We start from the raw sequence: 142,312 nt of genomic DNA on the forward strand, positions 1-142,312 counted from the left end.
AACATTTGCAACTGTTAAAATGAATCATTGCAATTTTTATGGTTAACTATTGTATGTTTTGGTGTTCTACCATTGTAACATTTGGTGTTCAACCATTGCAACTCTATTTACTATTGCAATATTTGGTGGTTAACCATTATAATCATTGATTCTATATATATATAGTAGTTGTGACCAATTAAAAATGAAACAACAAAAAACATCGAAAAAGAAAGAAATAGATAAAAAAGAGGAGAGACATTCACTAGTCCAAAGGATCATAAAATATTTTTGGAGAAACACGTATAAACCTTAGAAACTATTTTTGTATTTCTTGTATCTTAGCCAAAAAGAAAAAGTAAATTTAGTTTTCTTATCCTACAAAAATATTGTGTGTACCCAAGGCTTAACAAAAGTCAAAATACTTTTTAAGGAAAGTTATTTAATCTTCAAATGCTGATAAATTATGAAAATAATTCTAATAACTATGAGTATATTTTTATGGTAAAATTTATGGTTCTTTAAACATGCAAGTGCTAGAGAGGATTTATTAGAAATAGATGAATAATGGCAAAATACAATGAAAACATCATTTCGGGATACACCATATCAATTGGTAATTTATCAATCATATTATTTGTTCACTGCAAAATTACAATCCATTACAATTATGTTCGTATTGAAAAGAGCTTACTAAAGACATGGGGTTCAGCAAAATAAGTTTTAAAAAAAACTTTCGGTGAACAAATTTATTTAAAAAAAACTCATGGTTCATTTTCAAACAGCGCATCAAAGAATCTATTTCATCTCACTTAATGATTAGATAATTCTTCAATTTTCTCTAATTTACTAAATTTATTTTAAATTTTAGCAAGATTTTTTTTTGTTAAAATTATTTCATTTAACTATAATTTATTTAAAAATAGATACACGATTTATTAGTTTAATTACAGAAAACAAACATTAGCAGCTGCGTGTAAATTTTAAAATTGAAAAGATAAAAGAAAACGAAACACACAACTATTATTAGATATTTTTTCACCATGTATTCTTTTGGTGTTAGGTATCTTGCAGCCTTAATAAATTTTTTTTTAATAATCTTTATATATATTTCATCTTCTAAATCAATTTTTCTGTATTATCTGTTTTCAACAATTCAACATTATATGAAAATGTTTTGAAGAATTATATCACTTTCTCAAAAACTTTCTTTGTTTGCTATATATATATATATATATTCATACTCTACTGATAATATTAAACCAAAATATATTTAAGATATTGCATCTTTTTATCATAATTTTATATCTTTTATTTACAATTAATTTTAATCATTTAAAACTGTACTAATTATAGAAATATTTTTATATATAATTGTTAACATAGATTTCCCTCGCGACATTGCGGGGGTTCTATTCCTAGTATATCTAATAGATATCTACATACAAAACATTTAGGATGAATACTCTAAAAACAGTTTTATAGATTTGATCAAATCTATTTTATTTATTTTCCTTTATCTGTTAGATTTGAAAAGTGCATTGGTTATTTTTTATTTTGTTGTTTAAAATTATTAACTAATTAAATTATTAAAAAAAATATTTTGTATAATGTAATTTAAAACAACATAAAATTTAAAAAAAATATATACTCTCTAATTTAAGGAAAATAACATCACAATTAATTGTCAACTGAAACCACTAAATTACTACATATGAAACATTATACATCATTATAAACCAACACCATGTACAACATATATTATAGTAGGCATGCAGGTTCGGTAGTTTGGGTAATTTGGTTTGGGTAGTTCAGTTTTTGAGTAGTTTGGTTTGACTAAAATCTTGCTAAATTGAATTGTAAAAGAGTTCATCAATTTGAATCGGTATCCAGTTAGTTCTTTTTTTAAAAAAAAATTTACCGAAACTAACCAAAGTTTTTAGTTTTGGTTATATTTTGGTAAAAATTTTGGATAATGTCGGTTAGTTCGGTTAATTTGGTTGATTCAGTTCAAATTTTTGGGTAATTTTGGGTAGTTCGGTTACTTCATTTCAAAATTTTAGTTAGTTCGGTTTGAAATTCGGTTAACAATTTTTTTTTTGAAAAACCAAACTGACGGATTACCAAACCTAACCAAACTGAAAACCGAAGTTTTATATAAACTTTCCAAATCGAACTAACTTATCACCGAACTAACCAAATTTTGGTTTGGTTCGGCGAGTTTGGTTAAAATTTCAATCCCTATATTATAGCCCAAATCAATTCTACACCTCTATAATATATTATATAATTGCCAATATTCATATATATATATATATATATTATATTATATCTACATATTATATAACAAAAAATATAAACCAAAATTTTGAAAATCGTATGATATCATCCAAATAATTTAATGAAGATTTAGCAAAACAATATCCGCGATGTATCTAGTTACTTTTAACTCTATGCATCACTGAGGCAATCAAATTTGTCAACGATTTTATTGAAATCTTTGTTCTGTAAGTATATACATGTCGTTCTTAGCTATGTATAACTGATATTTATTTTATTCGTAATCAAAAACATTTCTTTGCGTAGCATGAGATCAATAATAGAGTCAATATCGAAAAAGCAGATAGAAGTTAGTTGAGCGAAAGTGATTCTCTGATCCTAGCTACATGACCCAATTAATCAATAAGCCGCCTTTAAGATCGCAAACATGTTGTTACTTCCATGTCAAAAAAAAAAATGTTACTACCACTTTCCAGCGTTTGAAGCAACTATAACTTTCTGCTAGAAACTAACGATGTCGTGTCCTACTCAAAGGAATGTCTTTAAACTTTTTTGTCTCTAAAACTATCACTGAATCAAACAAACTTTTTTTTTTGCTAAAAAGAATCAAACAATTTTAATAAAAAAGAAACTGATGAACGCTTTTTTTATTTGCTAACAACTCTCTCATTACATTACAGAAATAATATTGAAAGTGTATGCACAACCAATAAATAACAAAACCATTTCTTTCACTTAACAACAAAAGGGAACAAAGAAGAGTATGATACGATCTAAAAGGGTCTTGGAAACAGACTTGATGAAGACGCAAAGAAGATGATGCACAAGTGGAAGATGAGCGACATTGAAGAAGAGGAAGTGAAGTGAATCGTTGTAAGAGATGTATTGTTTCTCGTTTCCACGCGACAATCCTTATTTGGTTCACTCCTCTTTGACATTGACCCTTCCTTTATTTCATTTTTGAAAAGAAAACCTGCGAAGAAGAAATTGAGATAATGAGACAAAGTTCTATCGATATGGATATGGAGCATATTGAAAATGTTGAAGCGTTGGGTCTTTACTTGAATAATGGGGGAATGTGGCTGAATTTGATGAGCCTAGTAATGGGTAGGAGGTGGAGGAGAGGCGTAGATGTATACTGGAGGTGGGGGAGATTTTACTGGTGGTGGAGAGTTGTAATGGTATGGCGGTGGCGGAGACTTCACCGGAGGAGGTGGTGAATGGTAGTAGTATGGTGGAGGAGGAGATTTGACTGGAGGAGGTGGTGAATGGTAATAATATGGTGGTGGTGGAGACTTTACTGGTGGAGGTGGTGAGTGATAGTAGTACGGTGGAGGAGGAGATTTCATGGGTGGAGGTGGTGAATGGTAAACATATGGTGGTGGAGGAGATTTCATTGGAGGGGGCGGTGAGTGATAGTAGTATGGTGGAGGAGGAGATTTCACAGGTGGGGGTGGTGAGTGGTAGTAGTATGGTGGTGGAGGAGATTTGACCGGTGGGGGTGGTGAGTGGTAATAGTATGGCGGTGGTGGCGATTTCACCGGTGGAGGTGGTGAATGGTAGTAATAGGGTGGTGGAGGAGATTTGACCGGTGGGGGTGGTGAATGGTAATAGTATGGCGGTGGTGGCGACTTCACCGGTGGAGGTGGTGAGTGGTAGTAATAGGGTGGTGGAGGAGATTTGACCGGTGGGGGTGGTGAGTGGTAGTAGTAAGGTGGTGGAGGAGATTTGACCGGTGGAGGTGGTGAGTGGTAGTAGTATGGTGGAGGAGGAGATTTGACCGGTGGGGGTGGTGAATGGTAATAGTAAGGTGGTGGAGGGGATTTGACCGGTGGGGGTGGTGAGTGGTAATAGTATGGTGGAGGAAATTTGACAGGAGGAGGTGGTGAATGGTAGTAGTATGGTGGTGGTGGAGATTTCACCGGTGGAGGAGGTGAATGGTAATAGTACGGTGGAGGAGGAGATTTGACTGGAGGAGGTGGTGAGTGGTAGTAGTATGGTGGTGGTGGAGATTTCATCGGTGGAGGAGGTGAATGGTAATAGTAGGGTGGAGGAGGAGATTTGACCGGAGGAGGTGGTGAATGGTAATAGTATGGTGGTGGTGGTGATTTCGTTGGAGGAGGTGGAGAGTGATAGTAATATGGGGGTGGTGGTGACTTTACGGGAGGGGGTGGTGAGTGGTAGTAGTAAGGTGGAGGAGGAGACTTCACCGGAGGGGGTGGAGAGTGGTAGTAGTAAGGAGGAGGAGGAGATTTCACCGGAGGGGGTGGTGAATGATAATAATATGGCGGTGGTGGAGATTTTACGGGTGGTGGTGGCGAATGGTAATAATATGGAGGTGGAGGAGATTTAACTGGTGGTGGTGGAGAATGGTAGTAGTATGGTGTAGGAGTGTGTGTTGGAGGTGGTGGCGACTTGTAAACATAAGTTGGGGTAGGAGGAGGCGGCGACTTGTAGACGTAGATCGGAGTAGGAGGAGGCGGTGATTTGTAAACATAGGTTGGAGTTGGTGGTGGGGGCGACTTGTAGACATACGTAGGGGTTGGTGGAGGCGGAGACTTATAGACATACGTTGGAGTAGGCGGTGGTGGTGATTTGTAGACGTAAGTCGGAGTTGGTGGTGGAGGAGATTTATAGACGTATGTTGGGGTAGGAGGAGGAGGCGATTTGTAGACATATGCTGGGGTTGGTGGAGGCGGTGATTTATAGACATAAGTTGGAGTTGGTGGTGGTGGAGACTTGTAGTAGTAAACCGGAGAAGGTCGTGGTGGAGACTTGTAGTAGTAAGGAGGATGGTAAGGAGCCGGCTTGTGGCATTCTCCGTAAGGTTTCTTAGGTGCATAAGCAAAGGACTTAGCATAGAGCACAACCTCGTACTTTGTCTTTGATTTCACATGGAGTTTAGCACCTTTGTTACCCAAATGGTAACTTGTAGGAATGTTACACGGCGATCCCTTAGGTGGCGAGTGGAGTTTGGCCGTGCAGACTTCGCCACCGTATTTACGGTAGTTGTATCCCTTAACGGTTATTGCGTATTTACCGTTGATTTTGGTCTTCCCGTATGCCTTCACTGTCTTGTCACCGGCCTTGCACGTCACTTCTACCACAGCACCTATATGACAAAACAAATTATTTAAATTTAAACTATCATTTTATGTCATTTAAATCGATTTCGCTTGTTCTATCTCTCTCGATTGTTTTAGTCAAAACAGATTTTTGTTTTTTTTCTTGACTTGATCGTTTTCTTTTCTCCACTAAATAAATAATCCAGACTTGCAACTACCACTTCACAATACATATATGCTAGTTTATTTAAATCCTATAAGCCTTTAATCATTCTATAATCATCAGGATCATATTTTCTGTAATTAAGTTAGCTAAGATTAAAACATTAAATTATTGAACACGTGGAAGACATAGTTACCTTTGAGATGCTTCTTATCGTGGGACTTTTTGGGATAAGTCCAGTCATAACATCTGTAACAATACACTTTACCAACAACTTTGAAGACAAGTGGATGTGGATGTGGCTGTGGCTGTGGGTGAGGTTGAGGGTATGACATCGGAGGTGGTGGCGATGAGTAGTAGTACGGTGGCGAGTACGACTTTGGTGGTGGTGGTGGAGATGAGTAGTAGTATGGTGGAGGGTAAGACTTTGGTGGTGGTGGGGATGAGTAATAATAAGGTGGGGGTGGTGATTTCACTGGAGGAGGTGGTGAGTGGTAGTAGTATGGAGGTGGGTGAGACTTAACCGGTGGTGGTGGAGAGTGATAATAGTATGGCGGTGGTGGAGATTTAACCGGAGGAGGAGGAGAGTGGTAGTAGTAAGGTGGTGGTGGAGATTTAACCGGAGGAGGAGGAGAGTGGTAGTAGTACGGTGGTGGTGGAGACTTTACCGGAGGAGGAGGAGAGTGGTAGTAGTACGGTGGTGGAGGAGACTTGACCGGAGGAGGAGGAGAGTGGTAGTAGTACGGTGGTGGAGGAGACTTGCCTGGAGGAGGGGGAGAGTGGTAGTAGTATGGTGGTGGTGGAGACTTGGCTGGAGGAGGAGGAGAGTGATAGTAGTATGGTGGTGGAGGAGACTTCAATGGAGGAGGTGGAGAATGATAGTAGTAAGGTGGTGGTGGAGATTTAACCGGTGGTGGTGGAGAATGGTAGTAATATGGTGGTGGGGGAGACTTCACTGGAGAAGGTGGTGAGTGATAGTAATATGGTGGTGGCGGAGATTTCACCGGAGGTGGTGGAGAATGATAATAGTAAGGAGGAGGAGGAGATTTTACTGGTGGTGGAGGAGAGTGGTAATAATACGGTGGTGGAGGAGACTTAACCGGAGGAGGAGGAGAGTTGTATACATAAGGAGGGGGAGGAGACTTCATGGGTGGTGGTGGAGAGTGGTAGTAATAAGGTGGTGGAGGAGACTTCACCGGAGGAGGAGGAGAGTTGTATACATGAGGGGGAGGAGACTTCACCGGTGGTGGCGGAGAGTGGTAGTAATAAGGTGGTGGTGGAGACTTCACCGGAGGAGGAGGAGACTGGTATACATAAGGAGGGGGAGGGGATTTCACCGGCGGCGGCGGTGAATGATAGTAATAAGGTGGTGGGGGAGACTTAACCGGAGGGGGAGGAGATTTGTATTCATAAGGAGGTGGAGGAGACTTAACCGGAGGCGGTGGAGATTTATACTCATACGGTGGTGGAGGAGAGCTATAATAGTAAGGTTCGGTAGCTATTGCCGAGCCAACGAGTAACGCCAACATGGCTATTACCCATTGACCCCTGGCATGACTCCATGCAGGAGTCGCCATTGTTTAGATCACCGGATAATTTTCACCGGCTGCTAAGGCCTTTTATGTCCAAATTATTAAAGAAAAAAGCCTTGAAAATGGTTAGTGTTTGAAGAAGATGAAGAAGTGATTGATTGTATTTCTGCATGGACAAGAGTTGTTTTTATAGTGGACAAACTAGTCGTTTGAGGTGGCCTTTGTTCACAAGGGACCGATTCAATACCTACGTTTTTTTTCTCCTAATTGTTTAGTTATTTTAAATTTCGTTATTAGCTGGCAATTACTGGTTTTGTTATTTTTATAATAAAAAATTAAAATGATTTGGAAATTTCCACGGTCAAAAAAACTAATCTTCAACCAGTCGATTGAAATAAGCCAAAATACTAATTGACAAAAGTTTAATTAGACATTCTTTAAAATAAATGCTATTAATTATATTGGTTGCTTGTTAAGCTATGTTAATCACAATGACATCTACATAAGTATAATTTATTTTCTACCGACATTCGGTAAATGTTGTCATGTAAATTTAGTCCAAGAAAGCTACTACTCCATTAAGTATCTACCGAGCATGCATATATACATCATAGAAAGCTCTAAACGTTCTTATAATTTTTTTCAAAGTCATACAAATGGAAGTTATATTAATATATGTACTTAGACGATGACCAGCGCGCAATGAGTTCTTATAATAATGTTTATTTATGAAATGATTTTAACATTTTGCAACACAACAATTTTTATTGATTATAAAATGATGAATACAAATGTTGGTCTCTTAAATATATCATCGTTGTTGAAGAGTTAACGTATTACACCTCATTTTAATTATTTTTAATACTTCATATGCACAAAAGGAAATTAAGTTTTGCGGCTGACACAAATCACCAATACTAAATAGGCAACATCGATTGTATAATGACGAAAGAGGATTAGGTTTTCTGCTCTCGATGTGGTTACTATTGACTCTCCATAAATAATTTCATTTTCTACCTCTATAGAATTATGTTTTCGTTCTCGTCTTTGTTTCATTGATATAAGTTAAGTTTTTTTTTTAACTTCTTTTATGAATTCAGCGAATTACATAAGTGTCAATTAAAAAAAATTGACATCTGTAAAAATTAGTTTCACTCAATATACATATCTAAGAATCAAAATTTGAAAAAAAAATCACCGGTAAACTATATTAACAGGTTAGTGTTCAAATCTAATATATCAAGCTGTTATAGAATATAAGTGCAGACTCAAAATATAAATGTTTGTCTAGTATATATTCACCAGCTCGGTCTAAAAATCATCTAATTAGAACAACAAAACAAATTATGTATTTCACCAGTTCGGGTAATATCTGAATCCGAACGGATAATATCCGAACCTGAATGGATATCCGAAGATAACCAAACAAAAGTATACTTACTCTACATTTCAAGTCACTACAAGAAAACATATTTTTTACTAGGGCAGTATTCGTTGTAAATTCGTCGTAAACGGTGTGTTACGACGAATTAACGTTGAAAGACGTTTCGTTGTTAAACGTCCGTCGTAACGGAGGTTTCGTCGTAAACGACTCGTTACGTTTATGACGAAATATATTCCTCGTAAAGTGCAGGGAAAGGATTCGTCGTAAACGACACGTAAGCTTTCGTCGTAAAGCCCACGTAATTATTTCGATGTAAAGCACACGTAAATACTTTCGTTGTAAATCACTCGTAAACATTTCGATGTAAAACCCTCGTAAATGTTTCGATGTTAATCACTCGTAAACATTCGATGTAAACTCCATGTAATGTTTACGAGGAGTTTACATCGTTTCTTATTATATTATTATTAATTAGTATATAATAAATTTTAATTTATATTTAATATTCAGAATTTAAAATAATTTAAATTTTAAAACGAAATATGAAATTGGAAAACATATTTTAAAAAGTCATACAATAATATTTAAATTCATAATACAAACAGAAAAAATAAAAAAAACTACATATTCTCGAAGTAGTTGGGGGGGGTTGCTCGGCTGTTGACGGGTTGGATCGGACTCTTGGGGATCTCGTGGTGGCATTCCAAGAGCGGCTCGTCTCTCACTCAACATTCTCTGCATAACCGGGTTTCCCACGGCCATCACGTCTAGCAAATCCTCAAGAGAGTCTAAACGAACCTGCTGGCTATCCATTCGAGCCTTCATCTGAGCAGTCTCTTCATCCCGTCTCGAAGTGTATGACGAAGTTGCCCTTGCAACTTCGTTAACAGAGCCTATACCGACTATCCGTCCCTTCTTTTTAGGAGCCACCTATAAAATCAAAACATATATTAATATAGTTAATTATGTTAAAATATTTAAAATAATGTAAACAAAAATTTTAAGTTGTACCTCTTCGAAGATTTTGTCGACCTCTTCGGTGGACAATGTGACTGGTAATCCATCGGGAGACTCCTGGGTTAGTTGCGTCTCCCGTTCTTCAATCCGACCAGCCACTGTTTGGAAGAGTTTCTCAGATGCAGGATCCACAAAAACTCCGTCGGATGTGGCGTGAGTCATCTTGAATAGGTCAGACAGAGAAGGTAAGACTCCCGTCTTCTCGAACTACAAAAAAAAAATTAAATTAAATATTATAAATTATATTAATTGAATATTTTAAAATATATATTTAAAACAAAACTTACAGCTTCTAGACGGACTCCTGCATGAGGTTTTTGTCCGGTTCTGTGAAGCATGGGCAAATGACCATCTTTATCCTTCGTCCTTCGAGAAGCCGAGCACGAATTGGCCTTTTTGATCGAAGAGGGGTGCTCCCAATAGGCGATGAGGCCATCGCACACATCCGTCGTGAGCTCAGTGGGCTTTCCCTCATACCCGTAGATCTCCCACTTGTCCTTCCAATCAGAGACTGTGTTGCAGAGGCGTATCTTTGCCTTTGCAACGAATTCCGCCTTCACCCTCTCGGTGATTCCCAAAGACCAATGCCACTTTTGCTAAAACATAAATTTTTTTAAAAAATTACAATTAATAATAAATATTAATATATATATATATATATTTAAAAGTGAAAATTTAATTAAATTTAAAAATCTTACCGCAAAACATTTAAACCACGTGATCTTAACGTGATTTGGTGTCTTGCTCCAGTTCGGGTATGCCCCGTCGTAGTAACCCTTAATCGTCGCCGAAACGCTCCGGCTAACACGGTTGTTAGCCCCAAACCTGAAAAAAAACAATTTAACCGTTAGAAAATAAAAATTAATTAAATTTTAATGTAATAAAAATTAATAACTTACCAATAAGTTCCTCGGGGTCTATCGGGGTCTAGAACATCCAAACCCTCCCGTCCAGGCTGGGCAAGCAAATCCTCCACCGTATATCTCGCGAAGGGAGCATATGAAGGCACACGCAAATCCGGATGAACTGCACCTTCTGGGACAGGCTCAGGTGCAGCCGCTGGAGGAGGAGGTGGAGGCATCTGCGGTGGAAGAGGAGGACTCGAAAAAACTCTCTGAGAAGTCTGAGAGTCTGGAACTGCATCGGAAGACGATGGACCGGAAGAAGAGGTACTGGAACCATCGCCAAACAACTGGGCATAAGTAGGTGCTGCTGGTTTCCTTCTAGGAGCCATCTAAAAAAAATTTAAATAAATTTAATCAATTACGACGATATAATTAAAAAATTATTCCGTTACCTAACTAATCACCTAAACTATAGTATTCCGTCATCTAACTAATCACCTAAACTAATTATCTAACTAATCACCTAAACTAATTACCTAACTAATTACCTAACTAATTAATAACCTAAACTAACTTTAAAAAAAAAAAAAAGGAGGAAAGAGAATGTACCTTAGAGGGAGAGGAGAGGAATTTGGGAGGAATGAACGAGGCTGCCTCGTCTCGGCGTCTCAATATATAGAAAAGGATTCGTCGTAAACGCGACGTAATATTACGAAGAAGTTACCAGGCCCGCATTTTCATTTACGACGAAGTTACCAGGCCCGCGTTTTTCAATTTACGACGAAATTACGTCGAAACGTCGGTTTACGACGAATTTACCAGGCCCGCGTTTTTCCATTTACGACGAAATTACGTGGAATCGATTTTACCATTTACGACGAAGTTACATGCCCGTGTTATTTTACAACGATTTTACAACGCTTAACCCTAAACACCGAGAATGAAATCCCTAAACCCCAAAGTCACATATCATCTAACATCATATCTCTTCTCTACTACTTTGTGCTCTTTCTCCAACTTAAACTCTAAAACCCTAAAACTCCAAATAATTTTTTAAAAACTAAAGAAATACATATTATATAAAATAACATTTGTTACACATACATTAGGATGGTAAGAAAACAATATTTCTTTAAACATACGTTACAATAGAGAAATACAACATTTGTTACATATATTACATCACTCTAAATCGTTTTCGTTCTCATCAATATTACATCACTCTAAATCGTTTTCGTTCTCATCACTATCATTACAATCATCATCGTCGCTTCTCTCGAACTCGTCTTCACGTGCTTCATCTGTCGCATCTTCGGGAATATCTTCATATTGAAAGTTTTGCGGGTCGATCAAAAGGATTTCATCAGTTGGTTGTTCTGGTACCTCAACTTCATTGATAGCGTCTTCTTCTTGCAAGGGCGGTTCTTCTCCAGCGACAATGCGTCCACGAGGTGTAATTTTGATAGCAGCTAACCAGTTTATCCCGGAAGTTCGAAGCCGAGGATAAGGAAGGAAGCTAACTTGCTCGGCTTGTGAAGCTAAAATGAAAGGCTCAAATTTGTTGTATCTTCTCCCAAAATTGACATCCACAACACCAAATTTGTTATACCGAATCCCTCGGTTCACAACAGGATCGAACCATTCACATTTGAAGAGGACGCATTTTAGCTTCAATAACCCCGGAAATTCCACTTCAATAATCTCCTGCAAGATCCCGTAAAAGTCCGTTTCACCTTTCACACATATTCCGTAGTTACTCGTTGCCCGATGTCTCCCATACTCGTATGTGTGAAAGGTAAATCCTCGTGTGAAATACATAGGTGATGTGGTGACCTTTGCAACTGGACCTTGAACCAATTCGTGAAACCATACGGGATAATAAGGATCGTCATAATCAACCTGCAAAAAGCAGTTATTCTTAATTAATATTGAAGTATCAAAACACTTACTTAATTAATCAATGTATGAGATATATACGTACCTGTGATTTTAACCACTTGACAAAGTGCTTATCTTTACGTGTGTCCACATCAGTTGCAGATATTCCTGGTATTGCTTCTTCAACTTGAGATACAAACATGCTGCAAATTAAACAAATAATCAAGTCATACATAATTAACTTCAATTCATATAATTAACATTCACAAAAATATTTACCTTTCAAAGTAACGGGTCACTGCATCCTCGCAGTTGAGCAGAATATAAGTGTGGGCACTATGTTTATCCTCTTCACATGACCACCATACTTCTTTCGTTTTACCACCAAACCGTGCAATTTCGCAGAAAATGTCAGGAACACCATCAATTGGATATGATGTCGGTACTCCACCATCATCATATCTTCTAGGAACTCTTTTCCTCGTACGAACAGTTGGAGCAAAGTAGTATGATGTGAAGTTAGATGTTTCGGCTGTCAAACTCCCCGCAACTATTGAACCTTCCACCTTTGCAAGATTTCTTGCTTTCCCCTTCAAATGTTTCATCTGTCGCTCATACGGATACATCCATCCGTTGTGAACAGGTCCACGAAGCAATGCTTCATACGGTAGGTGGACAACTAGATGCTCCATGACGTCAAAAAATGAAGGAGGAAATATCTTCTCCAGGTTGCACAATATGATCGGAATGTTATGATGAAGTTGTTCGATGACTTCTTCCTTGAACGTACGTGTGCTAAGATCTCTGAAAAAAGCGCTGATGGCTGTATATTGCAAAAGTAATCAAATTAATAACATTTCATAACATATGTATATATATTATAAAATTATAATTACCTGCAAGTGCTTCATGGACATTTGCTGGAAGGAGCTCGGCAAAAGCAAATGGAAGTAGTCGTTGCATAAACACATGACAATCATGACTCTTCATTCCGGAGAACTTTTGACCTCGTTCAACACATCTTGACAGATTTGAAACATAACCATCAGGAAACTTAACTTCTGATGCAACCCAGTCAAACAAGGTTGTTTTGGCTTCTGATGACAACCGGAAGATGGGAACATGAACGTTTCCATTGCTCTTGATATGTAACTCACTTCTTGAGCAAATATCAGGTAAGTCCATCCTTGACTTTTTGTTATCTTTTGTCTTCCCAGGGACGTTAAGTAATGTATTCATGATGTTCTCAAAAAAGTTCTTCTCAATATGCATGACATCCAGATTGTGGCGTAAGAGAAGATCCTTCCAATAGGGTAGCTCCCAAAATATACTCTTCTTATGCCAATTGTGAGACACACCATACCCATCAGGCATATTTCCAGGAACATGCCAATTTCCTCCAACTTTAACTGTTTCCTGAGCTCCGTAATAATCAATGTCTGCTTCGATCTGCTGGCCGGTGAGATATGGAGGAGGACCGTCTCTGACAATTTTTTTGTGCCGAAACAATGTCTTATTTCTTCTGTACGGATGGGCAAGTGGAAGAAAGCGACGATGACAATCAAACCAACAACTCTTCCTACCATTCTTCAGTTGAAAAGCATCCGTCGATCCAAGACAATATGGACAAGATAATCTTCCATGTGTTGTCCAGCCAGACAACATCCCATAAGCAGGGAAATCACTTATCGTCCACAGCAGAACTGCTCGCATCGTAAAATTGTTTTTCAAGGAACAATCGTACGTCCTCACCCCTTCTGACCACAATTGCTTTAGCTCTTCTATCAACGGTTGAAGAAAAACATCAAGAGACCGTTTTGGATGCTTCGGCCCAGGGATTAATATGGTCAAAAATAGAAATTCTTGTTCCATGCACATATCCGGCGGTAAATTGTACGGCGTAAGAATGACTGGCCACAAAGAATATTGTCTACCAGACATTCCAAATGGACTAAATCCATCGGTGCATAACCCAAGATAGACATTCCGAATATTTGTAGCAAAATCTGCGTGTACCTTGTTGAAATGTTTCCACGCTCTTGCGTCTGATGGATGTGCAACCTCACCATCTCTCTGGACATGTTCCGCATGCCACCTCATCGACGCAGCAGTCCTCTCAGATTGATATAATCTTTTCAATCTGTCTGTAATTGGTAGGTACCACATCCTTTGGTACGGTACCCTATTCCTCCCACGGCCTTGCGGTTTGAATCGTGGTTTTTTGCAGAATCGACACTCTTCTAACTTGTCATCTTCTTTCCAGTAGATCATGCAGTTGTCGATGCAAACATCAATCATCTCCGAAGGCAACCCAAGACTATAAACCAATTTCTGAATCTCATAATAAGATTCAGCAGACACGTTGTCTTCTGGCAAATACTCTTTAAACAACTCCGCCCATGCATCCATGCAATTCTCAGGTAAATTATGATCCGTTTTAATATTCATCATCCTAGCTGCTAGAGACAATTTAGAGAGACCTTCTCTACAACCAGTGTAGATTGGTTGATTTGCAGCATCTAGCATTTCATAAAACCTTTTTGCATCCAAATTAGGTTCTTCTACATTTCCAGTTCCATCAGCTATTGTTGTAGTTGTTTCTAAAAATGCATCACTAATCATATCTTGAACCCTATCATGATCTACCATCTGCTCCTGATCTTGATGATAATTATATTCATTATGCAAATGATTCGGTTCTTCACTATGATGACCATCCTCAAAATTATTATTACTACTACTAGCTTCATTTCCCCCATAACCCTCTCCATGTTGATACCAAATGTAGTACTGTGGTGTAAATCCTCTGTTTACTAAATGCTTCCATACAGTTTCACTACGTGCAAATTTTGAATTCTTGCATTTTCGACAGGGGCAGAACATCTTACCGCTTTCCTGTGTGATCGGTGTACAGCCCGCCTGGTGCATGAATGTCTCTAGCCCGCTCAAAAATGCGTTCGTCACCCTCCCCTCGGAATCTTTGTGCAAATACATCCAACTCCGTAACTCGTAAATACTACCGCCACCGGCCATTTTTTCTTAAATTTTTTTTTGAATTTTTTTTTTTTGATTTTCTTTTTCCGTTTGTGTGTTGTGAGGAAGAGAGTTGTGAGAAATGGCATATATATAGAGAATTTTTCGAGTTGGGTAGTTGAAATATAACAACGATTTTACAATGAATATTTTACATGGATTTTACATGGTTTTAACATAATATTTACAACGACTTTACGACGAAATTAGGTAAGTTAAAGCGCATTGAATACACGTTTTCACCTAAATATAACGGTAACATCTTTCGTTGTAATGTCGATGTAATGATTACGACGTATTTCTCATTCCACGTACATTCGTCGTAAACTTACATGGATTTTACGATGAAAACTGTTCGTCGTAAATTTATATGGCGTTTACGACGAAAGTTGGATTCCTCGTAACTTCGTTGTAAACACCATGTAAATTTACGACGAAATATTTTCATCGTAAATTTTCGTTGTTATGGGCACGTTTTCTTGTAATGAGTTTATTTCTCTCATTTTATTCAAAATATTTATATTAATGATTCTTATTGCTCAAAATTAGATAATATACATATAATTATGGACAAAATCATTTGTTACTCACTTAAAATACATATCAAGTTCTTTTTCTTGCATTAACAAAAATTGCATCTAAAATTTCAAAACAACAACTAAATTAGTGCCTTTCTATTTTTAAAGTTTTATCTCCAAACTTATTACTAGTTTAAAAATTAAAAAAAACAGTTAAGTTAAAATATATTTTAAATACAAAAAACTTAAACAATGAATAATTTATTTATTTTTCTTCAAAATTTAAATATCTAAACCCAACCCAAAATATCCGAACCGAACATAAAATACCCGAATCCGACTCGAAGTGTAGAAATATCCGAACGGGTTCTATACCTTTATACTGAAATATCTGATACAAACCCGAACGTGTATCCGAACGCCCACCCCTATGATATATGTTCATTTGTATCTTGCTTTAACAAAAAAAAAGTTAAACCATCGATAACAAAAATTTTAATGTGAGACTTTTACCATTTTTAGTAATTTATAGTCGTTTTTTAAAATTCAAAATATAACATATAAGAAAAAATCTAATTGTTTTTATTATATGCTTAATGTGATTATTTAATTTCTTTTAATAGTATAAAATTAAACAAAAAAAAGAGAGGATTATTATTTTTTATTCAAATATGTATTTTTTTTTTATCAAACAAATATGTATTATTCATAATCATTAATTGTCATATATATGTTAACCATATTAGGTAATTCCGTAGCATTTATTCAATGAAAGAAACAAATATTCTTTTGTACACTATTAATTAATTTGATAGTTAGTTTAATAAAAAATATAGTATATGTTTATATAGAGTTATGGACCAACTTATTTTTCTAACAATTCTAAAAATCATTTTCGTGATGACATGTGGCTATGAAAACATGTTGTAATGTTTCATGATTAATATACAGGGCATTAACAGAAATTTAATGCAACTTCAAAACACACCATTAAAAAAAATTAATGCTACTGAAAAAACACACCATTAACAAAAACTTAATGCTACTAAAAACATACCGTAACATTTATAGAAGGTATTTAAAACGTTACCAAGCAAAAAAATTGTATAGAAAATGATGATTATACGTAAAGTCAAATTATGTCCTAAAATGGCTGACATAAGAACCCTTCTCCATCAATAGGAAGACAGCTGGTTTTGAAGATGAAACCGAGTGATACCAAGTTCAATAAAACTAAATTACTATAGACCAAATTAACAGCAACGACTTTGATTTGTGACATATAAGACTGTGATTTAATATATGCTACGTTGCGTACTGTGTGACTCGGTGTATAAAACCGCGTCGACTAGCTTCACACTTCTCGACTGTAATAAACAACACTCCAATCTGATCGTAACAAATATCAATCATACTACGCCATTAAAAAAAAAACATACTATGCCATATTCATTTTATTTGATTCGACCGCACTGATCTGAAACTACTATGATGTACTTATTCTACTCCATCTATCCACAATATCCATATTTATTTTTCGTTTGAATCATTTTACAAGTTTTTATGTCGTATGGTTTTTTTTTTTAGAAAATTCTCTATGTCGTATGTTTCTTATTCATTTTTTGTTTTTAGAAAATCCCATGTTCTTATTTTATTTTGAATAGTCTAGGTATACAGTATGTACAATTTATCCATTATGTGCACATAACGATTTGTAAGTATAGGGTGCATGTGAAATCTCAATTATAAGAATTATAGCACGTGGGATCAACCTCAGTGGCATTGTAGTTTTTTTCTTGGTCATTGAGACCTAAACATGGCCAGATGTAATAAATAAATAAATAAAAATATGAACCTTTTTGACTAAAATTCAGTATATGAATCTTTTTACCCATGCCATAATATGATACATAATACTACAGCTAATTTTTTTTTAAACTACAGCTAATTTAATGGCATTATGGCACATCATGGTTTACTTCACGAATTGAACTACCAAACACAAGTAAATGTACGTATATATTTTCAAAATTGTAATGTTTTCTTTGTCAAAAAATACGTATATTTATATATTATAGAAAAAAATTTAATGCAACTGGTAACTGAATCAAATCATTATATTAGTTCAGAATTAGGAGTCATTCTAATGTAAATTAATCCATCTATGAACGCTTTAAGTAGCTAAAACTCCATTTAAAAATATATACTATTATTTTTGGAAATTATGCTGTAACACAGAAACATACATATTTCTATATAGATAAGACAAGAATGGACATAAGTAAAGATGAACAGAAAGAGGGAAGTAATTACGAAATTGTAATCATAAATGTAGGTTGAAAATATTAAATCGTGCAAAGAAACAATACTAATTTACAAAATCATGTTTTGGACCCATATCTTGTATAATATATTTCTCCCTACAAAATTATATATATAAATATATATATATATGCTAGAAATTTTTCTAAATAAAAGGCTATTGACTGGTCGATTAGTTAGAGCTCATATAGTTAGTTCGAATAATGCTTGTATAAAATACACACATACATGTAACATTATTGATTTCTTCTATTTGCAAAAGTGTGATATTTCTAGAATTTTAACAACATCAATTATTAAAGTCGAAGGGTGGTTAGAACTTTCAAAGAATTAGCAATAACGCACATGGATAATAAACACTTCTTTTCCAAAAAGATAAATTGTGATACACCAAGGACTCCCATCACCTTTAAGAAAAAAAAACAAGGACTCCCATAATCTAGTCTAGACCCAAATAAAATTCAAAACTTCTTTTACGATAAAGTGTTTAAATCAATTCTATGCACTTATAATTGCTCACATGTATCAGTCAATTAATGTCCATGTAAAATAGTACACATAACAAACTTTTCAGTAAAATCTATAATGAATATCTCGTTAAAAAAAGATTCGTTGGTAGCATTAGTCGTCGTTGGTAAGTTTAGGGTCACATCAGATAAAAATTAATGTTGGAAATTTGATACCATGACAGTATTATTAACTATTATTTAACATGTATGTTTTCTTTGTAATTTTACCCCATGGGCCAAACTATAAAATGTTCTAGGTATCATCATATATAGATATTGGTATGAGTATTAATATAGAGTATTATTACTACCCTGTAGTTTTTAATAAGACTAACTTCCCTACAACAATTAGGACCAGTAAACACTTTAAATTGTTATAGGATTCTCTAGTCGTTAGTCAATGTCGTGCCACAAAAAAAACTCTGTAGATGTATATTAAAGACACAGAGTTGCAAAACTCTTCAATATTAGTAGCCCACACTCAAAATTAATGCCTGTTGTAATTAAACAATGGTCATTATTCAAATAATATTCGGTCATCACCTTATTCACCTAAACTTTTCTTTACTTATCAATAAATTTGACATTACCAAAAAGGAACTAATGATATTGAAAATGTTGTCTACCATGAGTATTTTCCTGCACTACATTGAAAAAGTCAGTAAAAACGGAGGTCTACTTCATTATTGGAACCGTATTCAGTAATCATCTTCTTGTAAATGAATTTTTCTTTACTTAAATGAAATCTTTTGTACTTACAGAAAACCTCTTTGGTTATTTCACATCCCCAAAAGATAATGAATGTGATTGGGAAATATTGAGTGGAAGGAAACTAAAACGGTAAAAATGTGAGGACAAGTAAAAATGAGAGAGTGTTATAAAAAGAACTTGAATTTATTTGTATCGCAGGAATTTAAATAAGGGCAAAAGTTTATACCCGTAGAACTTTTAATACTGATAGAAAGATTATTATCAGAGAGAATGAAAGAGTGAAGGATGTGTAATCATGTTTTTACAAATGATCGAAAACTCCGTATTTATAGAAGAAAAATTACTGTGCAAATAGTGACAGTGGGACCCACATCTTTAATTATTTCAACATTTTCGGCGTTGGAATGTATGACTTTCATAACACTCCCCCTTGGGGACCGGTGTCACTCTCCGCTCTCGCTTAACGTCTTTGTTGCCTCGTTAAAAACCTTTCCAGGAAAACCCAATGGGAAAAACCATAGTAAGGTAAAAAGAGTACAACTACGTAAGCTCCCCCTCGAATGAACAGTCATAGATCCTTCTGATGGCGCATCCCAATGTTATGGATGTGTTTTCTGAATACCGAGGTAGGGAGTGATTTTGTGAAGAGGTCGGCTGCATTGTCGCATGATCGAACATATCTTATTTCAATCTCTTTATTCTTCTCGAGCTCTTGAGTGTATGAGAAGAACTTCGGAGGTATATGTTTGGTTCTATCGCTTTTGATATATCCTTCCTTCGTTTGAGCAACACATGCCGCGTTATCTTCATATAGAATAGTTGGCTCCGTATTTTCGTCAATCCCACTGCTTGAACAGATGTGTCGGCTTATTGATCTTAGCCATACACATTCTCTACTTGCTTCATGGAGTGCAATGATCTCAGCGTGATTTGAAGAAGTAGCAACAAGTGTCTGCTTCTGAGAACGCCAAGATATGGCGGTGCCTCCAATTGTAAAAACATATCCTGTCTGGGATCGAGCTTTGTGTGGATCTGACAAATAACCTGCATCTGCAAAACCAATCATTTGACCTTTTGAACTTTTAGGATAAAACAAGCCTAAATCAGTTGTTCCTTGAAGGTAACGAAAGACATGTTTAATTCCATTCCAATGTCTTCGTGTAGGAGACGAACTGAATCTCGCTAAAAGATTAACAGCAAAAGATATGTCAGGTCGAGTACAATTTGCAAGATACATAAGAGCTCCAATTGCACTTAAGTATGGAGTTTCAGGACCAAGTATTTCTTCATTTTCCTCAGATGGTCGAAACGGATCATTTTCAACATTAAGTGATCTAACGACCATCGGGGTGCTAAGAGGAGTTGCTTTATCCATGTTAAAGCGTTTCAATACTCGTTTGGTATATGTAGACTGGTGTACAAATATACCCTTTTGAGAATGCTCAATTTGTAATCCTAGACAATATTTTGTCTGGCCGAGATCTTTCATCTCAAATTCTCCTTTCAGATAGTTTGATGCCTTTTGGATTTCGTTTTGAGTTCCAATAATATTAAGATCATCAACGTACACCGCGATTATCACAAATCCGGATGTTGTTTTCTTTATGAAAACACAAGGGCATATAGGATCATTCGTGTATCCTTCTTTTGTTAAGTGTTCGCTGAGACGATTATACCACATTCGTCCAGATTGTTTTAACCCATATAATGATCTTTGCAATTTTATTGCACATAACTCTTTAGGTTTGGAACTTAACATTTCTGGCATTTTAAATCCATCTGGGATTCTCATATAGATATCAGTATCTAATGATCCATATAAATATGCCGTAACGACATCCATGAGACGCATTTCTAAATTTTCATTGGCCGCTAGGCTCATCAGGAATCTAAATGTGATTGCGTCCATAACAGGAGAATAAGTTTCCTCATAATCAATTCCTGGCCTTTGAGAGAAACCTTGGGCTACGAGACGAGCTTTGTATCTTGTAATCTCGTTTTTCTCATTTCTTTTTCGGACAAACACCCATTTGTACCCAACTGGTTTTACATCTTTGGGTGTGAGCACAATAGGTCCGAATACATTTCGTTTGTTAAGCGAATCTAATTCGACTTGAATTGCATCTTTCCATTTTATCCAGTCATGTCTCTTTTGACATTCATATACAGACTTTGGTTCTGGATCTTCGTTTTCTTCATTTATTTCCTTTGCTAAAAGGTATGAGAAAACGTCATCAATATCATCCATCTCATTTCGTTTCCATATCTTTCCATTATGGATGTAATTGATAGAAATCTCATGATTTCCTTCAGATTCAAGATGCTTTATATTGTCATTAGATTCACAATTTTCTTCGTCCAAAATATTTTCTGTTATTTTGGGAGTATCATGCTTTTCACATTCCTTACGTTTTCTAGGAAGTTTATCCTTTGAACCAATAGGTCTACCGCGCTTTAAACGTGTTCCTGATTCACGTGTATCAACTGCCGTTCCACCATTTTGTGGTATTTCAATACGAGCAGGAGTATTTGCAGCGGGTATATGTGATTTAGTTACCATTTTGGTATCAGCAAATGCATCAGGTAGCTGATTTGCTATATTTTGTAAATGCATGATACGTCGAACTTCTAGTTCTGACTGTTTCGTAGGAGGATCAAGGTGTAATAACGATGGTACACTCCATTTGATCTCTTTTCCTACTTGTTTATTGTCTCCCCCTAGAGTTGGGAATTCTTTCTCATTGAAATGACAATCGGCAAATCGTGCCGTAAACACATCACCAGTTTGTGGTTCTAGGTATCTTATTATTGATGGAGAATCATAGCCAATATATATTCCCAACCGTCTTTGCGGTCCCATCTTTGTACGTTGTGGTGGTGCTATTGGAATATAAACCGCACAACCAAAGATTTTTAGATGAGAGATATTTGGTTCTTTTCCAAATGCTAACTGTAATGGGGAATATCTATGGTATGCACTTGGTCTTATCCGAATTAGTGCTTCTGCATGCAAAATAGCATGTCCCCATACAGAGGTTGGGAGTTTTGATCTCATGATCAATGGCCTTGCAATTAGTTGCAGCCGTTTAATTAATGATTCTGCCAAACCATTTTGTGTATGAACATGAGCAACAGAATGCTCTACTTCAATCCCTGATACCATACAATAATCATTAAAAGCTTGGGATGTGAATTCACCAGCGTTATCTAATCTAACTCTTTTAATTGGATAATCTGAGAACTGTGCTCTTAATTTGATTATCTGAGTTAGAAATCTCGCAAATGCCATATTTCGAGATGATAACAAACAAACATGTGACCATCTACTCGATGCATCGATTAATACCATAAAGTAGTAGAATGGTCCACACGGTGGATGTATTGGTCCACAAATATCACCTTGGATTCTTTCCAAAAACTTTGGTGATTCTTTGTCAACTTTGGTTGGTGATGGTCTTATGATTAATTTCCCAAGAGCACACGCATCACATGTCATTTTATTACTTTGGTATATATCTTGGGTTTTTATTGAATGACCATGTGAGCTTTCAATGATTTTTCGCATCATTGTAGTGCCTGGATGACCAAGGCGATCATGCCATAATGTAACATCTTCTGGATTTCTTTTTATCACAAGATGTGATTCTATAGCATCAATATAAGTGTGATGCAATCCAGAAGGAAGTTCTGGAAATTTTTCCAGTACAAGGCCTTTGCCTGATTTTTCAGAAGTTATATACAAATACTTCTTTCCATTCTCAGTTGCAGACTGAGTGTTATACCCTTGACGGTATATATCTTTGAAACTCAACAAATTTCTCTTAGAATTTGGAGAATATAAGGCATTATCTATGGAAAACTTTGTTCCATTAGGCAACATAAAGTTCGCCTTGCCAATTCCTTCGATCAGGTCTGTAGGACCTGATATTGTGTTTATAGTCATTTTTACTGACTTTAAAGTAGAGAAATATCTCTTATCCTTCAGTATAGTGTGCGTTGTGCCACTATCTGGTATGCAAACTTCTCTACCAATTTGTTTAGTTGTTGTTCCATTTGCTTTCTTATCCATTTCTGTAACACACAGTTAATATCAATAAAGAAAATAAACTTTCATAAGTAAACATATTATGCATCAATAACAAGTACACAATAATTATACATTAGATATTTTGAAATACAACATTATTTTGAAAGTGAAATACATAATATTTTATGGCATCACTAGGCATTATTAAGCTTGATCAGTACAAGCACTTCAAATATTTTGATGAGTGGCCTCGTCGAAATCTCCCATAAAGTCAGAGGATTCGAGGTATGTCGATGTTGTACCCACAAGGTGTTCATTGAGATTTACTTCCTTTGCCTTGCCTTTAATAGATTCTTGGTACAATTGGCATAGATGCCGAGGAGTTCGACATACTTGAGACCAGTGTCCCTTCGATCCACATCTGTAACAGACGTTCTCATTTTTATGAGTAGGGTTTTCTTGGGTTTCTTTTCCTTTTACCCGATCAGATCGATTCCATGTGTTGGATCCCCTTCCTCTTGGGTTGTTACTCCTTTCATGGTTGCGGTTAAATCGATAACCACGACCACGACCAAAACCACGATTGTGACCACGGCCACGACCACGCCCACGATAGGAATAATTTCCTTTTTCCGGATTTTTTATATCCGTTGCATTTACCTCAGGAAATGCTTTGGTTCCCGTGGGTCGGGCATTGTGGTTTTTAATGAGGAGTTCATTATTTCTCTCCGCTATTATAAGCGCCACAGCGAGTTCAGAGAACCTCGTATACCCACAATTTCTATATTGTTCTTGTAGAACATAATGATTTTTGTGGAACGTTTGGTAAGTTTTCTCGAGCATTTCTGCTTCCGAGACAGGCTTACCGCAATAATCTAATTGCGCCGCTATTCTCAATATAGCGGAATTGTACGTTTCCACTTTTTCAAAATCTTGAAATCGTAGATTTTTCCACTCATCGAGTGCATGGGGGAGAGTAATTTTCTTTTGGTTATCAAACCTCTCCTTCAGAGCTTTCCAAAGATCTAAGGGATCTTTGGTTCTCGCATAATCATGCGTAAGATTTTCATCTAGATGCCTTCTCAGAAATATCACGGCCTTAGCCTTTTCATGAGAGGTTGATATATTGCCATCTTTTATTGTTCCGAGTATTTCCTCGGAATCTAGATGAAGCTCCATGTTTGTAACCCATGCCGTGTAGTTTGTCCCAGTTACTTCCAATGCCGGAAACTGAAGTTTCTCGATTTTTGCCATTTGTATTTCTAAAGAACATAAATAAAAATTATTAGAATATTATTCATATTAAAAGGAACCGTTTACATTAATCATGCAAGCAATTACAAGGAGAAGCGATGTAAAGAAAAGTAAACCGATATTCATCCTAAATTCTCTTGGAGTAAATTCTCCAACGGATAAACCATAAATAGAAACACAAATAAAAATGGCACATAAAAACAAAAGTGCGCGAATCATCTTTCTTGAAATGAAAAATCGGAGGAGAGCGATTTGAATATATTTGAGAGAAGATGAAATGTTTTGGATGATGAAATGGAGTGAAAATGAGTTGTATTTATAGATGGAAAACACTGTTCATAACCGTTGGAGAAAGGGGAAATTTTGAAAAAAAATTCTTTGTGACCGTTGGGGTTAAATCGAGTGCACTAAAAATCAGTCTGAAAATATCGTATTAAACGGTCAATCAAATCTATAAAATTTCATAAAAGTAAAAATTATGGCAATGAAATATTTATGTTATGACAACAAATCATGCGACGGCTCAGCCGATCAATGCAGAGGAATAAATAAATTATACGGCGGCTCGGCCGACCAATTAATAATAAACAGAATATAAGGCGGCTCGGCCGACCAATAAATAATAAACAGAATATAAGGCGGCTCGGCCGACCAATAAATAATAAACAGAATATAAGGCGGCTCGGCCGACCAATTAATAATAAACAGAATATAAGGCGGCTCGGCCGACCAATAAATAATAAACAGAATATAAGGCGGTATTCCGACCATTATAACATAATATAAATAATAGTAGAGGCGGTATACCGACCATTATAACAGGGTATAAATGATACAAATAAATTTTACCGAATCGCAGAGTGATCGTGCTGATAACGTGTTATAAAAAGAACTTGAATTTATTTGTATCGCAGGAATTTAAATAAGGGCAAAAGTTTATACCCGTAGAACTTTTAATACTGATAGAAAGATTATTATCAGAGAGAATGAAAGAGTGAAGGATGTGTAATCATGTTTTTACAAATGATCGAAAACTCCGTATTTATAGAAGAAAAATTACTGTGCAAATAGTGACAGTGGGACCCACATCTTTAATTATTTCAACATTTTCGGCGTTGGAATGTATGACTTTCATAACAGAGAGAATATAGTCGAGTAAAATATATTTCATTTTGTTTGAGTTAAAATAAATTTGTTTGTGTATTATAATATTTTTACAGTAACTATAGGAAATGGGAGAAAGGTTTTTTTACCTGATCGATAAATTTTCAGAATAAATAAGAGTAATTAATTTTTCTCCTTGAATATTTACTTTAAATGTGACATATAGTCAAAGCCGTTAATAATAAGAAAGGGAAATGTTGTGTAGATTAAAAATAATTTTTCGTAACACAAACATGAATACTGATATATACTAGAAGCATTTAGACATATTTTTTGTTTCATCTCAATATTTGTTAGGGTTATTGTAGGTGTGAATTTTTACGTTTTGGGTTGATCATTGTTTTTTAAGTTTTTTATTGTTATAGGGTTAGAGTTGTGATGATGTACTATATATGCACTGTTCTCCACTCATGAAAAACTAAACTGTGTTAGTAATGTGATTGATATAGTTCGTGTTGTTGCTTGCTGTGTCACTGAAACTTATTGTTTGTTTGTCTTTTTAATTTGTTACTTGTACTGTTGAGATTACATAAATTATATTAAGTTTGTTGAGAATACCTTTTGTTTCTGGATATTTTTTCTCCAGTTTAGTTGTGTGTATTAAGTAATAATTTTTTTTTATTCTTATTATGTTGGTTATATATTTTTTTTACTTTTAAACTTGTTGTTTTTACCGGACCTTTAAAACAAATATATGAAGACTTGTAGAAATAACTATAAAATGAGTGACAATTAGTTTTAGGTCTTAATGGGTTTTAAACGAATATATGTATTTCTCATAAGAAGACAATAGCGTTGGCATTTTGACATTGAGCATGTAAGCTATTTTTATAAGACAAGAGGAGTGAGCAGGTGGAGATGTTATTGCCACCTTTGTGTCTTTTGAGATTGTCTCTTGTATGGTTGTGTTTGTTTCTCATTTATTTGATGGGTAATATGTAAACAAGAATCATTGTTAGTTGTATTTATCAGAGTTTGTAACTTACTCTGCTTTTTTGTTTAGGTAATTTCACTGATCTTGGTTGTCGTCTTCGTCATTTTCGTAAGCATCTGTGAAAGTAAGTTTGTAAATTGTTAAATATTTGGTCGTGTAGTTTATATTTGTTTAGCTGGCTCAATGTATGTGTCGTTGAGTTTTAGTTGAGTTGATTGGTTTGGTATATTTGTTTTGAAGTTTATTTGTAAGATTAGACAAAAAGAGAGGTGATCATTAATGATTCGTCTTTTTTGGGATTCTAGTTTTTGGTGTTTTGATTGTTTGGGTTATTGTGGTTTCTTTTAAGAGTTATTCTTGGGTTCACCCCCTAGGGTGAACCTCTAGGTTCACCATCTAATAGGATTTCTTTATTTCAAATTTGATATGTTTAAAAAAATGAAACAAAATACTATCAAGTTATATTATGTTTTTAAAATAAAAAAGTAAAAAAAAATAGCAGTTACAGAAAAAAAAATAATTTTTTTTTTAAGGTCGTCAGCAAAACACTAAACCCTAGAGATGACGCTACCAGTTCCGCCGGGGACCTACCAGATCAGAAACCTTCAGCTACTTTCTTCGACGAATTGATCTAGTTGAATGTTTCTCCATTCTTTACTCGCCAACATGATCTTCATCTTCTTGGTAGAGGTGAATCCAATGAGTAGCTTCAAAGAGATAAAGACATGACCTTGCTAGAACGCTTTCAAAAAAAAAAGCTCAAGCTCATTCTGAACCTGCATCATCTCTCCACGCTTGATCAATCATCTTAAGCTCAAACCCTCAAAGGATACTTCGCCATAATACTCTGAAAGCGAAGATTGATTCCTTGTATAGAAAAGAAATTAAGCTTAACTAACAAGAAGATTGGATTCTTATAAAATCAAACGAAATATCAATTAAAAAAGGATGGAGAAAGTCGGATTTAAAACACAACAAAATCGCTTTAGAGAAAAGCGAGTTCGCCTTGCGAAAACCCAAAATTGATCCGCAGATCGAAATGCAAAGTATAGAGAAGCCCATAACTGAAACTGCAAGCTTAACATTGAGAAAGAGAAAAACTGAATATATAGCCTGAGTACAACGTGCCACAAACGTGGACTTCAACTACTTCCTAAGAATGAGGAACACGAACAAGACTGAATCAAATACACTGAATCAAATACTAAAACTGAAGCAAATATCCCTAAATAATAGGAACTAGATTTGACTGAGCTAACCGTTTAATCCTAACAAATCCTCCCTTAAACTGAAACATCATGTTTCAGTTTATACGACACTCCACGCATTCCATGCAGCTTCTCTTAGGTCTCCAACTTCAGGGGCTTAGTCATGATATCTTCAACTTTCTCCTCCGTTAGTGAACCAGATCAACCACTCCATCGTTTATGAGATCCCTGAGGAAATGAAACCTCACATATATGTGCATACTCCTCTTATGCATCATTGGATTCTTAGAGAGCTTGATAGTGGACATGTTGTCACAGTATATGATCATGTCTTCCTTCTGCAACAGCTCAATTTCTTCTAATATTCTTCTCATCCAAATCACCTGACAAGCACAACCTGCTGCAGCTACGAATTCAGCTCATGTGGTGGACAATGTAACCACCAGTTGTTTCTTAGATGACCAAGAGATGACTGCATCGCTTAAGAACAGAACATAACCCGATGTGCTTCTCCTGCTGTCTAAGTCACCCGCATAATCACTGTATAAGTAGGCTTCAAGTGTTCTGCTCCCTGTTACTTTTGTAGTGAACACCTAAGTCCATCGTCCCCTTAAGATACTGAAGTACTCTTTTCACAGCTCTCATATGAATTTGTGTAGGACTTTCCATAAACCTACTGATCAGACCAAGAACATACGTTAGATCAGGTCTTGAGACAGCCAAGTACATCATACTTCCCACCATCTGCTTGTATACACTAGCGTCTGCCTTCCCTGATCTATCTTCCTTCACCAGTTTGGTTCCCGAAACAATGGGATTCCTAACTGAGTTGCAGTCTTCCAACTTAAACCTCTCCAAGCTCTCACGAGCGTACTTCTTCTGGCACATGAATATCCATGTATCATCTTGAGTGATCTCCACTCCAAGAAAGTACCTCATTTCTCCTAGGTCAGACATGTCGAATATGTCTTCATGGAGGCTTTAAACTCCTCAACCATACTCGCCTTAGTTCCTGTCACAATCAGATCATCGACGTATAGAGACATGATGAGCAGATTACCTTTGGTCAGCTTTTACGAAAAGTGTGTGTTCGAGTGGACACTTTTCAAACCCCTCCTTTGTGAAGTAAGCCTCAATCCTGCTATACCAAGCTCTTGGAGCTTGTTTGAGCCCATATAAAGCTTTGTTGAGCTTGTATACCTCGGTTTCACGCCCCTTCTTCTCATATCCTTGTGGCTGATCAACATACACTTCTTCACTGAGCTCTCCATGGAGAAAGGCACTCTTCACATCAAGTTGATAGATCTTCAAACCTTTTTGAGCAGCCAAAGCAAGAATCACTCTAGTAGTATCCCATCTAGCTACTGGAGCGAAAACCTCAGTGTAGTCAATACCATACTTTTGTGCATACCCCTTTGCAATAGACGAGCTTTGCACTTGTCAATCTCACCATTCTCATTCAGCTTAGTCTTGAAAACCCACTTCACCCGATTGTATTTGCTCCAGCCGGTATAGTGCACAACTCCCATGTCTCATTTCTCTCAAAGGAATCAATTTCTTGATCCATAGCTTTTCTCCATCTGGTGTCTTCTACAGCTTCCTCATAGCATGATGGATCGCCAAGTTCAGTGAAGAAAACAAAGTTCTCCATTCCTTCTTCTTCATCTTCAGAAAGGTTTTCTCCACTCACATACTCTTGCATCCATGTTGGCGATTTTCTTCTTCTTCCTTCTTGTACGCTTGAACCAGTTGCATTGGATTCACCATTGTTTTCAGTTCCAGTTCCTGCATCAGCTTCTGGTTCTGTCTCTTCTGTAGAATCTTCATCATTCTATGAGAACTCTTTATATTTTTCTTCTGACTCATTCTTCCACTCCCATTCAGCATCTTCTTCAAATAATATATCTCTACTTATGATGATTTTACCTCCCACTGGATCATACAATCTGTATGCTTTGGATTCATCACTTAACCCAAATAGGACACACTTGATATTCTTATCATCTAGCTTCTTTCTCTTCTCCTTGGGTATATGTGCATGAGCAATACACCCAAACAACCTGAAGTGGTTAACAAGTGGAGTCTTTCCACTCCAAGCTTCTTCCAGTGTAATTTCATCAATAGCTGCAGCCGGACTGCGACTCAGAACATGGATACACCTCATCGTTGCTTCAGGCCAAAAGAGCTTAGGTACCTTTTTCCCGATCAACACACTCCTAACCATGTTATTTTGGTTCGGTTCTTTCGCTTAGTAATCCCGTTTTGTTGCAGTGTGAATGCTGCAGTTAGTTGCCTTCGTATCCCCTGACTTTCACACAACTCCTTGAACTCTCCTGAGTTATATTCTCCACCTCTGTCTGATCGTACCCACTTAATCAGTAGACCAGTTTCCCTTTCTACCAGCATTGAACTTCTTGAATGCATCTAGAGCTTGTGACTTTTCACTGAAAAATCAACCCAACATTTTCGTGAGAAGTCATCAATAAAGGTGATTATGTACCTTTTGTGGCTGCTTGATTCTGGTGTTATTGGCACGCACAGATCTGAGTGAATCAGTTGCAGCTGTCGTGATGCCCTCCATGTGCTCCTTTTTGGTATTATCTCCCTTTGTTACTTCCCAGTTATGCAGTTTTTGCACAGCTTGCTTGGCACCTTGATTTCGGGTATACCTCTCACCATACTTTTGGACTGCAATGTTCTTAGCGAGTTGTAGCTCAAATGCCCATATCTGCAATGCCATAAGTGTGCCATCATCTTTGCTTTGATCACAAACATTCGGTTGGACGTCATGACCGATTTCATGATCAACCCACTCTCTGGATGATACAACTTGCATGCTTCTCTCTGAATAAGAACCAACATTCCTCTCTCTACCAACTGACCATTGCTTATCAAGTTGTTCTTCAGTTCTGGAATGTAGTACACATTCGTGATGATGTGTGATGCTCCTTCAGTCTCAAGTTTAACATTGCCTCTTCCCACTACTAACATCTTTGAGTTGTCTCCCAGCTTGACTGTATGTTTGTAGCCTTCCTCCAAGTCACTGAACCATTTTTTTTCTCCACACATATGGTTGCTACATCCTGTATCCAGAAACCATATTTGCTCAACATCTTTCACGTCCACTTGTGCCATTAGAACCATGTATTCTAAGCCTTCAACCTCTGCATAGTTCGCTCCTTTCTCCCAGTCAGGACATTCGTTTTGGAAATGTCCTAGCTTATGGCACTTGTAGCACTCCACCATGGCTTTGTTGAAGGAGCCTCTGCTTGCTCCTCCTCTTGTTCCTCCAAAGGCTCCTCGATTTTTCACCTCTTCCTATCGACCATTCTCTCCTCGTCCTGACCCCATGTCTTCACTGACTTTGAGCACTTGCTCTTCACTCTCCTTCTTTTTGAACTTTTGTTCATGGACAAGTAGCGAGCTCTGAAGCTCATCAATCGAAATATTTTTGATATCTTTTGATTCCTCTATCACACACACTATGTATATGAACCTCTCAGATAGATTTCTCAACAGTACCTTTTCCACCACTTTTCTATCATGCATGTCTTCTCCCAAGTTCCTCATGTCATTGGCGACAAGCATCACCTGAACAAAGTACTATGTTACACTCTCGCAGTTCTTCATCTCTAAGATCTCGAAGTCTTTTCGCATCCTCTGCAACTGAGCACTACGAACACGTTCATTTCCTTGAAACTTGGCCTTTCATGGAATTCTAGAGATCTTTGGAGTTGTTCTTCTGCAAGATTTGCTTTATGATGGTTTTGTCGATAGAAGCAAACAAGTAGTTTTTCACCTTCAGGTCTTTGAGCTTCATCTCTGCCAATTCTGCTCGTTATTGGCCGTTGAGTACTGTCCCTCGAGCCGGTTATGGGATCCCTTCCTCAATGAGACTCCACCATTCTTTGGATCTCAACAGGTTCTCCATCAGCATGTCCCAATGTTCATAGTCTCCATCGAACTTGGGGATGCTTAACACACTCTCTTTCTCAGCCATCATTTCTCTCTTCACTCTCGATTTTGCTCTGATACCAAATGTAAAGTATAGAGAAGTCAATAACTGAAACTGCAAGCTTAAAATTGAGAAAGGGAAAGGCTCAATATATAGCCTGAGTACAATGTGCCACAAACGTGGACTTCAACTACTTCCTAAGAATGAGGAACATGAACAAGACTGAATCAATTACTAAAACTGAAGCAAATATCCCTTAATAATAGAAACTATATTTGACTAAGTGAACCGTTTAATCCTAACGCAAAAATATTTACACCCAAAAGAATCGATTCAATCATAAGATTGAATCGCAAGTGAAGCTTCTCATCTCTTTTTCTCCCGTAAAAGAGAGAGAGAATGGTGAGAAGAGAGAGAGAGATAATCGAACAGTGTTAGACCGTTAAAGATATTTACCGGATTTTGGACCTTTTTTATAACAAGCCTTTTTGATATATATATATTAACCGTAAAATAGACCCACCCATAACATTTAATGATTAACTTCTTTATAGGTGAAACAGTAAGAATATTTTATTTAATTTGTTACAACTGCTTATAAATATCTTATTGTCATATGTTTGCTCTTTTGTGATTGATACATAAAATGAAATTTCAACTAAAATAATTTTACATAGAATAGTCAACTCCATATCTATCTATCTATCTATACTATTAAAATAGAAGTCATGCATGACTTTTTTTCATGTGTGATATTTTAAAATAGACCGTCTCCTAAAGAAATTGTTTAGATTATTTTTTATATTTGCATAATAAAATCCTAACAACATAACAATTCCCTTTTTATTCCATCAAAATATTATTAGATAATAACATTATTTATTTTGAAAAAATATTATTCCATTAATATATAATCATATTTGCATATAACCATTTATTGGCTAGATGTATTGAGCCATGGATCGCTCCATGGTTTGACCAGCTTCCAGTCACCAACGGACCATCACATATTCCGCACTAGCAGGTCCCTTCCCAGCAAAATTTATCGCCAGCCATGTAACTTCGTCGCTCTGTCTGGACATAGTAAAAAGTCCTCGGCTTGACAATACTTCCTGAATAGGATTCTAGAGAGGAGGCACGACGGATTGTGCAATAGTCTCCAGCTTAATTTAGCAAGGAAGGCGTCGTTGAAACACAGAAAATCTCTAAACCTGAGTCCTCCATTTGACTTGGTTTGTGACATGTCCCAAGAAACCCATGTCATTTTTTTTTTGTTCCAGAATTGGAATCCCACCAGAACCTTGTAATCCAAGACTGAATCTGCTTGTAAAGAGACACCAGAAGCTTAAAACAAGTCATAACATGAAAAGGAATTGCATTTAAGACACTCTTTAGCATGACTAGTTTCATAGCTGTGGAGAGGAGCCTATTTGACCATCCTTTTGCTTTTTGCTTGATCATGTCCACAATCGACGCAAATATATATTTCTTCCTATTCCCGAAATGCTCGAAAAGTCCTAGGTATTTCTCTACTCCTCTCTCGTTTTGGAGCTGAAGAGAATATTTCACTAGCACTTTTAACCGAGGAGTAGTTGGTCTTGAGAAAGAGAATGATGACTTTGCAGTGTTAATTGCTTGACCGGAGGCTTCTTCATACCAAAGGAGAAGGCATCTAAGAACTTTATATGCGTTCTTCAATATTTACGAACAATATCGTGTTATCCGCAAATATAAGTGATTCACCCGTGGACATTCTCATCAGCTGGTTAATCTCCAAAACTTTTCAGTTAACTGATCTTAATGAATCTACTCTTTTTATGCAAAGATATTTATTGATCCCTATAAGAGCATCTTACTAGGAGCAAATTCCAAGATAAAGCAGCTTAGGTCATGATAAAGTAATACCACCATTCTATATCATTCATTCAATATTCTAATTAGAAAAAAACAAGCAAAACAGTTGTGAAGATTTTATTATATATGTTTCGCAAGAAAACATAGAACAAAACAAATGAAGAAAAGGACACGACATATGAGGAAAGGGCTAAGTTAGTTGTTGGAGGCTGCTGTCTAAATTACGCCACCGTGGGTCTCCCGGCCTATTGTTAAAAGCACCATTAGAAAATGAATGACTCATGGTAGTTTCTTTGTACAACATTAATGTATAATATGATCTTCTTCTTTTTTTTGAAAAATAATCTATTTTTAACTCAATATTTAAATTTCGTTACTTCATCATCTTGTTTTTGAAATCGAATAGGTACAATAATGTTTTTTTGTGTTAAAGTTATTCATATAAATACCAACATTTTAAGAATGTATTGTTAATTTGTGAAGTTTTTTAAAACCACTGGCGAGGTATACACGAAATACGTGCATGATCATCATTAGGACCATCATACTTGCCTACCATCGATGAACTGATCGGATTAACCAACCGAAGTTAGCTTCAGTCATTATATATTGAACAGAAGCAAAAGCCTCAGTAACAGTTCGAAGAAAGTCTTGAGATTCAAGCGATTGCAGACGATATAACTAGTAAATATGTTCCTCCACATGTCAACATATTTTATTGTTTTGGAGGAATTATCCTTACTTGTTTTTTAGTACAAGTAGCTACGGGATTTGTTATGACTTTTTATTATGTTGTTTATTTTATTTTATTTTTTACTTCAGTTGTATTTTCTTGTTTAAAATAAAGTAATGAATAGTATTTCTTTAAATTTTAAGATATATTGTTCACATAATCACTTTTTAAGATGGATTTTTTTTAAGATGGATTTTTCTTAAGATGTATTTTTTAAATTATAAATTGGTCCTTAATTTGTATGTATTTATTCTTTTGCCAAAATAAATTATATATGTTAATATTATGCAATTAATGTTATTTTCAATTATAAGTTTCATCTTATTAGATATTTATATCGAAAAGCATGAAAATATTCATTTCTAAAAAATTTAGTTTGATTAAGAAGAATCAAAGATAAATAAACACATTTTTTTACTTCAAAACGCTTTTGTTAATTACTTATATAAAAATTATATATATGGTGTTTCTTTATAAAATATGTTGAATTTTTTTCTACTTATATTATGTAATATTTTTATAGTTTAATTTATATTAAAAAGTAATTATGTTGAATTATTTTAAAAATAAAATAATAGAGTCAAGTTAGTTAATACGAAAAAGTGAAAAAAATATTACCATGACAAATTGGAGATAGAATCTATTCGGAATATTTTTATAAAGAGAAAATGAAGTAAACAAAAGAAGTAAATGTTTCTTTTTTATCTTTATTTTTGTAAAACTAAACTTTTGAAAATAAAAAATGAAATTAACCACTGGAAATGTTCTAAACACTAACTTTGCAATAAAAACTATTCATTAGCTTTATAAAAAGTTTTAGGGTTTGTTTTAAATATTGAAAAAGTAATCTTTTTTCCTTACAAATTTTGATTCTTGGTTTAAATTTTTACCAAAAGAAATTATACACATGATATTTGGAAACCTGGAAAAAGATATTGATAATTGCTGGCTGCTCATTGTTTGGCGATTTTGGCAACAATAGTCAAGTCAGCCAAATGAAGTAACAGGTTAAAACGGTCGCATCAAGAATGATTTTGACAGAAACGTAGCCATGTGATGTTACAATTAATCATTGTGGAAGTGAGCATCAAAATGTATCTTGTCTTCACAGATCTGGTTGAGCACAATACTTCCAGCATTGTTTTGTATTGATTGTTGAGTCATATTTGTAACCACCGAGTTCTGAAATACTTCATCTCTTTCAATAAGATATATATTTTAAAATTTTCATGCATATTAATAAAACATGTAATAAATGCATAATTTTCTGTGATTATTTTTTTTCTATAATTCTAAAGCAATAAGAATTCAAAAAATACAATTAAGTTTTTTGAAATTTGCAATTAATAATTATTAGTTGATAAAATATGCATTGAAATACAAAATATGTATCTTTTTGAAACAATTTTTTTACGGAAGAAGCACATTTTTATTTTTTAATTTTTCTTTTGTCAAAGTTTATTTATTAATTTATACTTTGGAAGGGTATTCTCATTTTTGTGGTCTTTTTTTTTTTTTTTTTTTTTTGATAACTCTGGTATCTGGGCAGCCACATTTCCAACTATCCCTCCGTAGGGGGTCCAGCGCCCCAACGGAAGGGATGTTAAATCCGATGTGGCCGGGGCTCGAAGTCGTGATGGCGGACACCTCAGCCGAGGTTCCTTTACCACCAGACCACGAGGCCCGGTTTTTTGTGGTCTTTTTTTTCTTTCTATTTTTCCTAGAAAGGATAGGATAGTATAAAACGTATTTCTGAGGTGGTTCATCATAAGCATAATATCAAGCACTATTCTAACTTTGAAATGAATTTCTCAATAAACGACGAATTCGATAACATGTGAGAGTGCGACGTAGCGTATACTAAAAATTCGTTTGGTGGAGACTTGTAGTTATCGCATTTTTCCTTACATCAAAGACAATAATATATTAACAAAGTTACAATCTGAACCTCAAAAATTATGATTGATAAATAAAATATATTTTGGAAAAACAAAAACAAAAACTAGAATCTAAATCTTGAAGTGCTAAGAAAGTGTTTTTTTCTTCAAAATTTAAAATCAAAAAATATATTTTAAATTCTACAAACGATCAACACATATATATATATATACTTTTTTGGGCAAACATTAATATCATATATATATCCAATGTACTAGAATGTGACCGGAAAACCTTTTTAGCATAACTTATTACACTAATTTAAAATTTACTCTAAATTCCATTAGACTTACCAATCAAATGGAATATATTTTTCACTTTTACTTATTGTTTAAATAGAAAATATAATCTATTAATTTAGGGTCTTGTTTTTATCTACTAGTAAATGTTGTTAATTGGAAGTTTACAAAAAAAAATGTTGTTAATTGCACCTATTCTAGATTCAACCATCTTATATATTAAAACAGAAGTCACAACCTCGATTCATGTGTGATTTTTTAAAAAATGGACCTAATGGACCTATTCCTAGAAAATCATGTTATATTTAATCTCTAATCTTATCATTTAAATTTTGGGCCTAACAGAAATTTTTATTGAGCTATTAATAATTGAATTTAAACAATAAATGATTCATTGGATTTATAGATAGTATAAATTAAATAGATATAATTTAAATAGATATAATTTAATGTTGTAATACTATACCTCCATATGTTAAATATTTAAATATTTGTCGATGTTAACTTTTAAAATTATAAAGATTTTTTTAAAATAATAAAAATCATATTATCTAACAATTATTAATCTTTACTACCTTAAACCAATGAAAACAAATTTTAAACTATATAATTTATTTTAAAAATTAAACAAAAACTAAATGTTTAATTATTTACTCGATAATATAAATCTATGAAGCGAAAAGTTTAATTTTTAAAAAACTTTTTAAATTTGTGAAATGTTACAATATCTTTGAATATGTCAATAAAATAATATTTTACTAATCTTTATATATATAGTTAAGATTTTAATAATGAAATAATAATCCAAAAATATATATAGAAGAAGATACAAATACATGTGAAAGTTTGAAACAATATATTCAATGAAAAAATATACCGTAAACTTATTATGTTTTAAAAATTGATAGACACATATATATATTATAATATATACCAATTTAGAATTGAAAACAAAATATTTATATAAAAATAAATAAAAACAAAAACTCGCTCTTGTTTATTAATTATTATACATGTGTAGCATAAAAGATATCCTTATATCAACTAAGTTACTTAATTGAAACCGACGTTACACAAATCATACTTCTGTTATGTACTTATACAATAACAATACAGATTTCAATTAGAACCAATAAACTGACATTACCAAAACAATACTTCGCTAAACGTTGGTTTTCTCTGCTTATACGATCACTTCAAATACTGACTACAAGTGTACATCAGCTTAATATACAAATCATATTTGATTATCTTCAGTTCACGAACTGCACTTTCAATACACCATAATTAGATCAATTCATATTTGACCATCTGTCATCATAGTAAACATTCCAACATCTCAAGACTGAAGTTTGGTTTGAATAGTAAACCGTTTAATCATCTACCACAAAATTAACAGATTAGATACAACTTTTATTTAAATCTAACCTGATATTATGAACAGAACATAGTTAGTTTTGAATTTTGAATGTATTGTATCGAAAATCATGCAAGTTTATATCCGTTTCATCTGTTACATTACTAACATTTTTTGTAAAAGATTACATTACAAACATTTTTTTTAATATGGTACATAACACATAAGACAAATCTTTATATATTGTATCTATTGTTTATAAGATTAGCTAAAGTAATACATTTATATGAAATACGTAAGTTTAATAAAAACGGGTACATTGATATATATATTGTATTTCAAAAATTTATGTGTATATCTAATAAAGATCTACATATATAAAATCACTTAAGCAGAATATTCTAACAACATTTTTATAGATTAGATCAAATCAACACTACGTAATCTTCTGGACCATATCTATTTAGACTATTAAACTATTAGATTTTCAAAGTGAATTAGTTATTTTCAAGATTTCTTCCCTTAAATTTAGATTTTGTTATGTACCAAGCTCCCATCTATATTCCATTGTAAAAGTCTTATCAATTAATATTTGCTGGGCCAAATGTGTATATTTTACCAAAAAGTAACTAAAATAAATCCCATAAATTTTTTGATATATTTAATAAAATATTCATTTTCATTTTTCTAAAAAAAAATAATCATAATGTATAATATGAAATTTCTAGAGCACAATTAAGCATGCACTTTTGTAATTACAATGTTACAAAAATGTAATGAAACTCAAAATTAATAAATTAGATCAAACAAATTTATTTTTGTTATAACCAATAAATAATTAAATTAATTAAAAACAATTATTTTGTATAATCTAATTTAAAATAATATAATATTTCAACAAAATAATCTCTTTAGTTTACTGAAAAATATCACAATTAATATCAAACTCAAGCCACTAAATTACTACTTATGAAACATTATACATAATAAACTAACACCATATATGTGCAACATATATTAGGGCTGGGCAAAAAATCCAAATTAGAAGAACCAAACCGAATCCGATCCGAAAAAGTAGTACTGAATCCAAACAGAAATTCGTTAAGAATCCTAACGGGTCACAATTTTGGTATCTAGAGAACCGAAACTGAACCCGATCCGAGTCAAAGTATTTTGGGTATCCGAATGTATCTGAAATAGATTTATATATTTAAATACATTAATTAATTTTAGATTTAATCTATAATAAATGTCCAAAAATACTTGAAAATATGTATACGTAGTCAAAATTAAATGTCTAAAATATCTAAACAATACTCAAAACATCAAAATACTTGAAATATCTATTGAATCGACAAACTAATTTATATGTTAGGTTTAGGTATTTTGGCATAAATTATTCAAATTTATATGTAATATCTTATTTTTTATTTTAGTTTTTGAGAAATTAAAGTATATGTGAATTTTAAATTTTTTTAAAAAAATTAAATAGGTTATCTGAATCCGAACCCGCAAAGATCTGAACCAAACCCTAACCTACATCTATAAAACCCGAATGGGGATGAAATTTTAAACCCCGGAAACCCAAAACCCGAATAGAACTGAAACAAACCCGAATGGGTACCCGAACATCCACCTCATATATTATAACAAAAATTATTTCTATATATGTAAAGAAAAAATGTTATATAGATGTCAATATATATATATCCACATATTTTATAACATAAAATAAAAATGATAAATTTGTATATCATATAATATAATCTGAATAATTTTAATGAAGGTTTTGTAAAACAATGTCCGCACATAGCGCATGTCTATATCTAGTTGTAGCTTAACATAGAAGAAATAAAATGGTTAAAAGTGGAGTAATACAAAATGGGTGGAAATAGAAAAGTAAATAAAAAATTAGAGTAAATTATTTTTCTATAAAATACAAAAGGAAAATTTTAGAGTATTTTTCACTCTTTTTTTCACTCTATCTACAGTACATAGAGTAAATATTGCATAACAATGATTTACCTAAGTGGTAAACTTTTAGCATGGAGTAAATTAAAGTTCAGAGTTAATTTTTAATGTATAGATACCATCCAATCACACTGTACATTTAACTAGAATAACTAGATCTCGATCCGCGCTTGAATGTTTATTTTCATTTATTTTTATATAAACATTTTGTTTTCAATTCTACATTGGTATATATTACTTCATTCGTTCATAAAAGATCTATGTTTTAGAATTTTCACACTTTTTAATAAAACTAAAACTAATAAAACTTAGCTATAAGTGCATAGTTTTTTGTAATTTTATATTTTCTATATTTTTAAACCAATAAAATTTTAAGAAATGCAATTAATGTTATTGAACTTCACAATTTCTCATTATTAGTTGATAAAAGTTACATTGGAAATATAAAATATGCATCTTTTTGAAACAAATTTTTTCTCTAAAATATGTATCTTTTAGGAACGGAAAGAGTATAATATATATATGAGGTGTGTCTATCACTTTTTAAAACATAATAATTTTATCGTATATTTTTTTTATTGAATTGGTTGTTTCCAGATCATGTTTTTTTCTTGGAAAAAATTGATAGTTATTTAGTTCCTATAATGTAGTAGACATATTATTTAGTTTTTATAATCTAGAAAGTGAATTATTTAGATCTATAATAATGATAAGATTATAAATTAAATGCAACATGATTTTCTAGTAATAGGTCTATTTTTAAAAAAATCAGACATGAATCATGGTTGTGACTTCTCTTTTAATATATAAGATGTTATTTGTTTCTTTTCCACTCTTTCCTACCATTTTCATTTTCACTCTTTTCTAACATTTTTTTTTTGCTCTAAACACCATTAGAGAAATGATTTGCGATGTATTATCAACACATTGATTTTGAAATAAAAAAAGATGATATGTCATACTACTAACTGTGACATGGCTTAAATTTAATTGTAACATAGACATTTACATTTAATGTTAATTTATATTTTAGATAAGTTTTTAAAATATGATAATGACTCATAAATCATCATTAATATAACAACAAATAATTTAATAATATAAATATAATAATATTTTTAAATTTTTAAAATTTTAAAATATTGTTTAATTATATTTTTTTATAATTTTTATAGAAAACAAATCTTCAAAAATCTATGCAGTTTTCTTTAAAATAATTATATTCCAATTACCACAAGTTTCTTTTTAATATCTAAAAAATTTAGAAATATTATTTAGTTTTGCATTTTGATAATTATACACCTAACCAATTTTTTTCTTATTTTATAGAATATGATTTAATATATTTTAACCAAAAGAAATAGATAAATAATATTCCCAAGATTATAATTGTAAATATATATATATATTATTAAATATAAATGTAAATAAAAATATATATTTTATCTTAAATTTTACATATTATTAAATTAAAATTTAAAATTAAATATTGTAAGCAAGTAATAAAATATAAAAATAACAAAATTTATTTTTAAATGTGTTTTAAATTTTAAGGCTTATACTTCTTTACATGATGCAAGAAAACACTAAATTTCTTTTGTATATGGTGCAAGAAAACATATAGTTTACACTAATATCACCAATTTTGCCCTAGGGTAAGCCAACACATAAGAATTATACAAATTTATATCTTGCTCTCAGTTGGTCCGTGCATATATATAAATATATGTATACTTATGTAAACATCAGTCGAATTTCAAGTTTTTTATGATGTTGATTTATTTTATTCAAGCTCAGAAAATATCGGTTAAAATTCTTGTATATTATTTGAGAATCATTTAAAAAGTTGTACACTATATTTTGTACTAATTACAAAAAAAAACATAATAATGTGTCACTTAATTAGGATGTCAATTTGGCTTACGTAGCAACATTAAAATCAATTGAATAATTTGCACATCCAAAATCCAGTTGCTAGGAAACATTATATTAACTCAAAATATAACAAGCTTGTATTATTTCCTTAAATAAAAGTTACGGTATTAACTAATATGATTAATATATATATGAAAATTAATGATTATGAATAATAAATATTTGATAACAATTTTTGCATCTTTTCTCATTTTTTTTTAATTTTATATTATTAAAATAATTTTGATAACAATTTTAAAACGACTATAAATTATGAAAAATATGAAAAATCCCACTTTGAAATGTTTTTGATCAACGGCTAAATTTTGTTTGTAATAACGAGATACAAATGATCATAAAGTCGTATTAATATGAATTTTATTTGATAAATATTCATATTAAATAATCCATATACGTATATATATTTTATTATCGTTTAATTAAACTATGTACCATTTACAAATACATAAATATGTTAATTTAAAATTTTCATTTAAAAAGTATTGAGACCTTAATATTTTAGTTTTGAAATTTGCATCAAAAAATATCACATTGAAATTTTTGGAATAATGGTTTAAACTTTTTGTTACATCAAATATACAAATGTTAATAAAATCATATGAGTAGCAAGTCTTAATAATAAATAATTATATTAAAATATGATACATATTTATTTCAATATCATTGAAATTTAATTATATACTACATAAAATAAATAAAAAATGATTACTTTGATTTATTTACCATAAAAATATTATAAATAAACAAAAGGTATTATTTTGATTATGAGATTACTCTAATCTCCTATATATTAATTGACAAACAATTGACTACTCTCGCAAGTGTAAAATTTTATTATTTAACATTGTTCGAAAATCTTACAAGAGATTGATACAATGAAGATTTATTTAGAAGCTATTGAAATCAACTGGCGAGAACATGGATTGCACAACAAATTTGCTTTCCTAACCCTAACCCCTTTTCTATTCGTCACAACACCGACATAGACTATATGGAAGTGTTGATTGACAATCTGAAATGGTAACTTTCTTAAGTTCAACCCATTGTTTTCTTTAAATGGACTTATAACAGTTTTTAATGATTAACTAAATGGATCCACGTACATAGTAAAATGCGTTTTGGTTTAAAAAAAATTGCATACCCAAAATCAATATTAACCATCATTATTTTTGTTTAAAGTTTTGTTATAATGAAAATATAGGGTTGGACGAAAAAAACAAATCCAAAAAACCGAACCAAAACCGATCCAAAAAAATAGTACTGAACTTTACCCAAAATTGTGTAGATATCCGAATGGGTTCAAAATTTTGGTATCTAGAGAACTGGAACCGAACATGATCTGAACCGAAATATTTTGGGTATCTGAATATATCTGAACCAGATTTATATACTTAAATCTATTTCTAATTTTAAAATTTAATATCTAAAACAATATGCAAAATATATAAGATATTTTTAAGTTGTCCAAAATAGTCGAAAATATATAAAAATAGTTATAAGTACATGTTTAAAATAGCTAAACGATACTAAAATACCTAAACTACTTAAAATATCTATTGATTTCATATCCAAATATTTAAGCTAAACCAATTTTTATGTTAAGTTTAAGTATTTTGGCATACATTATTCAAATTTATATGTTATATATATTATTTTTATTTTTTATATTTTCAAAATTTTAAAGTAAATATGAACTTTAATTTTTGAAAAAAAATTAAATATCTTATTCGAATTCAAACCCAAACCAAATCCGCAAAGATTCAAACCAAACCAAACCCGCAAAGATCCGAACTGAACTGAATCAAATAGTATTCGAATGCCCACCTCTAATCAAATGTAAAAAAACTCGCTTCGCATAGGACGCAAGTTATCATCTAGTTATCTAACTTACAAGACATACTTGTTGTCCTCTGTGGATAACGAATCCTCTGAGTTGCGTTTTCCAATTAGTCAAAAATGCTTATTATCGGTCAAAAATATCTTATTATAGTACTATTGTAAAGTAAGTTAAGTTTAAAATCTTCTGAATTTTGATAGTTTCCTATTCATAAACGTTTCCAAATCCGTACAACCGAAGATGCTTTTAAACTTGATTTACAGATTATGTTTAGAAAGAAGATATATAATTAAGTATATGCACGAATGTATATATTGTATCGCTTGGTTTCTAATAAGGATGTGCAAAAAATCCGAATCGGAAGAACCGAACTGAATCGATACGAAAAATTGTACGGAACCGAATCAAAATTAGTTAAATTCAAAATTTTGGTATCTAAAAAACCATAATCGAATCTAACCCAGACCAAAATATTTCGAATATCTAAATATATCCTAATAAGATTTATAAATATATTAATTATTATCATATTTAATATCCAAATATAAAAGTTATTTTGAAGTTATCCAAAATACTTTAAAATATATACAAATAGTCAAAATTAAATATCTAAAATAGCTAAACAAGACAGAAAACAAAAACTATTTGAAATATCTATTGAGTAATCTCTATCCAAATATTCAAGCTAAACTAATTTGACATACATTATTAAAATTTATATATTATTTTGTTTTTTAGATTTTGAGAAATTAAAGTATATATGTATTTTTAAATTGTGAAAATAACTTATAAGATTTTATAATATATATCATATATGAAATTTGAGAAATTTTGGTTTTAGATTTTGAGAAATTTGTAATATATAAATTTTAATTTTTTAAAAAAATTATAATAATTTAAACAGGTTATTCAAATCCGAACCGCAAAGATCCGCTCCGAATCCGAACCAAAATTTATAAATACATGAATGAGATTGAAATCTTTAACCTCGAAATCTAACACCTGAATAGATTCGACCGAAACCGAATGGATACCTAAACGCTCTCCTCACCTCTAGTTTTTAAATTCCAACACCAACAGACTAGACTATTGGTCTAATGGTAAAAAAAATTCTAATAGACATTTTGCTATTTATATTTAATTTTCGTCAAAAGTGACTATTTTACATTATTTAAGTTTCTGGCCAAAAAAGTGAAACCACTTTGAAAAATATCTAATTCGAACAAAGACAAATACGATATTTGAAATCTATTGAAGGTTTATCTTTTAAAAACCCACACACTTCAAAATGAATACACTAGCATATAGACGTCTTGAGCATATTAAGATTCAAAATGCATTCTACTTAATACCAATTTTTACTACTGAATGCAAAATTAAGGACTTATCTTGCTACATCAAATTCTTATAGTGATATCATTATTTTATAGCGACTTGTTCAGTCATTTGAAATAAGAAACTAAAGGTAATCATTGCTTTGAAAAAGAATTATTAGACACTATTTGACGTATCGATAAAGTAGTTTTATCTTAAAAAATTGAAACCGTGATTAACGACATGACAATATAACGATACACATGGTGTTTACTTAGTTTTATTTTATTTTATAACAGTTCTTTTGTCGTTAAGGGTTTTGATTGTAGTTGTCGTCCTTGAAGCGAGTATACTCTCTCCATTTTAAATTAGTTGTTGTTCTGGAAAAAAAACATTTATCACAAAATAAGTATTATTTTAAAGTTTTGAAGCAAAATTTATTAAAATCTTTTATTAATTTTTTTATTAGTTGAAATATGGTTAAATGTATAAGTAATGATGTTTTTATATTGAAAATATATAAAATTAAATGTTTTGTAAATCTGCATGTACAAATTTAAAAGAACAAGTAAAATGAAACAGAGAGAGTATAATCTATATTATAATAGATGAGTTTTTGCTCACTCCTCAGCGCGTCACGTCAGAGTTTTGTGGCCCCACTTTTAAAAAGTGTAAAAAAATGTCAAGTTCATGGCTCGAACCCGGGTTATTGAGATATAAACACCAACATTTATACCACTAAGCTAAATGATACTTTGTACATTGATAGTCGAACCTAATATATATTTATGAAGGTCAGAAGCTCTTGCCTCTTCGGCTTCCTCTGAGGGTCGGGCTTACAAGTGCGTTATGGATTTTATTTTTAAATGAGATTCATCACATTATATGAAAAAATCTCAAGTTTACAACAATTATAGTTTTCTCATATTGTAAATTGTTGTCGTTTAACATGAGTTTGAGTTCTTTTCATCACTGTCTCAAACAAGTCTGAGTTACAGAGTTGCGTCATGTGTCTGTTCGTAATCTATTTTTTCACCGGTGAACTCTTCATGTCCACATCTTAAATTGCCTGATCATAAATGTTCATGATTTGTAGCTCCTGTATAAACCCTATATATATGATTCTCATCTTTGATGAACTCAATCTCCATCTCCACAAAACTCATTGATTCCTCTTAGATTTAACCAACTTCTAGAAAATGTTTCTCTCTGCCTCTCCAATTCGTCAAACCGGCAACCGTCACTCAACCTTCGAATCTCTCCGTCTTGGTCGTAGTAGTCAGAGCATAGCCTTTGGCTTCCTCGCTTCTGGGATTTCCTGAACTTCAAGAAAGACAAGGAGTTTGTGGGAATCACGATTCTCTTCCTTGATAAAAAGGTAAGTTAATCTTCGATCTATAACACTTATTTAACATAATTGTTTTAATTTATTTCCTGATTCTTTGTTGAATAATATTATTTGCAAATTCCGTGATTCATGAGTTTACTCCCGTCGGACGTGCTAATCATTACTGATCATCCATTGCTCATTCGTTTCATCTCACTAACCATTATTGATGAAATCATCACGGATGCTCCTGAGATCAACCTTCAGTGAAGATTAGACTGTTCGACAATCTCCAAGTGATTGAGAACACGAACCTAGAACTCCCAGATATATTATCATATTTCATCTGGGTTTATATTATGTTTTGATATCATAACTGATATTTAAACTCATAGATGTGGTTGGGCAAATCCGTTCTGTCCAGGGCTCTGGCCTCACCAAAGAAACAACTCGAGTCATTATTCGTCTCCTCATTGATCTGTAAGAAACAATCAACACATAATTCCCTTTATATTACTGTCTATATTGTGCTAACACAATAATCAAAAATATTTCATACCCAAGATTTGTGGTCGTCTATTTATCTCCCTTACTTATCAATCTAATTTTACACAAATGTTTATTTTACTGTTTAAAAGAAGACTTATTCTTGGGTTCACTACCTAGAGTGAACCTCTAGGTTCACTTTGTGTCATTTCATTTTTGGTATCTTTTAAAAAATGAAACAAAATATTGTCAAATTAGATTATCTTTTTAAAATTAAAAGGTAAAAAGAAATAAATAAAAAAATAGCAGTAATTACAAAAAAAAATATTTTTAACGTCGTCTGGAAAACATTAAACCCTAAATCCTAATCCCTAAACCCTAAATCCTAAACCCTAAACCCTTAGGTAAACCCTAAATCCTAGGATAAATCTTAAACTCTATGATAAATCTTAAACTCTAAATTAAAATCACTAAACACTAAAACACTCAAGGGTTTAGGGTTTAGGATTTAGGGTTTAGAGTTTTAGGGTTTAGTGTTTTTATTTAGAGTTTATGATTTATCCAAGGGTTTAGGGTTTATCTAAGATTTAAAGTTTACCCAAGGGTTTAGGGTTTAGGATTTAGGGTTTAGGGATTAAGGTTTAGGATTTAGGGTTTAGGGATTAAGGTTTAGGGATTAGGATTTAATCTCCAGAAACGTCGAACGCCAGCTTAAGAAGCACGTGGCACTCATGCATTAGGGTTATTCGTTTAAAAGCACATATTTTTTTTCTTAATCTTTATTTTGTGTTTAGTTGGGCTTCGACTGGGCTGAATGTATAAATATGAATATGTTGAATCTACTTGTAATGTTTGGGTTTCGGCCCTTTAGTAAAAATGTTGACAAAAAAAGTCTTTAACGGTCTAACAATTTTTTTTTGTCAAAAACGGTCTAACCAATTAAAAAGAAGAAGGTGTTTGTAAATAACTAATACTAACTCATATACGGTAGAAAAACAAATCTATACTATAATTTGAAAAGTAAATTTGCGTACTTGTCGTTTTTTCCATGATTTTAGTGAATTTGCTTACGTGTCATCTTTAATAAGTAATTAGTTTAATTAATATTATTATTTAAAATTTTATTTTATTATATATATATTATTATATTTAAGATAAATAATAAACATTAAACTATTCTACTGATATATAACTATTATTTTTAAAATATATTTTAATATACAATTATCATGATATTTATGACATTTAATTAATCAATAGATATTAACAATATCTACTGATATATCATAATTACATTAATCTTATTTATTTTTTTGGAACAGGTTTTTCTTATATTTATTTTATGATTTGAATGACTAATATTATATCCAGTTTCTCTGATTCTTATTAGAAATATTGATCCAAATATAAATTATTATAATTTTTTTATATAAGTATACAATATTTTTTAATTAATCGATTTTTTTGGTTTATTCGGTTGATCGGCTAATATATACTAAACCATATCCATATAGTACGATTTTTAAAAATAACATCCATTCAGTTTATTCGGTACTACAAAATCTAAACTATCTTCTCAATTTTGGTTCGGTTCAGTTTTACCGGATTGAACACCCCTGGGCTATTATTATTTTGTTAATTTTTTTATGGGTTGTGATTGCTTATAATCATTTCATTGTCACTGGATTTCTTTTCAGTCCAAATACAATAAATCCAATTTTTTATTTGATTATTACTATAGAAAATATTTTGATCCAAAATCTACATGCATAAATAAAACTATGAAACAATATAACATAATTTAGTATATTGATTAGCAATATGAATATTGAAGTATTATTACATAATATTAATTTAAATTTGTATCTAATTCAATAATTTTTAAAATAAAATAAATATTAGAATTAAAAATTGTTATATATATATTTAAATATTAGTCCGCACAAGGTGAAGGACATCAACTAGTTAATAAGTTAGGTATGAAGTAAGAAACTTATAATCACGGGAAAACAAATCGTTTCATTAAAACAATCTACAATAGGATATAACCATAAGAACATTATTAATTTTCGGTTAGGTAAACATAAAAAAGAATCCTAGAAATATATTAGTAACTTAGTTATTAAATTTACTTTAAAATGAATAAAGCTCATGGAAACTATGAAATGGAAGAAAAGTTACCACTTCGCCATGATTGCATCTTTGTTACTTCAATAATATGAACTAAATGGAAGCAAACTTAAATCCAATTGCTAAAACGATGCCATATACTCTTTAAACGCTTCACCAAGAAAGAAATATCAGAAATTCGTAATACATGACGAACCGAATTTTCTTAATTTGAGAAAAGAAAGATATTATTGGCAACGAACTTAACTAGCGCCTTTTGGTTCAGAGTCTCAGGTATGGTTTTTGAACCCCCTTCCTCTTGTAAGCTTAAGAGACTATAATGACTTGGACATGGAGGAGAGTGGTAGAGATTCAAAAGAAAGAACTTGTGACAACTGGAGCCATACCTCTCCAAGTAAACCGACCAGGTAACTTTGACTATATTATGATTTTTAAATTTTAACATATATTGTATCATTTAATCGCCTTATTTGATGTCTTCTCAATGGCCTTTGTGAAGATCCAGTGAGCTGGCTTCCTGTGCAGAGCTCGGATCGTCAGTGTGCTGCAGAAAAATGGATGGTCTATCTTTCTTGCACCATTTGCAGCAGTTGGACAAATCACAGACTTTGCCCTGGTTCAACAAATGTGTGACACCAAACATGTGTTATCAGATTCTGATAAGTCAGCTATAACAATATCCACCTTTGACTAACAGATCCAGCTTAGCACAAGGTAACATGTTGAGCTAGCTGGTGAAGATGGTGAAGACAGTGCTACGTTTGTCGTGTTTGACACAAAGATGACGTAACTCACCAAGATAGAAGCAGCCTCACTGGTTCTTGAGGAGGGTTCGCTTCCACTAACACACTCCATTTATCTGACGTTTCTGTCGCTATTGTCGTTAACAAACAAAGTCTCGAATGACACCTCACCTTCACGGTGTCTGCAATTAGTGAAGACGTGGCTATGAAGACTCATTCAAGGGTAAGCTAAGCTTTTTTCAAATAACATCCTTAACGATTGATCTGAAATAACCCATATACTAATTAGTTTCAGTTTGAAGCATCAACACAGTCCTACAAGCGGCAAGCCAGATTGACAACGATTCACCTACTTATGGCATCCAACCATAAGTGAATCTTGGAAGTGTATCAAGCCATCGTTCTCACCAAGTTTTCTTCTCATGCATTACAAACTCTATCCAATAAGTATTTCCCTTTGTTTCAGTTTCTCATGTTTGGTTTATAAAAATTTCTGCAACCAAGTTCATACTGAGAAAAAAAGAAGTTCATACTGTGAGCGTGTTATTTTCATTTTAATTAAGGGAAGCTAGACAGCTATTTACATATTTACAAAAAAAAATTCTGGTATCTCTATACTTTATACACCTTACATAGATTTTATACAACAGGAAAAAAAAAACAAAATTCTCAAAACCTCACCAAGTCGTATTCTTAAAAAAAAGGGCGACTCTATTTTAAACAAGTTCGTGACTTGAGCAAGAAACATACACGCCAAAGTATTTACTATTTAGCACCACTTTTTAATGGGGACTCTATATAAGTCGATTTAAAAGCTACGTCTAAGTTTATTTAATAAAACCAAATGTCAACAACGGATTGGTCGCAGCAGAGCCAATTAAGCAATTTGCAGCGTCAAACCACTCTGTAGGCCGAATAACCAATGGATTTTATTGTGGCCCATTTTAGTAGTCGGGTGTACTGAGATGGCACATGCTTCAACTCAACCAAATCCTTAAACCACCATCACCTTACAATTTTTTTTAAAAAATAGCCGCATTAATTTATCTTAACTGATGTTTTAAGATTTTATTTTGTTTGAATGCAAATGATGTTTTCAAATTTATGTCCAAACTTCAATGTTGTTTACAAAGTATATTAAGAATACACCTACACCTCCCAACTTATGCCCCCACAACATTCATAACCCCGCGCTTGCGCGGAGCCTCGCCCCTAGTATATATAAAAAATATTGAGGCATAACTTGATATCCAACTAATTTATAAATCTATAATAGCTCCCGACCCAATATCATTCATTTGCATACCATATATATGATCTTTCGACTAGTTGTAGATCGCAGAAAAAGTTCATTTAAAATTTTGAGTGATATGAAATAAGACTAGTCACGCGGGAACGAATAATAAACTGTGACCACGGTTCATTGCAAATCTCAGGTCGTAGATCGCGACAAACGAACATGGTCAATACCGACTACTCAACTGAAAATCGAAATCACAATAGCTATCAAAATATCTAGCTATATATTTATTTTGTTTGGTTGACATGGTTGATCAATCTATCTATACAGATTCTCTTTCATATTCTGTCTCGAGAAACCAGTATGGATAGTATATATATACTAAAAATACATGTATACAAACGTATAAATATATACAACATACATGCATGAATAGTTAAACATGTATTTCTAGAAGATGCAAGTTGTCGCTGCCAGATGCAGAATCACGCCGGAACGTAGATGGGAGAACACTCTTCACCAAATGATAACTCTGCTTCCACCAGCTTTTACTCGTTCTCTGACTCTCCTCGGCTAGCAAGCTACTCTCTACTGGATCTGGAACGAGCGAAACAACCGACTACATGCAAACCAATTTCGATCAATAGAATCACTCTTTTCCATCATTGATCACCGGATTAGAAATAAGATTCAGAGTTTCAGAGAGGCTAACCCTAGAAGAGCATCAGAGATGCAGCAGTGAATGGAGATCATCGCCAATCAGAAGTTCTCTCTGCGACTCTCTGTTTCCTTCGCAAAACACATTCAACTCTCTCTCTTTCAATGGGCTAATTTCTTCATGGGCTTGGTCACAAATCACTTGGGTTTTGGGTTATGAAGATATGAGGTTTAATGGGCGAGAGCTCTGACACTATTGCCCGACTTTTGTAAATATTTGTTTTTCTTTTGCAATTTATATTGTGAAAACCAGTTAAAAAAAAAAAAAAAAAAAAAAAGCAAGTTGTTTCTTTTAATAATGCAATTTAATGCAAATAGCATGTATTATAAAAACTTACACTTGCCAAAAGTAAATGTTAAAAAGCGAGTCATTACAAAAGTACAGTCTACTTGGCAATATTATATCCATCCCACTTGTCCCTTTTTCTTCTGACAAAGCAGCCATGAGAGCTCACCCTGATGACATGGCTTCATCATAGTCACTCCTTTGATTTTTGGATTCGCCTACTTGTCATTATAAAAAGTATACAATTACATTATTGTTGGTTGTATAATTTATATTATTTTTGGGCAATTTCATTGCATCCGGCCGGTTTATTTTCCATTGTAATCCATGTGCGAGCCCAAGAAATTTTACCCCTCTTGCATTATTATATAAGGATATATACATTAATATTAGTAATAATTGGAATTCGAATAGTGAAATATTATTAAGATTCTTTTCATGAATCGTTATTCTCTGTCAAATTGGAGATAAATAAAATTTAAATGGAGACAAATGAAGAGGTCCTCGAGTCTCGAACAAAGACCCATTCTCTTCCGTTTTGTAATAAATACATTTTAAGATCATACTGGTTATTAAAATACTGAGATAATTACAAGTTTTAACCCTACATTACACTACATAATCTTTCTTTCTCTTTCTATTTAAATTTATTGATGGAAGAGGGAACTGGTTTTCCTCAAGGGCGGCCAAACGGAAAATACGGCGGAGGAGGTGAGCGAGTGCCGTCAAGGTTGAAGTCGGAGCTGAGATTCTCTGGCGGGGGTAGTAGTGGTCATCAAGAACATAACTCGGAGGTGGAAGCGCCTTTGGCCGCTATAAACTGTGTTGCATCGACGAGTATGAGTTTTGGAAATGATCATAACAATTGGGATAACTCGTCTTCTCAAATCAGTTTCACCATTGATGAACCCGGAAAACGGTCCAAGACCACCGACTTTTTCACCTTAGAAACTCAGGTAAATTTGTTGTTGTTCATTATATGTATTTATGCTGTATAAAAAGTTGAATATATTAACTTTCTATGCAATACAAGTTTCATAATTCTTGGAATCTCTTAGGTAAGGGGGTAATGCATATGCACAAAGTTGAGATGTTTTGTACTTTTATCTAAGTTTGGGGAGCGTTTAGGATTTGATATATGTATGATTTACAAGTTGTATCTTAAGAAATGATATTATACTGTGGTCCGTGGTTTTGGTGTAAGATATATATGCTGAGTGGTTTTGTGTACGTAATATATGAATAGCTAGGAGAAGGTTTAAGATTGATTTATGTATATTTTCCACAAGTTAGACATTTGCTAACAGTTGTTTATTGTGTAAAGTTTTAACATGTGTTTGGTTTGGACTATTAACTGGTTATATTCCTTTTCGGTATGATATGGTTTTGATTCTTTAGTTTAGCATGCCACAAACGTCAATGGAGATGAGTATGATAAACATCCCAGAGGATTCGGTGCCTTGGAAGGTTAGGGCCAAGCGTGGCTGTGCTACTCACCCGCGCAGCATCGCTGAAAGGGTTAGTTGTATTCTATTGTTTTAATATTATTACAAAATACATAACTAAGCACATAATCATACATGAGAATTATATTTGAAATCCAAAGAAAACAAGAGTATAATCAAGTTTTATGTGTAGGAGAGAAGAACGAGAATAAGTGGGAAGCTGAAGAAGCTACAAGAACTTGTGCCCAATATGGAAAAGGTGAGGAATATTACTTATATAATTGTCAAGTAATTTAAATGTAATTAAGAAGATTATATAGGGCAAAATGAAGTTGATTTCTTTTTGCAGCAAACGAGCTATGCAGACATGTTGGATTTGGCTGTTGAGCATATCAAAGGTCTTCAACACCATATAGAGGTGCGTCCTTATATATGCATACGGCATTTTCTCAAACTGAAGTAAATATGATCATATTGTCTATATTATAAGTATTGAAAAAAGGCTACTTTTAACCAATTCATAACCAAATTATGGTATTCGTAAAAGCATTTTTGGTAATATAGCAGCCATTGCACAATTGATCAAACCATGAACCAATCTTTACTCAGGGGCGTATTATCTTTTTCTATACTCCAGAACTTACATGACAACTGTAAATTTTAAAGTTAGTTTATATTTTGATATATATCCTGGTGAACATAAAAACAAAATCATTTGATCATATGATTTTTTCCATGTATGTGTGATATTGTCCTGATCTCTTAATAGTTTGTTTTGCATGGATCTCTTAATAACAAATAAATTTCTACATTTATATTGTTTTAACGTAAATTATCTGTTGTAAAAAAAACGTAAATTATCTAATACATATTTTCTTCTAAAGAGTTTTCATCACAAAATAGTTTTATAATGGACTCCTCTGAAAGAATAATTATACATAATCGATCTACGTACGTATACATACAAATAGATGTGTGTATGATACAAATATATATAGCATGTGCATGTTAGAGGCTAACCTTAGATTCTGAGATTCCATATAAACTGGAGTTAAAATTCTATCCATATAAAGCCATACAAACGGAAATGAGATTTCAAAACATAGATAGGCTTGTACGATATTTCACATGTGAAAATATTTGCTCAATGTGTTTTTCGTTGATTGTTTGTCATGGCAGTCACTGGAAAAGGGGATGGAGAGATGCACTTGCGGGGCATGCAAGAAGCAATGATGAATTATATGATATGTTGCCAAACATGATCCAAGATGGTATAGAAGAAAAAGAGACTAAGTGAATCAATTCAAAGACAGAAAGAACAAAAAAAAAGATTTTAATTATATTTGTGATTTTTGGTGGTAAAGAAAGGGATGGTGATCAATTCATGAAGTCTGGCTTTAACACATTCTCGCAGTCTTCACCACAATGATCACTTATATTAACTTAAACTAATTCGATCAATCAATAAGAAAATGTGTACACGATCTCAAATTTACCAATAAAATGTAGTTAATTTAAGTTAGAACAAAACCTACTATTTGATAATTGTCGTGTGTGTATAGTTTAGTCGATCCTACGTTTCTGCAAATGAATTTATTTTTTAAACTCAAACATACTCATTATAGATTCATAATTAAGTTGTAGTTACTACTTAAGTGTTAATCTCTCTCAACTCTCAGCAATTTATCGCCAGACAGGAATACAAATGTCTAACAAAGTTCTTATAAATGAAGAAAATGGAGGCAACTACAAAAAAAAAAAACTGGTTAGCCTGCCGAACTATAAACGGGAAGGAAGGTTGATGAAATCTTCTATGCATAGATAGGATGCTCATAAGACTAGGCCATTGATGTGGGGTTAGTAATAGCCTTGATCAACTCCTCTATGTCACTCTCAAATATCATCCGCAGCAAACTCTATGTCATCCAAACAAGACATAGCTTCTAAGAGCATCTCCAATAGACACTATATAATATGAAGTTTTTTGTTCTCCAAAAATGAACTTCAAAAATTCAAAAATTTGAAGTTTTGAGGAGTGAAACTCTATATTTGAAGTTTCATTACTCAAAACTTCAAATTTGAAGTTTCATATTTTTATTTGTATTTTGGTCCCTACAATTACACATCACCATTATAATTCATAAATATTTTTTTGTTTATTATTTTAATCCTTATAAAAATTATATCTCATAAATATTTTAAGTTTTGTTTACAAAATTTAAGTTTACACATAAAATTAAATAAAACTTTAAAAGAAGATTTAAAATATTTAAAACTAGATTTATATAACAAAAATATACAAAAAAAAACTTAACAAAAAAAAACTTTTAAAAAATTACATGAAGACATAATTATTACACAGATTTAAATATTACAGCAACACTAATAATCAGTTAAGTTTGATCTGAAACCTTCAAAATTTCCAAATATTATCCCATTTTTTTGTGTGATTGAAGATGGTTGTTGTTGTTGTTGTTGTTGATGATGTCTTTTCGTACAATTCTTTCTTGTTCATATTGAATATATTTACGAGTATTAGTATCATCGATAAAAGTTAGTCTTTTAGCAATATTTTATGTTTCTCTTTTACTTTCTTGTTCTGATCTAATATATTTACAAGTATTAATATCATCCGATTTCAATAATTTTTATCTTTAATCTACAAATTAAAAATGAGTAGAGCTATTTTTACTTCAAAATGCAGTAGTATATCATATATGCATTACGAAAATCATTTTATGGAATAATAGGGTATTTTGCTTGAAGTTTAATATTAATTAAGTTATTTTGTTTTAAATTTTATATTTTAATATAATATTTTATTAATTAATATTGTTGTAATATGTTTATATATATGTTAGTTATTTACAAAAAAAATTATGAATTCAAATTAGTTATAACAAATATAAAGACTATATTATAAAATACAAATAGCTTTGAAGTTAAGTTTGAAGTTTTGTTTTTGAAGAAAAACAATTTTAAACTTCAAATATAGAGTTTTGGATATTTCAAAATAGAATTCTTTTTTGGAGATGCTCTAAGGTCGATAATATCCGCCAATAGGGTTTAGCGTCTACCACCTAATATCTCCTCTCAATACCTGAAATCAAATTTTATTTAAATATGAAACACAGAAGAAAAACTGTCGGTGCCATAATATAATAATATACTGTACTAGTGTAGTTAGAGGTGGACGAAAATAAATCCAAACCGAATTGAATCTAATATGAATACCGAATGAGTTTTATTCCATGGCATTTTGGATTTTTGGTTTTACCGAACCAACCGGAATTCAAAAAATGAAGCTATTTCATATCTGCGAAAATTCGAAATCCCGGTTGAATCCGAATTGATCTGACTGGAGACATCCAGGCCTAAGTGTAGACATTAAAATGGCATATATAACAGATAAATCAGGTTTAGTTCATAGTTGTTCACAATTCACGATGCGTGATTTTAGCTAAAATCTACTTTCATGCGTAAAGTAACTGACATTTATTGAGCCTCATAAACAGCCTAATAAAGGCAAAACACATACACACTTTCTCTCTTTCTACTTCTTGATCAAAGTGCTCTCTCTCTCTCTCTCTACTTCTTGAACAAATCAGTACAGAGCAGAAGACATGTCGGACGACGAGGGAGGTGAAGAGTACCTCTTCAAGATCGTCATCATCGGAGACTCCGCCGTCGGCAAGTCCAATCTCCTCACCCGCTACGCTCGCAACGAGTTCAACCCCAACTCAAAAGCCACCATAGGCGTCGAGTTTCAGACTCAGAGCATGGTCATCGACGGCAAGGAGGTCAAAGCTCAGATTTGGGATACCGCCGGTCAAGAACGTTTCCGCGCCGTCACTTCCGCTTATTACCGTGGCGCTGTCGGAGCACTCGTCGTCTACGACATCACTCGCAGCTCCACGTTCGAGAACGTTGGTCGCTGGCTCGATGAACTCAACAGTATGTTCTCATCTCTCTGTCTCTTAGATATTAAACATGATGATGATGACGATGCTCTTAGATATAAGATCTTGATAATGATGGATGAATCTTGATGCAGCTCACTCTGATACAACAGTAGCGAAGATGCTTATTGGGAACAAGTGCGATCTCGAGAGCATTAGAGCAGTGAGTGTTGAGGAAGGTAAAGGCCTTGCGGAGTCTCATGGTTTTTTTTTCATGGAGACGTCAGCGCTTGACTCGACCAATGTGAAGACAGCTTTTGAGATGGTTATTCGTGAGATCTATAGTAACATTAGTAGGAAGCAGCTTAACTCTGATTCTTACAAAGAGGAACTAACTGTGAATCGGGTTAGTTTGGTCAAGAACGAGAACGAAGGGACAAAGACGTTTAGTTGCTGTTCGAGTTAACGTCTCTCTGTAACCTGTTTATGTTGTGTCCTGAGGGTTATAACTTATAGAAAGATCAAAGACATTCTTTTGGTTCTCAATTGAAGTTAAAAGCAAAAGAGAGAAAAGTGTTTTGAGTTTCTTTGTTATAGAGATACAAAAGAAGTGTAAGAAAATTCTAGTTTGGTCAGTATTTAAGTTATGTTCTCATTTCTACATGTAACTCTTGTAAACTTTGTGAGTGTTAAAATCAATTTTGACATTTTCCTATTGATTTTTAGTTTGGTAGTCTGCAAATTGTCCATGCTTCAAATGTTTATGCCTAATTGGGAGGAGGATGTTAGTAACTCGTGACAAACTCGAATTTAACACTGTAGCAAATATATAGTATGTTGTGGTCTTCACATTCAAATTTACAGAACTAAAAATCGTAGTTCTTAAACAAGTAATCGGAAAGATTATGGAGCAATCTCATATCCGCAGGGGCCAAGGGCATGATTAGGATTTGAATATAAGATGATTAAAGTAACAATCATGTTAATACGCGTTTGGTATTTCACAATTGTTTCTTCTATGTCTCTATTTCACATTCTAAGAGTGGAAGAAAATGTGTTATACTTTCTTCATATGTCAATGTTATCATAGTATGAACAGTTAATTTAAACATAGATTGTAGAAACCTTAATAATGATGACTAGGTTGAACATGTTTAACAAAGCCAGCCTCGGATCTTATGGGTTCACACCCACATATTTAGCAAAATAAACATGTTTATGTTTGTTTGTTATTATTATTATTTCAGTTCAAATCACACATAAGATAAACACAAGTACGAAAATGATAAAAACAATGATCATTATTTGTCTCTGTCTCATTGTGACTTCCAATACTTTGCCATTTCAAAGCCATTCTTACTGTAGTGATAATCTTCAATCGTCATATCAATCTCAGCTTGTGTATTCATCACAAACGGACCGTACTGAACCACCGGTTCACCTATCGGTTCTCCAGCAATTAATACAAACCGCAACTTCTTGGAAGATGACTTGTTCCACACGCTAACACCGTCATTTCCTTGTCCAAACACCACAACGTTGTGCGCTGAAACAGGAGAGGAGTTTGATGAGCCGAAAACAGCTCCGCCTTCTCCGCTTTCTAGAACGTAAGCAAACGCGTTCCAAGATTCCGGAACGTTCTGGTGGAACTGAGCTCCTGGATGGAGAATGAAGTCGAGGAACATTGTTGGTGTTCTTGTGTAAACAGGAGATTGAATACCCATTGATTCTCCTGCTATGACTTTGACTTCGACACCGTTTTGTTCTGCCTTTGGTATGTCTGAACTCGACAGTTCTTGATAATTTGGCTCTATCCTGTCGGAGTTAAAAGTTTAAAAGTCAATTATACGGTTTAGAAACTCTAAAGAACGTCAAATTTGTAAGTGTGTATGTTTGTGTTACATTTTCTCGGAGGAGGAAAGATTGATCCAAAGCTGTAAACCTTTGTTAACTTCTTCTTCAGGCATTTCAGAGTGAATGATTCCTCTTCCTGCAGTCATCCACTACAAAATAAAAGTAAAATAAACCATTTAAAAGGTTTCTAGGGGTTTTTAAATTGTTGAATTATCAAACAATAAACAGTTAATTCTGTTTTTCTTTTACCTGAACATCACCGGCATATATTGTACCCTTATGGCCTTTGAAATCTTGATGAGTAATCCCTCCCTACCACGAAAAAAGAAAAAAATATTAGAAGAAGATACTTAAAGAGAATAAAAATGTTTATTTTATAGAAAATTACAAAAAGAGGATGATGATGTTTCGTTTACCTCTAGTACGTATGTAACAGTTTCAAAACCTGATCAGTGATCAACATAAATTTTCACCCAAAAATGTTAGATATATATTAACATAAAACCATTTTCTAATATATTAATGTAAATGTGTACATATGTATAGGTGATTCTGACCTCTGTGAGGATGATCTGGGAATCCAGCTGGAGGTGAAACTGCCCCAAGAGTAATCAAAGAGTTATTAATAAATGGCTCACATTATTTAATGTATAAACTAAATAAATAAATAAAATGGCTGCTTCCAAGAACATACCGGAGAATTCATCTAGCATCAAGAAAGGATCCAACAGCATCTGCTCACTCCTGAGTTTATACAACAACAGAAACCTCAGAAGATATAAGACTTTGATAATCATTGATATTTCCTGAAGTAGAAAGATTAGAGAACCTGGAAATGCCACGTCTAACGACGGCTCCATCGCCTTCTCTCTGAAGCTTGGCGAAGACTTTCTTGATTACAGATCTTGACACGAAACTTTGGGAAGAAGAAGAAGACATGGATGTGATGTTTCTGATCAACCCGAATGTAACCAAACCTCGAAGCGTATTTGCTTTGTTTATCGCAGCTCTCATGTACTAAAGTAAAAGGACGTGTTTTTAGTAAAATGAATCTTGTTTGTGTGTTTTGGTTTTGTGATTGTGTGTAGCTATTTATAGAGAGAGGATCATGACGGCTTTGAGAGGTTTGTGGGTCCTATTGGGTTTTAAAAAGCTTGCACCGCCGCATTGTTTGGAACCAGAACGTTGATTGCATTTTGTCATGCTGACGCCATTATGACACAAGATTTGAAGCTTATGATTCTGATAAACGTTTTGTGTATTCAACTTTTTTCAGAAAACTCTTGTATCTAAATCTAGTTTCCAATTTGGCTTTTGATTTATTTTTCTTTTGTAGTTTGTGATTATAATCAAATAAAATTAATATTGGATATTACTACTTTGTTCAGTTTTACACTTTTTCCAAATTTGGGTTTCCATAAAAACGATAAATGAAAATGCATGATAATTGTTAGCAAAAAAAAAAGGGAAAATTGCCAAAAGAGAATAAAAAATATTATTGTTGCCTCTTTGGTATAAAATCAACTTTGTCCATTTTATCTTCTTTTTACTCTTACTATTTCTGAAAATTAATGAAATAAATAGTTTTGTGAATCAAAAAAATTATTAAAAATATAAACAATTAATAAAACACTCATATACACAAACTGGTAATTTTTTTTGGTTCAAAAACTTGATAAATAGAGTTTTTAAAATACGTTCTACTAAAAGTAAATTGTCTTTTCTACGAAAAATGGGTTAGTAGAAAACGAATTCTAGAATAAACATGTTCATCTACTGTTTTTAGAACGCCCATTCTACTTTTTATTAAAATTCTAAATAAGTGAAAAATGAATTCTACTAATCGTAAAGATAGTCACTTTCCTTCTTAATACGGATTCTACTTTTTTTAAATATTCTAATGTTTCGTGAAAGCGAAATCTACAATCTACTCTAACATCAACCTGACTTAGAAAGTGCATTCAGAAATTTTATCATTCTTCTAAACTTTTAGAAGGCGTCTTCTACGGATACGGAAACCTGATTTTTTGCAAAAATTAATGAAATTTCAGTTATGTAAATATTCTAAAAATCTTCTAAAAATATTCTAACTTCCTAAAAACGTGTTTGATCGATTTGGCTTGTGAAAAACTAAAAAAAACAAAACTACCATTTCTTCTTCATCAATCTATGATGTCCAAAAAAAGATTTTTTTATTAAACTTTTTATTAAACTTTTTTCTCAAAACTATTTTTTCCTTTTTATTAAACTTTTTTAATAAAAAAATTAAACTTTTTAATTTTAACATTTTTAAAACGTTTGTAAAAAAAATAAAAATAAAAATTTGTAAAACGTTTTAAATAAAAATTAAACTTTGTAAAACGTTTTTAATAGAACTTTAATAAAAATAAGCTTTGTATACTTTATAAAATAAAATAAAATTTAAAAGAAATTTTTTAGTAAAAAAAATTAAATAAACTTTATAAAAGACGTTTTACAAAGTTTGATTTTTATAAAAAGTTTAATATGTTTGTAAACTTTTAGTTTTATTAAACTTTTTAATAAAAATAAATAAAAATTTAAACTAAAACGGTTTTTCCTTTTTATTAAACTTTAAAAATTCATTTAAGCTTTTAAATTGTGTTTAATGTGTTTAATTTGATTAATCAAGAGTTAATTTTGGGATTATGAAAAAAATTATACTAAAGAGACAACTTAAGGATGGTATTATACCAAAGGGACAACAACGCTATTTTTTTGTTCCGTTTTGGCAAATTTCCAAAAAAAAAAAATGCATGAGAATTTATAAAGTAAAAAATCAGATTCTTTTATTGTCAAAAAAAAAAAGATTCTTTTCAGACTTTGGATATCTTTGTAGTTCAGTCTTGATTACAAATTTACATAATCTAGATTCCGTTCAGATGCCGGGAGCTTCTAGGACAGGTGGTCTACGTACCACGTCAATCTCCCAGGCATCTCGGGTTCAACCCGCGCCTCCTGCGGTGAGGCTGATGTGGCCCAGTAATAAAAAGTTGACAAAAAAAAAAAAAGATTCCGTTCAGACCTTTTGATATCTTTGTATTCATCAGTTCAGTCTTGATTACAATTGTACAATTGTAAAAAGTTTTAGGAGTTATAAGTTAGCTAATAGAGTGAAAAGCAATAGACTTTAAGGCTGATGAATAAGACTATGTAGATAAACTTTTTAAAAATATTCTTATAAAATATATGTTTACTTTAGACTTTAGCCAATCCGAACTGAAACTTTCAGATAATCCCCAAATTTAGGTGTTTTAAAGATATGGATTAATAACCTCCAAGACCAGTTCAAAAGTTCATGAACATAGAAGATGCTCTAGACTTTCTGCTGCTGGCAACGTGTAACTTAGGGATATGTCACGTGGTACCTTTGTATACATAGACACATACGTAACATTGACGGCATAAAAAATGGGTATAGGAACCTAGTTATGTCTATCTGTCATTTTAGGAAAAAAAATATTGTGAGGACCTATTCAAAAGATAAATCAATTTGAATGACTCATGCTTACGCCATCAGAGTACTTGCGAAGAGGTTGTCACTTTCGATGTAAATCAGCTATAAATGATTTGGCCATCATCAGAATGGCTGTATGTGTGTGTTTTAAAAATAATCAGATTTTTTTTAGAGTAATTGCGGTTAGGGTCAACATTCCCCCTCGGGCCCTAAATTTTTTGAAAACTTTTATAAGTAAATAGACCCCTAAATTTGTAAAAACACAATTTTACCCTTTCAAACTTTTAAAATCTTTACTAAATGGTTTAGGACGCTCAAACTCTTAGGACCGGCCATGATTGCAGTCCAGTACAAATTGCTTTTATGGTTTATATGTTTTTAATGTCTGTTTTGCCCCTATTATCTCTCTCAATCTCTTTGTTTTCTCCGTCAGAATCATCTCTCATATCTCTCCTCTCAATTTATTTGTTTTCTCTGTCAGAACCATCATTTATCTTTCTCAATCTTTTTGTATTCTCCGTAGGAATTATTTGTTTTCTCTGTAGGAACCCTTTATCGTCTCTGATCACGACCATGATTACGTTTACCACACCGTTTTCCGACTAGGAGATCCCAAAATCTCTGTCACAAACGTCAAGGTCCCGTCGTCTCCGTCGCCAACAGCTCTGTCAGCTTCACATACTCCCAATTCTTCTCTATCAGAAACTCTGGATGCACTGCTTTCTCTCACTACAACAGCATAATCCAGCCGTGCATAAATGATCAGATTTAATAGCTATGAGATCTGAGGGATTTTCTTAATATTTTTTTTTAATAGTTTTGATTTTTATAGATTTTTTTTTGGACTCTGATCTTGCCCTTTGTGTAAAAGTTTAATATAAATATTTATTATTGAGACTTTTTTCTCATATGATTTTATTAACATTTGTATATTTGTTGTAACAAAAATTTAAACCGTTAATCACTAAAATTTTAATGTGAGATTTTTCAATGCAAATTTCAAAATTAAAATACTAAGATCTCAATAATTCTCCACTGAAAATTTTGAATTAACATTAATTATATATTTTATATAGTATATAATTTAATTTAAATGATATTAATATATATATATATATATAATATGAATATCTAATAATGAGACTTCAAATTCATACAATTTATGATCATTTATATTTTGCTTGAACAAAGAAAAATTAACTATTGATCACAAAATTTTCAGTGTGGAACTTTTATCATTTTTAGCAATTTATAGTCGTTTTACAAAATTCAAAATATAATATATAAGAAAATATATTTTTTATTATATGCTTAATGTGATTTTTTATTTTTTTAATAGTATAAAATTAGAAAAAAAGAGGATACAAGAAGTGTTATCAAAATGTGTATTAATCATAATCATTAATTGTCATATATATGTTAATCATATTAGGTAATTTCGTAGTTTTTATTTAAAGAAAGAATTGAAAATATTTTGTTGTATAGTACGAATCAATTTGATAGTTAGTTTAATAAAAAGTATAATATATATTTATATGGAATAATTTATTTTTCTGAAGATTGTAAGAATCATCATAGCGATGATACATAGCGATGAAATATGTTGTAATGCTCCAAAATTAATATATAAGGGATTGTACTCTCTTTGTTTCTAACAAATGACGGTTTAGGAAAATATTTAATTTTACATTTTTTCAAAATAATCATTTATTATTAACATAACCACAATTTGACCAATAATAAAATAGACTATATAATATTATTAGTTATACAATATAAATTGTTAACAAATTTTATATTAAAAATTGAAAACGTCATCTAATTTGAGACAAGAAAAAATATCTATAAAATTGTCACGGGGTTACCTTTCTTAAGTAAAGGTGGAGTATTCACTTTCAGTTCATATTTATCTATTCGAGCTAATCAAAACAAATGTGACATATTATATGCCTAAGCAATACGTGTTCTTACATAAATGCACATTATTGCAAGAGAATGGACATCAAATCAATCATCGACTTACTGAAATTTGGTGAATTATATTCACTTCCTCGCTTCTCATTGCTAGTTGCCTGCCTAAAAATATGAGAAATGTCTTCTGTATGTAATTATTAACTTTATATGATATACAATGGTCCAGTTTTTGGTTAAACTGAGAGTGATCACGAGACTTAATAATATAATTATATATCTTTCGTTGGGAAAACATGTAGTTGACAAACAATAAACATTAGCAAAATAACCACTATCTCATTTGATCGACGTACTCAACATACTATATATTTATTAATAATCCCCTATATATTAATTGAAAAGCATTTGAAAAATTAGAACCTTAATTTTGTATTAATTAAAAAAACCTCAAATCCTAGGTGACACTCTAAATGCCTTATAAATTTCATTTCAAAAAATTCTAGAGCATCTAATATAAAGTATAGTTTAATCTAATGGTGTCACATTATTCCATAATTATATAACGCTAGAGAACATTATATTAACTTAAAATATAGGAAGTGTGTATTTTTTCCTTAAATAAAAGCTACAAAATTACCTAATATGATTTACATATATATGGAAATTAATGATTATGAATAATAAAGATTTGATAACAATTTTTGCATCTTTCTTCATTTTTGTTTAAATTTATATTATTAAAAAAAATTAAACAATCACATTAACCATATAATAAAAAATTAGATTTTTTCTTATATGTTATATTTTGAATTTCTTAAAATGACTTTAAATTACAAAAATGAGGAAACCTTATATGTTATATATATATTTTTTTAAACGACTTTAAAATACAAAAAAAAGGACACCTTATATGTTATATTTTTCTTATATGTTAGAATTTTCTTATATGTTATATTTTGAATTTTTTTAAAACGACTTTAAATTACAAAAATGTAAGTTTTCCTTAAATATACGACTAAAAACATTAAAATGACATGTATCAATTCGATGGTTGATTTGAAAGCTTTCAAAACCATATGGAAGATAAAAGTCAAAATAATTTAACGTGGAAACAATACTGTTCATTTTTTTCAAGAATGTGTTCGATGAAAAAAATAAGGTTTTTATGTCATAATTTGTTTAATGTCCATTAGAGAACATTATATTAACCTAAAATATAAGAAGTGTGTATTCTTTCCTTAAATAAAAGCTACAGAATTACCTAATATGATTTACATATATATGACAATTAATGATTATGAATAATAAAGATTTGATAACAATTTTTACATCCTTCTTCATTTTTGTTTAATTTTATATTATTAAAAAAAATAAACAATCACATTAACCATATAATAAAAAAATTTGATTTTTTCTTATATGTTATATTTTGAATTTTTTTAAATGACTTTAAATTACAAAAATGAGGAAACCTTATATTCCCTCTGTTTTTTAAAGATGGATGTTCTAGAGAAATATTTTGTTTCCAAAAGATGTATTTTTCATGTTTTCAAAGCATATTTTGTCAACTAATAATGAAAAATTGTGTGTTTCAAAAATATTAATTACATTTCTTTTAATCCTATTGGTTTAAAAATATAAGAAATATAAAGTTACAAAAAACTATGCATTAATAACTAAGTTTTAATATGGTTTCTTAATAAGTGTGAAAATCCTAGAACATTCATCTTAAAAAAACAGAGGGAGTATGTTATATTTTTTTTTTAAAACGACTTTAAAATACAAAAATGAGGACACTTATATGTTATATTTTTCTTATATGTTATATTTTTTCTTATATGTTATATTTTAAATTTTTTAAAACGACTTTAAATTACAAAAATGTAAGTTTTCCTTAAGTATACGATTAAAAACATTAAAATGACATGTATCAGTTTGATGGTTGATTTGAAAGCTTTTAAAACCATATGTAAGATAAAAGTCAAAATAATTCAACTGTGAAAACAATACTGTTCACTTTTTCAAGAATGTGTTCGAGGGAAAAAATAAGGTTTTTATGTCATAATTTGTTTAATGTCCACTAGAGAACATTATATTAACCTAAAATATAAGAAGTGTGTATTTTTTCTCTAAATAAAAGCTACAAAATTACCTAATATGATTTACATATATATGACAATTAATGATTATGAATAATAAAAATTTGATAACAATTTTTGCATCCTTCTTCATTTTTTTAATTTTATATTATTAAGAAAATAAACAATCACATTGACCAAATAATTAAAAAACTAGATTTTTTCTTATTTGTTATATTTTGAATTTTTTTAAATGACTTTAAATTACAAAAATGAGAAAACCTTATATGTTATATATTTTTTTAAACGACTTTAAAATACAAAAATGAGGACACCTTATATGTTATATTTTTCTTATATGTTAGATTTTTTCTTATATGTTATATTTTGAATTTTTTAAAACGACTTTAAATTACAAAAATGTAAGTTTTCCTTAAGTATACGACTAAAAACATTAAAATGATATGTATCAATTCGATGGTTGATTTGAAAGTTTTTAAAACCATATGGAAGATAAAAATCAAAATAATTCAACTGTGAAAACAATACTATTCATTTTTTAAAAGAATGTGTTCGATAGAAAAAATAAGGTTTTTATGTCATAATTTATTTAATGTCCAATCCGATCAATCCATTATGTATTAATTATAGTTTTGTTCCATTACTTTTAATAAAAATTGATCCGATCCATCGGAAAGAAATTATATAATAACAACAAAAAATATTTTATATATATAAATAAAATGATCAAATATATAAAAAAAACTATCGATAATATATACAAATAAACTCATTGCGCAGGTCTTATCCTAGTCAAATATTGTAACACAAAATTTGGGGGTCTTCAGAAACAAAAAAAAAAATTAAGACAGAACTATTTACACTTGCAGGCAAAGCCGTGAGAAATCTACATTATCTTAAAAATATATGTTATAATGGGATCATCAAGCATCAACATCTTTCAGAAACTAAAAAGACAACTATGAAATGTTTCTTGTTTAATGGAATGTTCTAAAAGTCAATAATCTAGAAGCTCTATGGGTGGTATTTCCACTATTTTCTGCATTTATGGGATCTTCTTCCCCCACCATCTATTGGAGAAACCCACAAATCCCAAACAAACATACATTTCAGAGATGTGAGACTTGTACATATACCCATTGTTTTGTTTTATTTTTTTGTCAACTCATATACAGTATTTATATAGACATAATATTTCATCAAGTTGACTTTGTGAGGATCCTCTTTTTCAGTGAATAATTGGTGCATTGCGCCAAAAGAACACACTTAACAACACTATATTCTTCGTTTATGGGATGATTGGGATCTTTCTCCCTCCCACCATCTATTGGAGAAACCCACAATCCGAGCGAACATTTAACACATAATCCTTCTATTCATTTGACTTAGAGAGGATCCTTTTTCTGAGTGAATCTAAGTGGCACTACTTTAGGCCAAAAGAACACTAATTAACACAACAGTGAATTTCTCTCACAAAGTTAGTTCAATGCTGGTTTCGTCTATGTTTCTTATTGTTCTTAACCTTTGGAGCTGGTGGTGGCTTTGGACGATACGTAGACTCTCTGGTGGAAGCAGTTCTTATACAAATCCCAAAACTCATCTCTGCAAAAGTTCAACATCATTTCTTTTTTTTTCAGAACTGTAAAATAGTAGTGAAGTTTGATGATGATGAAAGGAACTTGTTGAAGGGTGGTGAACCAAACCTGACTTGAGGGGGCAATGTGAATAATGAAAATCCCCTGACATCTGTGGAAATTTCTAGCCCAATCATAGCTAAACGTGAAAGCCCTAATGCATAGCAATGTCGATTAGCTTTTTGATTCTACTTGGTGTGCTGCTGCCAATATTAACCCGTTTTTTAAACCAGAGATAGCTACGCCAATAATGAATTCAACTTAACATAAAAATTGAGACTGGGAGATCTACAACAAGAAGAATTTGACTTGAAAGCAATACTATGATGTTAGTTTTTCAGAACTAATGCAAAAGAAGTAAAATAAAGAAACAAGAGCTGGGGTCAGACTGACGTGCAAATATTAAGTTCAGCATTGCATATGCCTATGACATATTGATATCTTATCATCATTTCCCAAACTCTTATTATGAAAAAAGAGGAATAAATAACCTGAATATATATGCATTAAGCTTTGTGCTACAAGCATATAACAAAAAAGATGGGTACATAATGGGATCAGACTGACGTGCAAATATGTTGTTCAGCATTGCATATGCATATATGCCTATGACATATTGATATATCTTATCATCACTTCCCATACTCTTATTATCATGAAATAAACGAAGGGATGAACAACATGAATGTGCATTAACTACTAATGTTATCTACAACGGGATCATCAGACTGACGTGCAAATACATTTTAATCTGCAGAGCATTAGCCTTAGAGATTACGTATTGTTGTCATCATATCCCAAAAGTTCACACAAAGCAGTAAACATTCATACACAAGAGATCTCAGTTTCAGTCAAACAACAACAAAAACCAGAACACAAACTCACAACGGTACCTCAGAAGTTCCAAAGATCTCAAAGCAGAGGAGCTAGCAACGAGAACATATGGGTTTCCAGGATCAACCTTCCCTCACAAAGAGTCTCTCTCTCTCCATGGAGACCCAAAACACATCTTTATATGCTATCCCAAGTTGCTTACATTTGGATCCAAGTTTTGAGATAAAGCAACTATACTATACATTTATCTGCAATCACCAATACAATAAGAACTTATATTAACAGTGTTCATAACGTGTATAGAGACAGAGCTATGATAAGAACAAAAAGGACAAACCTTTAATGGGATCAAGCTCTAAAGCAGAGACCTTGACACCAATGGCGGAGTCAAACTGCATTAAGAAGAAGCTGATGGAGGTTGTTGTTCATCGCCGTTACTCTCGCTATAGTGGTCGTTTCTTTCAACTTCTTACTCTTCTTCTTCGAATCTTTTCTCGGATCCCAGTGATGGGTTCCGAATCTTTTAGGGCGGAGGGTTTAACCGCTGTGGTTGACATGTTTTTTCCCAGTGTGAAGACAATGTTTGAAGAGAAGCGGCGTTACAAAGAGACACAAGTCTAGGTTTAGCGATGTCTTGTTTTTTTTCTGAACCGGTTGCTTTATGGTTAATTTTAAAACCAATTTATTAAACCGTTCAAATCAGATAACCGGCAACAAACCAAATTAGTTAAATTTACTTGACGGAACCAGTTTTATTTACAAACTTATTCTGTTACACACACAATGAATGTGAAGAGAGTTAGTTAAGCTACTGATGGAGATGGAATCATTCCTCCTATCTTCCTCGCATAAACAAAGACACCACCAGCATCAATAACCGGTTGGGCATCACCGATGGCATTCAGTTTATACTTCCAGTAAACCACCACTATCTCTCAGCTCAATCTCACCGTGTCTCCTGTCTTATATTCATCACAGACTTAACCTTTGACTGGAGTGGAAACACCTCTCCTGTAGCCATCGAGTTACTGAACTAAATCTTAAGTCTGGGAAACAGCGGCTTTAGCTGTGGTTGCTCCTAGCATACAGGACGTGTTCACGTGACAATCCGCAACCGCAACCAAAGTTTTCATCGGGTATTAGATCGAGTATTTTGATATGATCTCTCCTGGATCAACCAACCGGGGTTTTTGGGAGTTTGGTAGATATGAGAGAGGGTTACAGCCTATCTCCTCAGGTTCTTTCTGGTTGGACGGGAATATGCAGGCTTTGTCTGCTGGAATGATCTGGTTGGTGTCCATGTTGTCTTTCAGGATGTAGCAGAAACCGTTGCAGGTGGATTTAGATAGGGTTTCCAGAGGGGGATTCTTTGAAGGTGGCAGTGGCGCACAGGATGATGAAGGATAAGCCATGCGAAGAGAGGGAAATAGAAGAGGAGATGAAGTGGAAGCTTTGATTTTGGGGGAAGGGTGAAAAAGGTTTGCTTGATGAAGAAGGTGGGGCAACGTACGAAGAGAACACACTATTGTTGTATATTTTGGCTCTGTGATCGAACTTGTCTGTCTAAGTGAGTAACAGAGATATGACAAATGTTCTAACCCCTTGTATATACGGATATGCCCCTTGGGGAATTCTAAACGTAGCGTTTTGGAGACACAAGGGTAGGTCGAGGTGACTAACCGATAGTCATAATATATACTTGCTTGCTATGGGGTAGCGACAACAGTAATTTGTTAGCATCCAAATAAAGTAGAGAACATATAAAGTGAAATAGAAGACTAAACCGAAAAGCATAACATATATCCATAAAAGCATAGACTAGGTTCACAAATTCTTGAAACATACATGTTCTTATTGTTCTTTTTTTATTGGAAACAAAAGCAGAAAATTACTTACCCTTGAAGATCAACTCTCATCGACATATGCATTTACCCCTGCATAACAAAATAGAGAAAGAGCCTCAGAGAAAGAACAGAGAGTAACCAAACAATATTCCATTGGATCTTAATGGAAGTTAACAGGAAAAAGACTAACTAAAGACAGGATGATTGCATCTAGAAGAGAGGGACAAAACTTGAAACAACTAATAAGTGATGTCCAAAGTCTAGAACCAGAGTCAATATCATCCTCACACAAATTCAACTAACTTGGCTCCTAACCAGAATCTTTGTATCATCTCATGCTTCCAAAAAAAAAAAAAAAAGAACTACACTTTATTATCATCTCAACAATAAAAAGGAGGAAAGAACCATACTTTAGACCATGATTAACCCCAGTCTTAGTTTAAATAAACGTTTCTTAAATAAGATATATATATAAAAGACGAAAAGTGTAAAAAAAAAAAAAAAAAAAAAAAATGTCAAATCATAAGTTAAGAACCGCGGCTAAGATACGGAGAGACCGGGGTTAATCATGCGCTTATATCATCTCAAGCTTCCAAAACCATTCTACAACTCAAAATCCCGTACCAAAGAAAACTAACAATCCCATCTCATAAGACCATTTTCACCACACAGAACATGATCAAGAGTGTGGTCGTATCATCCATCATACCTGAGTTGGAGAAATCAAATCAAGCAGCAGCAGCAGAAGGAATCATCCCAGCTTTCCTAGCATAAGCAAAGATCCCACCAGCGTCAATCACGGGCCCAGCGTCACCAATGGGCTTCAGCTTATACTCTTTCCCGGTCGTATGATTAATCAAAACACTATCCCCTTCCCTCAGCTCCACCGTCGCCACATCCCCCGTCTTACACTCATCGCAAACCCTAACCTCCGAATCCAGCGGATAAACCTCCCCCGTCGCCACCGAGTTCCTGAAAAATATCCTCGCGTACGACTGCGCCACCACCGCCTTCGCCCCCGCCGCTCCCAGACACACCGGCGCGTGCTCCCGAGACGACCCGCACCCGAAATTCTCCCCGCCGATGATGATCGAGTACTTCGTCTTCATCTCCCCTGGCTGCACGAATCGGTCCTTGTACGAGGCCGGGAGCCCGATCAGCGCGTAGGAGCCGAGCTTCTCGTACTCGTCGGGGTTCGACGGGACGAGGGTGAGGAACTCCGCCGGGATGATCTGGTCCGTGTCGATGTTGTCGCCGACGACGTAGCAGAGGCCGTGGAAGGTCTTTCTCTCCTGCGGCTCGGCGGCGGAGCGTGCGATGAAGGAGGAGGAGCGAGTCGAGAGGGGTTTGAGATTGAAGGAGGAATTGAATCTGAGAAAGGGGGATCGGAAGGGAGGAGAGGTGTTGGGAGAAGCTAGGGTTTGGGAGAATGTAGGGTTTAGGGATTGCAGAGAAGAAGCCGCCATGGTTTGGTGTGGAGGAAAGACGAGACGAGACGAGAGCTCAAAATGTTCAATAATGAGAAACGACTACAAGTGGAGGAGTTCTCTTTATTTATCGATATGCCCCCGCTCGATCTAATACTACCCCCACATGATTTAAAAGCTGAACCGGATCAACAACTAAACCGGATTACGGTTCAATATGAATATATGGTTCACTCGAGTTTAATCTAATTCAAAAAATTTATTTGTGTATTAATTTTAATTTATAAATTTAAAATAATTAAAACAAATATGATATCTATCTACCCAAACTATTATTTGTGATGTGAAGTTATTTTTCGCATTCGAACTCTTACATTAAAAGTTAAAGTGACTAATTTTGTTTATACTTTAATGAATAATTTATAAATTAGCAAAAATAAAAATGATTTTTTTTAATATTAGATAAGTGACTAAAATTATCCAAAATCACAAATATTTACTTTAGAATTAAAGGACAATTCCTATATATATTTTGTTGTTATCTGAAAATATAATAAAAATGTTAAAAATTAAGAAAAAACAGAAAACACATAACTAAATATTAATCGAGTAAAATTTTTTATTCTTAATTTTAATATAATTGGAAATAAAATATTTAGTGACTGATAAGATTTATTTACTAATAATCAATATAGTGTACAAAGAAATTTTCAAAAATTTATAATACATAAAAAAATTTCAAATGAAAAAATCAAATAATTATTTATCATTATAGTTATTTAATTTTTTATTATTATTATTTTTAATTAGAAATAGATGTATTAATAAGTAATTACAAAGTGTTTATGTCGGTTTAATTTCAAAAGGTAGATAACCATGTCTAAGACGCTAATTCCTACTCTATGTAGTTTGTAATCATTTCGATGGTTTTTTTTTTTTTTTGAACACAATCATTTGATTTCGATGGTTAACATTTTTTTTTCACCCTTTTGTTTAGGCAGTTAGTGGGGTCACTTTTTTGAGCTATGGAATATAAATGGACACATCTCAGAAAGAGAGAGTGAAAATTTGCAAGAGAAGATCATCCGAATCTGATAAGGATAGATTTAAGCCTAGATTTAACACAAAAAGAAAGGTGGAAACTCACTTGTGCGATGCAGCCTGCTAAAAGTGGCATAAGGCATATGGTTTTCATACGAAATACTCCTTGGTCTCATCGCTTGCAATACACAATCGGTTATCAACGGAGATCCGTGTACTCAATTGGAGCACGGAAACAGTGTAAGAGGAGGTTATTGGTAGATGGAATGTTTATTTGTAAATTTTTGTTTATTGTTATCATACATATCGCCAGTGTTATTGTCGTTAATGGCTTAGACATGAATCTAGCTTTGAATATAGTTAGACGAAATCTTCTTGAGAACATGCACAAGATATGAATAAATTGTAGCTATGTTGGGCAACGAAATCCATCGGGAAGTGTTCCTCCACAGGCGTTGATGGCCAAGTTAAGGTGAATGGGAGTGTTGGTGGTGATGCCGAGAATGCTGAGCTTAAGCGCGGTACAGAAGCAAAGTGCAATATCAAGATCGATTAGACCTAAGAGAATAGAGCAACAAGGTCTCATAGCTGGTGCGCCAAGATTCAAGTTGATGAGGTTGAGAATATTTGCGCATGTTGAAAGTTTGAGTTGGTCTCTTGGACAAGTATTTTCTGCCACAACCAGGGGAATGAGGTTGAGGAAGAGAAGATTGATTACAAGGAATATAGCAAGTATGGTTGAGGTTTTTGCAGCCATATATATATAGCTGATCACGATTTTATATTTTGATCTTTCTATATGATATATGTTTGTTACTTTCAGCTATGGAGCAATATAGATGTGAAGGAAGGTTTATTTATAGCTTGTTTGATTATTGGAGATCGCTGGCCTAGTGTCTAACTAGGGCTAATGAATATATAGTTGGAGAAAGTTTAGTACTATTACAATTAGGTACGCAGGATTGTGTATTTTTAGATACTAGTTTGGCTCTGCCGATTACTTTAATACTAGGAAGCCTATGTATATGAAAGGCCCTAACCTAGAAAATGAAATATTACCTATACATAATCAATATAAGTATTAGTGTACATATGTATATATATAATAATCGTTCCAGAATACCCTTAGAATGCATGCAGGGCAATTTGAGAAATCAAATCTAATTAGGTTGGTCTGTTATTTTCGACATGGTTTCCTTGTTTGGTTCGGGACAAGAGTCTACTTCAAAATAGCAATGTTTGTTTTCTTTCTTTTTAATACCTGCATTGATAGCAAAGACTCGTACTCAATTAAATTGGTTTTCATAGTAAAGACTAGTATGCTTTTATATAATCTTATTACCACGTATAGGTTCATCTTCGGATTTTGACCTAACAATTTGGCACTCTATTGTTGACATGAAGAAATAAATGACAATGAGTATTGTCATGAAGATCCACAGGAACCCATCCACGGCTTATCATTCTCAGCAAATCATTTCCATGTCAATCCATCCACGCAACTTATCCATTCGACCATTGAAGACAATGATTTTGAAAGTTGTTATTTCTCTCTTTACTCAAGAAACATGCATGCTGTTTTATTTATTATTTTTTTTTGTCCAAATCTAGATTAGTTTAAATATTTGTTGTAACAAAAAATTATCTGTCAAGAAAATCATTTTCTTTTTCTCTTTCTTAAATATCTAAATCTCCATCATTGAGCAATGGCAAGCCGGAGATGGTAAATATTAAGAAAAAGTAGTAAAGAATAAAAATAAAAATAAACTTAAAATTATTAAAACTATGTCATTTTAATTATTTAATTTAGTTACAATTAAAAAAAATATTATGTAACTATCAAAGTTTTTTATTAAACAAAAATATTGTAGAGATAAAATTTGTATAGGTGTTGAATTGATAGGTTGAAGAAAGAAAAGACTACGAATTGTAAAAATGTGTAAATTAAGATGTTGAATTCATTCAGAACCATTGTACATAGTCCAACAAAAAAAATGTATTTAGACAAAACTGGTGTGTCTCTCTCTCTCACGCACTAGAGGTTCACGTTCTGCAACATCCCAACCACGTACGGCTCAAATTCCCTTTCGCTTTTAGACACAAACAGTGTTATAAAAATAATTAGACAAATAATCAAAAAGTCTCCTCTCTTTTTTGTCTCTCTCTCATTCGTCAAAACATATTCACATTTTGACTTTTTTTTTCCCCGGTGCTCAGATCCGATTTCTCGCCGCGAGTGCACCGTTGATTCAATCGGCTTCCCTGGAATATGAAGCGGATGATCGTAGGTACTGTATGTTTTTTCATTGCATCGAAATTGGCTTTGTACTCTGATCGAAAATGACATGATCTGAGATTCCTATTTCATCATCGGTTTAGTCTCTTGAATCAACATTGATCTTTTGATTTAACACAAGAATTTGTAAAATTTTATTTAATCAGAATTTATATTATATGTCTTGCTGATGTGAAGAACAACAGATCAAAGAGAATGTAGTTTCTAATTGTATTTAAGGTAATGATTCCTAAAGTGAAACAAAACAGAACAAAAGGTCTGAAAGATGACAAAGGTGAAGGAAGACCTTTTTTTTGTCTTTGGAGGTTCTGTTTCGGTGGGTCCTTTCATGTTTACCTTTAGATCATATGTTCTTCTCCTCTCTACAATGTTTGATTCTGAGTGAGTGCAAAGGAAACTGCGTTGACTCAACTCAGTGATAGTTTTAGATTTGTTTCGGTTTGATTCCTGTGGAATGAGTTGTTTATTGTTTCAAGTGATGCAGTTGCTAGCTACGGTGGATTGGATAGAGACATTTGATTCGGTTTTAGTCTATAAAAAGGTTGAACAATGCTCGAGAATCAATCCAAAGAGCTTAGTGAGAACAGAGAAGATGAGATTACACGTCAGCTTTGGGCAAATGGGCTCTGCATGAAAACAATTGAAGTTGAAGCAAAGCTTGATGAAGGAAACATCCAAGAAGCTGAGTCCTCTTTGAGAAAAGGCTTATCACTCAACTCCGAGGTTTGTTTTGTTTGTAATCTTCCAAACTCTTACAAGAAAAGATTTGTTCCCTCTCATTTTTTTTATGGTTACAGGAAGCAAGAGCTCTCCTTGGAAGACTAGAATACCAAAGAGGCAATCTAGAAGGCGCGCTTCGTCTCTTTGAAGGTATTGATCTTCAAGCAGCCATCCAGCGCCTACAGGCCTCCGCTCCTCCCCCTGAGAAGCCAGTCACTAAGAAAAACCGTCCTCGTGAACCACAACAGCAACCAGTTGTTCCACAGCATGCTGCTAGCTTAGTGCTTGAAGCTATCTACCTAAAAGCCAAGTCACTTCAAAAGCTTGGGAGAACAGCCGGTGAGTCCTCTTGATCTTGATAACATTTTGTAAATCTTTTTCCTTACTGTTTTTTAAAAAAAATCTGCAGAGGCTGCAAGAGAATGCAAAAGCGTTCTTGATTCCGTCGAAAAAATCTTCCAGCAAGGGATATCTGATGCTCAAGTCGACACAAGACTCCAAGAAACCGTTAGCCACGCCGTGGAGTTACTTCCATCTCTATTTAAAGACTCTGGTGATTACCAAGAAGCTATATCTGCTTATAGACGTGCGCTTTCAAGCCAGTGGAACCTCGATAACGACTCTTGTGCAAGGATACAAAAAGACTTCGCAGTCTTTCTTCTACATTCCGGAGTAGAAGCGAGTCCACCGAGCTTAGCTTCTCAGGTGGAAGGCTCTTACACACCTAGAAACAACTTGGAAGAAGCCATTCTACTTCTGATGATTCTCATCAAGAAGTTCAACTCCGGGAAAGCGAAATGGGATCCGTCTGTGATCGAACATCTTACCTTTGCGTTATCTTTATGTAGTCAGACCTCGGTGCTCGCCAAGCAGCTTGAAGAAGTGATGCCTGGCGTGTTCACCCGCGTTGAGCGTTGGAACAGTTTAGCACTTTGTTATAGCGCAGCTGGTCAAACCAGTGCGGCGGTTAACCTTCTTAGAAAGTCTCTGCATAAGCACGAGCAGCCTGATGACCTCGTGGCGCTTTTGCTAGCTGCTAAGCTTTGCAGCGAGGAGCCTTCTTTAGCCGCGGAAGGTGTGGGGTACGCGGAGAGGGGTGTAAAGAATGCTCAAGGGATGGATGAGCATTTGAAGGGGGTTGGTTTGAGGATGTTGGGACTTTGTTTAGGGAAGCAAGCCAAAGTCCCCACGTCGGATTTCGAAAGATCTAGGCTTCAGTCTGAGTCACTGAAGGCGTTAGATGGAGCTATAGCGTTTGAGCATAACAACCCTGACTTGATCTTTGAGTTAGGTGTTCAATACGCTGAGCAAAGGAATTTGAAAGCTGCGTCGCGTTATGCTAAAGAGTTCATAGATGCAACTGGAGGGTCGGTGTTGAAAGGGTGGAGGTTTCTGGCTCTTGTCTTGTCTGCTCAGCAACGGTTTTCGGAAGCTGAGGTTGTGACTGATGCTGCTTTGGATGAAACTGCAAAGTGGGATCAAGGACCTTTGTTAAGACTTAAGGCAAAGCTGAAGATCTCTCAGTCTAATCCAACAGAAGCTGTTGAGACTTACCGTTACCTTCTAGCGTTGGTTCAAGCTCAGAGGAAATCTTTTGGACCTCTCAGAACTATTTCTCAGGTGACAAAATCTCTGTTCTGTCCTATTCTGTTGATGATATCATCATAAACTTTATTCTAAATCCTTTTACACAACAGATGGAGGAAGACAAAGTGAATGAGTTTGAAGTGTGGCATGGCTTAGCTTATCTTTACTCAAGCCTTTCGCATTGGAACGATGTAGAAGTCTGTCTGAAGAAAGCCGGCGAGCTGAAGCAGTACTCTGCTTCAATGCTGCACACAGAAGGCAAGAATAAGAACTAAGTAAACACCTCTTTAAAGTCCATTTCTTACTTTTCTCATGTTTGGTTTGAATCTTTCAGGTCGAATGTGGGAAGGAAGAAAGGAGTTTAAACCAGCATTAGCAGCTTTCTTGGACGGTTTATTACTAGACGAATCATCGGTACCTTGCAAAGTAGCGGTTGGAGCGTTGTTGTGTGAAAGAGGGAAAGAATATCAACCAACACTTCCTGTGGCGAGAAGCTTGTTGTCTGATGCATTGAGGATCGATCCGACAAACCGAAAAGCTTGGTATTACTTAGGAATGGTTCATAAGCATGATGGACGTATAGCTGATGCCACTGATTGCTTCCAAGCTGCTTCCATGCTTGAAGAATCTGATCCTATTGAAAGCTTCTCAACCATTCTTTAAACCATTTTTTACAAAGATTTGTTATTGTTTAATTATTTAAATGTAAAATCTTAACCTTTTAATTCTTCAAACTAATATGGTTTTCAAACTCAAGATCCATAAACTGAACAAAGTCAAAAGAAATGAAAGAAAACATAACAGATGAGTGAGTCTTGTCACTTGTCCACTAGTTCTTGGGAATGTTAACACAAGAGTGATTCTCGTCTCTTGTCAACACAAAATGGTTTCTAAACTCAAAATCCACAAACTGAACCAAGTCAAAAGAAAATGCATACAACATAGCACAAGAGTGAGTCTTATCTCTTATCCACTAGTTCTTAGGAACGTTAACACAAGAGAGAGAGTCTGGTTTCTTGTGAACATAACACAATATGGTTATAAACTCAAAATTCACAAACTGAACAAAGTAAAGAAAATGCAACAAAGCATAACACAAGAGTTGAGTCTTGTCTCTCGTCTACTAATTGTTGTGTATCTTAACACAAGAGTGAGTCTTCTCATCTGTTGTCAGCATAACACAATATAGTTTTAAACTCAAAATCCACAAACTGAACTAAGTGAAAAGAAATGCAACACAACATAACACAAGAATGAGTCTAGTCACTTGCCAACATAACAGAATATGGAATTAAACCCAAGGTGATCCATAAATGGAACAAAATCAAAAGAAATGCAATACAACATAACACAAGAGTTGACTCTAGTTCTTGGGGATATTAACTCCGACGATCTTAGCCGGAGTTATACGAAGAATATTCCCAGGCTTACCAGGCAAAGCACCTTTAATCATCACAACATTCAACTCCTTATCAACCTTAACAATCTTAAGCTTCCGAATCTTCGTCCTCGTCCCTCCCATCCTCCCAGGCATCTTCTTCCCTTTGTAAACCCTCCCGGGCGTCGTCCCGGCACCAATAGACCCCAAAGCACGATGACTCTTGGAACCATGAGTCATCTGCCCTCTCTTGAAGTTATGCCTCTTAATCCCTCCCTGGAACCCTTTCCCAATCGTCGTCCCCGCCACGTCGACAAGATCACCTTCCTTGAAAATCTCATCGAAGACCAGCTTCTGGTTCGGCTCGAACCCTTCAACGCTCGTCAGCCTGAACTCCTGGAGATGCCGCAGCGGGATCACGCCGGCCTTCTCGAGATGGCCCGTCTCGGGCTTCGTCAGCTTCTTGTCGCGGACGCGGCGGTACCCGACCTGGACGGCGTCGTACCCGTCGGTGGCCAAGGTTTTGACCTGGGTCACGATGTTGCCTTCGCGGAACCCGACGACGGTTACGGGGACCACGGTTCCGTCTGGCTCGAAGAAAGACATCATCCCGAGCTTTGAGGCCATCACGCCGATTCCGGCTTCCATGGACATGGAGATTGTGAGGGCTCGTTTGGGTTTGGGAGAGGGTTTGGTGAGAAAGGAAGAGGCTTTCGATGGGTTGAGTAGTGAGGAGGATAAGGTTGGTTTGTTGAGTGAAGATGGGAAGGAAAGAGACGCCATTGTCATCGCCATTCGAGCTATACAGAGAAGAGAAGAGGAGAGACGAGAGAGGATAAAACACTCTTCTTATCTTCTTCTTCTTCTTTCACTCCAACCTCGAAATTTATCTTTATACCCCTATATATAGTATTAATTACAATACACAGCTCTTTTGTTTCCCCTTTGCAAATTAGACCCTTAAATTTCATGTTTTTTTGTTAATCAAGCTCTTGTTTCAAATACACGATTAGTTTACCATTAAAATGTTTTCGTAATCGTTTCACTAATAATCAAAATTTTCATTTTATTCAACCGACACCTTGAATTAATAAATTCATTTGTTCTTCTTCACCAAATCATAAAATTCGACCTGAGAGTGTGAGATGTAGAGATGACACTACAATAAAACATATTTTTTACTAGGGCAGTATTCGTTGTAAATTCGTAGGGCAGTATTCGTTGTAAATTCGTCGTACACGGGGTGTTACGACGAATTAACGTCGAAAGACGTTTCGTTGTTAAACGTCCGTCGTAACGGAGGTTTCGTCGTAAACGACTCGTTACGTTTATGACGAAATATATTCCTCGTAAAGCGCAGGGAAATGATTCGTCGTAAACGCCACGTAAGACTTCGTCGTAAATCCCACGTAATTATTTTGATGTAAAGTACACGTAAATACTTTCGTTGTAAATCACTCATAAACATTTCGATGTAAAATCCTCGTAAATATTTCGTTGTTAATCACTCGTAAATATTCGTTGTAAACTCCATGTAATGTTTACGAGGAGTTTACATCGTTTCTTATTATATTATTATTAATTAGTATATAATAGATTTTAATTTATATTTAATATTCAGAATTTAAAATAATTTAAATTTTAAAACAAAATATGAAATTGGAAAACATAATTTGAAATCTTTTTTTTTCTGATTTTTTTTTCTCCCGTTTGTGTGTTGTGAGGAAGAGAGTTGTGGGAAATGACATATATATAGAGAAATTTTCGAGTTGGGTAGTTGAAATATAACAACGATTTTACAAGAAATATTTTACATGGTTTTAACATATTATTTACAACGACTTTACGACGAAATTAGGTAAGTTAAAGCACATTTAATACACGTTTTCACCTAAATATAACGGTAACATGCTTCGTTGTAATGTCGATGTAATGATTACGACGTATTTCTCATTCCACGTACATTCGTCGTAAACTTACAAGGAGTTTACGACGAAATCAGTTCGTCGTAAATTTACATGGCGTTTACGACGAAAGTTAGATTCCTCGTAATTTCGTTGTAAAGCCCATGTAAATTTACGACGAAATATTTTCGTCGTAAATGTTCGTTGTTATGGGCACGTTTTCTTGTAGTGTGATGGATACAAAATTTAAGAATTTAATAGATAATAATAAATAAATTTAGGATATTTATGTCAAAATAAAAGTTTTACTAGAACTATACGATAGTTCAAAAATAAATATATATTAATGATGTTTAATGGTTGTCTAATTTTATATTTGAAATAATTTGGCAAATGAAATAAAAGCTTTTTTGTGTTTGATTAACAATTATGAGCATTAAAATGATGTATTTGCGAATTAATTTTTTTTTCAATTTTTAACTTGGGTAAAGTTATAAATAATTTTTATTTTGCAGTATTTTTTACTTATATTTTAAAATTAATATTATGCTATCAAAATTTCCTTCATTTATTCCAATTTAAATGAAAAAACTTGAATTCTCAAAGATGATTGTCGCATAAATATGACACAAGGGTATAATGATCAAATTATTGAATAAAACACTTGAAAAAAAGTAATGACAATGGTGGATTTAGAGTAATTATTGTTTTCCATACAATCACTTCAAGTTTTTCTAGTAATCAATAGAAATAGATAGCAATGACAATGGTGGAGTTTAGAGACGAGATATAAGAAGGGGAACAGAGGCAGGTCCTTCTTCACCCATCACAAGCTGAAACAGATCCAACACACGCATCATGCATTCCTCAGCAGCCATCAGTCCACTCGAATAAGCGCCATGAACCGAGCCAGCGAAGCTCGAGCTCGTAGCTTCACCAGCAAAGAACAAGTTATCCACTGGAACCCTAAGCCTCTCGCTGAGATCATGAGGTTTTCCCACAACATCATAGCTATAAGATCCCAATGAGTTCACATCAGATCCCCACCTCGAGACAAGATACTGTACCGGATCCATAGCATCTGGAAAGATTCTCTTGAGCTGCATGACTGCGAAACTCGCAGCAGCTTCATCTGACATCTTCTCAATGTCTCTGGCGAGCTGACCAGCCGACATGTAAACCAGAACCGGATGACCTGTGGCCTTGTGCAGGTTCAAGAAGTAGCTGCAACCGTAGGAGGTTTCTGCAGCCATTCCTAGTAACTCTACTTGTGGCCAGAAGACTTTCTCGAAATGGAGTATGATCTTGTTCATGTTACCTACTCCGAGTTGGTTGATTGCTTCTTGTTTCCAATCTGGTAGCTTCGGTTCGAATGTTATTGTTCCGGATTTTAAGACACCGAGAGGAACTGCGATCACTGCAGCATCCGCAACAAATGTTTTACCGTCTTCTGTAGTTACTTTCACTCCATTATACTGCCTTACGATCTTAGTAACCCTGAGAAGCAAACGAAACATAAGTATATGCCACAACTCTTTAAAAAATATGCAAAGAAACCAATTGGTGATAGAATAGTGGTAAAAGTTGACTTGGAAAAAGGCTTAAAGTATCGTCATCGGTTGGATTCTTGCTGGAAACAAAATTGTTACTATTTGACTAGTCGAAGATGAGTCCATGCTTTAAGCCTCATTTAAGAAAACTCGGGGTCAATCATTGTCTCCATGCCCAAACTGATTAACTATTCATACCAAACAGGTTATATCCATTGATAAGTTGTGAAGAGTTTAACCATAGATAACTTCTTATTCTCTTAATCATCCCATCAAATAAGTGGAAGATTCATTAAACTGTGAAACGTTACTCTACTATAATGTAATGTGTTTCCAATACCAATAAAAAGTAACTTAAAGTAACTTATCTAATAGTAATATAGTATATAACATCCAGTCAAATAAAATGTGTTCCAACCCGTAATATCACAAGTACCACTTTGTCCCGGACCATTGCAAGAAAACTAGACACAAAATCTTTTCTATCTGGCATTAACTTTGTAGGAATAAAAAATATATATGCAAAGGTTTGGGGTTTACCTATGGTTTAGTCGAATATCAAGCCCTCTGGCCAAGGTATTGATGACAGGACGATACCCTCTAACCATAAGACCGTGTCCACCAGGAAGAAGTTCCTCCTGCACATGTTAGGTGATGTTCAAGAAACAGTGTGTACTTAAACTCCAAGAGGAAAAGAATGCAACTAACCTGGTCCCAACACTGTACAGAGATGGTATCAGCATCGGCAGCAAACCATCCTTCCATGCGGCACAAGTACCACTGAAGTACATTGTGTGCAAGCCCCTCTAACTTCAACTCGGGTTTTCTTGAAAACACAATTGAGAAAGCCTGAGATATTGACATGTCTGCATCCTCCTCATCCCTCACTTTCTTGACCTGCATTTTCAAAATAAAAATATAGCTAAGACTAACACAAGAATCAGAATATGAGAGAAGAAAGACCACATACCTCTTCCAAAATCTGCTTAAATGTTACCCCAACCTCTCTTACTAGCTCTTGAGGAACTTGATTGCCATCCATATCAAACAGAGCATAGCTGCCCAAACGAAAAGAAACCACACATTGAGTTTTAAATAAGAATATAAGTGAATAAAGATTAAGAAAATGCAAACAGACCTCTCAAGATCATGATCATACAAGACCGAGTTGTCACCACTGGTACGATACAAGGGCAGTCCTAGTCTCCCAATTACTGGTGCGAGAGGATTCTCTTTGCACACTCCGTGCAGCCTGTGTATGCTGCAGAGTTAGTAAAAAGGTAAACAATAACTCAACGAAAAGACCAAAGACCTGTGAGAATTACCATGATGCACCAAGATCAACAGGAAAACCGAATGAGTAATCAGTGTGGACTCGTCCACCAATCCTGTCACGTGACTCCAGTACAGTAACCTAAAAAGACAAAGAAACCACACAACCATTAAGAAAACGCTGATGATCAAAATCAGTTTCTAGGGTATATCTTCCAAGTACGTGAAACTGCATTTGGTTTTGTAATAAAACAAACAAAACCTGAAAGGAAGCATCTTGAAGAGTGCGAGCAGCTGAGATTCCAGCAAAACCACTTCCGACAACTATCACAGACGGTGACCTTGTCTTCATGCTCTCACCACCTGAAAAAAAAACAAAAAAAAAGAAAACTTAAATTTTTATTTAAAAACCTCAACGGTTACAACCAACAATGAAAGAGAGTGATCGGTTAAAAGAATAGAATACCTCTACGCATTTGACGATGATCAGAGTTTTTCCTCGACTCCATGATTTTTTTCAATTTTTGATCAAAAGATTAAGCTCAAGATTATTAGAATAACGATTATTATTATTATTATTATTATTACTACGCTGGGGAGAAAAATGAAGGATGAAGATGAGAAGACAAGTCGTGAAGTGGCTCGAAACTGAAGATGAACAAATTAGCCTCCCAAACAAATTCATGCGGCTTCTCTTTTATGATCAACGATGATCGTATGCGCAATTCAAGCGAAACAATGGACACTAGAGAGACAGAGACTTTAAGTGAACGAACAAAAAAACACAGATTTCTAGAGAGAGACAAGAGTCCTAGGTTTTCTCGCCTTCCAGTCCTGAACTCGGGTAAAGTAGGTTAGGTGCTTTATATAATAAAAACTTTTGGTTTTATTTACTCCCTCCGTTTTTTAATATAAGTCGTTTTAGAATTGTACACATAGATTAAGAAATTATTAATTTTTTACATTTTCTAAACAAAAACATCATTAATTATTTACCTAACCACAAATCAACCAATAATAAAATACAAAGTATATTATCATTGGTCATATAACATTAAGTGTTAATAAATTTTACATAGAAAACCGAAAACGTCATATAATTTGGAACATAAAAATTTCTCTAAAACGACTTATATAAAAAAACGGAGGGAGTAATTGTTAGCAATAAAAATTTAATATTTACGAATATGTATATTATTAATTAACCATTTTAATGAAGTTTTTGCTACTTAATTTACTGATTACTTTGAGACAAAACCTTACTGTTATCTATAAAAAGTTAATATGTCTATATACATTAGATTTGTTGGAGCCTAAATAGTATATATATTATATTTATTGCAAATTATTAGAAAGAAATAATTTAATATTTTTAAGTTTGAACCATTTAACTGCTATTATAATTAGTCATCATAATTAAGATTACAGTAAATAATGATATATATCATTGTCTTTTTTATACTACTTAATTATGCTATTACAAATTATAAAAACATTACATCCGAAAATTTACATGTCTTCACGTCTGACTGGATCACGCTAAAACCGTCTTATAAGATTTATTCCTGACGGTATTTCTAACGCCTTGATAATAATCTCTTGTAAGGTTTTTCTCCAATATTCTCCATAATAATATATTATTGTCACTATAGAGGATATGCTATAATCCTCTATAGTTTGAGACATATATGAACGTTCAGGTGTCCAATCGTATTTTGGTTCTTTAGGGATATGAAATTGACCTCATTTGGATATTCTTAAAGTTTGGTGTGGATTTTTTTGGATTCGGTTTGGATATTTGCACATCGCAAACCTAGTTAAACATGTTTTAACTTCGGGTTTGATTCTACATTGAGTTTCAGTTACCCCTATACTTGTTTGTGTTTCAAAAGTACATACTTTAGTTCACAAACTTGACAAGTTTAAACAATAGTATTTTAGTTAATTTTGGGTATTAAATAATTCACAAAATGTACATTAAATTAACAACTGAGATAATTATTTATGTAATAGATACTTATTTTAGGTATTCAATAGCATTATAGAATATTTTAAGTATTTATTATGAATTGAGTTCTAGTTGGGTATAAGTTTTTCTGAGATTTTGAATTTTCAGATTTTTTTAATATCCATTAAGATTCGATTCGGATAAAATGCATAATTCAAAATACTTTAGAACAAGATCCATTTGATATTTATGTCAGGTTCAGTTTAGTTCAGATTTATTTTTAGGGATCAGGTTTTTGTATTTTTGAATTTAGTTTATTTGTCTATCCCTAGTTTTAGAATATTAATAATATTACTATAATATTTATTATTAATTTAAATGATTTCATAGAAATATTTTTAGTATGAACAATAATAGATACATTTTATAGCTTCTAATGAAGAGAGAACATCAATATTTGGGTTACACTTACACGTTCAACTTTCATGGTTGGACTATTTGCAATTGTTAGTTGAGCTGGGAGGAGTGCGTAAGGGTTTTAGTGTGATGTTTGTTTATGGCGTGTTGTTTAGTTTCTGTTGTCACCACAATATCTAGTGTTTACAAATTAATTTGCTCATGACTTATACCATTAAACAAATTCATTTGACATTTTTCGTGTTTAATATATACGTCTTATATTAGATATTTTTAGTTTAAATATCTCTTGTATATAATATTTTACATAGGAAAATTAGATATCTTTACATATTTTAGTCAGATATTGAAGTAATTTAGTTTTATCATTCTAGTATTATAGTATTTTTGAATTCACCATTTCAAGATTTATGTTGTTAAGGCATATATTTTAGATATCTGAATTTTATATTATATATTGAATATGATTTTTGGGTGAAAGATGTTGTATATTCTATATTTTGTTTACTTTCTCTTACACATAAAAGAGATCGTTGAAATGAATAAATATGACAAAAAAATAAACACATGCACAATAACATAGAGCATATACATCAGTGGGTACACAAATAAAGGGAGAGACGAAACATAATGATATGTGTATGTTGGTATTTTGAGCGTAATGAACATAATGAGCATGCACACATAGAGGTTGAGATGAACGAATTGATTCATGCAATCTTAATTCGAAGTGTTTGTTAATAGTTTTATGGACAGTAACCATTCATTAGAAATTTAACTAAACATCTTAAATTTACTTATATATAATATTGTAACACCCGAATCCGGCCTCTCGACCAAACCGGATCCGTTTGCTACTTATTAATTTCTTTGCTTGTTTGATTCATTTTAAGTCTTTCATTGTCTAAGTCATATTCGAATATGAGGTTCTAAAACAAATAAACAGATAGCACAGCGGAATATAAATGTGTATAAATTGTATTACTTAGAAACATGAGATCCGATACACAATTTTTTAACAGTTTCATAGACAATCACTAGTTTATCCCTAGCATCATCTAACCACACGTTACACAGCCTCTCACTGACCGAGCCTTCACGGCTCCTTGGCTTGACCAGAACCATCCTTAGTTCCTGAAACCAAAACCAGATAAGCATTAATCATAACCGAGAATAGAACTGGTCGATTCTACAATGCTTGGCTTGGTTCCTAGAACATAGATAAACCTCATACAACATAATTATAAAAAGATATGGACCTGCCTACTGTATCCTAAATCATACAACCAACCACCCCTTGATTTAGAATCAGATAGACAGTCCAGAATAGATAAACAGAACACACGAACAGTTCCAGATCGCTCCGAATACCAATCCGTCTAACCGGATAGAATCTAGGTTTGACCGGCCCAATTGAAGTCCGGCTCAATGGCCCAACGGACTTCCTTACCTGATCCGGCCTTGGGCCTGGATCCAAATGGCCGAGTAAGCCTCAAGTCCAATCCGGTAGGCTTAGTAACCGATCAGACCTTGCGACTCTTACCCTGGCTTAGACAAACCGTGAACCTGTCTTGACTTAACAAGTCATAGACTGATCCATAAGGATCGGACACAAGCTATCTCAACAGACACCGTTTGGAACATGCACCCCTTTGGTCCTTGGTACCTCTTGATGTTCGTACCTCTTGGTCCTCGTATCTCTTGATATTCGTAATCTTTGGTTACTTACACCCTTTGGCATCTCACAACCTTTGGTAACTCGTGACCTTTGGCAACTCACAACCTTTGGTAACTCGTGACTTTTGGCAACTCGTGCCTTTTGGGACATGACCAACCGTTTAGCCCAACCGCCCAGTCCATGGTGCGAATCGAACCATCCGCATAGCCGACCCGTGTCAAGGCTAGCGGTTCGGTTATGAACGGCCAAGTATAGGGACGTGTCCCTTGGACTGAACCAACACAACCCTTCGTGTATAAACAGAAAGAAGAGAAAGGGATCGAATAGAAACATGAAGAAGAGAAGCGGTTTGGTCTAATAAACCGACCAGAGCCATGGTGCGATCACAAGGACCGTCCGTTCGGTCTGATGGAGCCCTAGCCCACCACGTACCTTCTGAACCGTGTCAGGGTTTTCCATGTTCTTCTCCTGGTCTCGGTCTCCCATACTTGATCGGAGGTTGCTTCACAAACGATCAGATCACCGGAAACCTAACCACCACACAATCGGCCTTGCTTTGGCCGGAAACTCTCTCTCTCTTTCTTTCTCTCTCTCTATGATTTCTCTGAGTTATTTTACTCTGGATTGGATGAATGAAATCGACAGAAAGGGCCCCATATTTATAGAAAACGAGGGGGTAAGTCTTGCCCCACGAACAGGCATGACTTGCTAGCGGATGGGCACCATCGGCCAAGGGTTGCACCGTCTCAGCCACTTGCATCCCATCGCCTATTCTGATTGGGTTTGGGGTCGGTCATAAGCCCAAGGCCTTACCCAAGCCTTCTGGACTTAGCCCGCAGCCTTGTCCCAAGCCCCAACGGTCCATGACCCCATGACCGGACCTCACACACCGCCACTGGCCCGTACCCGAACCATCGGTCCGAAACCCGAACAGTCCGTTGAGCTGAGATGAGCTGACTCCCAGTTGCCCCAGCTGAGTGAGCTAGAAGTCCAGCTAGTGGAGCTGACTTAGTAGTGGCCGAGCTGGAGTGAGCTTAACCTAGCCTCGTTGAGCTAGTCGAGCTACCCGTTCACTTCGTCCAGTTACCGTCTTACTCGTCCTAGCTGACTCTCGACTTGTATAAGGTTAAGTCTAAGTTTCCTTATGTTCTTAACCTTCAAACTTGGCCATGGAACACTTGCCTTTATGTCCTAAGACTGGCTGGTTCGCTTCCTCGAACCATGGTCGTCCCGACAATCTTTATCTAGGATTGCGGATGTTACAGATATTTTCTTAATAAAAATAATATTCATCTAAACAATAACATTCCTATTAAAAAAACAAATATATTTCACATCAGGCAATTATCATTTTATTGTTTATCATATTTAATCTAGACCATTATATATATTTCAGCAATTAATTATGAAACGAGAATTTTAAAATTATCATATTAACTTCTTATATACAACAAAATAAATAATTTTTTATTGTTTGAAACATTTTATTTTTTTTGATTTTTTTAGTAAAAATAAAAACACCAAACAGAAAATAATATATTAAATAAATAATATTTTTATAATAATAAGTCATTTAATTTAGTCACATACAAACATTTTATGAATAAAAATTTCTAGACAAATATTTTTAATAAAATATGTATTAATTCATATAAAACTAATGTTTAAAATTAAAACTATTAATATAATGTTGCATTTTAAAATAAATAAAAAAAAATACTATATTAATATATGATATGTTTCATATGTACAATTTCATCAAAAAAATTTTTGCAACAAATATAAAATTTTCAAAAAAGTATTATATACATAAAAATTTATATTAAATATATATTTTTTATATTTTAAATATTATTTAAAAAAAATTATATATTCGCACAAACGTGCGGGTTCAAATCTAGTTAAAAAGTAAAGAGATCGCAGTTAGACATAGATCTAATAAGTCTATATATCAGGTATCTGACTAAATTTGAAGAGTTCTAAAATATACGCTGGCCAATATCAATCATGCGTATGATTCTTAAAAATCTGCCAAATAAAACTTAAATAAAAATGGACACTTTAATTTCTAGACGCTTACGAATGACTCTATATGATATTGGTAGCTATGAGTTTGGTTACAACTGAAGACGAAACATTTACAATAATATGCTCGATGTAATTTTTTATCCTCCGCATAAAACTTACAAACATGATAATACAAAACATTTCAAAACAATTTCCCATATTCACTAGTATGTGATTTTTGTATTCTCTCAAACGTTATTCAGACTGAGAAAATATCTTAAGTTAATGTGTCGTACTAATCCACGAGATGGAACCATTTTAAATGGTTTAAACTAATGAAAGTCATATACAAAACTGATGGGAAAAGTTGTTGAGTTCTCCAATGCAAATTTTGCACTATAGTTAGCGAAATACTCAATCATTTCATTTGTACATTATAACCTCATATTTGTTAAATAGACCATTTTATTTATTCATAAACTTCAACAAATTTACAGTAAGTTTAACTTATACCGTCGTTATCTGGATGTGTTCAAATTTATTATATATTATTTCGAAAACAAAATTAAAAACAGTAGTTTGTTCTTACTATTAGAATATATGCAATTGGATGGGACACAAAAAACGAGTTAAGCAATCACTAAAACATATCAAACTATATACATGATATGCTAGACAACATTCAAAACCTGAACGTTGATAGTAAAGAGGAATATAAGCAGTTGATAGTCCACAAGTTTTTCTCTTATTGTCGTTGGGATATCATATTTTGTGTTTGTGTAACGGATCTATTAATTGGATTAGCAACTAAGAAATATTCATCTTGGATAAACTCGTAGAAGTAGTAGAGGGCTGCAGGAGAAAATTGAAAAAAACGAGAAGGGAAAAAAGATGATAGTCAAAAAGAAAATTTATTTCTGGTTTTAATATAAGTATGTTTATGCATAGTTTTTTTTGTGTTTGAGAACTAGCTTTATGTTTATGCATAGTTGAGTGTGTGAATCTAACCTTTGAGATTTCATTTTATTTCTTTGTTTTTAGTTTCGATTTAGCTGTTGTAACGTCGATTGTTTTTCTCACTTAGGTCGACTATTTAAAAACTGAGATATGTTAAACAATGAACTTTGCACAGAGAATTGTCTAAGATATTTTACTCAATTATTGCTAAAATGGATTGTTGTCCAGTGGAGCACATGACTAACAACTGAAATTGTGGATGTGTGACAAATGACAGATGACTTTCACTGAAATCTGCTCCTTCACATGTAGCTTGCTTGCCTTTTCATCTCTATATTTATATGTATTTAAACAATCGGCGACACAATAATATGACATCCTAAAAGATCAATAATGTATCAAACTCCGGCCACATCTCTATTTATATGTATTTCTTAGAGCTAGATAATGTTTTTGTTTCTCTTAGGAGAACATATATAGAACAAAATTAATGGAAAACAGCATGGGTTTTCTAGTTTTTTTTTATCAAGAAAACAATTCATTTTTCGAAGATATTAGTGAAATATGAAGCACATACCAAACATGTATTTTACATTTTATGGTTCTGGACGATTATGAAAGCTCATGTCATTTGACAGTAAGGTTAACATACATAAACTCGCATATACAGAAAATAACGTTTAAACTATGTTCAAAAGATAAGCCCAGTGGTTTCCACTAGAGGAGGAATTGCCCTGTTGGTCCAGGCCAGGGATCGACTCCCCTCTAATGCGAAATTATTAGCTCTACATGTGGCCACGCGGATATGAGCCCATGTTTACGGCCCATTTGAATACCCGGGAGAGGATCCATCCGTGGGTTGCACCTCCCACCCGGGGTTAGGTCTGTGTCTTTAATAGACCCGGGTTTAACACTTTTTTTTTTTCAAAAAAAAAAACTATGTTCAAAAGATAGCCTTAGTTTCATAAAAAACTATGTTCAAAAGATTATATAAATAACGAAGAATGCCCCAACAACCAAACAAACCACAAAAGAAAGAAAAAATGCCACAGCCGCTTAGTGGCGCCCTAACGGGGACCGTCGGTGGTCTTCGTCGGCGCAGAAGTACGTTGACTTTCCTGTCCCGCCGGAGAACCAAATGTCATCATCTCCATCGGCTACGTTTAATATCAAACCACAACATGTCAAATAAACTACGTCGTTTGTGGCATTTCACTAGGCTCTTATATGTACTTAACTACGTAACGCATGAGCCTTACCTGAGACGTGCCCTGCATACGTGGGAATAGGCCAACATATCTACCAAACCGATCGGGAAAAACTTGGCTTTGTACCGGGTTTTGACAAACTAAACCAGGATTGTTCTGAATAGCAGACCCGTCCATAACCGGAAATCGTGGCAACAGTACCGGGCTTTGCACCTGACGGATGAACGGTGGAGGAGGCTGTACCCCAGGGAACATAATAGGAGTCGCTGCAGCACCAGCCATTCCACTCCCCATCCACATAACTTGAAGCTGTAACTGAAGTGACTTCAAATAATCTATGGCTTCTTCCAAAATTGAAGCTTTATCAGTCTACAAGAAAAACAAACTCGATTGACACCAAATTCTTTTTAACTTAATCAATTAGTCCCCATATCAGATTCAAGTTTATAACTTACTTTTGTGCAGTGAGGTATTAGTTCGTGCAAAGCCTTCATTCTCTCATTGATCCTATCTCTCCTCCTCTAATTTAATTAACAAATGAAACAGAGTTACTTAGTATATATATCTTTGTCTGAATACATTATACACTACCCTCCGATAAAATAGATGTTTTAGTTTATAATAAATAATAAACCTCAAAAAATAATGAACTTTATTGAAATGCTATTAGTTTAAAGTTAGTGAAAATTGACAATAGCAAAAAATACATTTATGATGAAAAAAAATTAATTAGACGAATTGAAAAAAATACCCTTTCGGAAAGATTATGAACTTCAGCTGCTCGACTTCTTCGGGTTGATCCTGATCCTTGGTTCGACTTGCTATTACCGATAGCCTGTAAAACGTTTCAAGAACAATGAGAAATGGACTAAGAAAACGTTTCAAGAACTTATCATCATGAGTTAAAAAATAAAGCATACATCTGACTGAGACACAGATTCATCAGTGTCCATTATATGTTTTCTCTTACGCTCTGCTGTGATGCTTCTTCCACAAGCTATTTCTTTGTTGTTCTTGCCAAAGCTGCAACCAGAGGAGCCACCTGATGATGAATTTTCGGTCGAGTAGAGCCTCTCATCGATTGTTTTACTTGGATCATGAGTCAATGAGACATCGAGATCGGTTTGAGATTGGTTGCTCCCGCAGTGGCTCGGTCCAACGGTCATCACCGAGTACTGTTCTTTTCCTAGTTCCCTACCTCCTGATGATGAATCCGTTAGCCTAAACTTAGGAGGAGGCATGACTTGATCAGGAGGGACAGGACCGGCCTCGTGCTTAACCGTCTCTGAAGCCGGTCTCTGGAGGGGATCTATAGTTGAGAAGAAAGGTAAGGTGAAGTCTTCGGATTCAAATGGATCTTCATCTAGAGGGTATTGGATCCAAGAGACGGTTTCTTGATCTTCAAGAAAAGTGTTGGATCTTAGGGTTTCTTGATCCTGTTTCTGAGCTTGAGCTTGAGCTTGAGTTTGATCTCTATGAGTTTGGCTCTGCTGAACCACTTGCCCATCTCGCCATAACAACTCTACTAGTTCATCTTGTGGCCTACACATATATATACACACTCAGAGACTATTGTATAGTCCTTTTTAATTAATGTATAAATTAGATTAAACATTATATTACCTTATAAATCTTCTATTATTGGACAGATTGTAATTCTCCTCAAAACTCCAACCTTGGTGTTCCATGTCAGATCTCTGGAGACATGGAAATAATTTATTTATCAACCTATTATAAGTGAACAGAGCTAATCATATCTTATGATTAATTAAGAAGAGATACAAAGGAGCATAAAGTACAATTTTATAATTCCAACTCCAATAATTTTGTTACACTAATCATATAAAAAGAGTTATAAATAATTAAATTAAAAGCAGGAACATGAGTTCATTTTATTAATATTATTCCAAATATAGTAACATCTCTTAAAACCAAAAGACCGTATAAGAATACTGACCAGATTTGGAAAGCTTCTGGACGAATCAGAAGCTGAAGTAGTAGAAGATCTAAACCTGACTTGTGGAAGTTGAAGTTCCACGCCCAACAACAGGAACAAAACTTTCTCTTTCCTCTCACTTGCTCTCTAGTCTCTACATAAACCCATAGGCCAGAAGTTTCTTAAGAAGCTCTCATAAAACATGAAGGAAACAGAGGAGAGAGAGATGGGTAAGGTTCTTTACTTCTTTTGGTACAGACAGAAAGTGACAGAAGCATAAAGAGGAGAGATATTACAGCGAGGGAGATAATGATTCTGTAAGCACAACAGCACAGCAACCTTTCAGACAGAACGCCACGTGGCAAGTTCTGGGACATTATGTTGGAATCAATGGGACCAACCGGTGGAGATCTTCTTCTTTAGGGATGAGATCTATTGCTAGATTTCTAGAGGTGGTTTCTGATCTGTACCTTATCTAAAGAAAACTCTGCAAACAATGATTTGAGGGTGTTTTTGTCAAATCATATATATGGCTTCTTTCTTCTGAAAATGATTTATTCTTCACTATCCGCCAAATTCAGTTACGTTTCTTTTGTTATTTTGGATTTAAATTAAGTTCGAATTATTATCTAAGTTCAATGGTTTCATTGGATATGAGCCCTGTTGTAAAAATCGGCTGTCTAGGCGCTACGCGTCACTCTTCCGCCCCGATTTATGCCAAATCGGTTTAAAAAATCGGATATCCGATTTTTTCCGCCTAGACCGCCTAAATGACCGCCTAGCCGCCTAAATGACCGCCTAGCCGCCTAATCTATTTTTTATTTTTTTTTTATTTTATTTTTTATTTTTTTATTTTTATTTTTTTTTAATAATATTTTTATTTTTTATTTGATTTAAAATTTTATAAATATCATTTATATTCATAATTTTGATGAAAAATACACTATATTAAGTTTATATATTCTATTTGTGTGTTTTATACAATTTTAAACATGAAAATGTATTAATGTTATACACAATTAAAGATTAACATGGTTTATAACACAGTAAACCATCTAAAAATTTCGCCCCGCATAATTTCCGATTTTCTCTTTAGGCGCTAGGCCCAACCCGACCGCCCGACTAGCGCCTAGCGCGTTCCCGAACAGGGGATATGAGGCACACAAGTCTCAACAATTTTCTTTTTATCATATTAGTAGTTCTTGGCGGCTCTCTCCAGAGCATGACACATCAGACTTTTAAATCATCGTGGAATTGTCATGTCAATAAATGAAAAAAGTTGTACTATACATCAGCTTAGTTGATCTCAAGAAATTATTTATTTCCCTTTTCAAAGTCGTAGAGACTCTTCTTCTCTGTTTCACATTAGTTATCTCAAAAAAATTGACCGACACTCTTCTTCTCTTCTTCACATTAATTTGTGATTTATATGGCAACGCTTTAGCTTTTAGGTACTTTGAACGAAGCCGTGAATATGATAAAGTAAATTCTTCATAACCATGTTTTCTAAATATTTGTTTGCTGCTTTATTTTTTAATGGTCGTGTTATCTATTTAAATAGAAAATGAATACAGTGTTTTAGGTCTTGCAAATAAGAACATAACAAGAAATAAACAACACTGAAAAGTTTTTCATCAAACAATTAGTACATCGAATGGAAAGTAGGTGAAAAGTAGGCTCTATCCATTCAATTGCTTCTGCAGGACCAGGGCTGAAGCAGGTTCGAAGCTAAGCCAGGTTGTGTTTTACGTTAAGAAAAAACTTTGTTCTCGATAGTGGTGTTAATGGTTCTGCTTCTCATCTTTATTTATGAACCAAGAGTTTAATAAAATTCTCTTTCTACGAAATCTTACAAGCCAGCTCTCCTTTTATCAGTTCAACTCTGATCTGGTTATCTTTCTTTTTGATTAAATTATAGATGGAATCGTACAATTTGGAATTCGAAGTCGATGAGGCTTGTTTGTCTAAACTTCTCTGAAGTATATGACAAATGAAACAGAGAGTCAGAGACAATGATATCATCACACCAACGGTAGTTTTTGTATAGGTTGATACATGGAATCAGAAGGATCCATAGAGTATTAGAGTTGCTTCCTTGGATAAACATTTGGGTTTATATAATTGGATGGTAATATTGTGTTGGCCATGGATAAGTGCTTCTAGAATATTAAAGGAGAAAACTGCAAACAAATATTAACTAAAGAATTATGTTCCTAGAATTATGTTCCTAGAATTATGTTCTTCTAGGATTTACAAAGAAATTTCATGTATTAGGTTTCGTGATTTTTAAGGAACAATGGGTTGGGAATTCAAGCTTCTTTAACTAATCTCAATTAAACGAAAAGTGCTTACGTTTTTTAGGGTTTATATTCAAGAATAGATCAAGTTAGTATGTTGTTATACAAGGTAATTTCTTAAGATGAAACAAAATCAATTTGGTTTGTGACTTTATATGTGTTTGCCTCCCAAATTAATCAGAGGTCTTTTCCTTCACAACAAAAGAGAAGCTCACAAGAGGTGAAACAAATTGTATTTGTATCTAGCAATTATAAGATATCATATATTGATTTTATCAGTCTCTCATTACAAAATTTTGATTCCATTATACAGTATTTATGAACATGGATTATGTTTGTATTATATATCTCTCAAGAAATGTTTCAAGTAAAAGCGAGCCAAAAAATTATTATGGAAGTGTGCAAGAGATTGAGTAGAAATGAGTAGAATAGATGTCACAATAAAGGAGAAGAAAAAGTCGCGACAAAGCACATTACTCACAAGATTAGAAAGTTTTGAAAAACAAAAATATATAGTATATGATAAATTTGATTGCTAGGAATATTTTTTTAATTTTCATAAAAAGTAAATTTCTTAGTCGTTTAATTATTTTCTCGTTGTTGACATACGCTAAACAAATTCTGTCTATATAAACTAACAAAAAGTATTTTAATATTTATAAATAAACATTATAAATATTATGATTTTATCTCAAAAACGAGTTCTGTCTATATAAACTAACATTATGATTTTATCTCAAAAGTATATACATCTAATTTTGAAACTATATTTTTCTAAAAAGCCAAGAAGAATTAGGAAATTAACATCCGATTTCATTTTTTCTATTGGCTCTCAAAGTTTTTTATTAGGATATTGTTTGTCTCTTAATAATTAAGTTAACCAAATGTTTACTCCTAAAAGCATACTTTTAGCTAAAATAATATATATGTTATGAAAACTATTCACTATACATTTAATAGATGCAAATAATAATAATAATTTTTGTAAAACTACATACACAATAAAAGTAAAACCAAAGTTAGGGGTGCATTATTTTCCTAAATATGCTTGGTTTCTAAGTATATAGTCATCTATTCTTATATGTTGACTAATACTTTATCTTTTTCATTGTTTACAATATAAATTTGTAATTTTAGTTATAATTTTTGGGATTGGTTTCTTTTCAAAATGTAGAAATATATGTTATAGAAGATTCATTTTGTATCGGATCATATATATTTTTCTTTTTTGCAAAATCTGAATACCACAAATTTTCTAACGTTGATGCTTGCTGCCCCTAAACCAAATGAGTGAATATATACTATTTATAAAATCTAAAAGCACATAAAAAATCTAATTTAAGAAAATAATTTTTTAAAAAAAATAATGTTTATCGGAAAACCCGCGGCGTAGCGCGGGAACTAACCTAGTTGAATTTAAAGGAACTATTGGATACCAAGATGGAGAGTCGTGTTCACCTTATCATTTTTGTGTTCACCTTATCATTTTTGAGGCATTGGCCTCAAACTCCCTCTCACATCAGTATATTTTGGAGCTTCTATATTCATAAATAATCATACAATCAAAATGACGATATGATAACTAAAAAACCATACTATCTTCTAATACTTTATCATAATACAAGCATTTCTATTTAGTTATTGTGGACATTAATTTCTTTTCCTTTTGTTTTAAATGTCGAAAACACTTTTTCTGTATAGAAATTAAGTTTATATATAAAATTTTCATAACCAAAATATAATGTTTGCCATTAATTTTTTTCTTAAAAATAATGTCAAAAATTTAGGATAGGAAAACAATTTATTTGCTGGTTCATGTTAAAAAATTTAATACTGTTGATACAAAATAAATTATTTGTGCCTCAGGCCCTCATAGCCTTCGCACGGCACTGCCAAGATGTATATACATTTTATCATTGAAAGGAACTTTGTAATTTCCAGTTACAAAAAAAAAAAAAAAAAAAACTTTGTAATTTCGAAAAATTTCACTTTGTAATTTCGGAAATGGCGCTTCTTTATTGACTCATATATCGTTTTCCAATTCATTGGGTTGTCTTAATAATAATAATTTGTGGACCGTCTTGCCTACTAGTGTTGGACCACACCTCACCGCTTCTAGGATTCTATTTCTAACATCATCACATTAAATTATACTCCATGTTTTTTTTGTAAATGTATACTATCATTTTCTCTTAATTGCACCGTTAAGACAATCTTAATCAACCTCTAGCAACATAATTCCAAAAACTTTATTTTGATATGAATTTCAAGATTTCTTATATGCAAAGTACTGTTACGGCCAAACAAACGGTATAAAAACGGAACAGACATAACAAATATTGAACAATATAAGTGGTCTCCTCCGTCCATGGGTGTCATAAAGCGCGTAACAGTGATGGAGCATGCATGGGAGAAGGATGCACGTGTAAGTGGATTGGGCTGGGTTTTCATAGACTCCTAGGGTGTTTGTGATATTGTTTGGAAAGATGTCGAGTAACCGAACGCTCACGCAAAAAAAAAAAATATGAAAAAAAAACATTTCCTTACAATCGTTTCAATTATTTGTATCGAGTAACTGGAGTGGGTTACGTCTGCACATGCTTCATTTCAAATGTGTCGCCAAAAGTTAAATAATACAATCACACGAATGTATTTATTTTTTCAGTGTATTTTTTCAGTATACAATATTTTTAAAAAGAGCTTATAACCAGCGGGGTTAGCCTAGTGGTCTTGAGAGAGCTTCGGCCCCAATACGGATCCGGGTTCGATTCCCGTTGGCCACCAGAAAATTCACATGCGGACTTGCTCTGGCGCCCGAGACCGAAGGCCACTGTCTGGGTGTTGAACCCGCTAAGGACTCGGTCTCTAGTCTGGACCACCACGGTGGAACCAGGACACTCGGTTATCAAAAAAAAAAAAAAAAAGAGCTTATATAATATCTTGCAAATGGTAGGAGATAACACCGCATGTTTTGTTTTTCTACTTTTGGGAACTGGTGATCACTGTGCTGCAGCCTCTTTATAAATGATGTATATATCTACTAAAATGTTTTTTGAAATCAATTAGTTGTGATCAGATGATAGTTAACCAATTAGCGATAATTACGGATACATATGCTTCTTCTTTTTTAACACTAGGAATACATATGCTAGCTTATCAAAATCAAATATGAAACAGGTTTTGTAGCCTAATGATTAAAACCAAATCCAGAATCTCACTAAGAGCTCGAAGATCGGTGAATCAAAGCCGGAAAGGTGATTGGATAGAAAGAGAGCCACCTTCTAGAATCCTAGATTCGTGATGATTGATAGATGATATACATCACAGATGATGATGATCGAGTGAGAGAGAGAAAAGAACGAAGAGATCAAAGAAGAAGATAATTTGTAACGACCCTAATCCGGTATTTGCTTTCTTAACCGGTTTGGTTTCAATAATAATTTTAATAAACCAAGCCAAATTATTTTCCTTCTCCACTGCGTTTTGGTATATGTATATATACGCCCAACGTGTGTGTATCTCCTTCATTTTAAACCTAGCCGTCAAAGTGGAGAACTGAAAGAAGTCTTCAGCCTTTCCGTTCACCTCCATCTCTGATATGGAGGTACGTTGCACCGGACTCGATTGCACGTGAGCAATGACTGCGTCACCGTCTCATCACCACCGGACGTGAGCTGTACATCTCCGGAGATCCATGTCGCCAAAGTCCTAGTCGCCCTCATCACCACTTGTCAAATCCAAGGCCAGCTTTATCTTTGTTCATGGGATGATCGTCAGAATCCGCTCTTCCCTTACGTTCATGTCATATTTAATAATTTCATGTTGTGTCCTTTGGTCAATCGTGAAGGTTTAAGTGCTTTTGTCCTTGTTTCTTGTACAACAAGTTGTTGTAACCCTAGCCTTATTAATTAATATTTTGTATTTTTGCCGAGCTTGCGTTTGATCTGCCTTTATGCGCCATTGAAGAGAGATCAAGACCCAGGGAGAAACCCTGAGCTTTCTTGTTGCTCATGTCATCTCGTTATTTCCTGTCATGTTATCAATTTCCCGATATTGGCTAAGGTGAGGGCTATTCCGTTAAATCCCGAGCTAGTAGTCTAGTTTCGAAACATGATCTGTCTCTGTGAATTGAGTCTGTTTGAGAGTCTTGTTTGTTTATTATTATTATTGATTGTTAAACCGAAAATAGGATAATAGAGGATTCAACGGTTGAATGAATTGAGTGATGTTAAAACTGCTATATATATGTATATAAATATATATGTCCATTTGTGTGGATTGCGGGTGCACAAAGACGTTTGTGTAAGCCGCCGACGAGCAGTGTGATTGCGGGTGCACAGAGACGTTTGTGTAAGCCGCCGACGAGCAGTGTGATTGCGGGTGCACAAAGACGTTTTTGTAAGCCGCCGACGAGCAGTGAGATTGCAGGGGTACAAAGACGTTTGTATCAGTCGCCGACGTGCAGATTCTGGGAGTACAGAGATGGACTAGTGTACGCCTGGAGATATAGATATATCCTTATGAGGAAATGCGGGGTGCATAGAGTAGCATGTACTATCAGCGCACTGGATGTTTTATGTGGTGTATTAGACACTGTGTTTGTTTCATGCTAGAGCTAGGCCTACATGGTCGTAGTGCTATGTACTGAGTCAGTGGTTTGCGGTTTAGCATCCCATACCTCACGGAGTAACTCATCTGTTACTCACCCCTCTTTCTTCCCCTTGCAGGTGAACATGACGAGTAGTTGGATATGTGGACGGATTGGTGTCTTGGAATCGTTGTATTTTATTTCAGTTTTAAATAACTTTTCGATTTAATGTATTTGGTTTTAAATTATAAACTTGTTTTATTTGGAAATTATTTGATTAAAAGGTTTGACATTTTATTCGGTTTTATAAATCGGTTTAATTTGGTATTTTTCGGTTAGTAGCACGTCGGTCTCGACAGAGGAAGAGACAGGTGTTACATAATTATTGTTCTGATTGATTTCTCAAATGGTCCAATGGCCTACATATGTAGTTTGCATAATTAAACCATACTTAGATAACCAAAATACTAAACCAAAAATTACATAAACTAGATAACCAGACTACTAACCCAGCAATCCTATAACACAATATTCTTTTGTCATCAATATTTAAGGCAGGCTGATTAGCTGGGTTTCATAAGTAACTATTTGGTTTTAGTCAGATTAGCTGATTTAGCCTTCTAAAGTTTTGTTCAGTCATCTTAATCATACTCTCTTGCATATAGGAAACTCCTCAGGGTGTTACAACAATGGTTTCAACGTAAATAGTAAGAAAAAGACATCGGCGTTAGCAGTAATGGGCATGTACGTAAAGCCCAAATAAACCCAATCTTAATCACAGGAAAAGGCCAATTTCTTCAAGAGAGGGAGGACAAAGAACAAAACGCAACCCGTAAATAGTAGGCAGTGTGAAACCTTGAGGCAGTGGCGGATGTCTACGTGGCTGCAGAGATTCGACGGTTATTATTTCCGTTCCACTGATCTAATTCAGATTTGTAGATACCAATTGCTAACGTTTCTTACGTTATTTGCCATCTTTCTAGTTTTGATTGTTATTATTTTGTTCTTTTTACTAGTATGAACATACCCTTTGTAGAAGAAACTTTTATACTGATAGGTTCCATTCAATGTTTCGCCCTTCTTTTCATATCGCAGAAATTCAGAAAAAGTTAAAGAGTTGAAAATTTTGGATATTATGTTCCTTTGACTATGTTCCTCATCTGAATATTTTTCATTTTTAATGTTTGGTTATCATCCCGAGATTGGATTCGTACTAAGATTTGTTTGTAGGCAACTTGTATTACAATTGATTCTTTATTGAAGTTCAATGCTAATATTCAACAGTCAAAAACTGAACTTTGAACGTTATATTAGATCAAGATTCAAGTGGTTCACTTTCCCATTTCGCACAAGAGCTAAGTTATTGACTGTCCACGTTTTATTAAGATTAGGAGAATGGTTATTATTCAATAGAGTTGGTCTACCCTCGACGTTGTGTTTGGCTTTCCGGGTATCAAAACTAGTCGAGTCCACAGAGGAGGATATTTAAAGTTATATTTTGGTTCGTATGAGATCCTTATTTTATTATATTCTAGGAGGTGTCCGCGTTTTGCGCAGAATATTGTTATATTATTGCTAAGAGCATGATTTTTTTTTGATAATGTAATTATGTTATCGTTTTTATTTGTTAAGATCATTATTTAATGTTTTTAGTTTGTTATGCAGTAGGTGATAAGTTAATTTATTTTGCGTTTTTTTTTTGAATAATATGCTGTTGTGTGTATAGTACTTGTTAGTAGTCAAATGAGCCTCTAACGTAAACTAATATTGAATTTCAATAACTTTGCATCTACGCATTTGTTGATTCTAAGATTAACGGCTTCATCGTCAAAATTGTATTATATTTTTTTTATATTTTTGAAAATTATAATTTTTAAGATGTTTTTTGCCCTCTCCCCATATTTTAAACTTGAGCTCTCACCGTCTATGTATTTCGTTACATTTCTGGTGTGCGGTGCTTCTCACCATCACCGGAAAAAGACTCACATTTTTCTCTTGTTCTTCTTGTCTTCTTCACCTATGAGATTATATGGTATTTGTTGCAGATCGGGTTTATTAGTTTTCAGTTGTTCGGTTGCTTCCCACGGCATTGTAGGCTGTTCCAGTCAATATTGATTGCTTCTCTTCTTCCTTAGATTTCAGCTGATGTTAGGAACTGCATCTCCTTGGTTGGGTCAGAGTTTATTCGTCTTTGATTTTGTATTCCTCGTCGTTGGCTTACCGTCAATAGTCTCTGCTCGTTTTGGTTTTCAAGATCTAGTTTTTGGTGTTCTGACTTCTATGCTCTCTTTCATAACTCGATGACGGCTCCATAGTTTTCTAATTTCGCTATGTCTCCCTTTCCCTCTCTATTCTTGCATCTCTTTGCAGCTTTCATCGCATCTCTGGTGGCTCTCCCTTTCACCATGTTTGCCACTCGAGATTTGGATAATTTTTTCGTTCGTGTATGCTATGTGGGCTTGGAAGGTTATTTCTGGTCTCAAGTTTAGTCTCTGATTTTTTGGTGGTTGTCTTCCATTCTCCTTCTCTCAAGTTGTTTCTTTTCTTTCCATGTTTTCCTTGGTATAGGTGTGCGGAGTTAGTCTCTTGGAGCTTTGATTCTTTCTATCCAGAGCTTTGTGGTTTTTCAGTTGCATGCCATCTTGTATGTTCTTGTTTAGTCTGTGAGGTGTTTCTTACTTTTTAGCTATTGGTTGTGATTCCGGTGTTTTAGGCATATATTTTCTTGCTTTTTGGTGGCTTTGGGCTTTCGATTATTATTCTCCCTTTGGCTCGCTTTCTTAGTTTATGTGTTGGTTGTCTAGTTTCTTATTCTTAATTTGATTATCTTATGATACTAATAGTGAAATAAATATAATTTGTAAATGAAATAATAAAAATTAGTAAAAATAATAAAATGATGAAAAGTCTTGCTATTTTTATGTGTGAATAAATTAAATATTTAAAATATATTTATATTTTTTTATTTATTTTTTGAATTTTAGAGACCAATAAGTGTGAGAAGGATTAGATAATACACAATTAGAAATTGATGAAGAAAATTGCAATAATTTAAAAGAAGAAGAATTTAAATACAAAAAAAAACATGATGACACATGTCAACAAATCCCCCTTCTATATATCATAAGAAGGGAAAAAGCAAATTTTATATATATAGATCTTAAGTATTTTCAACATATTAGAAATCTATAATACGGTCAAACCACGTGAGTTCAATCTAGACAATACGCATGTATTGAAACTTAACAGTTTATTGATAATTTGATGCAATTACTGTATATATAATTTTATATATGCGTAGCAACTACGGATAACGACATGTTTGATTTTCGACAATATTACATCATGCATGTGTTTTCCTTGTCCAGGTAATATTACATCATCAAGGATCTAATAACTTTCCATTTTTCCTAGACTTTTCTGCATACTAATTAATAGGACACCGATATCTAAGTTGTAAACTATCACTTTTTCTTTTATTTGATTTACAGATAAATTATCTAAAATTTTATATATTTTAAGTGATATCTTCTAATAGAACAGAACTTAAATTCAACCCAAGGTGAATCTTTAAATTCACTTCATCTTCTAAAACAAATCAAAATATCACGTAGATTATTAAATAAAAAAATTAAATTAAAAAAAATAGCCAAAAAAATGACGTCAGTTTTAACGACGCTAATGCCACCAGCTAAACCCTAAACCCAAAATTTTAAATCCTAAATCCTAGACCCTAAACCCAAACCATAAACCCTAAACCCAAACTCTAAACCTAGATACTATAGGGTTTGGGTTTAAGGTTTAAAATTTCGGTTTAGAGTTTAGGATTTGGGTTTAGGATATACGGTTTAGGTTCAGGGTGTAGGATTTGGGTTTAGGGTATTGGATTTAGGGTTTACGATTTGGGATTAGGATCTAAGATTTGGGTTTAGGGTATATGGTTTGGGTTTAGGGTTTAGGATTTGGATTTAAGGTATAGAGTTTGGATCTAAAATTAAGGATTTAAATTTATGGTTTAGGGTTTACTTGGCGGCTTTAGCATCATTAAAATTGAAATCATTTTTTTCCATTTTTTTTTAATTTAATATTTTTTATTTAATACTCTACGTGACATTTTGATTGGTCCTAAAAAGTGGAGTGAATTTAAATATTCACGGCAGACAATGAACCTAAGTTTTGTTCCTTTTAATACAACAAAAGGTTTTATTTCTACAAATACCATTGTTCCTTTTAATACAACAAAAGGTTTTATTTCTACAAATACCATAGTTTCAAAAAATCACAAATTGCTTATAGAAATAGGTTAATATTTAAAAATGTCGTTAGCAAAAGTGATCGGGTTCTTAAGCATATGACCTATATATTAATAGAGAAACATTATAAAAGTTATAACATGTAGTTTATACTAATTAAAAAAGTGATCTGTTGAGTTGTCACGTAATTGGAATGCTAATTTTGTTTATATAGCGGCATGAGAATCAATTGAGAATTTTGTTAGTTCAAAATTAAATTTCTAGAGAATGTTATATTATATAGTATGTTTTATAGACCATTCATTTATCAAATTAAAATTATTATATATTTTTCCTTAAATAAGATCTACGGAATTACCTAATGTGATTAAGATATATATATGATAATTAATGATTTTAAATAATAAAGGTTTGCTAACAATCTGTATATTTTCTATCATTTTTTGTTTAATGATTTATTATTAAAATAAATTACACAATTACATTAATCATATAATAAGAATTTAGATTTTTTTGTATATGTTGTATTTTGAATTTTTCAAAACGAGTACAAATTACTAAAACTATTAAAAGTCTCACATAAACTTTTGTGATCAAAGTTTAATTTTTTTCTATATTAATAGGTGTTTATATATATATATATATTTCATATCGTTTAAATTAAACTATACATCATATGAAAATACATACTTAACCTATTTCTATAGGTTCATACTGACTCTGTAAACCAAACGGGGTGATCTGCATCCATATGAACGACGAAAGACGGATGCTTCCTAACAATGCGTGCTAGTCTATCCGCCTTTGTATTTTGCGTTCGTGGTACATAGATAATCTCCCCTTCAGGTTTGGACTCTTTCGAAGATACCATCAAATCCAGCTATCTTTCCGACAAGTGCTCTCTTCACAAACATAAATCATCTGTTCTGGAGAGTTGTTCCGCATATGGAAGATCACCAGTTTGCATGGATACTATGGTATATCTGGAAAGCTAGGAATAATAAAGTTTTCAGTAATCTGGATATTGATTCTTTGGATACGCTTAAATTGGAAGAAACATAATCAACATTGTGGGATGAGGTACATATATTGAATGAGCAGAGGACTATACCACCAATAGTAGCTACGATCATGCCGTCAATTCCAGGAATATGGTGTTTTGCGGATGGCTCATGGAAAGAGGGTGATACCTTTTCATGACAAGGTTGATATAGCACTTTAGAAGGATTTGATGGATTGTTGGGGGCGAGGAATATTAGGGCTAGTCTCTTTCCTCTTCATGCGGAGATGGAAGCGCTACTCTGGGCAATGGTATGCATGAGGAATTTGCATCAATCTCAGGTTACATTTGCAACGGATTGTTTTCAATTGGTGAAGATAGTTTCGGAACCAGAAGAATGGTCAGCTTTGACAAATTATTTGGAAGATGTCAAGACCCTGAAAGAGAGTTTCACCCGAACATATATTGAAAAGTTAATATTTTAATTTTGAAATCTTCATTGTTTTTTTTTTAAATGATTATAAATTATTGAAACCACTAAACATTCCACATTAAAAAAAATCGTTGGTGTAAAGTTTTAATACACAAATATGCAAATAATCATAAAATTATATTAGTATAAACCTCATTTAATAAATATCCGTATTAAAAGTATATTATATATCTATGTTAATATCATTTAAATTTAATTATATATCATATACGATAGATAAGATTGATTGTTTTGATTTACTTCCCCTAAAATGATTGCGAATAAACAAAAACGGTCGTTTGATTTATATGCGTACATTATTACATAATATTAACTGATTTTTTAGTTATTTAATATGTAATTATTATTTTATTATTTCATAATATGCAGAAAAACATAAAATAAGTAATACATATAAAATATTTATTCTGCACATGACACATATCTTAACCTAAGTATGTATCTTTTTAATAATTTTAAATCTTAAACATTCTCTAAATCTCAGGCCGAAACAAAATAACGAAATGAGAATAAACTCAAAAATCAATATTTATATCCAGCAATAACCAAAATGAAAAAAAACGACACAAAAATGAAAAAAAATATTGAAGATAGATATGATTGGCACGTGAACGTAAACTTCTCGTATCCATAATTAATTTTTAAATTGCTAAATCATGATATAAAATCGAGCTGACATAGTTTCATTGTAACCAAATAGTAGGTCTGAGATTCTTCGGCCTAAACGTTAGGTTCTTATGCGATAAGTGATTTTTTTGACTTAAAATATTTTTAAAAATGAGATCAGTTCATCAGTAAACCAATTATGTAATTATCAAAAAAGTTTTTAAAAAATTGTTTAAGGGCCAAAAATATTAATTCAATCAAGAATATAAATTTTATTTTTCCATATGATATTTCTTAAATAATTTTCATATAAATTCACCATGCACAAAGCGCAGATCTTATCTTCGTTCCCATATATATATATATGCGCGTGTGTGTGTGATAGTAAAATTAAATTAGTACCGGCTTTCGTTAAAATATTGTGTGTATAATAATAGTCAAAGTCATTCGTAACTGACCCAACACCAATTGAACAGCATAAAAATAATCATTAGTTTGATAAACGTTCACCTATATAAATACGTACATAGAAATTATTATTCAGAGAGACTTAGTAGCTAAAATATCGATGTAGTGAAGATGAGCTGTGAAGGTAAGGACCACGAAGAAGAAGATGAAGCAATACTTCCTGGATTTAGATTTCATCCAACGGACGAAGAGCTTTTAGGGTATTATCTTCGAAGAAAAGTAGAGAACAAACCCATCAAACTTGAGCTTATCAAACAGATTGATATCTACAAGTTCGATCCTTGGGATCTTCCTAGTAAGTCTTTGTATATATATTGGCTCACCCTTGTTTTCCTTTTATAGTAGCTTTCTCAAATCATAGGATAGTAATATGGGAGTTGTTCAAAAAAAAAAAGGATAGTAATATGGGCATGACCTGTCCTGGGCAAAACATTATAAACATTCGACATGGCCCATTTTAAAGAGATCATATATAATGATAGTCTCCAAACTGTAGAATTTTTTTAAAATATCTAACCCTCAATAAGGGATGTTAAAGCCAGTTACAAAAAAAAAAATATCAGGGATGTTCAATATGAGCAAGATAAGAATCAAAAGTATAATTAATGTGCCTAATATCTGGAATTAGTGCGTTTTTCTCTGCAAAGGTGATGTGTTTTTATTTCCTTTTTTCTATAATATTACATGAACATATTTTCATGAAAAGAGACAAATTAATATTAACAACATTTACTGTGGATTTTATTAAGGAGTGAGCAGCGTTGGGGAAAAGGAGTGGTACTTCTTCTGCATGAGAGGCAGGAAATACAAGAATAGCGTTAGACCAAACCGCGTCACCGGTTCAGGTTTCTGGAAAGCCACCGGTATTGATAAACCGGTTTACTCCAATTTTAATTGCATCGGTCTAAAGAAATCTTTGGTTTACTATCTTGGCTCCGCCGGTAAGGGCTCCAAAACCGATTGGATGATGCATGAATTCCGCCTCCCCTCCACCACAAAAACCGACTCAACAGCTCAACAAGCAGTAAGTTTAATTTGAATATATTATCCCTCTGTTTAACAAAATGATTTTTTTTTGGAGATTTTCACACATTTTAAAAATAAATTTACAATGCCAAAAATAACATTTTGTGATTTTAAATTATTTCAATAGTAATTATCTTAATTAATATAGATAAAAAGGATAAACAAACTAAAAATTACAATAAAACATAATATATATTTTCATAAAACGAATAAAAATATTATAATTTCTATATTAAGAAGTAATACTTTCGATTACTAATCTAAATTTTTTTATGAACAATCAAACCGGTTTAACCATCTTATCTTATCTATTTTTAGTCGAGACAATTTCCTTACACTCGTGGTGTTAAATGCTTCGAAAAGTCAGGCACGAAGGCACATTTCCATATTTGCTATTTATTGATCACATATCTTTTCCTGAGAATGGGACCAACTTTTGTCAAAGACTCAAGATAATACTATTCAAAAATACGTGAAAACGTCCACAACAGAATCATGAGAAGAAAGATCGATCAGACTGTTCCAAAATACGTGAAAAACTTCCACAATAGAGTAAAATATCATCATTAAAATTTGATTATTCGCAGGAGGTCTGGACACTATGCAGAATCTTCAAACGAGTCACACATCATAGAAACCCAACCATCATACAACAAAACCGTAAACCGGTTATCACCTTAACCGATTCATGTTCTAAGACGAGCAGCTTAGACTCCGATCACACCAGTCACAGGGTCGTAGACTCCTTGCCCCCCAAGCTACACGAGCCACAGACGCAGAATCCTTATTGGAACCAACTTCCTACGCTTGGTTTCAATCAACCAACGTTTACTTGTCATGATAACAACTTCCTGAGTTTCTTGAACATCAACGGTGAAGATTTTATTGGAGACTCAGCAAGTTGGGATGAACTTAGGTCTGTTATAGATGGAAACATTAAACACTAATAATAATTTTCTATCTTTTTTTTTGGACTTTTGTATAAAGGATAAAGCAAACTCATTGCTTTTGTTTTGTAAGCTAATAATATACGTATGATGCCTTAAATTAGAACTATACATTTAGGATCATATAAGTTTTCATTAATTGGAGTGGAACACAAGGCGAGGGATATGCGTGAGTCAATGGCCACCACTTGTTTGGCAATTTCTTTTATTTATATCAGACTTGTTTTCAAGTCATGTTCTTCAAAGTTATAGCTAGTTCTCCAAACTCTCTTCTTCTTTTTTGGGTTAAATTTTTATTTTTTAATTTTTTAACAAGTTCTGAAGAATTAGTAGTACTGTATTTCCGTTTATATTCGGTATATTGCTTTTAGAGTGAGCAAAAAAATCCAAACCATGATTTATCACGTTGCAGATGGATGAAGTTGCGGATCCCAAGTATCCTGCTGACAACCATAATTGTGTCTATAGTAATGTTTCGATGTTTTGCTGTGAGGTCTTAAGTCTTGATGTTAGTAGTAGTAGTTATTATGTAATTTGGCAGAGTAATTTCATGTTTTGTAACATTATTACTAATCTAACTCTCTGTTAAAGAAGATACTTGTCATGAATCATCTGTTGAGAAGTAGGTTGGCAGAAAGTTTTTTGTTGGCAAATTAATTTGTTAATTATTAATCACAATTTTGATGACTACTTAACCATCTCCTACTCTTCACAATCATTCTTTTGGTGTCTCTACCATATAATAATCCACCATTATCTCCATACTTAACACCCATAAACTCCTCACAGAATCTCAGTTGAAATCTAACATTTTGATAACAATGGCTGGAGGTACAGCTCTAACTCCAACCTCTGTAAGATCTAAGTCACTACTTCCATTGAGGAACCATGAAGCAGCAGAGAGAGCCAACAACAACAATAACAACAGCTTGAAAGCATTACCCAAAGCGGTTCAACCGGTTTCATCAATTGAAGGAGGGATGGTTAAGAGGCCAAGAGGTAGACCAGCTGGCTCCAAGAACAAACCCAAACCACCAATCATTGTGACTCACGACAGTCCAAACTCCCTCAGAGCTCATGCCGTCGAGATCAGCTCGGGTAATGACATATGTGAGGCTTTATCAGATTTCTCAAGAAGGAAACAGAGAGGACTCTGCATACTCAGTGCCAATGGTTGTGTCACTAACGTGACATTAAGGCAGCCAGCTTCATCAGGAGCTATTGTGACATTACACGGACGTTTCGAGATTCTCTCATTGCTAGGATCAATCTTGCCTCCACCAGCACCGCTTGGGATCACTGGTTTAACCATTTACTTAGCCGGGCATCAAGGACAGGTTGTTGGTGGTGGAGTGGTTGGTGGGCTAATAGCATCTGGTCCTGTTGTTATCATGGCTGCATCTTTCATGAACGCTGTGTTTGATCGTCTTCCTCTGGATGATGATGAATCTGCATCTATGCAGAACCAGCAGTACTACCAAAATGGAAGATCCCGTCCTTTAGATGACATTCATGGATTGCCTCAAAACCTGCTCACTAATGGAAACTCAGGTTCTGATGTTTTTTCTTGGGGGGCTGCGCAGCGTGCCATGTCCAAGCCTTAATATTGCTAAAGAAGTTAGAGGGAGAACCATAAGTTAACTGAAACTAATCTTCCTCTGTAGTTTGTACCTGCAACATTACAAAGAAGAAACTAAAACAAAGATAAGTAATTGTTAATGAACTTAATCAGAATCCTCCAGTTTAATACAAAAAAAGTATTACTGTGTGTTTTATCATTGATCCCAAGTGAATGTTCTCTACTAATAAGACATAGCAGAACAAAATGACTACTAAAAAGAGATTACACAGGAGTGCAAGTGATTGCCACTTTGTAATTGACATCAAGATTCAAGATGATGAACAAGACAATCACACACCTGTTATCATTTCTCTCTCAGACCCACAGAGGTGGAGAGGGTTTAGTTTATTTTAATGAACTTAACAATTTATTTTGTTGCAAAACAAAGACCAATCAACATAAGTCAAGAACAGCATACGAGGTTTCAACAATCTGTCTCTCAGCAAAAGTGATATGATTATTTCACAAATTGATCATCTAGGTAACATCTCTTAAGAGTACAACACCAAGGCGAAACCACCAGGACCAGCAAGGACTAGGCTTTTATCTCTATTTGCTTCAAATCTGCAGAGCACCAGCAATAGATCCCGCAAGGCTCAAGACTTCGAAAGGAGCCTTGTTTCCTATGGACTTCACAGTCTGTGGACAAGAATCCGTGATCCAAAAGTATGCAAACGCTTCTTCTGATCCTAAAATGAAGAAACCCAAGAAAATATAGACTTTAGTTTGAGATTACAAGAAGATGTATGAACATTTGACGAAGTAGTCAGTCACTTTTTCTTCTATTTTCACAAGTATTTACCGTTGTTCTTGTGAGTGAAACGCTCCCAGGAGCTCTTTGGGAAGACACCATGAGTTACATACGCACTCACCTTCGCAGCTCCATGAGCTGCCAATACTTTCTGTGTGAACAAAAAAGAAGTGAATTGGTATTGAAAAAGCTAAACCGCCATTTTGACAATTTCAGACTAACTTCTCAACAGACCTCATAAAACATCATCTGCAGATTTAAGAGATTTTCGAAAAAAAATGGTAGGAAAGTGGAATACTAAGAAAATCCAGTGCAAAAAGTTTAAATGAATGTAACGCCTCTCCTGAACTTTTACACTCATACATGTGATTAAGTACTCATTGAAGATTGATACAGGTAGACTCAAAAATGCAGGGAGATTGTAGTTCACGGAGGATAACAATACCTGACATTCAATGAGTGTACCCCCAGACTGCACAAGATCATCCACAATAACAACGTGACAACCAGCAGGGTTTCCTTCCTTCAGCCTCACTATTCTCTTATCACCTTCACGAACCTTTGTGCACACCACCTGCAAATTATGATCTAACAATGAGAGTGTTATCGTGGAGGTGTAAGAGTAGAGATTAAAACATCAGCTTAAAATCACTACAAACCGTGGGATACTGGTCCAACAGCTTGTGGAAACGCTTCCAGGCTCCATCATCTGGAAATGCAACTATAATCTGCAGCACACAAGAGGAATCAAACATGAGTGGACGCTACCATTAACAGTTTTGTTTGCCTGTAGATGAGATAAAACACTAACTTTCTCAGTCTCAGGAAGCTGTTGAAGACGTTTCGTCAACAAGGGGATACCAGTCTCAAACAAAGGAAGAACCTGATCAGCAAAGTAGAACCTTTCCTGTAGGGCGTGAATGTCGTAGATGACTACACTAGTCGGACCACCACGTGAAATGGGGATGTTAGAGACAATCCTAGCCATGGTGAAAGCAGTTGCAACATCTCCTTCCTCTTCCATTCTCTCAAAGGAGCCAGTGGGGAAGAAAGGCAACACCAAGGTGAAGGAGGCAACAAACAAGCGAGGGAGCAAGTAAATGACAGAGATCTGCTCAAAGATAACCGCAGGAGAGCTGAACGAAGCAAGGAAAGCAACGTGCTGTCCTCTGATCTCATGTGCGTTGTTAATAAACAGATTGGGGAACCCATCAGCAAAGCTCCTGAAAACCAAACGTAAACCAATGAACAAACCAAATACTCTTATTCGCAGCAAGAAAGAGCCAAAGATGAGGGCTTTGAATACATAAGACTCAGATTCTGGAGGAGAATGAATCCAAGTTTCATTATAAAGTCATGATTTTTACTCAACTAAAGTCACAGAAAGACATGAACCGAGGGAAAGAGGAAGACTTTACCTCCAGTTGATGGATTGGAGAGTGATGTGATCAGATTCAGAGGCAATGTTGCGAGCGAGTTCTTCACACTCTAAGCAGTAAAAGAGATGAACTTTCTTCTTCTGTAGTTCAGACACAATGGCTTCTTTACAAATCGCCTGGTTCTTCTCCATGATGCTGTTGTTGTTGTTGGCTGCGTTCTCAGACATTGACGCCGTTGAAGTGTCTTAATGTCGGAATCAGATACACAACAAAAAATGGTTTAAAGGTTTTATTTATTCCAAAAGCCCTTGCTTTTTTATTGTTCGGCTGACAAAATTTGATTCCTTTTACACTTTTTTATCTTTAGAGATTTGTTTTTTAATTTCTTTACGCAAATCTGTACTATTATTCGAAAAATGAATATATAGAATAAATTAATTATATAATAAATATTAATTTTAATTATATTATTATTTATTCTAATATTTAAGATCATTAATTAAGATTATATTTTTCACAATTTTAGAATGAATAATTATTTTTAATAATATTATTATTTAACACTCTATTTTAACATTTATCCTGATATCTGAGATAATTAGTTAATAAATAGATATTAAATAGGTAGTAATTATACCATAATAGATTTATCTTATATTTACTTTATGATTTTAATTAATGGTTCATATTATGTGCATTAATCCGTTCAAAATGCGGACAATCATTTAGTTTATATGTATTAATGTATTATATATGCTCTAGATATTAAGGTGATAAAAGCATGATTAATGGAGTTCTTAAAATGAAGTTTTTAGCTGAATATAAAAAATAGCTTATTTAAAAACCAGTTTTTAGTTTTTTTAGTTAAAAATTTAGATAAGCTTTTTTATATTCCGACAAGAACAACACCATATGAACCCTTCCATTAATCATGCTTTAAGTATTTTCCCTAAAACGAAGTCCTTGCCTGACTCATCCCGCTCCAACCATCAAAGCCACTTGTTTCTATTAGAGATGAGCTTAATTTGAAGTTACCCAGACCCTCTCTACTTTCATTGAGTATAGTTATGGATATAACATTTTGAGGCCTCGTTATTTTCTTACTAAGGAGATTGCTTCAACGAGAATTAAAAAGAAAATCCCTAGAAAAAGATATCGGATGTTGAGCCTTTGGTGGCGGGTTTGGCTAGGAAAGGTTGAAGAAGAGTTTGATACTTCACTAAAGCTATGGAGACATAGAGGGAGAGACGTGTAGCGGTTTTGTAACGGTAACTAACTAAGACAGACTTATAACGAGTTCGTTGTAACGAAACAACTAAACACTGATCATGTCTTTCACATGGACACAAGGATGTACACGCAAGAGTATGATACATATATACAAATACTGACAAAGAGAAGTTTCCCAAATAAAGTAACGTACTAAAAGAAGGGATGTTTTTTTTTTTTTGCGTGTGAAGTAATCCCTAAAAACCTGCTACTCTGTTGCGAGGAAGATACAAGCCTTGATACTCTGTACATATGTTTCTTCCATATAGCAACCGATATGTACACTTTTTACCTTTGATAGTGGGTTAGAGTTCCCAGCTTGGGGTTTAAGAAGACTCTTGTACAAAGTTCTTGGAGTCGATGTTCTTCCTAGGATTCTCGATAACATCCATTGTGTAGGACCAATCAGAATCAGGCGCTGCTATGTTCCAAATGCTTGAAAAACGTCTGTCCTGTATGATCCATATACGCGAGGTGAAATCAGTGGACTTAACTGGATATGCATTTGTAAAGGCAACCAAGATTTTAGATTAAATAGGCTACCTGATCCTTGGAGTCTTGACCCTCATCATTGTGGTGGGAGACTTCTGGAAACAATTGCTTCTCGTCCTCCATAGTGCTTGGATTCTGCATGTATGAAGCAAGAGCAGACTTTCCTTGGATCTCTGCATATGCCAATGAAGCTACTTTCCCACTGTTGAATTTTTCCCATATCTTACCATTGAAGGTCTGCAGAAAGATGCATAGACAAATATCTATTAGTAAATAACATCTAAACCCAGCGCATCTTGATAGTTACCATATCCACCACAATACATGGTCATGTTCACTAAAAACCACATAGTAACACTATGATAAGCTGATGCGTTGAGGGGATATAGTTGAAAAGAGTGGAACTCGCTGAATAATGAGTTAAAGGGAGGTTGATGGAAGAAGAGTTTGCATTGGTTTTGCCTTTGTTAACATTTTAGTTATTTACACCCAGATCAGATAGCTACGAATACCTATCTGAACCTTAGGTGTCAGTACTTTAGAGAGTCGTTTCTAAACCTATCACATTTCTAGTCTAAACTGACTAGAAAAAAACAGTTACCGAAAACAATAGTGAAGAGAAAAAGGTAAAAAAGAAACCTGTTGGAAGGGAACAATGTGCAATGGAGAGACCATGTTGACAAAAGCATAACCCATGTTGCACTTATTCTGTATCCAGAAGAAATTAGATCGTCAGTAAGTTCTCAGGCATCATGTGTTCACTCTTTTTATAGTATAGTTAGTTACCTTAAAGTCTATAGGTAAGCACAGAAAGTCATAGTCTCCCTTGTGCTTCTCGTCTATTTCAGCCACCAGCATCTTGTAAGTATACCTTACAGAACAAAGTGTTTGAGGATTAAAACATTACCTAGTGATCTTTACATTGGGATTGAGATCAATACAACGCTTACTTGTTTGGGATGTTTTTGATGATTAATGTAGTCCGAGTATCATCTCCAGTAGCAATTCTATCCAAGTCAATATGATACTGCCCACCATCTATGTGTTGGATCCTACCTTGCTCAGCAAAGGGCTCATGTCCTCTACTCCCACCGAAAGGCAATGAGGACATGCCAAAGCCAGAGAAGTCCTGTTTGTTATGGTTTCCCTGAAGACTAACACCAAGGTTCGCTTTTCCATGAGGATTGATATAGCTTTTGTTGATTCCCATATCACCAAATCCAAGGGGTATCAGAGAGGATACTTCTGATGGTCCCGTGTAGGTATTAAAATGAGTGCTTGAAGGAGCAGAGCCCACATGATGCTGGTACTTCCCAAGCAGTGAAACTTGCCTCTCGGCAAAAGGAAAACCATGCCTTACAGCAAAAGGACGTTCAGTTGGTGATGATGATGACGACGACGCACCAGGGTAATTCATATGCTGAGGAGGGCTTCCCCAGCGATAGCTGTTATCAGAGGAAGTCCCGAAACCTGAGGATTGTGGTGGAGCTACAAACCTCATGGAGTTCGAAATTCCCCCTCCTATATGCTCTGGCAACGAATGAGGTTGCCCATAGGAGACGTTGTGCATCAAAGCGTTATTCAGAATAGTTTGGTTTGGATGATTCAATAGCCCTTGGTCGTTACTGACTGGCGAAAATCCATGAAAGCTGGAGGTCTGACCAGGGAGAACTGAAGCTAATCCAGGCATGTTATCTCGGTTAAACGGCCTGATGATTCCTAGACCGGGTGGCCTCGGAAAGGCATGCGTGGGAGAGCCCTTCAAGGGGCTGCCAATGGGCCAGTTACCTGGTGGAGAATTGGCAACCTGTGAAGCTAGGAAACTTGAAACTTCGTGTCTGTCCATATCTTGACTTGTTGACGGGACCGAGCTGCATCCAAATAGTTCCAGTTCACTGTTTATGATAACTCAATTCTTTGAAAATATACAAAGTGCAAAGGGAACTCACACTCGACGGGATCCTCCAGGACGGCTAAGTTCGAGCTTTATACATTTCCCACCTATCTCACTTCTGTTCAGTGCTTTTAGAGCTGCCTCTGCATCTCTAACATCATAGTACTCAATAAACCTGTGGAATCTCCTGTTTGGGGTTTCTCTAATCTGCATTTAGAAGCCAAGAATTAATGATTAGATAGTTTGATACAACAAATACAACCAAAGTGAAAAACATCTTAGACAATTGCATAGCATATAGCACATATGAAGGCACAAGTTAAGCTAACCTCTCTTATTTCACCATAGGCACCGAACAGCTTAAGGAGCTCATCATTTGATACAGTTGAGTCCACATTAAAAATCACAAGAGTCCCTTGATTCATATCCTTCTCTGACGGATTTTCCTATCACGTGGAAGTGAAAATAATGATTACAAAAGTGCTAAAGAAAGCTAAAACTTAGAATATATCTCTCAGAGCTCATACTTTAGGAATGGAGTAGTGAATGTCCAGTGTCCTTTTTCTTAAGAGAGTGTTCTGCAGTGCACGCATTGCGGCATGAGCAGCTCGGATATCATAGTAGGATATCATTACAAAACCTCTGCTTTTGCATGCTGTGTACAAACTCCTGATCTCCCCAAACGGCTGGTGGTGACAAAATATAAGGCTGAGGAGGACAATGTGAAGAAAAATTACTGAAACAGAGAGTGTTCTGCGTTCATTACCTCAAAGAGAGCGGTTAACTCTGAATCATCGATACTGCTGTTGATATTCCTCACAAACAATGTCCTTGAAGGATGTTCACCGTTTGGATGCTCCACTGAAACTCTGAAAGATGTATTGGAGCGTTTACGAGTAACAAATGAACTTGCAGCATCGCGTTGGGATTCAGCATCCAGCTCCATACCCCCTCCAGTGCAAAATACATCAAGATCTTCAAGTTCATCAGGCAGGCCGCTGAAATTAAGCTCATCAATGAGGCCAGGAAGAAGCTCGTTTTCATCCTCAGGAAGCAAGATTTCTAAAGAATGAGGTTCGGCATCTTCCAAAGAATCCTTCTCTGAGTTTCCCATGACGAGTTTGTTCAGATTGGGTGAGTTATCATCAAGTGAGAGCCAGCTATCTGAATCGGTCATATTCACTGCATAGTTAGTCAAAACAAGAGAAGTATATTAGCAACTGTGTTCAAGTTAAGTCAAGAGTTAAAACGGATCACGAAAAAGAAGCTAGAACATACGCTTTTCATGAAAAAGTGTAGGCAATGAACTAGAGAATATGCTTAGATCAGTTGCAGAACGATATTCACTGCCTCCATTAAAAGCTTCAGCTGATCTTCTCAGCAAAGATGGCATGTCTAGATTTGACATAGGCAAATGATTAGAGATTGTAAGAGAAAGCAAAAAAAAAACTAAAAAGGTTGGAAGTATATTTTCTAACCAGCAGATAGTGATTCCTTGGATTCTAACTCCATCTTTTTGGCGTCACCAACTTCAAACAAAAAAACAAGAAATAAACTGTATATTGATGTCTAAGTTCTCATCATAAAGCAGAAAGCTACTTGCTGAGACCATTAGCTCTCAATTACACAGACATAAACACATTCAAACAGACAAGATCGAATGATACAAACAGGAAGACAATCGAAGGAAACGACGAAACACTAGGTCAACTAAAACTTAAAGGTTTCAACTTTGGAAAACTTATGCTGCTTGTGGCAACAAAACATGATCAGAGACAGACATCATCTTTGTAATAAACTCAAACTCAAAGCTAAAAACTTTGCAATATTTCCAGGAAAAGAAAAAAACAGAACAATCACAATCACAATCACAATCAAGTACATGAACCATAAAGCAATCAAGCAAGACAAACTTCATATGAATAATAACAGAAACCAACCACCGATTGTCAACTTAGTACCTGCGATGGAGGAAACCATGAACAGAAAAAGAAAAAGAAAGCTTTTGATCAAACTAAAGAGGAAGAGAATCGAAGGAGAGAGAGGTATGTTTCTGTTTCGTAGAAGAAGAGTAATTTCTTGCTTACACTCTTCCTCCTCCGTTGCCGGGAAATTACACAAACCAGAGCGTCAGAGAAGAATGAAGGAAAATACCCGAATTTTTTAATTTTTGTTTACTCAGGGTGAGAACAGAGAGACAAACAAAAGGGGGTGTTTGTGGAGTAATAACAATTAAGAGTAGTACTAACTAATAATTACTTATTTAACTAAAGAGTCTACACTTTTGAATATCGTTTTTTTTTTTTTAATGTCTCTCGGGGTTAGGCCAAGTGTGCAACCGTTGACACGAACATAAACCAGCTTGATGACAATTTGATCATTTCCTCTCTTTTTTTCTAAGACAAAAACTGTATTAAAAACAAATTCTATAAGTTGTAGATATGTTGACTTCTGATGTGTTAATATTTACATGAATATATACGTGTCCTGTGGTCAACATTTTATTAATTATTTCTTATAAAATATTATTTTAGTTTTACAGAAATATCTAATTTGATTTCAACGAATTCAGAATTTCCGTATATCGGTTAAATTAGACTTCATAAATATTTGAATTCAATTAAACAGTAGTAATACAGTGTTAGAATCATTTTTTCCTCAAAATAAGTTTGTCATTTGCTCCAATGGTTCTCTTTATTTTCTCCTTCAATTTTTATTATATTCATTTTTTAACTTTTTATTTATTGTAAATAATATCTTTAATTTTATAAAATTTTAGATTATACTCACTTATTTTTAAATTTTACAATTTAACCAAATTTTAACTTATAAAAGCAAATATTTATTACATTAATAAAAATACATAACAACATACAAAGTAATATTAGAATTTTACTTAAACAATACTATCACTATATTTTTTCAACAAATGATCAATCAACACATTTCGAAGAAAAAAGTGTTTTCTATCTTATTTTCTTTTAATTATATATTATAAATTATAAAATTATAAATTATATTTTAATAACTAATAATTGGTAATTATATTTTAACAAGTTTAATCAGTATATACATATTAGATATGAAGTTATAAAATTTATGTTTAGTGTTAATGTTTTCTTTATATATAAAATAAAAATTGTCAAAAAGTAAAGAACTATTATGTAAATAAAAAAAGTTTGACATAAAAATGAGGTTGTAAATAGTATTCTCTCAAATTGAACTACCATTGGAAATGGATTTTCTTCATTTTTTTTATGTTTTCTACCATTTTAAAATATATATTATCATTTATACAAATAAATATTTATTTATAAAAAATAAAAACAAACATATTCGCCGGTGCGCATATCAGTTCCAGATTAAAACCATGCCAGGAATTAAACTATTGTTCGGACGAACTAAAATAAAATTATATTTTAGGCATTATTAGGAAATTTGAATTCGGTGCTATTTTTAGAAATTAATTTGAATTCAATCCGGATAACATCTTCGGTCAATGAAAAAAAAAATTGAATTTTCACAATAAACAGAACTGGATCTTGAAAGTTTTAGCTCAGGATAACGATCATTTCCATTGCTTATATTAAGGCCTATTGCAAAAACTTCTTGATTTTGTTTGGTAAAGTGCGGTGTTTTGAAATCCGATCCGGATCCGCGGTTGAACCAGTAAACCCGGTGACCCAAAAAAAATTAAGCATGAGTTTTGTGAAAAACTCAATATTTAGAAACCTGGAAAAACCCATTAAAACCCGGTACGCGATATCGGTTGAACCACCAGTTAAACCAATAAATATTTTTTACTTTTTATTTATTTTTTAATTATGTTTTATATTCTAAGTTTCCAAGTAAGAAGTTAGGTGCTGACAAAAAAAAGTTAGGTTTTTTCTTTTCAGTTTTATATTTGCGATTTTTAGATTTTGATGAAAATTTTACTATGTCACCTAAAGAAAATGAAGTGATGGTATAGAGAACCAAAATTACTTAATATGATTTGATGTTAGTTTATTTCCGTTGTTGACTATTTATTACACTGATCTTTTATTTTGGATTTGAAGTTTAATTTATTATTCACATAAGAAATTTAAATATTTATGAATTTTATGTCTTATTTTTTTTAGATGTCATAGCTCTTACCTTGTTATAGAAAATTTTAAATAGTCTAAACTATTTTTTGATATTTTGTATGTCAAATGAAAATAAAAATATAGAAACTAATGTTAAGTATTTTTTAAATGTTCTTAAACATAAAATATATATATATCTAAACTATTATTTTATGTTTTCAAAAACATTTGGAAAATATTAAACTTTAGTTTCTATATTTTTTATTTTCATAGCGAATATATTATTATATAATAAAATTAATTAATTATTAACCAGCGGTTCACCCTGTGTCGATCTTGTGATTCAGCAATCCAGTAAATCGTCCGGTTCAGTGTCCGGATCGGGTTTAAGAACATTTTTAAAATGTCCTATTGAGATTCGGATAATTCAACGGCTTGGTCAAACAATCTAATATATCGGTATTGAATAATATTAATATAGGGATTCTGTTTCCTTTTCTTCTGTTTTCCTTTTTTAAATTTTTATATAATAAGATACAATGATTATAAAATTATATGAATAAATAATTTTATTTGAATAGGTGTTTATGTTAATATATATATATATATATATATATTATTTAAATTAAACTACACATCACATGACAATACATACTTATATTTTGATATTTGCGTTGAACATATATTGAAAAGTTAATATTTTGAATTTTGAAATCTTCATTTTTTTTAAAAAATGATTATAAATTATTGAAACGATTAAGCATTCTACATTAAAAAAATCGTTGGTGTAAAATTTTGCTACAAAAATATGTAAATAAACTTAAAATCATATGAGTAAAAACATTATTTAATAAATATCCATATTAAAAATATACTATATATCTATGTTAATATCATTTAAATTTAATTATTTATCATATATGATAGATAAGATTGATTATTTTGATTTATTTATCCTAAAATGATTGTGAATAAACAAGAGCGGTCGTTTGATTTATATGCGCACGCCAATTTATTACATAATATTAACTTATTTCTCAGTTATTTAATATATAATTATTATTTATTATTTCATAATATGCAGAAAAACATAAAATAATAATAAATATAAATATTTATTCTATACAAGGCATAGATCTTAACTTAAGTATGTATCTATTTAATAATTTTAAATCTTAAACATTTTTAAAATCTCATACCAAAACAAAATAACAAAATAAGAATAAACTTAAAAATCAATATTTATATCGAACAATAGTCAAAATGAAAAAAGCGACAGAAAAATGAGAAAAAAAGGATTGATACGTGTACATATTCTTTTTATAACCATAATTAATTTTTAAATTGGTAAATCATGATATAAAACTGAGCTTACATAGTTTCATTGTAACCAAATAGTAGGCCCGAAATGTTTCGGCCTAAACGTTAGGTTCTTATGCGATAAGTGATTTTTTAACCTAAAATATTTTAAAAAATAGGATCAGCTCATCAGTAAACAAATTATGTAATTGAAAAAAAAAATTTAAAATTGTTTAAGGGCCAAAATATTAATTCGATCAAAAATATAAATTTTATTTTCCATACGATATTCTTTAAATAATTTTCATATAAATTCACCTTGCGCAAGACGCAGGTCTTATCCTGCTGAACATATTATTTCTCTTTCATTTTTTATAAAATCATAAACAGATCATATTTGACAAAACAATATTTGTTATTTGAAAATATTATAAAAACAATTATTACGTAGTGTAAGTTTCCTCTATTTCTATAAATATGGAAAATATTTTTGACATGTGCAGATACAATTATTGATTTTTATTTTGTTTTTTTCAATTACCATTATTTTATAATAATATTTTTAAACAAATTTTTTGATAGTCCAAAAATATAATTAATTATGATTACCACACAAGACTACCAGAGAATTTTTTTTTTTTTTTTTGACAACGAGACTACAAGAGTATAAGATGGTATAAAGTTAATATTTGATATGGTGACCATAATAGTTGTACATATAGTAAAGTAGGTGGAAAATAAAATCTTTGACTAAGTTAATCATGGTAAGAATATGAAATTTTATTACTAAGTTCACCAAAAAACTATGATATTTTATTAAGTTATAATTAATTAGTAATAAATTTTGAAATTAAATTTTAACAGGTTTTTCACCTTAATTTATGATAACACACACAATTAAAACCGTGATAAAATAATATGCAGAATAAAAGGGTTAAAATAATTATAGGTTTTCAAAATCGTAAATTTTGTAAATATATGATAACTATAATTCTATAATATTAAGGATATTATATATTTATATTTAAATAGTTTTTAAAAAAATTATTCTATTTAATTGTGCTATATTTTGAAATAGTCCAAACATGGACTAAAATCTATTAATTTATGATAATTATTAATTTGTAATTTTTTACTATATATAATAAATATATCCCATTATTGGAATAAATAAATGTTTGCTAAAATATATTAGTAGATTTGTTTCCAAAAATGATAATATCAGCAAATATGGAAAATTTAATTATAGTCAAAGTAAAAAAAAGTATTAAATTGAAACTTCGTAAAAAAATCATATAAATAGAACTTGTCCTGAAGAACTAGAAATCATAAACATAATTTCTTTTCCATAGAAAAAGCTAAAAGAAATGGCTATCACAAAAACCTCTGTGACTCTTTTTCTTCTAATAGCATTGGCAATTTCGATGTTCAACTGCAATGTTGTGGCCGCATCAGGTATGGTGCTTATTACAAAATATTTATTTTTGTTTTGTACATTTCATTATCTTTAATTTTTTTTTGGATAAACCATTATCTTTAATTACTCTTAGATATCTAGGTGAAGTTTTTCTTTAAAAATATCAAATTAGCGATGAAAAAAAATTCGAATTAGCAATGGCATTCACATGTGTAGTGGGAGCTGAAATTATTCATCGCCATCGACAGTTCAATAAAAAATCTGATAGAAAACAGTTCAAACAACCAAATATCCTAAAGCAGGATTAGGATTCGTATGAACCAGATCTGGATCCAAATATCTTAATTTCAAATCTGGATATTTGAAATTAGAACCAAATTCTTTATCATTAATTTAAAATGTATAGTTATACAAATTATTTAAAATATATAGTTATACAAATTATTTAAAATATCATATAATATTATACGGAATGTTTATGCAAAATTATTTGAATTTTAATTTTAAAGTATTTAAAAATGATTTTAGTATCTGTTACATATTTTTCCTTTTTATGGATCCGGTTCGACCATATATTGTGAAAGTCATGAATCTAGATCCATCCGGTTGATAAAAAAACTCTAACAGCAAATCTGGATATCTTGAAATTTCTAGATATCCACGAATCCGGCCAGTCTTATATTGTGTAATTAGGTAATAATCGGTGCTTTGCGCGGAATGTGATTAATAATTTTGTTATTTTTTTAATAAAGAGACATTAATCTGTTTAATGTGGATATCGGTTCGGTTTTAAGTTATTTTTTGGTTTTTAATCTCATAAAATATAACTATAATTTTTAATCAATATTTTTTGGTTTATTCAGTTAAAATGTTTGATGTTTTTTTTATGTGATAATCAAAATTTACTATTATTTGTTTGTTTTCATGTTATGAATCTTAGATAGTCATGATGTCGAACCAATGGTTTCATATTATAGTTTGTAAACGGATAATAGTTAGAAAAAGAAAAGAAAATTATTAAGATAAATCATTTTACTACAATTTGGTCGATAGTGTTAGAAGTATTAAGACAAATAATATTTTAATTCCCAAAAAAATAGATATTTCAGCTGTGGTAAATATTTAGTTATAAAGTGTTCACGTCAATGTGTACATGTATGTGTATATAAAAGTATACAAAGATTGTTGATAAATATATAAAGATACTGTTAATTAATATTAAATGATATTTTTTTTCAAAATAATATATGAAAAATAAAATTCTTCAAATGAAATTATTTAAAAACAAAAAATATGGTAAACTTTCTATAAACTATAATATATAATTTATATATAACTCTTTAAATATTTGTATATATATATATGCATATAACAGATCAAATTGGATATTCGTTCCTATAAATATTGATATTTGTGATTTATTTTTTTACGGATATTGCATTTTAGTATTTGATTTGCTTCGTAGAGTAACAGATATCTGGATTTTCCGGTTCGAATCAAAATGGATAACGAATCAAATCAAAATTTTTTTAATAATTTATCCAGCTCTATTCGTAAACAGTAAAAATAACGTAAAGAAAAATCATGCATGTGAGTTTTATATTAAAAACGTAAAGTAAATAGTGTGAACATATTTATGTAGAGTTTGGCTAAAAAACTCTTTACATGTGACATGTATCCATATTAGTATGAACACATTTATTATAATGTTTTTATACGTGACATGTGTCTAGTTTAGTGTGAACGCATTTATTACAATGTTTCTCTTTTAATATATAAGAGATATATACAACGTTCTCCTAATGTTATGTATCTTACAAGTTCTTAAAAAAAACTATTGTTTGGACATGGTATATACAGAACTATAAATCTTTTTTTTTTTGTAACTGAACAGAACTATAATCTTGTCGTGGTTTTTATGTGCAGTGCCACCAAATTGCTATGCTCGATGTGTGCCAGGAAGGTACGAACTTCGTGAATGTGTCCATGACTGTATTGTGAAACGCCAAGGGTATACTTATGGGAGGTGTGTTCCGAACCCTAATGGAAAATGTTGTTGTAACCACGAATGATAAGAAACAATATTTTCTTATAATTGGTGATATAAGCGATATTGTTCTCAGTTTCATTTGCTTTAACTAAATAAAACTAATCCTATTATGCAAAATGGACTTTCTAGCTTTTAATAAACAAAATCATATATATTAAAAGAAAATTCACAACTTTGATTTATGTGTAATTTTTTTTAAAAATGAATCATTACTAAAAATCATTTATCATTCATTTATTACTAATAATATGGATTAATAATATATCATTCCTAATATAACATCGACTCCTAAAAACCCGGATTGGTTAGCACACTCACCTTGATTCATGTGTGATATTTTTATTTTGATCATCATTTAAGTTTTTTATTAAATGTATTTCCTTAATGCTAATATATAATCTGTTAACTACTTAAATCATAATATAATTTGATATCTTTTAATTTAAAATATAAATATATAAATACATATATATATATTTTAACAAATGTGTTGAAAAACATTATAACAATAAAAACATTATAACAATATCTTAATTATCAAAAATTGTATATAAATATTTTCACTAATTTTGTAACTAGTAATTAGTATTGAAATTAATGTTATTATACATTAATATATATATATATACAGTAGAACCTCTATAAATTAATAAATTTTGTCGGTCCTAACTTGGTCCGGTGTAAAATATGACACAAATCGATAAAATAATAAGATAATAATATTTTTAAAACTTCCATGTAAATATATAGTCCTATTAAAATCATAAATTAATAATATATTTCTATATATATTTTATATAAGTACAAAATAAATATTATATTGTTGGTTTTATAATCACAATGAAAATACTTCTATTTTTCTTAATATTTTAATATATTTTGATAATATTTAGTAAAATTATATCGAAAACCACATAACAAGTCTATGAAATATAAAAATAACTTTATAGATTTATTTTTTTTGGTCTAACTTTATAGATTTATCTGTTTATGGACCACCAAATCAGAATTATATCTTGGTTTGGTTCGTTTTGGTGGACTTCTTTTTTTATTGCAACATTAGTTTAGTTATGTTACATTAACATATATAACCCAATAAGGGTTACTGGGCTTGTAAAGAAAAATAAATGCGTTAAACAAATCAGATTTATGGTGAATATATTGCAAACAATCTTAAGAAATCGAAATGATATCAAAGAAAATAGTATAAATATTAAAAACATATAATATATTCGTAAACATGATATATCTAAACAAAATGGATTTTTAGTGAAGATATTAATGTAGTATAGATTAGTGTCTACCAATTTATATTTAAACATGATATAAAAAATTAAGCCTGTTATAAATTACTTAGATGTCTACCAATTTATATTTAATAGTCATTAATTACTTAGCTAAAAATAACATGCTGTTTGACAAAAATATAATAATAATAACATACTCCTTACAAGCTTTTAGATTGACACGTCGTTAAGTTCTAATTTAGCATTCGTTACCTCATGCCCGGGGGTATAATTAGTCCGGTCCGGTTCTGTACGACGGCTCACAGTATCATTGCCAGCCCGTATCGAAACAGTGCCTTCAGGGCACATAGCAGTGCTGACATGGGCTTCGAATGTTTGTCTTTTGTCTTTTGTCTTTTTGAAACGTTCCGATCGGCTTAGGAATTTCCGATGGCCATGCCTATTTTTGAAGTATTAGTTTCGTGTATAAAAAATACTAACATGGAAATAATGAAATCTCAGGATATTATTTCTAAATTAAATTTTAAAAATTACAAAAGTAAAAGTACCTGAAGTACGTGATTCTTTAATAGTATATTTTCAAATGCTGGTTGCTTCTTTTTATCAACGCAGTTGACATCTTCTCCATCTGAGCTCTGATAAAATGAAGATGGATAAAAATATTTAGTATAATTTGGATACGTCACACCAAAACGGTGGTTTTATATTCCTTTTAGAATTTTTAACTATATTACTCAACAATAACTCGGTGGTTTTGTTCCTTTTAGGGCAAAAAAATTGACAACGAAACCATAACAAAGATCAAACCTTAATGGCTACAACAGTTGTGACTATGGCTAGAAGGATGATGAACCGTAGATCCATCTATAGATTTTTCAAATTTCCTCTTACGATTTGTGAAAGTAAATGAAGAACACTGATGAACAAGTGATGAACAAGAGAGAGAGTGAGAGATATCTAAGAGAGAAAGATATATGTATTTCGAAACTAAGAGAGAATAAAGGAGGATTGATTTCCTTAATTCGTAAACTCTGAATACACTCTATATTTATAGACAAAGAAAAGATAAAGGGACATAGAAAGACACATGCCTTCTGTCCTAACAGTTATATTCTAGGTTGTATGGAAATTTGGATGAAGGTCCGTTTCACGTTTCAAAAACGTTTCGGAATCAGAATTTCTTGGAAACTCGTAGAAACTCATTAGAAACTTATTTTTTGAAAATCTAATTTTGGAAACTCAATGGAAATTGTTGGGGTCAAAATCGGTCATGACGAAATCAATGCATGAAAGTCCCTGGAAAATATTTCTCGAAACAAAAAGTCTCGTATAATTTTAAAAGAAGTTGTTTTCGAATTAGAAGATCCAATCTCTCCGAAAAACAACTCTTGGGAAACAAAAGACGAAACGGGAAAAGAGCTTACCAACGCTTTTCAAACGTCCGAACCACCCGAAGAAGGCCAAAGCTCGGCATGTCTGAACCAGCTCGCCATACGACGAACTCGGTTCTGTTCAACCAGTTCGCCATATGGCAAGCTCGGTTCTGTTCAACCAGCTCCTAAAGTTCCTCTCACGATTAGATCCTAAAGTTTCTTCCGACGCACTACTCCGGAAGTCCTCTCTCTCCCTCCCTCTCTGCAGAATGGCCTCTCTGGTCGATCCTTTAAATAAACAAAGCTACTACTCAAAGGGATTATTTAAAGGATTTTCAAGCCTTTAGGGCAAAGTAGTTGAGTGTGGATGTCTTGCAAATGTTTTTTTTTTGGTATGAGTATTGTTAATGAATTGACTAAAGAATCAATAAACCATGCGTTGAAGAGATGAAGAATGATTTCAGGAAATTGTGACGTTCCAATTTATTATATTATTTATTTATATATGGAGTATATATATAGTGAATTTGGAACATTCGAAAATAGAAACCTGCAAGACACTGGCTCGTCAACTATTTATTCATTAGGAGATTTTTTTCGTGTTCTATTTATTAAATAAATATACTATAATAATTCATTGTTATTTATTTTTAATTTTAAATTAATTTATAATTTGTATGCATAATTTATATTAATAATATTATATTACTTTAATTAGGCATATGATTTTAGATATGTTATATCTAGTCGGTTTTGTTGTTTTTTTATAATCGATTTAGTTATCATTTGGTTATATTAGATTGCATCTATTTTTATGAATTCAACTATAATTTTTTTTATTTTAAATATATTAAAATTATGATTAATTTTCTTATTTGCATTTACGTTGGTTGTTGTCTTAACTGGATATGTATTTGTAAAGGCAACCAAGATTTTAGATTAAATCGGCTACCTGATCCTTGGAGTCTTGACCCTCATCATTGTGGTGGGAGACTTCTGGAAACAATTGCTTCTCGTCCTCCATAGTGCTTGGATTCTGCATGTATGAAGCAAGAGCAGACTTTCCTTGGATCTCTGCATATGCCAATGAAGCTACTTTCCCACTGTTGAATTTTTCCCATATCTTACCATTGAAGGTCTGCAGAAAGATGCATAGACAAATATCTATTAGTAAATAACATCTAAACCCAGCGCATCTTGATAGTTACCATATCCACCACAATACATGGTCATGTTCACTAAAAACCACACAGTAACACTATGATAAGCTGATGCGCTGAGGGGATATGGTTGAAAAGAGTGGAACTCGCTGAATAATGAGTTAAAGGGAGGTTGATGGAAGAAGAGTTTGCATTGGCTTTGCCTTTGTTAACATTTTAGTTATTTACACCCAGATCAGATAGCTACTAATACCCCTATCTGAACCTTAGGGTGTCAGTACTTTAGAGAGTCGTTTCAAAACCTATCACATTTCTAGTCTAAACTGACTAGAAGAACACAGTTACCGAAAACAATAGTGAAGAGAAAAAGGTAAAAAAGAAACCTGTTGGAAGGGAACAATGTGCAATGGAGAGACCATGTTGACAAAAGCATAACCCATGTTGCACTTATTCTGTATCCAGAAGAAATTAGATCGTCAGTAAGTTCTCAGGCATCATGTGTTCACTCTTTTTATAGTATAGTTACCTTAAAGTCTATAGGTAAGCACAGAAAGTCATAGTCTCCCTTGTGCTTCTCGTCAATTTCAGCCACCAGCATCTTGTAAGTATACCTTACAGAACAAAGTGTTTGAGAATTAAAACATTACCTAGTGATCTTTACATTGGGATTGAGATCAATACAACGCTTACTTGTTTGGGATGTTTTTGATGATTAATGTAGTCCGAATATCATCTCCAGTAGCAATTATATCCAAGTCAATATGATACTGACCACCATCTATGTGTTGGATCCTACCTTGCTCAGCAAAGGGCTCATGTCCTCTACTCTCACCGAAAGGCAATGAGGACATGCCAAAGCCAGAGAAGTCCAGTTTGTTATGGTTTCCTTGTAGACTAACACCAAAGTTGGCTTTTCCATGAGGATTGATATAACTTTTGTTGATTCCTAGATCCCCAAATCCTAGGGGTATCAGAGAGGATGTCTCTGGTGATCCCGGGTAACAGTTCATATGGGCATTAAAATGAGTGCTTGAAGGAGCAGAGCCCACATGATGCTGGTACTTCCCAAGCAATGAAACTTGCCTCTCGGCAAAAGGAAAACCATGCCTAACAGTAAAAGGACGTTCAGTTGGTGATGATGATGAAGATGACGCACCAGGGTAATTCATGTGCTGAGGAGGGCTTCCCCAGCGATAGCGGTTATCAGATGAAGTCCCGAACCCTGGGGAGTGTGGAGCTATAAAACTCATGGAGTTCGAAATTCCCCCTCCTATATGCTCTGGCAACGAATGAGGTTGCCCATAGGAGACGTTGTGCATCAAAGCGTTATTCAGAATAGTTTGGTTTGGATGATTCAATAGCCCTTGGTCGTTACTGACTGGCGAAAATCCATGAAAGCTGGAGGTCTGACCAGGGAGAACTGAAGCTAATCCAGGCATGTTATCTCGGTTAAACGGCCTGATGATTCCTAGACCGGGTGGCCTCGGAAAGGCATGCGTGGGAGAGCCCTTCAAGGGGCTGCCAATGGGCCAGTTACCTGGTGGAGAATTGGCAACCTGTGAAGCTAGGAAACTTGAAACTTCGTGTCTGTCCATATCTTGACTTGTTGACGGGACCGAGCTGCATCCAAATAGTTCCAGTTCACTGTTTATGATAACTCAATTCTTTGAAAATATACAAAGTGCAAAGGGAACTCACACTCGACGGGATCCTCCAGGACGGCTAAGTTCGAGCTTTATACATTTCCCACCTATCTCACTTCTGTTCAGTGCTTTTAGAGCTGCCTCTGCATCTCTAACATCATAGTACTCAATAAACCTGTGGAATCTCCTGTTTGGGGTTTCTCTAATCTGCATTTAGAAGCCAAGAATTAATGATTAGATAGTTTGATACAACAAATACAACCAAAGTGAAAAACATCTTAGACAATTGCATAGCATATAGCACATATGAAGGCACAAGTTAAGCTAACCTCTCTTATTTCACCATAGGCACCGAACAGCTTAAGGAGCTCATCATTTGATACAGTTGAGTCCACATTAAAAATCACAAGAGTCCCTTGATTCATATCCTTCTCTGACGGATTTTCCTATCACGTGGAAGTGAAAATAATGATTACAAAAGTGCTAAAGAAAGCTAAAACTTAGAATATATCTCTCAGAGCTCATACTTTAGGAATGGAGTAGTGAATGTCCAGTGTCCTTTTTCTTAAGAGAGTGTTCTGCAGTGCACGCATTGCGGCATGAGCAGCTCGGATATCATAGTAGGATATCATTACAAAACCTCTGCTTTTGCATGCTGTGTACAAACTCCTGATCTCCCCAAACGGCTGGTGGTGACAAAATATAAGGCTGAGGAGGACAATGTGAAGAAAAATTACTGAAACAGAGAGTGTTCTGCGTTCATTACCTCAAAGAGAGCGGTTAACTCTGAATCATCGATACTGCTGTTGATATTCCTCACAAACAATGTCCTTGAAGGATGTTCACCGTTTGGATGCTCCACTGAAACTCTGAAAGATGTATTGGAGCGTTTACGAGTAACAAATGAACTTGCAGCATCGCGTTGGGATTCAGCATCCAGCTCCATACCCCCTCCAGTGCAAAATACATCAAGATCTTCAAGTTCATCAGGCAGGCCGCTGAAATTAAGCTCATCAATGAGGCCAGGAAGAAGCTCGTTTTCATCCTCAGGAAGCAAGATTTCTAAAGAATGAGGTTCGGCATCTTCCAAAGAATCCTTCTCTGAGTTTCCCATGACGAGTTTGTTCAGATTGGGTGAGTTATCATCAAGTGAGAGCCAGCTATCTGAATCGGTCATATTCACTGCATAGTTAGTCAAAACAAGAGAAGTATATTAGCAACTGTGTTCAAGTTAAGTCAAGAGTTAAAACGGATCACGAAAAAGAAGCTAGAACATACGCTTTTCATGAAAAAGTGTAGGCAATGAACTAGAGAATATGCTTAGATCAGTTGCAGAACGATATTCACTGCCTCCATTAAAAGCTTCAGCTGATCTTCTCAGCAAAGATGGCATGTCTAGATTTGACATAGGCAAATGATTAGAGATTGTAAGAGAAAGCAAAAAAAAAACTAAAAAGGTTGGAAGTATATTTTCTAACCAGCAGATAGTGATTCCTTGGATTCTAACTCCATCTTTTTGGCGTCACCAACTTCAAACAAAAAAACAAGAAATAAACTGTATATTGATGTCTAAGTTCTCATCATAAAGCAGAAAGCTACTTGCTGAGACCATTAGCTCTCAATTACACAGACATAAACACATTCAAACAGACAAGATCGAATGATACAAACAGGAAGACAATCGAAGGAAACGACGAAACACTAGGTCAACTAAAACTTAAAGGTTTCAACTTTGGAAAACTTATGCTGCTTGTGGCAACAAAACATGATCAGAGACAGACATCATCTTTGTAATAAACTCAAACTCAAAGCTAAAAACTTTGCAATATTTCCAGGAAAAGAAAAAAACAGAACAATCACAATCACAATCACAATCAAGTACATGAACCATAAAGCAATCAAGCAAGACAAACTTCATATGAATAATAACAGAAACCAACCACCGATTGTCAACTTAGTACCTGCGATGGAGGAAACCATGAACAGAAAAAGAAAAAGAAAGCTTTTGATCAAACTAAAGAGGAAGAGAATCGAAGGAGAGAGAGGTATGTTTCTGTTTCGTAGAAGAAGAGTAATTTCTTGCTTACACTCTTCCTCCTCCGTTGCCGGGAAATTACACAAACCAGAGCGTCAGAGAAGAATGAAGGAAAATACCCGAATTTTTTAATTTTTGTTTACTCAGGGTGAGAACAGAGAGACAAACAAAAGGGGGTGTTTGTGGAGTAATAACAATTAAGAGTAGTACTAACTAATAATTACTTATTTAACTAAAGAGTCTACACTTTTGAATATCGTTTTTTTTTTTTTAATGTCTCTCGGGGTTAGGCCAAGTGTGCAACCGTTGACACGAACATAAACCAGCTTGATGACAATTTGATCATTTCCTCTCTTTTTTTAAGACGAAACAAATTCTCTTTTTTTTGCTAATCCAGAAATATGTAAATTTGAGTTCAACGAATCCTGAATTTCAATATCTCGGTTAAATTAGACTTCATAGTGTTAAGAAAAAAGATCTGAGGAAATACGTACGTCCGTCGGTTCTAAGATTAAAACCATAGAGCCAGGAACTAAACTTTTGTTATAAAATTATATTTTAGGCATTATTAGAAAATTTTGAACAAAATTACTGGGATTTTAACAATTACTAATCACTGGGATTTTAACCTAATCATCAAATTATATACATATTGGTTAAACAAAAAGACATCTTCTTTGGAACTTTAACCCAAAACTCCATGACCAGTGAACATGAAGAGCAACCATATGGAGATCGATTCATCTTACAATTTTTTTGACATAAATTCAAATTAGGGTTTTGCATCTGGAAGTGGATTTTCTGTACACTCAGTTTCATAGTCAATTTTTTTTTACCCTGAGAAACATTGTCTCGATTGGGAGGAAAATGACAACAACATTAACAAATTGAATATCCGTGACTTCCACTGATTTTCATATGATATCCTCTTGCGCATGGGAAACCTCCGTGACAGTTAACACTTCTGTGGTTAACCAAAGTTGATTTCTTTTTATTTTCTTACCAATTCTTTTTTGTGGTTATCATACTTTTACTCTAGATTATGAACACCCGATCGGATCTGTCAAGAACGAGCTGATGACTACAGGGGAAGCTCTCATTAATTAGTTGATGAAGGGAAATGACTGACATGAGTCCCTGAGCTAAGCCTTGGAAATCTTAATGCCATAATGTCTTTCAAATCCTCCTAGCCATTATCCTACTGCAATAATTCTTGCTAAGAAGAACATCCACCCCTCTCTGTTTGATAACAGTTTCCTCCTAATTTGATTGAAATAGATAAGCTTGCCCAACTGCAACAAAGAAATAACCTAGCTTTCTTGGTTTGATGAGCTTATACCCGCTCTCTTGGTTTGATGAGCTATACACGCTTTCTTGGTTTGATGAGTGAGTAACAACTTCTGAGTTGACTTGGAAGAAACCATTGTGGATTGTTGTAGTTCCGTGCTAATTAACAGGTTCTTTGCCTTTATTTAAAACATGTTTGGTGTTGCATTCATCTAGGCTATAGCCTCTCATACGACAAGAAGGTTGCCAGCGCCCAAACTTTCCAATCCCCAGCCAAATACGATTGGGCATATCCTTCAAGAGATCAACCAATATGCATACTACGCAACACTAGGGTGGTCGTAGATCAGCTAACTGGGGCGTCCATTGGTGGAACTCACCCGGAACCTCAATACTGTGTAGTGCCCGAAGAATTACTACGTAATTTTGTCTAGTATAGTGATAGCAGTAGGTCGGTTCGATGTGGCTCTAATGCCGGCGATGAAGCAAACAAATAGGGTGTGATAACATTCAGACCTATCTGAGACTAAGAGGGGCTGGTTACCGGAGGTATTCCTGTCAGCCTTATAACATTAACCCAAAAACCAATCGTCACGGGTTCCCTCCGCCCCAAGGCAGTAAGCCATCTCCTGGAATCAAATACATGTCCACTTCATCTTCTCTTGGGAAACCCCAACAACGAGATAAGAAACTTATGAGGAATGCCTTCAAGCTTTGAGTGGACCGGGTAGCGTTAATCAGAGTGAATGAAAAGTCAAGGGAACAAGCAACGGATTGAAAAACATTAGCGAAAGCCGTTGCGCTAACGCGCATCCGTTTTCTTGCTCGTCTTCCTTGATCTTTGAATATGGAAGGAAGGCTAGAATCTTCTTTCCGCTTTCAAATCTTCCGATTTTGATGAGAATCAAAAAGATCAAAGCCTACAGGGTCAGAATAATGGAATTAGACTAGTTAAGTTCAATTAGCAATTCAATCAGCCTTAGCTATAAAGCGAATATCCTTCTGCTTCAACCCAATATTACTCGAAGAACTAGTTATGTTTGCCGGAAGTACGGTCAGTATGAGGGATGGCACTGTACATGTGCTTTTCAGTATTCAATAAGCCAGGAAGAAAGTGTGCATTCAGCTGTGCTTCTAAGTCAGCTTGGCTTGTGGTTGTGGATCGAACTATGAATCCAAATAGACTCGGGGTTGGGAAAGGCCGTTGATATTCGTAGATCGTGAGTTCATTCCCTTTCTTTTTGGGCGATGATTCGATTCTTCTGGGCTTGCTTGTGGCTACTTAAGAAAGATTTATGCCTTCTAGCCAAGCCTTTGACTTTGAGACCAAGTAAAGCTTACTGGCAGTCAACCAAGAAAGACTCTTTCTCCCCTATTGAGAAATGGAAGTCAGATCTTTTTCCATACCATAACGTATATAGAATCGGTTTTATTTTCTGATCGCTAGCCTTCTGGGCCGCCCCCGCGATCAAACTATCAATCTCATAAGAGAAGAAATCGTTATGCCCCATGTTCTTGGTTTTCTCCCATGCTTTTGTTGGTCAACAACCAACACCAACTTTCTATATTTCTTCACTACTCCTAGAGGCTTGACGGAGTGAAGTTGTCCCATGTCATTCAGTGAAAATCTAGTGAGTAAGGTAAGGGGGTATGGAAATGTCCTCTTACCACAGCTTGAATGGGACTCATTTAAGGAAAGAAAACAAAGTCGATTCAATCCAACTCCAACCGCTCCAACGTTATCATCCTGGAAAGATATTGAGTCAATCTAGCAGGGCTAAGGAAAGGCACAAGCCCCAATCAAGCTCTGTCGGAGGTAAATCTAGCAGGGGAAGGTCATATGACCTTTGGGTGAAGGTGGGTTCCGACCTGGAAGTCATTACCAACATTCAAACAAACAAATGCCATAATTACAATTGGTTTTATGAATAATAGCCAGAGAGCAAGGAATTGGTTTGCCTTTCAAGGGTATTATCCACTCTTGGTATTGATCTGATAAAACTTTCACTTGCAAAAGTGTGAATTAGGAAGGACTGGTCGCTGAAATATTAACTGGAGACTGAATCTTAATATAACTCAGAACAATATATTTTTGTTACCACGAGATATATTAGCAGCTGCCGATCAATTGATTGGAATAAAATTTGGAATGGGTACACTTGATGATATGAATTATTAGAAAAAATAAATGTATTTGCTCTGTAGCGGATCTTTTACAAGACCAGCTAGGGTTGGCTCTGCCTCGTTTAGAAAATGTAGTTAAGGGAACTATAGGCGTAGAAATTAGGCATAAATTGATACATACTTCTCAGAATTTTGATAATTTCAACTCCGTTAACAACTACTTATGAATAGTTTTTTGGATTACACCCATTATCTCAAGTTTTGGATCGAACTAATCCATTTACACAAATCGTTCTTGGAGAAAGTTGAGTTACTTGGGCTCTGGCAGGTTAACAGGGTGAACTGCTAATTTTCGGATACGAGATATCCATCCTAGTCACTATGGGCTGCCCCATTAACAGGGCGAACTGCTAATTTGTTTGTTCTTCTCAGCTTTCTCAATCTTTTTATGCTAATCAATATTGTGCAACAGTGCGAAGCATTTTACCATCTGGTCCAAAGCGTTTCATATCCTTCTTGCAGTGAGCATCTCCAAAAAAAAAACACTTTATTTTGAAGTTTGCTAAACTTCATATTTAAAATTTAAGGTATTTTTATTCAAAACCAAAACTTCAAACTTAATTTCAAAATTATTTATATTTTATAATATGGTCTTATATGTGTCATAATTAATTTAAATTTATATGTTTATAAAAAAATAATAAATTATAAATAATATTACAGCAATATTAATTAATAAAATTAAAATTAAAATATAAAATTTCACATAGAAATACTTAATTAAATATTAAATTACAAGTAAACTTCAACATTATTCTATAAAATTGTTTTTTTTTACTATTTCCATATATGATCAACTAGTGCATTTGTTATGTAATATTGTTGTTGTCAAAATCTTGTTTTAAAATATTTTAAATATCAATTAAAAGTTTTATTTAATTTTATGTGTAAAACATAAATTAATAAAACACAGATTTGAAATATTTATGAGATGTAATTTTTAAGGATTAAAATGATAAACGACAAAATATTTAAGAATCATAAATGTGACCAAAATGTAAATAAAAATATAAAATTTCAAATTGAAGTTTCAAATTTTCTTTTTGGAAAGCAAAAAAATTTCGTATTTAAAATTATAGTGTCTTTAGGAAATGTTCTTAGTAAGAGATAAATGGCGCAACGAAGCCGAATCTCATATCCCCAAAGTTTAATAGTTAAGATCTTCAGTTATATATATATATATATATAATTTTATTAAAAAACAACAATAGAGAAAACCTAACACAATCCTACAATCAAGTTAATTACTCAAACTTCACGTCAAATACTAGGTTAAGATCCGCACTATACGCGGAATGAACATTGTATATACAAACTATTTTTACGTATTATTACTTTTTGTGTTTTTTTACATATTATAAAATAATAAATATATATTGAAATATTGAGAAGTCAGTAACTATTTCGTATACAATTGAATTGGGGTGCAAACATAAATCAAAACATACACTCTTGTTAATTTACAATCATTTTATTAATCCAAACAATCATTTTATTTATTTTATATGGTATGTAATTAAACTTAAATAATATTAACATAGATATATAGTATATTTTTAATATGACTATAGCTAGAGTGGAGCTCTAAATTCCCATTCAACTATTAAATGAAGTTAATATTCATATGATTTTATGGGCATTAGTATATTTTATAACAAAAACATTAAATCATTAATAAGAAAATTTTCAATGTGCGATGTATAATAGTTTTAGTAATTTATAATCATTTTAAAAAATTCAATGTAAAGTTTAAAATTAAAATATTAAGTTTTCAATATTTTTCTAAAGCAAGTTTCAAAATTAAAATATTTATGTATTTTATATGTTAAATATTTTAATTTAAACGATACTAATATATATATTAATTGATATTAATATATATAATAATATGAATATTTAGTAAATGAGATTTTCTAATTATATAATTTTATAATCATTTGTATATTGTCTCTAGAAAAAAATTAAACCACTAATCACAAAAAAAATCAATATGGGACTTTTAACCGTTTTAGTAGTTTATAATCTTTTTTAAAAATTAAAAATATAACATATACGAAAAAATCTAAATTTTTATTATATGAGTAATATGGGTGTGCTAATTTATTTTAATAATATATAATTAAATAAAAATGATAGAGGATGATACACAAATTTTTATCAATCTATATTATTAAAAATCAATGATTATCATATATACTTTATTCACATTATGTAATTATGTGGTTTTTATTTAAGCAAATAATTAAGAACATTACTAACTAATTTTATTGTTAGATTAATAAAAAGTTTATTATATATTTATATGGACCAACCTATTTATCTAAAAATTCTAAGAATCATGTTGGTGGTGACACATAGCTACTCCAAATGTTATAATGTTTATCAAATAATACATAAGGGATTTTTAGATTTTATATATGGCAGAATCAGAAAAACAGATATATGTTTTTGAGGAAAAACTAGTTTTGATTTGTGTCACATCTATCTAGTTTCATTTCAACTTTTCCAGCAATAAATATGTAACAGAAATATTAATCTCTGATTTAGGTTGAAACTGTGTATCCTGTATTTCTATGAATTAAAAAAAATAGTGAAGAATTTTCCATACATGTATGTATATATTATATGTTGAGATTTTGTCACCCGAATTAAACCAACCAATTATGGAAGATGTAATTACAGTCAAGTAATATTAGTATAGAAAATTAATTTGAGATTTTGCTTTGTGACTTTGGTCAACTTAATTTAGACTTTCCCAGGTAAAGAAATTCTATAAATAAAACTCTCTACGAAGAGCAAGAATACAATATATAGTAGAAACTCTATAAATTAATATTTAATAAATTAATAAATTTGACAAATTCGACTAGTGTAAAATATACTATAAATCAATAAATTATAATTAGTAAAAACCCTTCATGTAAGTATATAATCCCAAAATATAATAAATTAATAATTATTATATAAGAACTTATGCAAATGTCTAAGATAGTCTATTGTTATCGGTTTAAGGGATATAGCCTCAAGTTACTTTTGTTGGATGCAGTTAAATTATCCACAAATTTGATATTTTCTTGCTCAAAAACACCTCAAGACTGTGGTTACCGTCATGTTTGGTTTTAGAATTGGAACAGTTCTTTTGAAAACAAACAAATGAGTCTTTTATTTTTATTATTTTTTGTTCAGTTTTCCAATGCTGTGTATAAAAAACAAAACAGTAAAAAAACAGTTTTTTCATGGAAATATTCCTGCAAAAAGGACCTGGTTAGTTTAAGTTGTAGTTGGTCTGTCATAATACATGATAGCAAGTGTATTACTGTTTAAGCAAAAATTAAGTAAAATTAAGCAAAACATAAACAAAAATAAGTAAAAATTAAGAAAAAAATATAAACAAGAATAATCATTGTTTAATTTGTTTTGATGTCTGCATTTTATAATCTAATTGTAATGAAATCAATTATAACAAACATAAATAATAACATTTTGGAGATACTATTTTAGTCAATATGTGTAACTTTTAAATTGTAAATTAAAGAAATATTACCATTATATAGTTATCTGACTGCCCAGTTATATGAGTAAAAGAACTATAATGGCCCATATACAAGCAACACATGACCTAATTCCGAAATTGCTCATGTTTTTTTGAAGAACTCAGCCCAACATGATACTCTGTTTTGTACTTTTGTTGCAGAACTTAGAAATTGCTCTCTAGTAGGAGCGATCTAGAACCAAAAAAAAAAAAAACTTGATGTTTAGAAAATTATACAAGCAACACATGGCCTAATTCTTAAACCATATGGCAGAAAATAAATTCAGAAATTCTCTCTACGCACATGACCTAATTCTGAAAACCAGAATAAATTACTTAAGATTCTTCTAAAGTTCTTCCGACTGACTTCTCCGGAAGTCCTCTCTCTCCCTCCCGCTCTGCAGAATGGCCTCTCTGGTCAATCCTTTAAATAACACAAAGCTACTACTCAAAGGGATTATTTAAAGGGTTTTCAAGCCTTTATTAGGGTAAAGTAGTTGTGTGTGGAGGTCTTGTAAAAAGTGATCCATCTATATCGATTTATATCAATCCTTAATGGTTACAGCAGTTGTGACTATGGCTAGAAGAATGATGAACTGTAGAAAGTGATCCATCTATATAGATTTCTCCAAGTTCCTCTCACGATTTGCTCCTAAAGTTCTTCTGACGCACTACTCCGGAAGTCCTCTCTCTCCCTCCCTCTATGCAGAATGGCCTCTCTGATATATGATTCTCGTTCCCATATAAAACAATACCTATTGTTTATTTACTATATTTGTTTTGGTAAGTAAATCAAAACAATCATTTTATTTATTTTATATGGTATATAACTAAATTTCAATAAAATAAACATAGATATATAATATATTTTAATATAAATATTTATTATTGAGAATTCATACTCATATGATTTACACAAAATTTCTAATGTGCGAATTTTTCAATGCAAATTTCAAAAGTAAAATATTAAGGTTTCGATATTTTTTCAATACAAATTTAGAAATTAACATATTTATGTATTTTATATGATATATAGCTTAATTTAAAACTATATTAATATATAATATGAATGTTATTAAATGAGATTCATATTCATACGATTTATGATCATTTGTATATTGCTATTACAAAGAAGTTAAACCATTGATCACAAAATTTTAGTGTGAGACATTTAATGTTTTTAGTAATTTATAGTCGTTTTAAAATTTAAAATATAACATATAAGAAAAAAAATATTTTTATATTATATGGTTAATCTGATTGTTTAGTATCTTTTAATAATATAAGATTAAATAAAAAAAAGAGCTAAGATACAATTTTTTTTATCAAATATTTATTATTCATAATCATTAATTGTCATATATATGTTAATCATATAAGGTAATTCTGTAGGTTTTATTTAAGGAAAGTGCGAGAATATTATTTTGTACATTATTTATCAATTTAATAGTTAGTTTAAAAAAATAATAATATGAGTTTAGATGGACCAACCTATTTTTTAAAATTATGAATTTCATTCTCATGGTGACACGTGGCTACAAAACAATGTTGTAATGTTTCTCAATCTATACTATTATTTGAGAAGTGAATTTGCTTACTGGTCATATTCTCCATAATTTTAGTGAATTTTCTTATTTGTCTTATTTTCGTGATTTTAGGATAAATCATTAGATTAATTAATATTATTATTTAAATTTTATGTTAATATATATATATATATATATA

At 33.1% G+C, this 142,312-nt stretch overlaps 17 protein-coding genes, 2 long non-coding RNA genes, 2 other non-coding genes and 1 pseudogene across 28 annotated transcripts; 7 read left to right on the plus strand and 15 right to left on the minus strand.

Moving 5' to 3' along the window:
• Window positions 1-2,891: 2,891 nt before the first annotated feature.
• LOC106388305 (extensin-2-like) lies at window positions 2,892-7,195 on the minus strand. Its single transcript, XM_013828342.3, has 3 exons — window positions 5,684-7,195; window positions 3,321-5,371; window positions 2,892-3,232 (listed from the first exon to the last, which is right to left on the minus strand). The coding sequence occupies exons 1-2, from the start codon at window positions 7,062-7,064 to the stop codon at window positions 3,357-3,359; spliced, it is 3,396 nt and encodes a 1,131-aa protein (XP_013683796.2). The 5' UTR covers window positions 7,065-7,195; the 3' UTR covers window positions 2,892-3,232; window positions 3,321-3,356.
• Window positions 7,196-51,188: 43,993 nt separating this feature from the next.
• On the minus strand, window positions 51,189-51,716 carry LOC125584314. The gene is made up of 2 exons (XR_007321286.1): window positions 51,595-51,716; window positions 51,189-51,501 (listed from the first exon to the last, which is right to left on the minus strand). It is a non-coding gene; the product is annotated as an uncharacterized LOC125584314 (long non-coding RNA).
• A 661-nt stretch (window positions 51,717-52,377) lies between these two features.
• LOC106385831 (transcription factor bHLH129) lies at window positions 52,378-54,814 on the plus strand. The gene is made up of 5 exons (XM_013825733.3): window positions 52,378-52,841; window positions 53,284-53,403; window positions 53,524-53,589; window positions 53,680-53,748; window positions 54,510-54,814. The coding sequence occupies exons 1-5, from the start codon at window positions 52,539-52,541 to the stop codon at window positions 54,561-54,563; spliced, it is 612 nt and encodes a 203-aa protein (XP_013681187.1). The 5' UTR covers window positions 52,378-52,538; the 3' UTR covers window positions 54,564-54,814.
• Window positions 54,815-56,797: 1,983 nt separating this feature from the next.
• LOC106385481 (ras-related protein RABA5c) lies at window positions 56,798-57,944 on the plus strand. The gene is made up of 2 exons (XM_013825394.3): window positions 56,798-57,284; window positions 57,385-57,944. Exons 1-2 carry the CDS (start codon window positions 56,954-56,956, stop codon window positions 57,693-57,695), a joined length of 642 nt encoding a protein of 213 aa, XP_013680848.1. The 5' UTR covers window positions 56,798-56,953; the 3' UTR covers window positions 57,696-57,944.
• Window positions 57,945-58,426: 482 nt separating this feature from the next.
• Window positions 58,427-60,176, minus strand: LOC106388302 (pirin-like protein 2). The gene is made up of 7 exons (XM_013828340.3): window positions 59,913-60,176; window positions 59,778-59,827; window positions 59,641-59,679; window positions 59,500-59,528; window positions 59,333-59,395; window positions 59,132-59,232; window positions 58,427-59,044 (listed from the first exon to the last, which is right to left on the minus strand). Exons 1-7 carry the CDS (start codon window positions 60,095-60,097, stop codon window positions 58,546-58,548), a joined length of 966 nt encoding a protein of 321 aa, XP_013683794.1. The 5' UTR covers window positions 60,098-60,176; the 3' UTR covers window positions 58,427-58,545.
• A 7,604-nt stretch (window positions 60,177-67,780) lies between these two features.
• Window positions 67,781-71,587, minus strand: LOC106388301 (3-isopropylmalate dehydratase small subunit 2). Its single transcript, XM_048749403.1, is given in 11 exon segments — window positions 67,781-68,173; window positions 68,275-69,287; window positions 69,377-69,954; window positions 69,956-69,986; window positions 69,989-70,021; window positions 70,024-70,082; window positions 70,084-70,128; window positions 70,130-70,181; window positions 70,184-70,395; window positions 70,397-70,602; window positions 71,540-71,587. Coding segments are annotated over 9 exon segments (798 nt in total). The 3' UTR covers window positions 67,781-68,173; window positions 68,275-69,287; window positions 69,377-69,842.
• LOC125584913 lies at window positions 68,582-68,665 on the minus strand. Its single transcript, XR_007321816.1, has one exon. It is a non-coding gene; the product is annotated as a small nucleolar RNA Z122 (small nucleolar RNA).
• LOC125584912 lies at window positions 68,756-68,849 on the minus strand (annotated as a pseudogene).
• On the minus strand, window positions 68,919-69,007 carry LOC125584914. Its single transcript, XR_007321817.1, has one exon. It is a non-coding gene; the product is annotated as a small nucleolar RNA Z122 (small nucleolar RNA).
• LOC106384003 (3-isopropylmalate dehydratase small subunit 1) lies at window positions 70,819-72,449 on the minus strand. The gene is made up of 2 exons (XM_022699144.2): window positions 71,593-72,449; window positions 70,819-70,973 (listed from the first exon to the last, which is right to left on the minus strand). Exon 1 carries the CDS (start codon window positions 72,347-72,349, stop codon window positions 71,612-71,614), a length of 738 nt encoding a protein of 245 aa, XP_022554865.2. The 5' UTR covers window positions 72,350-72,449; the 3' UTR covers window positions 70,819-70,973; window positions 71,593-71,611.
• Window positions 72,450-73,038: 589 nt separating this feature from the next.
• Window positions 73,039-74,165, minus strand: LOC125584316 (putative lipid-binding protein AIR1B). The gene has a single exon (XM_048752635.1). The coding sequence runs from the start codon at window positions 74,106-74,108 to the stop codon at window positions 73,761-73,763; it is 348 nt and encodes a 115-aa protein (XP_048608592.1). The 5' UTR covers window positions 74,109-74,165; the 3' UTR covers window positions 73,039-73,760.
• A 1,191-nt stretch (window positions 74,166-75,356) lies between these two features.
• Window positions 75,357-78,705, plus strand: LOC106388300 (protein NPG1). 2 transcript variants are annotated; one of them, XM_013828338.3, is made up of 7 exons: window positions 75,357-75,419; window positions 75,569-75,639; window positions 76,132-76,370; window positions 76,445-76,706; window positions 76,777-77,987; window positions 78,065-78,212; window positions 78,289-78,705. In XM_013828338.3, the coding sequence occupies exons 3-7, from the start codon at window positions 76,197-76,199 to the stop codon at window positions 78,615-78,617; spliced, it is 2,124 nt and encodes a 707-aa protein (XP_013683792.1). In that variant the 5' UTR covers window positions 75,357-75,419; window positions 75,569-75,639; window positions 76,132-76,196; the 3' UTR covers window positions 78,618-78,705. The 2 variants fall into 2 exon arrangements, with proteins under 2 accessions (XP_013683792.1, XP_022554864.1); XM_022699143.2 differs by lacking the exon at window positions 75,357-75,419 and having other exon boundaries at window positions 75,472-75,639; window positions 76,124-76,370.
• Window positions 78,706-79,143: 438 nt separating this feature from the next.
• Window positions 79,144-80,208, minus strand: LOC106388299 (50S ribosomal protein L3-1, chloroplastic). The gene has a single exon (XM_013828336.3). It carries the CDS (start codon window positions 80,125-80,127, stop codon window positions 79,318-79,320), a length of 810 nt encoding a protein of 269 aa, XP_013683790.1. The 5' UTR covers window positions 80,128-80,208; the 3' UTR covers window positions 79,144-79,317.
• A 1,697-nt stretch (window positions 80,209-81,905) lies between these two features.
• On the minus strand, window positions 81,906-84,901 carry LOC106385479 (polyamine oxidase 2). The gene is made up of 8 exons (XM_013825392.3): window positions 84,525-84,901; window positions 84,321-84,421; window positions 84,112-84,200; window positions 83,925-84,038; window positions 83,757-83,844; window positions 83,495-83,683; window positions 83,327-83,424; window positions 81,906-82,733 (listed from the first exon to the last, which is right to left on the minus strand). Exons 1-8 carry the CDS (start codon window positions 84,565-84,567, stop codon window positions 82,013-82,015), a joined length of 1,443 nt encoding a protein of 480 aa, XP_013680846.1. The 5' UTR covers window positions 84,568-84,901; the 3' UTR covers window positions 81,906-82,012.
• A 7,104-nt stretch (window positions 84,902-92,005) lies between these two features.
• LOC106388298 (transcription factor PIF4) lies at window positions 92,006-94,777 on the minus strand. The gene is made up of 7 exons (XM_048752636.1): window positions 94,231-94,777; window positions 93,897-93,970; window positions 93,194-93,815; window positions 93,025-93,108; window positions 92,729-92,794; window positions 92,325-92,642; window positions 92,006-92,222 (listed from the first exon to the last, which is right to left on the minus strand). The coding sequence occupies exons 2-7, from the start codon at window positions 93,959-93,961 to the stop codon at window positions 92,133-92,135; spliced, it is 1,245 nt and encodes a 414-aa protein (XP_048608593.1). The 5' UTR covers window positions 93,962-93,970; window positions 94,231-94,777; the 3' UTR covers window positions 92,006-92,132.
• Window positions 94,778-98,751: 3,974 nt separating this feature from the next.
• On the plus strand, window positions 98,752-101,323 carry LOC125584317. Its single transcript, XR_007321287.1, has 2 exons — window positions 98,752-100,568; window positions 101,234-101,323. It is a non-coding gene; the product is annotated as an uncharacterized LOC125584317 (long non-coding RNA).
• A 6,650-nt stretch (window positions 101,324-107,973) lies between these two features.
• On the plus strand, window positions 107,974-110,165 carry LOC106388297 (transcription factor JUNGBRUNNEN 1). The gene is made up of 3 exons (XM_013828334.3): window positions 107,974-108,209; window positions 108,664-108,938; window positions 109,528-110,165. Exons 1-3 carry the CDS (start codon window positions 108,026-108,028, stop codon window positions 109,885-109,887), a joined length of 819 nt encoding a protein of 272 aa, XP_013683788.1. The 5' UTR covers window positions 107,974-108,025; the 3' UTR covers window positions 109,888-110,165.
• A 433-nt stretch (window positions 110,166-110,598) lies between these two features.
• Window positions 110,599-112,013, plus strand: LOC125584319 (AT-hook motif nuclear-localized protein 16-like). The gene has a single exon (XM_048752638.1). The coding sequence runs from the start codon at window positions 110,709-110,711 to the stop codon at window positions 111,489-111,491; it is 783 nt and encodes a 260-aa protein (XP_048608595.1). The 5' UTR covers window positions 110,599-110,708; the 3' UTR covers window positions 111,492-112,013.
• On the minus strand, window positions 111,739-113,935 carry LOC125584318 (ribose-phosphate pyrophosphokinase 4-like). Its single transcript, XM_048752637.1, has 6 exons — window positions 113,678-113,935; window positions 113,071-113,482; window positions 112,919-112,987; window positions 112,705-112,833; window positions 112,311-112,410; window positions 111,739-112,197 (listed from the first exon to the last, which is right to left on the minus strand). Exons 1-6 carry the CDS (start codon window positions 113,863-113,865, stop codon window positions 112,067-112,069), a joined length of 1,029 nt encoding a protein of 342 aa, XP_048608594.1. The 5' UTR covers window positions 113,866-113,935; the 3' UTR covers window positions 111,739-112,066.
• A 966-nt stretch (window positions 113,936-114,901) lies between these two features.
• On the minus strand, window positions 114,902-119,509 carry LOC125574857 (protein MEI2-like 2). 2 transcript variants are annotated; one of them, XM_013828330.3, is made up of 12 exons: window positions 119,381-119,509; window positions 118,772-118,822; window positions 118,572-118,688; window positions 118,060-118,475; window positions 117,821-117,979; window positions 117,623-117,739; window positions 117,349-117,500; window positions 116,350-117,270; window positions 116,186-116,270; window positions 116,039-116,107; window positions 115,451-115,636; window positions 114,902-115,359 (listed from the first exon to the last, which is right to left on the minus strand). In XM_013828330.3, the coding sequence occupies exons 2-12, from the start codon at window positions 118,803-118,805 to the stop codon at window positions 115,234-115,236; spliced, it is 2,382 nt and encodes a 793-aa protein (XP_013683784.2). In that variant the 5' UTR covers window positions 118,806-118,822; window positions 119,381-119,509; the 3' UTR covers window positions 114,902-115,233. The 2 variants fall into 2 exon arrangements, with proteins under 2 accessions (XP_013683784.2, XP_048608596.1); XM_048752639.1 differs by having other exon boundaries at window positions 119,255-119,507.
• Window positions 119,510-123,959: 4,450 nt separating this feature from the next.
• LOC111204436 (putative defensin-like protein 53) lies at window positions 123,960-126,243 on the plus strand. The gene is made up of 2 exons (XM_022699141.2): window positions 123,960-124,114; window positions 126,003-126,243. Exons 1-2 carry the CDS (start codon window positions 124,027-124,029, stop codon window positions 126,146-126,148), a joined length of 234 nt encoding a protein of 77 aa, XP_022554862.1. The 5' UTR covers window positions 123,960-124,026; the 3' UTR covers window positions 126,149-126,243.
• Window positions 125,829-133,768, minus strand: LOC106388293 (protein MEI2-like 2). 6 transcript variants are annotated; one of them, XR_007321288.1, is made up of 14 exons: window positions 133,511-133,764; window positions 133,028-133,078; window positions 132,828-132,944; window positions 132,316-132,731; window positions 132,077-132,235; window positions 131,879-131,995; window positions 131,605-131,756; window positions 130,597-131,526; window positions 130,433-130,517; window positions 130,290-130,358; window positions 129,699-129,884; window positions 127,922-128,008; window positions 127,626-127,812; window positions 125,829-126,116 (listed from the first exon to the last, which is right to left on the minus strand). XR_007321288.1 is itself a non-coding variant. In XM_048752641.1 (13 exons), exons 2-13 carry the CDS (start codon window positions 133,059-133,061, stop codon window positions 127,711-127,713), a joined length of 2,454 nt encoding a protein of 817 aa, XP_048608598.1. In that variant the 5' UTR covers window positions 133,062-133,078; window positions 133,637-133,768; the 3' UTR covers window positions 127,453-127,710. The 6 variants fall into 6 exon arrangements, 2 of the variants coding, with proteins under 2 accessions (XP_048608598.1, XP_048608597.1); XR_007321289.1 differs by lacking the exon at window positions 125,829-126,116 and adding an exon at window positions 128,798-129,034 and having other exon boundaries at window positions 127,453-127,812; XR_007321291.1 differs by lacking the exon at window positions 125,829-126,116 and adding an exon at window positions 128,798-129,053 and having other exon boundaries at window positions 127,453-127,812.
• Between the last annotated feature and the right edge of the window lie 8,544 nt (window positions 133,769-142,312).

This window comes from Brassica napus, chromosome C3, assembly GCF_020379485.1.
Source record: "Brassica napus cultivar Da-Ae chromosome C3, Da-Ae, whole genome shotgun sequence".
Classification (NCBI taxonomy): domain Eukaryota; kingdom Viridiplantae; phylum Streptophyta; class Magnoliopsida; order Brassicales; family Brassicaceae; genus Brassica; species Brassica napus.

Coding starts and splice junctions, on each gene's coding strand:
- LOC106388305 (XM_013828342.3), bottom strand. CDS start 7,064: ATGGCGACTCCTGCATGGAGTCATGCCAGGGGTCAATGGGTAATAGCC. Junction 5,372..5,683: donor CGATAAGAAGCATCTCAAAG/GTAACTATGTCT, acceptor TTTGTCATATAG/GTGCTGTGGTAGAAGTGACG.
- LOC106385831 (XM_013825733.3), top strand. CDS start 52,539: ATGGAAGAGGGAACTGGTTTTCCTCAAGGGCGGCCAAACGGAAAATAC. Junction 53,590..53,679: donor TTGTGCCCAATATGGAAAAG/GTGAGGAATATT, acceptor TTCTTTTTGCAG/CAAACGAGCTATGCAGACAT. Junction 53,749..54,509: donor GTCTTCAACACCATATAGAG/GTGCGTCCTTAT, acceptor TTGTCATGGCAG/TCACTGGAAAAGGGGATGGA.
- LOC106385481 (XM_013825394.3), top strand. CDS start 56,954: ATGTCGGACGACGAGGGAGGTGAAGAGTACCTCTTCAAGATCGTCATC. Junction 57,285..57,384: donor CTGGCTCGATGAACTCAACA/GTATGTTCTCAT, acceptor ATCTTGATGCAG/CTCACTCTGATACAACAGTA.
- LOC106388302 (XM_013828340.3), bottom strand. CDS start 60,097: ATGAGAGCTGCGATAAACAAAGCAAATACGCTTCGAGGTTTGGTTACA. Junction 59,396..59,499: donor CTGTTACATACGTACTAGAG/GTAAACGAAACA, acceptor TTTTCGTGGTAG/GGAGGGATTACTCATCAAGA. Junction 59,045..59,131: donor CTTTCCTCCTCCGAGAAAAT/GTAACACAAACA, acceptor TAACTCCGACAG/GATAGAGCCAAATTATCAAG.
- LOC106384003 (XM_022699144.2), bottom strand. CDS start 72,349: ATGGCGGCTTCTTCTCTGCAATCCCTAAACCCTACATTCTCCCAAACC.
- LOC125584316 (XM_048752635.1), bottom strand. CDS start 74,108: ATGGCTGCAAAAACCTCAACCATACTTGCTATATTCCTTGTAATCAAT.
- LOC106388300 (XM_013828338.3), top strand. CDS start 76,197: ATGCTCGAGAATCAATCCAAAGAGCTTAGTGAGAACAGAGAAGATGAG. Junction 76,371..76,444: donor GCTTATCACTCAACTCCGAG/GTTTGTTTTGTT, acceptor TTATGGTTACAG/GAAGCAAGAGCTCTCCTTGG. Junction 76,707..76,776: donor AAAGCTTGGGAGAACAGCCG/GTGAGTCCTCTT, acceptor AAAAATCTGCAG/AGGCTGCAAGAGAATGCAAA.
- LOC106388299 (XM_013828336.3), bottom strand. CDS start 80,127: ATGGCGATGACAATGGCGTCTCTTTCCTTCCCATCTTCACTCAACAAA.
- LOC106385479 (XM_013825392.3), bottom strand. CDS start 84,567: ATGGAGTCGAGGAAAAACTCTGATCATCGTCAAATGCGTAGAG. Junction 84,422..84,524: donor TCATCGTCAAATGCGTAGAG/GTATTCTATTCT, acceptor TTTTTTTTTCAG/GTGGTGAGAGCATGAAGACA. Junction 84,039..84,111: donor GTTGATCTTGGTGCATCATG/GTAATTCTCACA, acceptor CAGCATACACAG/GCTGCACGGAGTGTGCAAAG.
- LOC106388298 (XM_048752636.1), bottom strand. CDS start 93,961: ATGGAACACCAAGGTTGGAGTTTTGAGGAGAATTACAATCTGTCCAAT. Junction 92,795..93,024: donor TTCATAATCTTTCCGAAAGG/GTATTTTTTTCA, acceptor TAATTAAATTAG/AGGAGGAGAGATAGGATCAA. Junction 92,643..92,728: donor TAATACCTCACTGCACAAAA/GTAAGTTATAAA, acceptor TTTTTCTTGTAG/ACTGATAAAGCTTCAATTTT.
- LOC106388297 (XM_013828334.3), top strand. CDS start 108,026: ATGAGCTGTGAAGGTAAGGACCACGAAGAAGAAGATGAAGCAATACTT. Junction 108,210..108,663: donor CGATCCTTGGGATCTTCCTA/GTAAGTCTTTGT, acceptor GATTTTATTAAG/GAGTGAGCAGCGTTGGGGAA. Junction 108,939..109,527: donor ACTCAACAGCTCAACAAGCA/GTAAGTTTAATT, acceptor GATTATTCGCAG/GAGGTCTGGACACTATGCAG.
- LOC125584319 (XM_048752638.1), top strand. CDS start 110,709: ATGGCTGGAGGTACAGCTCTAACTCCAACCTCTGTAAGATCTAAGTCA.
- LOC125584318 (XM_048752637.1), bottom strand. CDS start 113,865: ATGTCTGAGAACGCAGCCAACAACAACAACAGCATCATGGAGAAGAAC. Junction 112,988..113,070: donor AGCTTCCTGAGACTGAGAAA/GTTAGTGTTTTA, acceptor TGTGTGCTGCAG/ATTATAGTTGCATTTCCAGA. Junction 112,411..112,704: donor GTACACTCATTGAATGTCAG/GTATTGTTATCC, acceptor TTGTTCACACAG/AAAGTATTGGCAGCTCATGG.
- LOC125574857 (XM_048752639.1), bottom strand. Junction 116,271..116,349: donor ATCAAAAACATCCCAAACAA/GTAAGCGTTGTA, acceptor TTGTTCTGTAAG/GTATACTTACAAGATGCTGG. Junction 115,360..115,450: donor GTCAAGACTCCAAGGATCAG/GTAGCCTATTTA, acceptor TGGATCATACAG/GACAGACGTTTTTCAAGCAT.
- LOC111204436 (XM_022699141.2), top strand. CDS start 124,027: ATGGCTATCACAAAAACCTCTGTGACTCTTTTTCTTCTAATAGCATTG. Junction 124,115..126,002: donor CAATGTTGTGGCCGCATCAG/GTATGGTGCTTA, acceptor TTTTATGTGCAG/TGCCACCAAATTGCTATGCT.
- LOC106388293 (XM_048752640.1), bottom strand. Junction 132,236..132,315: donor AGTTAACCGCTCTCTTTGAG/GTAATGAACGCA, acceptor TGTCACCACCAG/CCGTTTGGGGAGATCAGGAG. Junction 130,359..130,432: donor GCTTACCTATAGACTTTAAG/GTAACTATACTA, acceptor TTCTGGATACAG/AATAAGTGCAACATGGGTTA.